Raw genomic sequence first — 144,179 nt, forward strand, 5'->3', positions numbered from 1 at the left:
CAGCTCTTCATTTGTTTTCAGCTAAAGCTCATTGAGATGATCATGTTCCTTGATCTTCTCTTGAACAACCTCTATTTCGGCTCTGAGTGTATCGAGAGAAGCGGATGAAGCGAGTTGATTCTCTAAATTTGTGACTCTGGAGTTTGTAGCTTCTTTCTCAACATCCCATCTTCGAGTGGCATCCTCAATCTTCTTGTTTAGACTAGTCCTGAGAGCACTTGCAGATGGCAGGTTTCTTTCAAGAGTGGCCAATCTGTCAGCAAGTCTGGAATGTTCTGCTCTCAGGTTTGCGTTTCCGAGGCTTCTCGGTTCATCAGCGCTTGAAAATTCTGGATTCGGGTATGGAAGGTGTTGGTCAATAATCTTTGATTTTCAGCAAGAGCATTCCTTGCTTCCTTCTGTTCTTCCAATACCCTTATCCGCTCCCTCAGAGCATCCTTCTCTTTCTTATCTTCAATCGCTTTCTGTTTCATTTCTTTGATGAACCTGAGGAGCAATATTTCTTGCTCCGCCCTTTTAGGGTTGGATTCCTCCAGTGCGACGATCCTATTGAGGATAGGATCGGCATAAACTGGAGGTGTCGAAGACTTTTCTCGGGCAATCGATTTGGGTGAGATAATGATGGATGGTGGTGTGATGGATATTATGGGTGGTGAGGTTGTTTGCAAAGGCAGGGTGATGGGTTGAGTAAGGATTGGTGAAGTTGTAGTGGTGGATGGTGTTGATTGTGAGACAGGTGGTGTTATGGTTTGGGTTGGGGAAGTTATAACGGTTTGGCTCCATAAGCTTGTTGTTTGGATTAGTGAGCTGAAGACGGGTGATGTGAATATAGAGGAAGTTGTTGGTTCGGTGATTGGTTGAGTGAGTGGTGTTATGATTTGGGAAGGTTCGGGTTCGGTTTGGGTTGGTTGTGTGACTGGAGTTGTGGGTTGGTCTTGAGGTGGTGAGGGTGGTATTTGGGGTAGGAAGGTAGATATTGGTTGGTGTGTTGGAGTGGTTTCGGGTGAGGATTCAGGTGAGTCGTGGAGTAAGGTTTTGGTTTTCTTGGATTTGGATTTCTTTCTGGTCTTTGGCTTCTTGTAGGTAGGGATTTGGATTTTTGTTACATCTAATGCTTTGAGGGCTTGGGCTAGGGCTTCTTTGGTGATTTTGGGTTGGTCAGATGGTTTGTCTTGTGAGGGAATCTTGATAAGAAACTTGGTTGACTTCTGGGAGTCCCCAAGTTTCCTCAGACGCTTCAAGGGCGGCTGGTCTTCCTCCTCCTCCTCCGCTAGCTCAATAATCTTCCTCTTCTCCAATTCCTTCCTCTTTAAATCATGTTTAGCCTTTGTGTGGTCCTCAGGGGGCTCTTCAGACGAATCTGGTTCAGCCTCAACCTCTGGCTCATCATCTTCTTCACTCCCAACAGACGCCTCATCTCCAGCAGGCTCTGTTTTCTCAAACAAACCAAACTTAGGACCTGGCCTTGGTCCCATATACTGGTGTCCCTTGCCCTTGGTGCTCAACAACACACCAAAAATAGAAGTCTTGATCTCATTCACGTGATAGGGCTTGGGAAGAGATTTCTTGTCTTTAGCCTTCTTTGACCCCGGCCTTGAAACATCTAGGATCAAATCATCCAGGAGCATCTGTACAAATCTTGGGTACATAAGCCATGTCACTTCCCTCCTGATATTCCCCAACATGCACAGGAATATTCTTTGAGAGTAATTGAACTTCTCTCTAGTCGTTAATGCAAACATGATGCGGACCCAGTCAACCCTCATGCTGTCAAATCCTCCACGAATGTCCGCAAAGCAATGAGTGATTATGTGGAATAGAAATCTCCAGTATGGTGGGAGATGTTTCTTCTCGAGGCTCTTCCACTCTGTGTCATATCCCATCTGAGTAACAAAGTCAACGAGCTTCTTCTTATCTCCCTTCTTATATGTGTAATCTGGCTCGACAGCAATCTTCAATACCCGTCTAATGTCTGCTTCAGTAATTGTTAACTCCTTTCTTGCAACCTTTGTTGTGAATGATAGGGAATCATCAGCAACTTTGGCAAATGCCCAGAAATCCAAGACCCACTTGTAGTAAATAGCTGGATCAGCAGATATAGCATGCGCAAGAGGTGTTTGCTTAAGTCCCTTGACCATAGATGTGAATGCTTTGTCCTTTCTAGACTTTGGACGCTCAAGAGCACAAAATTGATTATGTCCCTAAAATTAATACCACAAGATCATGAGAATCATCATTAGATAAAAGTAAAACAAGATAAGTTTTATACATATACCTTAAGTATTTACATATTACTTAACTTAGTTAATTTTACAGTAAATTAATTATGTACATTTTAGATTTAATAAGTTAATAAGTCCAATATGTACAAGTGATCAGGTTCAAAACAGATTGGGATTTAAAACAGTCCAATTGTCCATAACAGTCCAGTAACTAACAATGTTGAAATTCTAAAAAATTTTCAAGTGTGACTTTTTCGCATGGTGAATTTCGCATGTGGTCCAGTTTCGCTTTGCATGGTCATGCGAAGCGAATCAGAAACTCATTTCGCTTCGCATGGTCATGCAAAGCGAGACAGAAACCCTTTTCGCTTCGCATGACCATGCGAAGCGAAACAGAAATCCTTATCGCTTCGCATGGTCAGCGAAACAGAAAGCCATTCCGCTTCGCATGGTCATGCGAAGCAAAATGCAACCTCAAGCGAAAAAATTCCACTTGTTCCATTTTGATTCCTTTTTCGATCAAGGGTGTCGCCTAGCCATGAATTGGGTTTCTGGAAAGATTGAACCAGAAACCTTTGGTTTGCTTGGTCAATTGAACCCTTGAATGCATGAAAAAACCCTGCAACTACATCTTGTACACAAATAAACCTAAAACTAACAAAAAATGATGATAAACATGAATCTAAGGTCCTAATTACAGGTTATGATCATGAGAACACCAAAAATTAAGAGATCTGTCTTAGATCTAGCCAACGGTTCATGAGAACCGCCGTCTCGATCCATGAGAACCCAGAAACAAAGATGAAGGGATGAACTGAGATGTTCATGATGTTATACCGAAGGAGCATGATCTGGATTCAAAGGCATAATTGAGAATGAGGGTCGGATCGTTGAAGAATTTTGAAAAGTTAAGGGTTTGAAGGTTTGAAGATAAGAGAGAAGAGAGAGAGTGAAAAGTAAAAGTGTTTGGTGAATAGTGAAAGATATTTTAGATTTCCCTCTTATATAGGGTCAGCCTATCTCGCGATAAGGTCAAAACATCGGGAGTATTCACCGAAAATACACTCTCAGTCCTCGGTCTTAAAAAGATTTTGCATTTTCAAACCCGAAAAACATTTACTCACCGAATCCAAACACTTGGGTTAACATTTCTATAACTTGTATCTGTCTTATAATGATGAACATTTGAAAATTTTGAAGCAAAATAATTTGAATGTCTAGGTTTCTGTTGAGAATAATAATAGTCACTATCAATCTGATCATAATATTGAGCACTGTTGTTTAAATTTGTATATTGGGAAAATAAGGTTTTCTTCGGTGGCACGTATTTACAGGAAGTGCTTGGTTCTTCATTTTCAAATCTGGATTTTTCTTTTACTAAGTTCTCAACATTATGATCAGTAGATGAGCAACTCTGACTAGTCTGTTCATTAACCTTGAGTTCAATGGTTTCATCAAAAACAGTTTCACATTCTGAATCAGAAGAAAAACATTCACTTTCATTACAAATATTTGTACAACAATCATCACTAGATGTTTCACAAAACACAGGTTTTGATCCTGACATCAAGCTTCCTAACATTGATTCACACACTTTAGTATAGACAGGATTGTTAATCGTTTTTGTTAGACCCACACAAGATTCAAAACGGGGTTCTAATTCTCCTTTTGGTTTACAACCCTGGTTAACCTTCCCACAATCACCACTTACATCACCTGCTACACAAGACACGTTGACGTTAGAATTATCAGATGATGGAATTTGAGCTTTTGATGGAGAGACAGCAGGAACAAATTTCACTGGTTTTGGTAGTTTACCAATACCATAAGCCATCTCTTTATCAGGAGAAGTATTATAGCTAAAAAGGGGTAAGCAAGTGTAATTATCATTCATTGGTGGAGGCACCGCTGAATAATCATAACCTAGCCCCGATTTAACTTTAGTACTTCTCTGAGCTCCAATAAGATCATCTAATTGCTCAGATGATGCTTCAAATCTTTCAACTTGTTTTTCTTTTTCCTTCTTATTGGAGGCATCAAGTTTTAACTTTTCAATTTCATCTTTCAATTCATTAATTATATTTTTATAATAGATGACATCTTGCTCCTTAACAAAATTTTTAAGTTTAAGATTTGCTACATCATCATGGTGAGTTTTTATCTTTTCAACATAAATCTTGTCGGCTTTAACATACTCAACATTTAATTGACGAAGTTTTGCATTCTCTTTCAAAACTTCGTCCTGAAGATATCTATAATACGTAACCTTGTTTATGCATGCTTGAGTGCAAAGATTGTGATTTACGTCACCAGCAGGTGATGCATCAGAACTTGCAATAGTGGATGAGGATGCTTCATCATTTGTCGTGAAAGCCATGCCTGCCATGTTTAGAGGATTTTGCAGCCCTTGAAGTTGATCATCCCAATCCACACCAACTTGGACCTCCGATTGGGAGACAAGGGCCTTTGAGTTTGTACTTGAATTGCCCTTGTGTGGATGATTCCCAACTCTTTGAGCTGAGCTGCTTGGCTTCTGCACCTCATGCATCTTTCCAGCAACTTTGCTGTTTTCTTCCTCTGTCACCTCGGTCACACGAATATCATTTGCCGGCTTTGAGGGATTCGTGCATTCTCGTGAAAAGTGACCCATCTCACCACAGTTGTAGCATCATAGCTTCGACTTGTCAAACCCAATCCTTTTCCTGTCAAAGTCATTGAAGCTATCTTTCCCATACGTCTTCATGAAGTTTGTGGCTCTTTGCACAGCCATTGCCATTTGGTACTTGATATCCAACTTTTCAAGATCCTTTTGATTGATATCTCTCAAATCCCCAGCCTCAAACTGTGGTGGCAATAGATTTCCCTGTAATAATTCTTCATGACATGACAGAAAGGCATGAACTATTGATACACTTAAATCATTCAACAACTAGAGAGCTTCACAATAGCATGAAGGTTTGCTAGGTTGAGGTTTTGAAGATGATGAAATTCCGTGGTCCTTCAAAGCTTGCTCCACAGCACTATTGACTGCCTTCTGAAATGAGCTAGACTTAGATGATCCAGATTGATTTCCCGTTGAGATAAAGGCAGTGGTTTGTGGAGGAACATTTGAGGAATACTTTGGAGTGTTCACAGGATACACATTCGGCTGGGTTTTGCTTATGAAAGCGGTAGGAATTGTTGATGCATTGCTCATCCCAGCTTGATTCAGAGAACTCAGATGATTGTTCATTCTAATCTGTTCGTCCATTTCAAATGACTTGATGGTTGAGATCAAATCGGAGTTTGTCATGGCATTCAAATTAGTGGTTCTCTTGATTGTAATTGTGTTGGTACTCCAGCTGTATGGCAGAGAATTTATCAACTTGTGATTGACTTCAGAGTTGGTGATGTTGACACTTGTAGCTCTGACTCTAACCATTAACTTCTCAAACCTCTTCACCAAATCTAACACATCTTCCCTTGACGATGATTGAATATGTTGAACTCTTCTTTCAATAGGGCTTTCTTGTTTTCTCTAATTTCTGCATTTCCCTCCACCTTCTCAACAAGAGCATCCCACAAACCCTTGGCAGTTGTATGTTCTTGTAGGGTCTCGGTAATCTCATTTGAAAGACAAAATGTTAAAGTAAGATACGCCTTCTTATCTTGCTCCACCAAGGTCCTATCATTTTCATCATAATTTTCAGGAGTTTTTAGTTGTTTCCTAGCTTAAGTGACAATCACGGGAACATGAGGACCTTGTACAAAGCATCTCATTGAGTCAGAATCAGTCAATGAGATAAAATTCATAAACCTCCATTTGAAGTGGGCAAAATTATCTTCTAAGGTCATGAATTTTGGAGGTTTTTGAGGTGTTCCCACTTGGTTTTCCAACAGCAAATAACCCTTCAACAACTCAGAATCAGTGCTTGTCATGGTCTTGGCAGTCTCAAACACTTAACAACCTTCCAACAGCTTAAAAATCAACACATGCAACTTTTTCGCGCGAAACAGACTCTATGCAAAGCGAAAAAGTTGTGCAGATGAACAGTGATGCGAAGCGAAAAAGTAAGCGAAGCGAAAAAGTCATGGAGATGAACAGTGATGCGAAGCGAAAAAGTAAGCGAAGCGAAAAAGTTGTGGAGATGAACAGTGATACGAAGCGAAAAAGTAAGCGAAGCGAAATTCTGAGCGAAGCGAAACACCAAGCGAAGCGAAAAAGTTGGCGATGCGAAACCCCAAGCGATGCGAAAACCTATGCGAAGCGAAAAAGTTCAGTTTTCTAGAAGAAATCTTTCTTGGGATCCGTTCCACCTAACTTGTCAGTAATATGTCAAAGGTTGGTACACTGATTTTCATGCTATGAGAAGCGAAATTTTTGACTTGTTAAATTCAACACATTTCACACCCGTAAACACCAACTTTAACACTTTTAAACCCAAAACCTTTAGATCTAAGTCAAGTACACTTGTTGTTCTTCACCAAGAACACAATCTAAGACATTTTATGAGGATTTTGGCCGATTGTTTTTGTGGTTTTTGAGAATTTTTCTTTACGAGAACACTTGTTTTCTTCTTCTCAAGATCAAAACCCAAGGTTATGATCCAAAACCCTCAACTAGTGAGCCGAAGCTCTGATACCAATTGTAGGTCCTCTAGATGGATCTCAAGACTTGAATCGGATCAATCCGTGTTGTTGGTTAGCGGAAATCACCAACGACACTCAGATCTCGGATCTTAGTTTGTTTGGTTTATTTGCTAGAAAGGAGGAAGAAGATGGAGAGAGAAAGTTTATTTCCCAAAAGTGTTTCTTGAATGAGAAAAGGTTTTTGTTCTCATGGAGAAATGGGTTAAGTGGCCTTTATATAGGGTCCTCATTTCTCCAAAGTTTACATAATAAACTTAGAAAATAAACGTACCGAGCACGTACTACACCGACTAAAAGCAAAGTAAAACGACATATACAATCCTAAAAACAATATATAACATTGGCCCTACATGGTTTCAATGTTATAATATGATGTGCCTAAAAGTGTTATATAAAAATAATGCAATTAATCAACCTAGCACAACGAGAAATAAAAACCTAGAATGCCCTAAACCAAACCACTGGCAACAGGCAGGTGAACCTATCGGATGTAGAATAGATATGGGAAGTCCGGGAATATCGAACCCTAGAGACACTAATTAAATTAACGAACTAGATTCTAAAAGCTAAATAAATTAATAATTAAGAAAAAGATTTATTTTTAGATTTTATTTATTTTAATTTTAAAACTAATTATTATTTAGACTAAATGATTAAGCTAAAGTGAACTAATAAATTAAACTTAAAACTCAAAAACTTAGACGAAGACAATAATTAGAAACGCGTTACCTAGGCTTGAAATCCTATTTGTGAATCTTGGATGCTTATCGGCTATGGAAACTGTGATGGAACCGGGATCTAAAGATACGACGCCCTAGACATCCTAGTGGATCCTTGATCATTCTCTAGGTGTCACCTAAAAGGAATACACCTAAGGGGCGTATGACGCAAACCGGTTGGTTGGATTACCTCTCAGTCTCTCCAACAATATTAAAGTACTCTAATGACTAGATCACCTCTCAGTCTCACTAATCACAATACATCCGGGAGTGTAATGGACGTAAGGAATAACCTAAAGATGCTCAAAAAGACTTAGGATAGCAAAAATCAAAAGACAATAAGGGGGAAATGCACTCTCGTGTAATCTATACCCAAACCGCTTAATGACTAAGACAACCCCAACTATCTATTACCTCTCAGTCTCAAGATAGGTAAAACACTTAAAATCTCTAAACCCTCAAACAATAGTTCCTATGGTTATGTCGACTATAAACCATAAACTAGTTACGAACACACAGTAGGTAACCTAATATGCGTCAAAAAGTCTATTACAAGTCTATTACAATATGGAACAATTGAATAAAAGTAAATTAATATTAAGCATGCATATTCATCTTAAAAGCATCAAAAAATCAATTACAATAATATTAATCTGTAAGGCCCCGTTACCGGTAACCCTACTTTCGTGTTGGATTTACTCATAAACATAGTTCTAAATATCAGAGTTAATTAAAACATTTACGCGGAATATAAAACTTTCATAAACATTACAATTTTTCATAACTTGTCTCATAACATCCTTCGTCTTTCACATTAAAACATTAAAATTAAAACATCGTAAGTCTTCAGATGCCAGATTCTTGTTCAGTGCCATGTGTCTCCTCAAGCGAGCTGCCTCATCCTACTCACCTGCGTGCATACTAAAAGTCAGCTACGCTGAGTGAGTTCTAGTTAATCACATAATCATACAATACATTCTTACGCTTCATACTTAATCTCTTAACTTTCTTTCATATACACCTAAGTGCTTTTACTTTCATTTTTACTTTCATACTTTCTTTACATTCATAATCATACGTTCATTTTTACCTTCATGCTTTCCTTACATACAAATCATACTTTTTAAAGAGCCTTTCGCCCTATAACCTCACAGATATTATAAGGGTCTGGTCCCTAGTTTTCGAATATTAGAAGGGTTCGATTCCCTAACATCACAAATATTATAAGGGTCTGGTCCCTATCATCACAGATATTATAAGGGTCTGGTCCCTAGTTTTCGAATATTAGAAGGGTTCGATTCCCTAACATCACAGATATTATAAGGGTCTGGTCCCTATCATCACAGATATTATAAGGGTCTGGTCCCTAGTTTTCGAATATTAGAAGGGTTCGATTCCCTAACATCACAGATATTATAAGGGTCTGGTCCCTCTCATCACAGATATTATAAGGGTCTGGTCCCTAGTTTTCGAATATTAGAAGGGTTCGATTCCCTCTTCGTTACCATACCACCATACATCATACCTCGAGTATTAGTAGGGCTCGGTACCCTTTTCGTAACCATACAACCATACATCATACCTCGAGTATTATTAGGGCTCGGTACCCTTTTCGTAACCATACATTATCATTTCTTTCTTCTATTATCTCTATCATGTTCATACACATAAACATACATAACATACTTACCTTATACATAGCGTTACAACCTGACAGTACGTGCAATATCCGAAGATCGTTCACGTACTACCAAGCAATCATTCATACATTTCACATTATCCACATAAGGCATACACTTATCTCTTAGGATAAGTGTATTAACAAACATATTGAGTATGCACACAGCCCCGAAAACGTAACACATAAATGGGGCTAGAAACTCACCTGAACACGGTTACGTTCTCCGTTGATCGTAATCCCTTTCTTCAGTTGTGCACGGCTGACTGTATAACAAGTATACATATCAATTTAACTATCACTACTTATAATGTATTTCTATCTTTATATGACCCACAACGAACGGGGGTCCGGGGGCAGCGCCCCTGGCAGCGGGGTCTAGGGGCGGCAGCCCCTAGCAGGGTCCAAGGGGCAGAGCCCCTGGCTGGGGTCGAGCTGCCAGGTCAGCTTGGAAAAATTTTATTTCCATTAACTGTCATAACACATTTTTCATTAGATTTTTAATTTATTTTCTAATCGAACTTGACTTTAGGCGAAGTTAACCTTAGGCGAACTTAGCTTTAGGCGAAGTTACCAGCTAGGCGAACTTAGCTTTACAGCGAAGTTGCCATCAGGCGAACTTGGCTTCAGGTGAAGTTGTCATCAGGCGAACTTGGCCTCAGGCGAAGTTGTCATCAGGCGAACTTGGCCTCAGGCGAAGTTATCATCAGGCGAACTTGGCCTCATCTTCAAATGATTGAGTAGCATAACCTACCGCTTGATCGGGACGGCACTCGCTAATGCGGATAACCTTATCCATGGCGGTTATCCACTGAAGAGTAGCGATTGCGTCTCCTAGACCAGTCAGCTTAGGCGGGTCACAACCTTTGAAGGACCTATAGTTGCAACCGCCTCGGCCCCTCTTCCTATCATCATCTTTCACAGACCTTACCTCACTTGAGTCACCTCTTTCCCTCTCGTCATCCTTTCTGCCATTACCACCTGCCCCTTCAACAGTTCTTTCACTTCTTCCAGCAGACCTTCCCGGGGTAATATTCTTCACAGTAGTGGCCACAGCTTGAACAATAGCTGCTTGAATGGCGAGATCCAGTAGAACTCCTTCATTGTTTTCCGGGTTTCTTCCCGCTGCGCTTCCTTCAGCTTCGGTGTTGGAAGCTGTCTCAACCGAAGGTTGCTGGACACGACGAGGCCTGCCGCGTCGTCCAGTGCGACCTCCAGCTCCAACAATGTCTCCAGCTCCAGCCATCGTATTCTAAAAGGGAAAACACAACATCATCACTCAAGGAACTATCTAGTACAAGGATAGCAAGGCTAACAGGTAATAACAGTGGCCAGCTGATCACATTGCTTTCCGTGTCCTATACACTTCCCTTTATGAGTCTATTTGTGCTGATTCTACTTAAGCAATTAGTCAAATCAACAATCAATTATTCCTATCCCTTTTGTTCGCATATATTTTCTTTCTCATTAACATATATCATTTAATCATACAATTTACCTTTACTGATCTTGTTTGAGCGACACATGGCATTCTTGGACTGGCATCTTCTTTCATTTCTTACTTATATCCCATACTCTGTTCGAGTCTGAGCATGTAGGATGCTTAAATCTCTCGAACTTTGCTCTGATACCAACTTGTAAGGCCCCGTTACCGGTAACCCTACTTTCGTGTTGGATTTACTCATAAACATAGTTCTAAATATCAGAGTTAATTAAAACATTTACGCGGAATATAAAACTTTCATAAAACATTACAATTTTTCATAACTTGTCTCATAACATCCTTCGTCTTTCATATTAAAACATTAAAATTAAAACATCGTAAGTCTTCAGATGCCAGATTCTTGTTCAGTGCCATGTGTCTCCTCAAGCGAGCTGCCTCATCCTACTCACCTGCGTGCATACTAAAAGTCAGCTACGCTGAGTGAGTTCTAGTTAATCACATAATCATACAATACATTCTTACGCTTCCTACTTAATCTTTTAACTTTCTTTCATATACACCTAAGTGCTTTTACTTTCATTTTTACTTTCATACTTTCTTTACATTCATAATCTTACGTTCATTTTTACCTTCATGCTTTCCTTACATACAAATCATACTTTTTAAAGAGCCTTTCGCCCTATAACATCACAGATATTATAAGGGTCTGGTCCCTAGTTTTCGATTATTAGAAGGGTTCGATTCCCTAACATCACAGATATTATAAGGGTCTGGTCCCTATCATCACAGATATTATAAGGGTCTGGTCCCTAGTTTTCGAATATTAGAAGGGTTCGATTCCCTAACATCACAGATATTATAAGGGTCTTGTCCCTATCATCACAGATATTATAAGGGTCTGGTCCCTAGTTTTCGAATATTAGAAGGGTTCGATTCCCTAACATCACAGATATTATAAGCGTCTGGTCCCTATCATCACAGATATTATAAGGGTCTGGTCCCTAGTTTTTGAATATTAGAAGGGTTCGATTCCCTAACATCACAGATATTATAAGGGTCTGGTCCCTATCATCACAGATATTATAAGGGTCTGGTCCCTAGTTTTCGAATATTAGAAGGGTTCGATTCCCTCTTCGTTACCATACCACCATACATCATACCTCGAGTATTAGTAGGGCTCGGTACCCTTTTCGTAACCATACAACCATACATCATACCTCGAGTATTATTAGGGCTCGGTACCCTTTTCGTAACCATACATTATCATTTCTTTCTTCTATTATCTCTATCATGTTCATACACATAAACATACATAACATACTTACCTTATACATAGCGTTACAACCTGACAGTACGTGCAATATCCGAAGATCGTTCACGTACTACCAAGCAATCATTCCTACATTTCACATTATCCACATAAGGCATACACTTATCTCTTAGGATAAGTGTATTAATAAACATATTGAGTATGCACACAGCCCCGAAAACGTAACACATAAATGGGGCTAGAAACTCACTTGAACACGGTTACGTTCTCCGTTGATCGTAATCCCTTTCTTCAGTTGTGCACGGCTGACTGTATAACAAGTATACATATCAATTTAACTATCACTACTTATAATGTATTTCTATCTTTATATGACCCACAACGAACGGGGGTCCGGGGGCAGCCCCCTTGGCAGCGGGGTCTAGGGGCGGCAGCCCCTAGCAGGGTCCAAGGGGCAGAGCCCCTGACTGGGGTCGAGCTGCCAGGTTAGCTTGGAAAAATTTTATTTCCATTAACTGTCTTAACACATTTTTCATTAGATTTTTAATTTATTTTCTAATCGAACTTGACTTTAGGCGAAGTTAACCTTAGGCGAACTTAGCTTTAGGCGAAGTTACCAGCTAGGCGAACTTAGCTTTACAGCGAAGTTGCCATCAGGCGAACTTGGCTTCAGGCGAAGTTGTCATCAGGCGAACTTGGCCTCAGGCGAAGTTGTTATCAGGCGAACTTGGCCTCAGGCGAAGTTATCATCAGGCGAACTTGGCCTCAAGCGAAGTTATCATCAGGCGAACTTGGCCTCAGGCGAAGTTACCAGTTAGGCGAGCTTAACTTTACAGTGAAGTTGCCATCAGGCGAACTTAGCTTGCAGGCGAAGTTCATCAGACGAACTTAGCTTGCAGGCGAAGTTTGTTGCTTTGAAGGCGAAGTTGCCCAGATGAAGGCGAAGTTGCCCAGATGAAGGCGAAGTTGCCCAGACAGCCGCTGTTTTAGCTTCTGATCGGCTTTTCGAGCGATTTTAACACCCTTGCTATGGTTCAATATCACCCACTACGCTACCCGGCCATTTTCGGTCGTTTATACACAAAAAAACTTGGATCTTTAAACTTCAAAGATCAAGAACCATACCTTTTTGGGCTTGTTTGGATCTCGTTTACTTGCTTAATCACAACCAACCGCTCTCTCTTTCTCGGACCTCGCTCTCCCTCTCCTCGGCTGCCGCCGGCGGTTGTAGGTGGTGTGTATGCTATGGAGTGTTTTTAGGAAAATGAAGGAAATGAAGGTATTTTGGGGTTTTGGGGGTATTTATATCCCTGAAATCCCATTCTCATTTAACCCCTCTCAATTAATCCAAGTCCAAGACCCGCTCCCTACCCGATATTAATTAATTACGCGAAATCACTAAACATAACTTCCTTTATTCATCATTAAAATTTTTAGGATGTTACAAGTCTTCCCCCCCTTAAAGAGGTTTCGTCCCCGAAACCTAACTATTACATAAATAAACTAGGGTAAAACTTGCGCATCTCATCCTCGGCTTCCCAAGTAGCATCCGATCCTTTGCGGTGTTTCCATATCACTTTTACCAAAGGTATAGTCTTGTGACGAAGCTGCTTCTCCTTACGATCAACGATCTCTATCGGTTGCTCGATGTAGTTCAATTGTTCATCAACCTCGATGTCCATTAATGGCACGTGAGACGTGTCATCAGCTAGACACTTCCTCAGATGAGAAACATGGAAGGTTGAATGAATTCCTTCTAACTCATCGGGTAAATGCAGTTTATAAGCTACTTCACCCACCCGATTTACAATTCTGAACGGTTCAATGTACCTCGGACTCAACTTTCCTCTTTTCCTAAAACGGATAATCCCCTTCCAAGGCGAGACCTTGAGCATCACATTGTCACCAACGTTAAACTCAATTGGTCGTCGCCGCTTATCTGCATAAGACTTTTGTCTGTCTTGCGCGGCTTTCATTCTTACTTTGATCTGATCGAACTTTGAAGACGTTTCTTGAACCACTTCTAGACTTCCCATTTCTTTCTGACCAATCTCACCCCAACACACCGGGGTTCTACATCGTCTACCATAAAGCATCTCAAACGGTGGCATACCAATACTTGAATGGTAACTGTTGTTATAGGAGAACTCTGCCAGATGCAGATGATCTTCCCAACTTCCACCAAAATCTAAGACACAAGCACGTAGCATATCCTCAAGGGTTTGGATCGTCCTTTCAGACTGTCTATCGGTTTGAGGATGATACGCCGTACCGATGTTCAACCTCGTCCCCATAGCTTCATGGAATTTCTTCCAGAACCTCGAAGTAAACCGTGTATCCCTATCAGACACGATTGATAACGGTACTCCATGCTTGGTTACAACTTCCTTGATGAACAAGCTTGCTAACGTTTCTGACGAGATGGCCTCTCGTATGGGCAGAAAGTGAGCACTCTTGGTCAAACGGTCCACAATCACCCAGATGGTATCATGTTGCTTAGCTGTACGAGGTAGCTTAGTTATGAAATCCATGGTGATGTGTTCCCATTTCCACTCAGGTATCTCTAGCGGTTGCATCTTCCCATAAGGCTTTTGGTGTTCGGCTTTGACTTGTAAGCAAGTTAAGCACTTACCAACATAATCCACTACATCGTTCTTCATTCCTGGCCACCAGTAATCTCTTTTCAAGTCTTGGTACATCTTTGTAGCTCCTGGATGGATTGAGTACCTTGACTTATGAGCTTCATCTAAGATTCGACTTCTAAGATCACCATGGCGTGGGATCCACATACGGTCGAACCTAGTCTTAACTCCATGAGTGTTTTCCATCAACTCATCTTGCTGACCATAAATCCTTTCTTTCTTTACTAACCCTTCATCTACTAACACTTCTGACTGCACATTGATGATTTCTTCAAAAAGACTCGGGTTCATGATCAACTTGTATGACTTCACTGTTGCAAAGACTTCCTCATTCTTACGACTTAACGCATCAGCGACCACGTTAGCTTTACCGGGGTAATACTTAATCTCACAGTCGTAATCCTTTATCAATTCTAACCATCTTCTCTGCTTCATGTTCAACTCTTTCTGCTCGAAGAAGTACTTTAAACTCTTATGATCGGTATAGATAGTACACTTAGTGCCGTACAGATAATGCCTCCATATCTTAAGAGCATGCACTACAGCTGCTAACTCCAAATCATGCGTCGGATAAGTACTCTCATGGACCTTCAACTGTCTAGACGCGTAGGCTATCACCTTCCCTCGTTGCATCAACACGCAACCTAACCCTTGATGCGAGGCATCAGCACAAACAACGAAATCCTCGTCGCCATCGGGTAAAGTAAGGATTGGAGCTTGCGTGAGTCTCTTCTTCAATTCTTCAAAGGCTTCCTCCTGAAACTTCCCCCAACTGAATACTATCGACTTTCGGGTCATACCGGTCAGATGTGCGGCTATCTTGGAGAAACCTTCGATGAATCTCCTATAGTAGCCAGCTAACCCTAGGAAGCTTCGTATATCAGTCGGATTCTGCGGAGTCTTCCAATTCGTTATCGCTTCAATCTTAGCTGGGTCCACGGTAATTCCTTCCGGATTAATCACGTGACCTAAAAATTGCACTTCTCTTAACCAGAACGCGCACTTCGAAAACTTGGCATACAACTTCTCTTTCTTCAGAGTCTCCAACACCTCTCTCAGATGCTCAGCATGTTCAGACTCGTTCTTTGAATAAATCAATATATCGTCAATGAAGACGATAACCGACTTATCCAACATCAGTCGACACACCCTATTCATCATGTCCATAAATGCTGCAGGAGCATTGGTTAGACCGAATGACATTACGAGGAACTCGTAGTGTCCATACCGCGTTCGGAACGCTGTCTTAGGGATGTCTGCCTCCTTCACCTTCAGCTGATGGTAGCCTGATCTGAGATCTATTCGTGAGAACCAACTTGAACCTTGCAGTTGGTCAAACAGATCATCAATCCTTGGCAACGGATATCTATTCTTTACCGTAAGCTTATTCAACTCACGATAGTCTATGCACATTCTCATACTTCCATCCTTCTTTTTAACGAACAACACTGGTGCGCCCCACGGGGAAACACTCGGTCTTATGAAACCTTTGTCGAGGAGTTCTTGCAGTTGTGACATCAATTCTTTCATCTCGGACGGTGCTAGACGGTAAGGCGCTTTCGCGACAGGTTGGGCTCCTGGTATTAAATCTATCTGAAATTCTATCTCTCGCTCCGGTGGCAACCCCGGAAGATCCTCAGGGAATACTTCTGGGTAGTCGCGCACAATAGGAACATCTTTCATCTCTTTCGTCTTGGCCGTAGCGTTGACGACATACGCCAGGTAGGCACAACACCCTCGCCTTAGCAACCCCTCGGCTTTCATCATCGAAATGACATTAAGCCCAGAACTTTCCTTATCACCATAAACCGTCACCGCACTACCATCCAATGACTTTAACCTTATTATCCTACTTTTACATACTATATGAGCCTCAAACTCAGACAACCAATCCATACCCAAAACCACATCGAACCCTCCCAAGGTCATAACGTACAAGGTAACCAGGAACTCATGTCCCTCCAGTTCTATCCTACAGTCCTTAACCATTTTCATTATTTTAACCGAAGTGTCACTAGCGGTTTCTACTATAAGAGTCTTAGACACTCGGCAACATTTCATTTTAGCTAGTTTACTAAATGTTGTAGCTACAAAACTTCTATTCGCACCAGAATCAAATAATACAGCAGCAGAAATGCCGTTTACTAAGAACGTACCGGTCACAACATCAGGAATCTGTCTAGCTTGCTCTTGGGTCAACATGTAGGCCCTAGTCCTCGGCCTTGCTTGTTCAGCACCTTTCATCCCAATACCTCCAGCCTCACCTTCAGTGCACTCCCTTGCCATATGGCCTGGCTTGCCACATTTGTAACATGCTGGCTTTGCTCCGCACTCATTAGCATAGTGCCCTACCTTTCCGCACTTATAACAGACATTCAACCCCATTCTGCATTCGCCACCATGAGCCTTTCCACATTTGAGACAAACACCGGAACTTTTACCCCACTTGCACTCACCCCCATGCATCTTTCCGCAGGTCTTACACGATCTCTTCTCCCACACTCTCTGCTTCTTATCCTTGGGGTTCCACGACTGAGTACCGGGTCGTTTAGCAGAAGCGACCCATTTCTTCTCTTTCTTCTCATCTCCCACCACTACATCATCCGCAGCCAGGTCTGCATAGACCATTTCTGCGAGTTCAACAGCAGAATCGAAAGTAGCAGGTTTACTTGTCCTGACTAACATGCGGATTCTCTGTGGTAATCCCCTCACATAACACTTGATTCTCTTAGCCTCAGTGTTGACCATATCGGGTACCAACCTAGACATTCGGTTGAATTCTGTAGTGTACTCACGATGTGTCATCGTCCCAGCTTTCAAGTTTAGGAACTTCATCTCCGCCCTTTCAACCTCGGCGTCAGCACAGAACTTCTTCATTACTAACTCCTTCAGATCGTCCCACTTCATCTCTTTGATCTCTTCTCTGGTCTTCCTCTGCTCCACACTCTCCCACCAATACATAGCCTCATCTTCAAATGATTGAGTAGCATAACCTACCGCTTGATCGGGACGGCACTCGCTAATGCGGATAACCTTATCCATGGCGGTTATCCACTGAAGAGTAGCGATTGCGTCTCCTAGACCAGTCAGCTTAGGCGGGTCACAACCTTTGAAGGACCTATAGTTGCAACCGCCTCGGCCCTTCTTCCTATCATCATCTTTCACAGACCTTACCTCACTTGAGTCACCTCTTTCCCTCTCGTCATCCTTTCTGCCATTACCACATGCCCCTTCAACAGTTCTTTCACGGCTTCCAGCAGACCTTCCCGGGGTAATATTCTTCACAGCAGTGGCCACAGCTTGAACAATAGCTGCTTGAATGGCGGGATCCAGTTGAACTCCTTCATTGTTTTCCGGGTTTCTTCCCGCTGCGCTTCCTTCAGCTTCGGTGTTGGAAGCTGTCTCAACCGAAGGTTGCTGGACACGACGAGGCCTGCCGCGTCGTCCAGTGCGACCTCCAGCTCCAACAATGTCTCCAGCTCCAGCCATCGTATTCTAAAAGGGAAAACACAACATCATCACTCAAGGAACTATCTAGTACAAGGATAGCAAGGCTAACAGGTAATAACAGTGGCCAGCTGTGACTAGCTGATCACATTGCTTTCCGTGTCCTATACACTTCCCTTTATGAGTCTATTTGTGCTGATTCTACTTAAGCAATTAGTCAAATCAACAATCAATTATTCCTATCCCTTTTGTTCGCATATATTTTCTTTCTCATTAACATATATCATTTAATCATACAATTTACCTTTACTGATCTTGTTTGAGCGACACATGGCATTCTTGGACTGGCATCTTCTTTCATTTCTTACTTATATCCCATACTCTGCTCGAGTCTAAGCATGTAGGATGCTTAAATCTCTCGAACTTTGCTCTGATACCAACTTGTAAGGCCCCGTTACCGGTAACCCTACTTTCGTGTTGGATTTACTCATAAACATAGTTCCAAATATCAAAGTTAATTAAAACATTTACGCGGAATATAAAACTTTCATAAACATTACAATTTTTCATAACTTGTCTCATAACATCCTTCGTCTTTCACATTAAAACATTAAAATTAAAACATCGTAAGTCTTCAGATGCCAGATTCTTGTTCAGTGCCATGTGTCTCCTCAAGCGAGCTGCCTCATCCTACTCACCTGCGTGCATACTAAAAGTCAGCTACGCTGAGTGAGTTCTAGTTAATCACATAATCATACAATACATTCTTACGCTTCATACTTAATCTCTTAACTTTCTTTCATATACACCTAAGTGCTTTTACTTTCATTTTTACTTTCATACTTTCTTTACATTCATAATCATACGTTCATTTTTACCTTCATGCTTCCCTTACATACAAATCATACTTTTTAAAGAGCCTTTCGCCCTATAACCTCACAGATATTATAAGGGTCTGGTCCCTAGTTTTCGAATATTAGAAGGGTTCGATTCCCTAACATCACATATATTATAAGGGTCTGGTCCCTATCATCACAGATATTATAAGGGTCTGGTCCCTAGTTTTCGAATATTAGAAGGGTTCGATTCCCTAACATCACAGATATTATAAGGGTCTGGTCCCTATCATCACAGATATTATAAGGGTCTGGTCCCTAGTTTTCGAATATTAGAAGGGTTCGATTCCCTAACATCACAGATATTATAAGGGTCTGGTCCCTCTCATCACAGATATTATAAGGGTCTGGTCCCTAGTTTTCGAATATTAGAAGGGTTCGATTCCCTCTTCGTTACCATACCACCATACATCATACCTCGAGTATTAGTAGGGCTCGGTACCCTTTTCGTAACCATACAACCATACATCATACCTCGAGTATTATTAGGGCTCGGTACCCTTTTCGTAACCATACATTATCATTTCTTTCTTCTATTATCTCTATCATGTTCATACACATAAACATACATAACATACTTACCTTATACATAGCGTTACAACCTGACAGTACGTGCAATATCCGAAGATCGTTCACGTACTACCAAGCAATCATTCATACATTTCACATTATCCACATAAGGCATACACTTATCTCTTAGGATAAGTGTATTAACAAACATATTGAGTATGCACACAGCCCCGAAAACGTAACACATAAATGGGGCTAGAAACTCACCTGAACACGGTTACGTTCTCCGTTGATCGTAATCCCTTTCTTCAGTTGTGCACGGCTGACTGTATAACAAGTATACATATCAATTTAACTATCACTACTTATAATGTATTTCTATCTTTATATGACCCACAACGAACGGGGGTCCGGGGGCAGCGCCCCTGGCAGCGGGGTCTAGGGGCGGCAGCCCCTAGCAGGGTCCAAGGGGCAGAGCCCCTGGCTGGGGTCGAGCTGCCAGGTCAGCTTGGAAAAATTTTATTTCCATTAACTGTAATAACACATTTTTCATTAGATTTTTAATTTATTTTCTAATCGAACTTGACTTTAGGCGAAGTTAACCTTAGGCGAACTTAGCTTTAGGCGAAGTTACCAGCTAGGCGAACTTAGCTTTACAGCGAAGTTGCCATCAGGCGAACTTGGCTTCAGGTGAAGTTGTCATCAGGCGAACTTGGCCTCAGGCGAAGTTGTCATCAGGCGAACTTGGCCTCAGGCGAGTTACCAGTTAGGCGAACTTAACTTTACAGCGAAGTTGCCATCAGGCGAACTTAGCTTGCAGGTGAAGTTCATCAGGCGAACTTAGCTTGCAGGCGAAGTTCGTTGCTTTGAAGGCGAAGTTGCCCAGATGAAGGCGAAGTTGCCCAGACAGCCGCTGTTTTAGCTTCTGATCGGCATTTCGAGCGATTTTAACACCCTTGCTATGGTTCAATATCACCCACTACGCTACCCGGCCATTTTCGGTCGTTTATACACAAAAAAACTTGGATCTTTAAACTTCAAAGATCAAGAACCATATCTTTTTGGGCTTGTTTGGATCTCGTTTACTTGCTTAATCACAACCGCTCTCTCTTTCTCGGACCTCGCTCTCCCTCTCCTCGGCTGCCGCCGGCGGTTGTAGGTGGTGTGTATGCTATGGAGTGTTTTTAGGAAAATGAAGGAAATGAAGGATTTTGGGGGTATTTATATCCCTGAAATCTCATTCTCATTTAACCCCTCTCAATTAATCCAAGTCCAAGACCCGCTCCCTACCCGATATTAATTAATTACGCGAAATCACTAAACATAACTTTCTTTATTCATCATTAAAATTTTTAGGATGTTACAAAATCCAACACCAATAACCAATACTGACGACCAAACCAAAACTCAACAAATGTTCATTCAAAGCATAGGCAACTAAAAAGGTTTTAGCCAATAGTCATGCTCAAAAAACTAAAATAAATAAGTTCAACAACCAAGTTCATAATAAAAATAATAAAGTTGAAAACAAGAGAACCGTGTTCAAATGAGTCGATGTGAACCCGAACACCTCCGTAAACTTAATAACCTGCGGCTGCCTTCTGTCCCTTCCAATCCAACCGACAGCAAGGAAGAAAAATAATAATATTCGATGGAGGCTATTTTATGTTTGACTTCTTATATCTCCTCCGACACCTCAACCAATAATTCCAAGAAAAGTGTGTTAGATCTTCTGTTGGCTGCTTCCAAAACCCAACCTTTAGAATAATAAAATTAACGATGGTGGCTTGTTTCTTCTATAACCCTGTAGGGCCGGCTCCCCTGGAGAATAATAATATTGATGTCAGCATGCCTTTTCTCTTTTGCGTTTTATATATTCACACTATCAACCGACATATGCAATGTGCAGCCCAATTGATTTATTTATTATGAAAGCCCAACTACAATTGCATCAACTTCTTTTCAAAGCAATGGCCACAACACCACAACTTTTCCAATCATGCTGTTGACTTTCGTTATATTTTTTTTTTCCGTAACTTTTTTTGTTTTAATTTTATTTTAGATACTTACTATATAATATAATAGTTAATAATAATATATCATATGCTCGACTCTTCATTCGTCGGTTTCAAGTTTATTAAAAGTATTTCATTTTAGTCCGTTGTCTCTTGAAACCATTAAACGCACACATGAACCAAATAATAATAATATTCAATAAAAACTTGGCTCAAAAGCACTTAAAAAGTATAGAGAATATTTATATATTAATATGTATAAATGAGACCACATTATTATAAATACAACTTAGTAAACTTAAACTTTACTAGAATGAGGCAATAATAATTATAAACCTTGGTAGTTAGAACTGCAGGTTTCTACCATAAGACCTTTAAACTAATTGAGAAGAAATCTAAAAGCTTATGTTGTATCATAATAATTATGCTATCTTACATATAATATAATATAGCATATTATCTATTCAAACATTTTATTAAGTTGATAATTTGCCCTTGCTACGTAATTTTCTTTCTTAGGAATAATATATTTTCAAGGAGTGTTTTTCATTAAACTACAACATGCGATTGAGCTCTAAGATAGAAGATTGATGAATCTGCAGCTAACCGACATTAAAAGGCATTAGTTAATCTGGTTAATTGGTACTATAATGTTCAAATGGTTTGGTACTGTCATGTTCAATTGCTGCTGTATTTGCACTATTTTATGATGGATAAAAAATCTATAATTTATAAAAGTTTTATTAACCAGTGGAGCCGATCCAACCAACCAGGTTTAATGGTTTGGTTCTCATTTAGAACCTACAACTTGCTATGACCTTTTACCTTTTATTTAATTTTTATTTTATTTTTTGGAATATACAATAATGATATTATCGGGTGTTGCGTGCTTTTGAATTTGGTGATGCCTGTAGCTTATGTTTATCATCAGTTTGCAAAGGTCTTAAACTAGAGGTGATGCCAAGCTAGCACTCGCTTTAATTACTTGCTAGTTTTAATAACTTAAAAAGAAGTTTATAGAACATTGAGAAGTGTACAAAATGTATTTTTGGTACAACTTGACCCAACCTATATCCATATTTATGCTATAACAGATGCATGTTGTTAAGGTTCATGATCTTTGACTTCTGTAGAAATCTTTGACTGTTCTTAAATACTTGGTAGCAAGCGGGTCAAAATGCGCGATCGAAGATATTAGGAAACGCACCAACGAAAATCACTATGTGAAATTACTATAATACCCCTGCTTAAAAGTTGTTGATGATATATATAATTATAGATTATAATTTTTTTTTCAATTCTTAACTATATTTTGTTGTTAATATAACTAACATAAGCTTAATTAATTGGTGTAATTTCTTTGACTTTTTAACGGTCAAAACAAAAGTAATTTGACCTGCTGTGCTATAACCACATGAAGCATGGTTCATTTAAAGCCAAATTGATTTAAAAAAATAAATAAACAAAAATCAAATAATGTGGGTGGGCTTGGCGAGCTACTAGGTCTGAACGAGTCTCTTAACAATGTTTACACCTGACTGGAATAACCTGTTATGACAACGTGAACAATCCTTTTTGGTTTATGTACATATACTCTTTTGTTTGGTTGTTTTAATGTTTTTTTTCTTCATTTTCACTGTATTTAGTTGTTTTGTTTTGTAGAAAGATTCAAAAGGAGGGTGGCAGGGTGCGATTCTAAGAAAGAAGACAAACCAATCAAAATAAATTCGTTTATTGAAAGATGTAATTACTAAAGTTAATCTTTTAATTTGGTGAATCAGTGTTGGATTATTCGCTTTTGAGGTAATTGAGATGGTGTAAGACTTATAATTGATGAAAAATGGTGGTCGATGTAGTTGACACATAGATTTTTATTTTTAATTCACTATGATATCTGTAAGGCTCAGGTATGAATATATCAATACCAATAATACGGAAAATAATTAATAAAAGAAAATGAGTATCGTGTTGTATATGTCGTTGTCGCCGCATCACACGGGTTTTTACTAGTGTTGCAAATAAAGGTAAAGTCATATTTGCGACCATGCAATATACTGAATACTAGTTTGAGACCCGTGTGTTACACGGGGAATTAATGAAAATTACAATATTTAAACGTTAAACAAAATACAATCAATAACGCAATTATCATATATTGTTAATACAATTACAACTTTCATTAAAATTACAGGAATTAGAAAGAAAAACATTACGCAATGAGTTTAAAAATAAGAAAAAATTTCCTTGTACACTACATTTGTGATTGTATTAGTCAGATTACCTTGTTTATCAAGAATCATAATCTTGAGCCCAAACCTGCTTGTAACTCTTGACAAGGCGACGTATAGCTGTCCATGTGAGAACACGGTTCTTTCAAGTACAAACCAACCCTAGATAATGATTGACCTTGGCTTTTGTTGATGGTCATCGCAAAACATACTACAAGCGAAAACTGTCGTATTTGAAATTTATATGTTATTTTGTTGTCTGTTGGAGTCAGTGGTGATCTATGGATCAAAACTGTATGTCCAATGCTAGTTCCAGAAATAATTTTTGCTTCAACTACACGACTATCCAAAGATATAATTTGTAATCGAGTACCGTTACATAAGCCTTTTTTCTGGTTAAGATTTCTAAGGACCATAACAGGAACACCAACTTTTAGCACAAGCTTGTGGTTTGGTAGTCCCACCATTAAGTAGTTCAGGCGAGTATAAAGCTGCATCAACCGTGTCAATGATATATTCTGAACTACATATGGCATCTGAACTTAAGTACTCGACTTCATCACCTGGAAAAAAACTTGAGCAAACTGTCATTAATCTCATCAACAATTTCATTTGTTGGTGCAAGTATGGCTCTATCCTGAAAGTAATGTTGGTTCTCGGAATTCTGTAGAATATCATGATATACAAAGTCAAAAAGTTTAGATAGATGATCAACAGTAGAATCTTTTATAAGTCGATCATTAGGTATATCTATCGTTGCAACACCATCATTAGGACCTCCAACATACCTTCACCAATATCTAAAACCATTTTGCAAATAATTTGGTTTCTTCAACATCAGATGATGGCCTACCCCATAGTTAACCTTAGGTTTTTTGTTAATCTCAAGACACTGCATTCACTCCAAATGTAAGAATAACATAGAGAGGCGTTTACTATGTCTTGTCTAGTGCCTTTTTGAACTACAGGTAGAATTTGTCGAAAGTCTCCACCAAATACAACTTTTCCGCCAAATAGCAAATTAGAAGGTAAGACATCTTTTAAACAATGATTTCAGACATGGCCCGGACGTCGACCCGGACGTCTTACCGGGTCAAAGGTTGGACCGACCCGGAAGGGTGGACCAGTGTTTGACCCGGATGATGTTTTAAATAATATATATATATATATATATATATATATATATATAATTAATAATAATAAATTAAAACATATAAACAAACTAATGCAGTTAAAAGGATTTAAAAAAACGAATACAATTAATATTAATAATAATAAATAAATAATTAATTAAAAATAGTCAAATAGGACTTCTGTTTTGGAACGTGGCCCATGATATTTATTTAAATTACAAATTAAAAAATAAAAGATTGAAATACTAAAAGGCTTAAACCTAACAATGTAATCTTATTTTACCCTAAATCTAAAAACTGCCGTTACCATTTTCTTCTTCATGAGTCCCACCATAACTTCATCCATCTAATCTCACATATCAGGTAGGCTCTATGACTGAATCGTCTCACCATCTTCATCTCCATCTTCTTCACACCCTATGCCTTTTTCTCACAATCCCGTTTGTTTTTAGAGTCGCCGGATGAAAACGGCCGGAATTGCAGTCGGAATATGTTAGATTTTGCAATGTTAGGTTAAAATCTTGGATCTAATTACATTTTATCGATTCACCTGACGGTTCACCGGGTCCGGGCCGACCGCAAACCGCAAGAACCGGCCGGGTTGTTGGAAAACGGGCTAAATACCATGAACCGGCCCGGTTTTTGTAGCGGGTCCCGGTCGGACCGGACAGACTGGCCGGTCCGATCCGGGTTTCAAAACACTGCTTTTAAAGACCTGTCAAGAGCCTCGAAGCTATGTTTGTGAGCCATTGGAGCTTCGTCCCAGATTATTAATCTGGTTTTTTTAATAATTGTGTCTCGTCTGTGCTGGATCCATGTAGCAAATTCAGAAGTTGGTCATAATCTAAATACGTTTAAGTTGGGATTTACTTAGTTAACCTTAACCATATATTTACGTAAATAATGAAAATAACTAGATAATAACTGTTAACCATACTCGGTTATTTCAAACATTTTTTTAAAGTTGTGTGTGTTTATATATTAAAGTGTGAAATTCGTAAAAAAACCTAAAAAGAAAATGAAAAAAAGAAAAATTATATTAGAGTTGCTTACAACCATAACCTCCAACCCTAGCAGCATTTCACTCTTACCCAGCGGCCAGCCGTTTCATGATCATCCATCACGTCATCGATCAAGTGGTCAACGGTTAGTCTTCCTTCTTTGATGCTTTAATAATATTTTCTTTGATGGTTCACTAAAAAATAAAAATGCTTCTTTTAATTAAAATGGGCTTGCGATTATTACAATCATTGGTTAAACAGATTTGTTTAGTTTAATGAATTTGATTTCTGTTAGGTTTTACTGCTCCTAATTTGGTTTTCTTTAACATCTCATTTCAATTTTAGTTTTGAGTATGCAAAGTTGAACGCTCCTAAAAGAAAACAGAAATGTTTTACGCAAAGTTTTGGTTGATTAAGCTTGTTTCAATGAAATAATGTACAGGGTTTGAACAATATAAAATTTATAAATACTAATTGAAATTGGTTTTATATTTTAATTATAAGATTTGTTATTGTCAATAATTTTAGAATGGAGATATCTTGGATTATGTGGCCTACAATATTACAAGGTGTATGCTACTACTTTACATGGTGTGGAACTACAAAGGCTACTATAGATGCTGCAAGTGGACTAGACTACTTTCATAAAAACCAGCACACACCGATTGTGGAGCCCGGACCCGTAGCTCCCAAAATTCCACTTCCACCCCACCCTCACCACACATGGGAGAAAAGAAGGTAGAGCAGGGTATTTCCCTAGAGGGGACGAGTTCTTTGGGACCTGCGATTCGTTAACCGTGGACCAAATTAACGAACCAAGCAGAAAATGGCATTGCCCTGCTTGTTGGGCCGGTCGTGGTATGAATAGACATTACTGCAATCTACAAGCTCTACTTACACACGTGAAAACAAAAGGTGGCGACACAGGAAAGCTCCACATAGTACTAGCTAAAATGTTGGAGGAATATATTAGATTAAGAGGAGCAACAATTAATCCAGCTAGCAAGTCATATGGACAATGGAAGGGGCTGAATGAAGTTGTAGCACACACGAGGATGACCACACACGAGGTTACTTTGGAAGACCTCCAATAGCGCCTCACCAATATAGAAACCCGAGAGGTAGCTAATGAGCTTACATTTTAGGTGATGGTTCAAAGGATAATTGATTTGAAGTATCGTGTTGCTTGGTTGGAAAACCAAATGAAGGCAACAGGAAACCGAGTGGACATGTTGGAGTACCATTTGGGCCAGCTGGGACACTTGGAGTTTAGGATGGACACTTTGGATGAGATTGTGCACTACATCATGATCTATATTGGCATGATTTCTTAGATGTTTTTATTGTATGTTTCTTGTTTGGCACTTTTGGCCTTTTTGTAATATTTTGGGTAGGAAAATTCGAACACTTTTTGTAATTGATTTGCAGCATAGTGTTGCTTGGTTGGAAAACCAATTGAAGGCAATGGAGGTCCAGGTGGACTTGTTGGAGTCAACGGTTTACCCTGCTCTTTGACATGTTGGAAAATCTTAAAAAGAAGAAAGAATACTTATGTCGGGGTGATTTTTGAACTTAATCTTATGATAAATTTGTTTATTAAATTTCAGTATTGAAACTAACATTAAAATAATCTGACAGGGGATATATAAGACACCGAGAACACGTCTGTGATTGGTGTGAAAGTTAACGGGGTTAAAGTGGGCAAAAATGATGAAAAAAACAGAAATTTTGTAAGTTCAATTAACCTGTTTGTTTTGTTACTATTACTATTACTTTTTAGTGTTTTACTATTAACTATAAACTGTTACTGTTATTATTATTATTATTATTTTATTATTATTTGACCTAGATGTTAGAACTAGAACCAGAATTGCAAATTGAATAAATTCCTTATGTTATTATGTGTGATATTTCATTGAATAAATTCCTTTATGTTTTGATTAGATGGTTTTTATGTTAATTTGCAGTTACCTTGATTTGTTTTTATGTGTTTTACTTGATTTTAGGTTAGTATGACTGTTATTTGATGATAAAATGATTGAAATCAGCTTGGGTTCTGTTTTGTTGTAATTGGTCAATGTGTAGAAACCTAATGTGCCAAACTTGTATAACAGGGGCAGGGGAGGCTTGCAAGGGCAAGGGCAAGTGTGGGTCATTCACATGACACCAATATAACAACTCTTGCGAATGGAGTCAGGATTGCGTCGGAAAGTTCATCTGTAAGGAACCTGAACATACACACACAGAAAGATAGAAGATAGATTAGTGACTTGCGTTGATATTAATTATGTGGTTTTTCTGACAGAACTCTGCAGCAGCTTCCGTTGGATTGTATGTGAGTTCTGGGTCAATACATGAAACACCTCTTTCATTTAGGGCCACTGACCTTCTAGAATGGATGGCCTTTAGAAGCAGCACCTGTAACACAAGCTACATGTGTGTCGTGAGAGATGTGGAGACTATTGGGGGCAATGTGACCGCTTCTGCTTCCAGGGAGCAAACGAGCTACATATGTGATGCCCGCAAGACTTATGTTCCTCAAATGATTGAGTTACGTATTGACTATGTAAGGAACCGAGTTTTCTTGGACTGGGAGGTCAAAGAGGAGGTAAGTAAAAGCTGGCGGCTACCACCACTGGTTTATCCTCATCGATCACGTCATCGGTCAAGCAGTCAATGGTTAGTCTTCCTTCTTTGATGCTTTAAATAAAATTTTCTTTCATGGTTCACTAAAAAATAAAAATACTTCTTTTAATTAAATGGGCTTGCTGTTTTTATAATCATTAGGTTTTAATCTACCAAATTAACCAAGCAGCTATTATGCCTCAGGCTGTTTGGTTGAACAGATTTGTTTAGTTTAATGAATTTGATTTCTGTTAGGTTTTACTGCTCCTAATTTGGTTTTCTTTAGCATCCCATTTCACTTTTAGTTTTGAGTATGCAAAATTGTACGCTCCTAAAAGAAAACAGAAATTTTTAAGCCAAGTTTTGGTTGAATTAATCTTGTTTCAATGATTTAATGTCCAAGGCTTGAACAATTGAAAATTTATAATACTAATTGACATTGGTGTTATATTGTTAATATAAGATAAGATTTGTTATTGTCAATTTCTGAATGGAGACATCTTGGATTATGTGCTCTACAATAATACAAGGCACATGCTACTACTTTACATGGTGTACAACTACAAAGGATGCTACAAGTAGACTAGATTACTTTCATAAAAATCTTACACACAAAGTTAGTTTTTACAACTTGATTAATTATTGTGATAGTTATTGCGTTGATCCTTAATGAACCATAATGCACCTTAAAGTTGTGCTTCACTACAAGAAATGTCGGCATTAGCTTTGTAACCTTTGTGATTTTATCGCATTAGTATGACTTCAGATTACTTCGAATACAAAGTCTAAACAAACATGGTGCATAACTAAATGACTAGGCTTTAATAACTTTTGTACGTAAGACAAAAGTTGACTTTGGTCCAATAAGGACAAAGTGGTATTACAATAAACAAAGCGAGACTTTGTTTAAATATTGTTTCAAATATTAAGGACTTCCCAACCATTTTGTTGAGATGTATTTTAAACGTGTGTTTCAAGTAAAGGAAAAGCAGGTGGTTCGTGAAGAGAAGTGGGAACAATAGGGGATTTCAAAACCCGACAATTGGACATAGCATTTTAAATAATGTGTACTATGATATAAGACTTCTGTTTTTAAATAACAAATGTCCAACTTAAATATTAATTGTGGTTGTGTTTAAATACCTCTCAAAATGACTTAATAAACACGTCAAATTCTAAGTTAAAAATTTTCGTAGTGTGACACGTACCGGAATAGTTGCTTTAAAAAGTTTCCATTACCTGTGTATACTTGTTTTATATGCATTTGAGCATTTCACATGTGATAATGAATTTCTAATGACAGTGTAAATTGACCAATATACCTCTCATGTAGAAATCGACCCTATGCGTTGCCAGAAGAAACCGCAGTATGTATGCAAAATCTGAGTTTGTTAACCTTCACGATTTGCCAATACCGTTTGTAAGTGTAATTGATGTTAAGAGGTTCAATGAATAGAATTTCGAATATTTGAATTCGAAATAGATTCGGCAAATTCAATTTGATTCGATTTCAAAACCGCAAAGTTGAAATTCGATTTGAGTCGAATTTGAATAATTCGATTCAGAGTTCGAAAAAAAATAATAATTACAATTCCAACCGCTTCAATCTTCGAGTTTTTAACAAAAAAATATATGACTATAAAACAAATTAATCATCTTACTACACTATTAAAGCAATACAATATTTCCACATTGCATTCAACTAGTATGTCCGCATAGGCTTTCAACTAATCAATTTTCTATTTATATAATTTTCACATGTTAATTTGAATATTAAATTTAGGCATTCACTTCTAAGTTGAAGAATGTTTCAAAATAAATTGTTATAATTATCATTTATTGAGTAATAAATACAATTAATTGTTTTCATTGTTATTTTTTCAAATTTTGAGACTTTATTATTTTTTTTATTTTTTTTTTATTTTGGGAAATTATTTATGACCATTTGGACTAGATGTATAGATGTTTGGATTGAAATGGTGGTTTAAGTCACGAGGTTTGGATTATATTGTTGCTTTATTAAACGCGATGTTTAATAAAAATTATAATTATATCTCATTGTTATATTCATATTTTTAGCATTCTTTATGTTGTTTACTTAAATGTTTTATAATTTCAATAAAAATAGTTTCTATAACACACAGCTTATGTTACAACATTTACATGTTTACGCTTCATAGTTTACAACATATGGCTTCAATAGATGATAAAGTTTTAATTAATGTCTTTATTGTTTCATGGTATAAGTTAGAAATATGTAGCATAACTTAGAATTATGTTTTAAATTGTTATTTTTCTCTATTTGTCTTTGTATGTTGGATTCTTTTAATTAAAACAACAATGCGATACCTTATAATAATAATAATAATAATAATAATAATAATAATAGATTAACTGACGTTTACAACTCATTAAAATGTACATATTACAAGCGCGCGCGCACACACACACACACACACACATATATATATGGGAGATTACAAATAAGAACACCTTTGAGTTTTAAGAACTCGAAAGAACTAAATGTAACAATTTTTTTATATTTTTTTTACACATGCGTAAAATATGTAGGTTACATACACATAAAAAAATTACAGAATTTTTTACGCACCGAGTCGACTTTTTACATATACTTAACGGACGTAAAAGTTAGTGCAACCACTTGCATCTTTATTATCTCTTCTACTTTGACTTTTTTATCAAATTTAATCTCAACCAAATATTACAATCCATTTAATTAAATAATAACATTAACTTTTTGTACTACATGTTCACGGCAACTAACAAAAGTACTATAAATTAATAACGAAAATGATGAACTTCCAAATTTTAGTATTTAGAATTTATATATTTGTATATATGTGTATATATATGTGTAATAAAAAATTTATATATAAAATATGATAAAACTACTTTTAAATAATGTTAATATATAAAAAAATTAAAAAAAAGTCTGGTTGTTAAGAGTTCCTTTTAAGTTCTTAACTCTTTTTAAAGTTTTTAAATGATACTAACCCTATATATATATATGCTTAAGTTTATGTGAGATTTCATTTTATTATAAAAAGTGTGAGAAGTCATTCCAACCAATCAAATTTTTTCTTTTGCTTTTTCCATTTAATTAAATACAAGGATATAATTAGTAAAAAATGTAATTTTTATGTTAGGCAAGTTTTAAAGTTATTGGAAGTTTCATTTTCATTATTTTATTAATTTTTGTATTTTTAATTAAATATAAAAACATTAACATCATTTTAGATTCATTTGTACATAGCTATCTGATTCGATTATGTTTTTTTTTTTGCAATTTTTTTATTTATGTTTAGTACAATCAACTCCATATGCTCCATTATTCCCACACACATAGGAAGAAGTGTAACGTAGTTATACACAAACACTTAATACAAGCTTTGTTGATATACACAAACACAAAACTCCCTACACTCACTTTCACATATTTGCATTTTGTCATACACAATTTTTTTGTTGATATACACAAACGATTAATGTAATAGTTTTTCAAATTACCCTACACTACCATACACAAAGCTATTGTCTGTCATACATCTTTCTCAAACTACCCTTTCTCAAACATGTGTTTGACATACATCTTTCTCAAACTTCCCTACACTGTCTCATCAAACCCAAATAGCTTTTAAGCCGAGTTATAGCATCTCATTTATTTGTGAAACATTCCATCATCAAATATTATTAACTTCATTACAATAAATAAAATTAAAATTCAAAAAAGTACATGAATATTGGAAACGAATAATGTAAAGCAACCCCGTAATACGTAAAATAAAAACTAGTTATTTATATAACGAATCTTTTTTATGTTTTGTGTAAAGCGTATAACAAGATATTGTTTAACAAACCCAAATCTTTTTAAAACTAAAACCGTTAGTTTAACAAAAATAAATTTGATCTCACTGTCTATGTAAATTTTAGTATATAGACTTTTTATAAATTCTTTAACTAAATGTCTAAATTAAGAAATTACAAAAAAATAGAAAATAAAAATAGATGAAAAAAAGTCATGCTTATAAAATCTAAGTAGCCTTGTTTGGATTGTTTGTTAGTTATATTTTACTTGCTTTGTATGCTAGTTTAGTTACTTGAAAAATTACTTGGATTGTTTGTTTGGTTAAATTAATTACAAAGATTTAGTATCAAAAGTTAACCGTGTCTGTGGATTGACTCTCGGTTCATACCGATACTTTGCTACAAACGATAGGTACACTTGCCTTTCGTGTGTGGTTTGGTTGTTGGTGAAAACCATTTTTGAAACCCGATTTGTGTGAAACTTTTATTTAAATTTTTATATATATATTCGCACACGTCATTAATCTGTTTCTGCACATTAATGAATGACGCCTTAAAAGTCACTATTTTGGTGTTTTCCTTAGTGTGTATGTGCCTGATTGCAGCATGGCAAGATTCGATTTCTCTGTCTCTGTTTGTTGGCGATGATGGTGGTCAGCTACTTGACGTGGCAACCTCTATCGCAGCAGTGGTGGCACTGAGCTGTACTTTGTTGGCAATGGTAATGACGAATTGTGTCTTAGTCGGCTATGATGATTATCAGCTACTTAGGATAGCTACTTAGCATGTCTGAGTCGATTGCTAGTGTACATTGTTTTCATTAATTATTTAACAGATCATTGTGTTACATAACGTTAAAAGATCATTGTTTATTTAACAGATCATTATTTAACAGATCATTGCTACTTAGCTACTTTTCATTAATTATTTAACAGATCATTGTTTTCATTAATTATTTAACAGATCATTGCCCTCGGGTGGGCAAAATTGAAATTGCACTAATTTTGACGTTATTTTACTAATCTCGTGAAAATAACGTTAAAAGTGACGGACGGTTAATCAGGCATCATGTAGTGGCGTTGATAGCTGAAAGATAAGGGTACATGCACCGATCAGCCGGTGTCCCGATGATTGAGTGCTATGTGCCTTATGTCTAAGGCTTGATGCAAAACTACTATCGAGCCGGGGGTCTCACCGGAAGCAGCCTCTCTATCCCTATGGGGTAGAAGTAAGGCTGCCTACATCTTACTCTCCTCAGACCCTACCATAGCTTTGCTATTGGTGGGATATACTGAGTACGATGATGATGATGATGATGATGATTGTGTTACATAACACTAATTTTCGTTTCTTATATTTATGTCGGTTTTTCCGGTTACTCTGATATGTAGAACCGTATCTGATGAGGCCCGTATCCGATGAGGCTTATGTTCTTCAGAGGATTGTTGTATTCGACAAATCAGGTTGTTTTATAAGACGTGCTAATTTGGTTCGTGTCTAAACAAGTTTCACTTAAACCAGTTCTGATAAACGACTATTGGAAATTTGGAAATATCATGTTTCAAAATTGTTTGCCAAGTGTTTGTTATCAAGATTCTCTTCTCTTTGACTTTCACTTCACTGTCGAATGATTCTTCAGGTTTAAATCACATGAATAGTTAAAACAACCCCTCCATACCTCACATGAATAGTTAAAACAACCCCTTCATACCTTGAAGTGAAGGACACGTCAAATGTTGCAAACAGTGTATGAAGTGGGTGAATTGGTTAAGTTAAATGTGCAAAATGGTACTGAAAAATTGAATAAAGCAAAATCTAGAATGGACTGTTTTTTGTTCTGCTGCGTGCAAGGCCCTGCGGAGCATTTAAGTTCGTCAAAATCGACTCAATTTTTTTTGTATATGTATTGATGAAATGCCGTTTTTTGTATATGTATTCGGCTATGGTTTCACAACGCGGGGGGTCGAAATACTAGTTTAAACAAATTGGCAAAACACAAAGCACGTCAACCTATGACTCGCCAGTTAACACGAGCATTATCTAGTTTAATGTGTTCGTGGGTTGAGCAAAAACTGATCCAAACTCCTTTAGAATAACCGAAACATGCTTAGACTGTGTGTTGCTATGACTTCAACAAGGGCACGAGTAGGGATTTGGGTCGCGTTGGTCGTGAATAGCGCAACGGTGTTAGCGATCAGGGGCGCAAACGGCCTCCCGCAACCCCACTAGCGTCAGCGAAGGGAGGTTGGAGGAGAGGGTTTGGTTATTTTGGCTCGTGAACAGGGGCTTTATCCACAATAGGGTCAAGTGAGCGAGGAAGGACTTTATTCAAAGGCTAGTAAGCGTCCAATCAACACAATGTAATGTTAGAAGATGTATTCGGACCAACAAAACCTTATAACACATTGTTTTAGTCGCTTAGATAACTTGAAAAAAAAAGTAAACAAATAGATAAAACACCATAATCCGTGAACTATGTTAACCGTCCGTTTAACATGTTTTAGATACATGCTCATTTATCATGTGAATTTTATATTCATAAAAAAATTAAAAACCAAAAACAAAAATGCTTACATTAGGGTTGCCTACAAATAGCCATAAAAACCCACCGTCTCATAAACCCTACCAACATTTCTTTTTCATCCAGCCGCTTCATGATTCGTACCAACTGGCGGCTACTATCATCCACCAGTCAAGCAGTCAATGGTCAGTCTTTCCTCTTCGAAGCTTGAAATAAATTTTGTTTTCATGGTTCCACTAAAAGTATTTTTTCTATAATGTCTCAGGCTGTTCGGTTAAGCAAGTTTGTTTACTTTACTGAATTTGATTTTGTTAGAAAACATAAATGTTTAAGCCAAGTTTTTATTGAATTAAGCCTGTATATGATGATTTGTTGAAATAGGTGTTTTTTTGTATACATAAGATGATTTGTTGTCAATAATTTCAGAATGGAGGAGATATCTAGGATTATGTTCTCTACGGTACAAGGTGGATGCTACTACTTTACATTACATGATGTACAACAAGTGGATTAGACTATTTTCATAAAATATTATACACATGGTTAGTTTTTACTACTCAATTTGTTATTGTGATAAGTCTTTAACTTGTCATTGTGTCCTTAATAGAACCATCCATAACTAATTACTACATAAATGAAATATTAGAGTCATCAGTTATGGCTAACTAACAGTCTGTCTATAATTTTTTCGGACTCCATAGTTATTACTTTTGAAAAACAGGGTGGTGGTGATTGTGTTTTGATTAGGGGTGTTCATGGTTCGGTTTTAAACCGTGAAACCGCCCAAACCGTTTATTGGTTTGGTTTCACGGTTGGTTTTAAACCGTAGCGAACGGTTTGGTTTACGGTTTATACCAAAAACCAGTTGTATGAAACCGGACCGGACGGTGAGAATTAATTACCATTTAAATTTTTAAATATATCGTATATATATGTAACTAATATATATATATATATAACTATTTAAATTAGCTTAGTTAAAATTTTAAGCGAACACTAGGCTAATTTATGAAATTTTGAGTGAAACAGTTTATTTTGCAAACTATTTAAAGTGAATTGGCCCTTAATTATTATGTTATTCCAGTTCAAACCTACAAGACTTCTTTTTTATTTAAGTCGAAATGAATTTTTATACATAAGAACTACTAATATTTGATTGGTTAAAAAAATCACATCATGTAATAAATTTTCAGTATTTAATTATTTACTGGAAACCAGTAAGTCGGCTTTCACCTTTAAAAAAAATTATAATTTTAAAACCGTGAAACCAAACCGGAACCAAACCGTTTATTACGGTTCGGTTTGGTTCGGTTTTAAATTTCAACGGTTTGGTTTTGGGTTTCGATAAACCGTTGACAACGGTTTGACCCAAAAAACCGTTAAAAACGGAACGTGAACACCCCTAGTTTAGATTAATATAGTGGTGGAGTGTGGTGGCGCGTGGCAAATACTACGCGAAACTGACACTGACAGCGACCCGGGCAAGGTAAGAAAGTCCAAATATATTCCTAAACAATGGGAATGACCTAAAATGATATAAATTCAGTAAAAATATTAATATTAGGTCATAAACATATTTTTAGAATGTTCGGTTCGCGAAAATTAGAAAATAAGCTAGTAGAAGCCAGTATCGGACATAGTAAGGACCTGAAACCATCCAACTCCAAAAATCTATATCTTTATATGATTTTGAAGCTAATTTTATGAGGAATTCAAATATGTAATTGGTTTTACATAAAACAAATCCTAACTAGTTGTATTTTACAAAATATGTAAGGCGATTAGATCGTCTTTATTATGTGTAAGACTTTATGTTCTCAAAAGGCTTTTAAGCCATTGTGTAATGAAATATGAATTTCCTTAACATGCATGCTCAATTTTTAGAATGTGGGTTAATTATATAATAAAAGTTGTTACTTATTGAATTGTTGTGTACTCAGATGTCGAAGAACGAAGAAAGTCATAAGTACTCAGCCGATGCGTCCGGGTACGTAACAGCAAGACTAATTAGGAAGACGTCAGACGACGAAACTGAACTTGAATACGAGCCATCTAAGCCTTGATCCATTGTGAGAGCTATGATCGTGATTAGTGATGACGAACCTGAAGAAGAAAGCTCGGCTAAAAGTTCAAGATAAACTAAGAAGTCAGAAGGGTACCCAATACCCTCGTGGTTCCTACAACCTAGAGACAAACCGTTGACCATCGGAAAGGGAAAAAGTATTGTTCGTAAACCATCTCCACCCTCGGTTAGGTAAGAGAGGAGCTCCTTTCGTGTCGAACCCGAGCTCAGTAAGGAGGAACATAAGGAACTCGTACAGCTGAGGAAGATACGCGAAGGACTAGTTAAACCACTATCAGACACCTATTTGGAAAGATTCATACCTACCCCTAAGAGGTCTGCTAGAATGTCTAGTAAAAGTGCCACCTTCGACAATCGTCCTAGTCCCCAAGCCTCTCAAGGAAAAGTAATGTTTCCCAACTTCAAACGTGAAAGAGGAGGACCGTTAGGAACACAACCTCAGAGCCCCTTAGAGGGAACCGATGATCAGTCAAGGGAGAGCAGTCGTCAAGAGAGGAACTGTAACGTCCGACTTTTAGAAATAATAGATAAAGAAATATTTAAATAAAGTTTGTTATTTAATCGTCGTATAATAATAAGTCATAAATTAAAATGAGAGATGGTAGGCTTAAATGGATATGGACTTAAAAATAAAACATGGACTTAGTGAATTAATGAGCCTAAGGTCCATAAGATAAGGATATAAGTACCTCTTAAACCTTCCCTAAAACCCTAGATCTCATAATCCCATACCTTTCCATTTTTACCAACACACACTCTCCATACTTTGAAGGCCCAATTACAAATTTTGTCCTTTAAAAAAAGCCAAATTACGGTTCGTGTCCTTTACTTGCAGGCGGTGTCCTTTAAACTTTTTTTTCCTACAAGTTTTGTCCTTTACGCTAACTGGGTTAGAAAAAGTCAGTTAAATGCCCTCACGTGAGACGCATGTGAGGGCATTTTTGTCCTTTCTTATATCTCCGCAACTAAGCCTCTGTATCACTCTTCCCCCTCCCTGTCGATCGAATCAATTCCCGGCGATCAGAAACCTTAAACCCTCGTGTGTCCGACGCGACTAATCAATTAGGGCTTCAATCAATTGCACATCATTCTCAGAACTTAAACACGTAAGATGGATGATCCTCCTCATCCTCCATTCTACATTCGTGAAGCTGATGAACAATCAAATGCTGATGCGTTTTATGGTAAGTTAAAACTTTAGGGTTTATAATTGGGTTTATTTAACTAACAGCTGTTTAATCTTGTTTGTATAGTAAATAATCCACATTTGTTCACGATCAAGATGCACCATGGTGGCAGTTTCACTAAATTTCCAGGACGGGTTTATAAGAGAGCCGTTGTCCATTATGTTGACATGCTAGATATTGACAAGTTTTCAGTTCACGAGCTTGATCGAATCTTGCTTGAATTATCCTATCCTACAGATAAGGTTAGATTCTACCATTATGTAGTACCGGGTTCAGATTTGGATTGGGGGCTTAGAGCTTTGGGAAGTGATGATGATGTTAGGGGATTTGCTAAGTATATTGGAGCTTTTAATCAGTTAATGAATGTGTATGTTGAGCATGAGTTCACCTCTGTACACACATACTTCTGCTCAACCTCAAAGTTTACCATTGAAGAGATAACAAATGAGGAGTTTCTTGCAAGCGAGGTCGTACTAGATAAAGCAAACTCAGTTAAGAAAATGTTGTTGTTGGAATGGCAAGATAGCACAAATGAGGTAGTTGTGGAACAAGACAAACAGGATGCAAATGTGAATGTTCAAGAAGAGAATAATGTTGGTGTTGTTGAACAACAAGACCAGATTGATATATGTCATGAGGATCCAGAATTTGACCCTATGTTTGGAGAGGATGCTTTTGGTGTGCAACCTACAAATGAGGTGGAGATTGATTACAATGGTGATGTAGATGGAGGTGGGGATGGAGGTGGATATGGTGTGCAGCCTACAAATGAGGTGGATATGGATTACAATGGAGGTGGGGATGGAGGTGGGGATGGAGGTGGATATGGTGTGCAGCCTACAAATGAGGTGGATATGGATTACAATGGAGGTGGGGATGGAGGTGGGGATGGAGGTGGGGATGAAGATAGTGAAGATTCTTCAATTTCAGATGAAGAAAGTGGAGATGAGTCTTCAAGTTCAGATGAAAGTGGAACTGATGATAGTAGGGATTCTAACTATGAAATGAGAGATGAGAGTTCTGATGATGATGAACATCTAGAGGGTTGTCCAGTTAAGAAACCAAAGAATGTGAAGAAATCTAAGAACAAAAAGAAATCTAAAAATGTTAAGAAAACTAGGGATGGTGATGAAGATTCAGAAAGTGATTCAGATAGTGACTTCAACTATGAAGATGGTGAAATACATGATGTAGATGTAGATATGAGGGATTTCAGACTGCATACTGATTTTGAAGTTGAACAGCAGGATGCAAATTGTGTTTTGGACATAGAAACGGATGATGTGATGTTGGATAATGATAGGATGTATAATGAGAAACAAAGAAATGAGGGGGACATGGATTATCTTTTCCATGTGGGACAAGTTTTTGGTACAAAAGCAGAGGTGAAGGATATGATCAAGGCACATGCAGTTGAAACAAGAAGACAAATTAGGATAAGAAAAGATGATTTGGTAAGGGTCAGGGCTGTGTGTGAAGGAGATATGGAAGTGCAGGGGGGTGGATCTAGCAGTGCTAATAAAGATGAGGGACCAGTCCAGAAAAGTATTGGGGGTAGGGGAAAAAGGAAAGACCCACTTGCTATTAGATGCCCTTGGTTACTGTTGTTGTCATACCAAAAGAGAACAGCTTCATGGAAAATTACAAGGTTGATAAATGAACATAAATGCCTTCAATCTAGGGAAATTTATGCTTGCACAGCCGGGTTCCTCTCAAACCATTTGGTTACTGATCTTCAAGATGACCCAAAGCTGAAAGTTAAATCCATCAAAGAAAGGTTTCAAAGGAGGTTTGAAGTTGGTGTGTCTGAGATGAAAGCTTATAGGGCAAAGATGTTGGCCAGGGAACATATAATTGGAAATTTCAAAGGCCAATATGGGTTATTGAGGGATTATATTGAAGAGTTGAAGAGGACTAATCCAGATACAACAGTGAAGCTTGAATTAGAAGAATGCTCAGATCCAACATCTGAGACAAGACAATTCAAGAGGATATACATCTGTTTGGGGTCTTTGAAAAAGGGGTTCAAAGCAATAGGTAGGGATCTGTTGGGACTGGATGGGGCTTTCCTTAAAAGTGCTTGGCCTGGTCAACTTTTAACAGCAGTTGCTCTAGATCCAAACAATGGATACTACCCTGTTGCATATGCTGTAGTTGAAGCTGAAACATTGAACTCTTGGGAATGGTTCTTGGAATGCCTTGGTGATGACTTGGATATAAACAACAGATCCAAGTTTACCTTTATGAGTGACAGGCAAAAGGGTCTTATACAGGCTGTAGATAAGTTGTTTCCTTCTGCAGAGCATAGGTTTTGTGTGAGGCACATTGAAGATAACCTAAGAACACTCTTCAAAGGAAAGCTTTTAAGGGATGCTCTTTGGAAGCTGGCTAGATGTACATCACCTACACAATATGAGAGAGAGATGAACAACCTAAAAAACTTGAACAAAAGGTGTCATCTTTGGGTATCTAAGATCCCACCAGAAACATGGTCAAGGTCACACTTCTCTGGTAAGTTTTTAATTTTGTATCCTTTATTCTCTCATAACTTTCAAGTTTTGTCCTTTATCTTTTGTGTTTTGTTATAATAGGTAGAGCAATGTCTGATGTGTTGACCAACAACATGTGTGAATGTTTCAATTCAAAGCTGGTAGATGGAAGGGACAAGCCTATTATCACATTGCTGGAATACATCAGAGAATATGTGATGAGGAAGATTGTTACTGTGTTGAAGGTAATTGATAGGTCATCAGGGTTACTAACACCATATGCTACACAAATTATGGAGTCAGTGAAGAAGGAAGCAAGCAGGTGAGTTGTATGTGAATATTTACTTGTCTTGTAAATGATGTGAATGGTTTACATATTTGGATGATAGGTACTCTGTGCATTGGAACGGTGAGGATCATTATCAGGTAACAGGTCCATATGGTGATCAGTGTGTAGTGAACATGAGCACAAGTACATGTGCATGTAGGAGATGGGAGATAACTGGGATACCTTGTAGACATGTGGTGGCATGTATTTGGTTGAAGGGTGCACATGACAGATCTGTTGGCAGGCCAGAAACATTTGTCAAACCAATTTACACAATGGATAGGTGGAAGGCAGTGTATAGCTACAAGGTGTATCCCATCAATGGTATGAGTATGTGGCCCACATCACAAGTCCCAATCCAGATCACAGCTCCTAAATTAAAAAAGCAAACTGGAAGGCCAAAGAAATCAAGGAAAAAGTCAGCAGTGGAAAGGGAAGATGGTGGTTCAAGGAAAAAGTCAAAGGTTGATGCAAAGGGCAAGGGAAAGGCTGTGGAGGGTGAAGGCCAGAAAGTGAAGGCAGTGAGAAAGACAAAGCCAAAAGGATCAAACACTTGTGGGACATGTGGTCAAAAGGGTCACAACAAGAGATCATGCATGAAAAATTTTGCAGATTAATGTGCCTACTGTTTGACTGTTTTTGTAGTTTTTATGACTTTATGGTATGGATATTTTTATGACTGTTTTTGCAGATTAAGTTGTTAGACTTTTTTTGAAGTTTTTCATGGTATGGATGTATTAAGTTGTTGTCTGGACTTATTTTAAGTTTTTCAAACACTTGTATGGATGTATTAAGTTGTTATGGATGTATTAAGTTTTTCTTGTAATGGTTTGGCAGTTTTTACTTATTTGCAGATTGTGCATGATGTGCAGATAGATGGATGTGTAGATAGATAGTGCACAATGTGCAGATAGATGGATGTGTAGATAGATAGTGCACAATGTGCTAGATAGATAGTGCACAATGTGCAGATAGATGGATGTGTAGATAGATAGTGCACAATGTGCAGATTGTGCATGATGTGCAGATAGATGGATGTGCAGATTGCAGATTGTGCATGATGTGCAGATAGATGGATGTGCAGATTGTGTATGATGTGCAGATTGTGCATAATGTGCAGATTCTGCATAATGTGTAGATTGTGCATAATGTGTAGATAGTGCACAATGTGCAGATTGTGCATCATGTGTAGATAGTGCACAATGTGCAGATTGTGTATTCAATCCATCCAAAAGTCCAAAATAAACTAACCAAAGATTCAAAATAAACTGATGATACATTGCTTAAAAGGGATCCAAAATTACATCCAAAATAAAGTCAAAATACATAATACTTAAACTGCATAAAGTCCTAAATTAACTAATAAAGTCAAAATACAAATAGTCAACAACTTCAAATTCAGTCAACTAGTTACATTTTCATTGCAATTACAATTGCAATGAAAATGATCCAACTAATGACCAATCTGTTCTTCATCTTCCTTGCTTGTTCTTTATAACTCTCTAAACTTTGTTCAACCTTGTTTTTCGACTTCAATAAGCCCGGGATAATCTCCAATGCCCGTTCACACATTGGTGGGTCACGCCATCCAAGAAAGGGGCAATCCGATGTCTGGAAAAGAGGAGAAACATGAAGTATAAACAATTGACTGGAACTTAAATCGAATTACACACTTACCATGTCCGGACAAGAGAAAAACCGACGACCTGGATTTCTATCAGTCCATGAAGTTCGAACAACTGCTACCTTGCCACAAACACAGTAAGCCATCATCAATTGAGCCCTGGTATTTGAATTTCGCATCGAGCCCTAATTGATTGAAGCCCTAATTGAGTCGCGTCGGACACGAGCCCTAATTGAAGCCCTGATTGAAGCCCTAATTGAGTCGCGTCGCCGGAGAATTGAATCGATTGAAGGACACACTGATGGAAAAGAGGGGGAAGAGTGATACAGAGGCTTAGTTGCAGAGATATAAGAAAGGACAAAAGTACCCTCACATGCGACTCACGTGATGGGATTTAACTGACTTTTTCTAACCCAGTTAGCGTAAAGGACAAAACTTGTAGGAAAAAAAAGTTTAAAGTACACCGCCTGCAAGGAAACTTAGAAAAGGACACGAACCGAAATTTGGCTTATTTTAAAGGACAAAATTTGTAATTCTGTCTACTTTGAAATTTAAAACGAGATCCAAGTCGTTTTAGTGATTTTCGCATCCAAACAAGAAGAATCAAGATCTAGCTCGTGTCAAGACTAAAACTCTAAACCGGATTTCGCTTAGAGGTACGTTTGTAGTATAAATGTGGTGCTTTCGATGTCGGTTCTACATGAAAATTGACAGAACCATAGATCGGGGCCTAAGGGTTGATAAAAATATAAACTTGACGTAAAAATGTGGACTTTGAGGGTCGGATTCGTTTGGCTCATTAGTTAAGTTTGTGGCGTTCATAGATCTAACGAAATTTGGATAAAAGATTGGAACTTGAAACAAACCAACTTGAGATTTTTGATTAATAATGGTAAAGGAAGTAATAATAATAATAATAATAATAATAATAATAATAATAATAGATATAATAATAATAATAATAATATCGACAGCAACATGTTGTGCATGTTCGGTGATAACAAAATAAATATAATAATAATATAATTAGTAATAATAATGATAATAATAATTCTCGTGCATAAGGAAGAAAAGAAGAAACAAGAACAAAGAAAAAAAAAAGAAAGGAATAGAGAAATAAAAGAAAAAGGGGAAATAGAAAGGAAAAGGAGCTCATAATGACCATTTAATTTGTGTATAAAAGTTTAAAAAGATAAACATTAAACACAAGATCGTGTTGGTGGAGTGGTTGAGACACAATATGGCTAGCGAGAGGTCACGGGATCGAATCCCGGCTTTTGCGCGAATTCTTTTTATGCGATGAAATCCAAGCAAAGCGAACTGGGGGGTCATGCGAAGTGAACTGAGGCCATGCGAAGCGAACCAGAGAGTTCATGCGATGCGAACTGAGCCATGCAATGTGAACTGGGCCATTCCTAGTGAATCCAAGATAATCCAACAAAATAAACCAAACCAACCAACATCGTCACCTTCGTATGACCCGATATATTTTGAGATAAATAATCCAATAACGAAAAGAAATATTTTTATATATGTATAATGTTAAATTAAAAGAAAGGTGTATATATATATATACACACATATACGCATAATAATATATTAAAGCAAAGGAATAGGAGATGAAGATGAGCCAAACACACGAACCCGAATCTACTTAAGGACGTTAACTCATAAACGCTTTAAGGGCATGAGTTAATAATAATAAAGTGAATATGATATAAGTATATAATAATAAAGTGAATATGATATAAGTATATAATAACAATAAATGAGGATTAAAGTATATCAAGCTAATATGAACGGTTAAAAACGAATACATGTCGGCTCGGATTAATTTAACGGTTAACCCCGTTAACTCAAGAAAAATAAATAATAAACAAATATAGAGAATTAATACGTGTACATTGTTAAACCGTGAGCCGCGCACAGATCAGGAAGGGAATTACTATTAACAGTGAACGTAACAGGATCCAGGTGACTTCTAGCCCCCTTTATGTGTTATGTTTTCGGGGCTGTGTGCATACTACGATGTGTTTAGATTTATAAACTTAACTTAAATGGTAAGTGTATATTAGATATATGTTTTCGTATGAATGTGAATGATATGGATTGTTTAACTAGTATGCATGTATTGTTATATTGGTCATGATTGAAGGAATTAGAAAGGAAATGTAACGAAGTTAGAATGGCATGGTATGTTAGAGGGCACCGGGCCCTAATAATAACCGAGGTATGTAGGGCACTAGACCCTTATAATATCCAAGGTAAGTATGGACTGGACTCTGAGGAGATCCAAGGTATGTAGGACACCGGATCCTTATTAATTCCGAGGTATGTAGGGTCTGGACCCTTATAATATCCTAGGTAAGTGAGGACCGGATCTTTATAATATCCGAGGTATGTTGTCAGTGAGAAGTATGAATGTATGAATGTATGTATGTATGTATGATTGAATGATAGACGAACGAGTAAGTATCAATACGTATCTTCGGACGCGTATGGGTAAGTAAGTGAATATAATGTATGTTAATTAACTAGAACTCACTCAGCGTAGCTGACTTTTAGTATACATGTGGGTTACCTATTGAATTGTTGTGTATTCAGATGTCGAAGAACGAAGAAAGTCATGAGTACTCGACCAATGCGTCCGGGTACGTAACAGCAAGACCAATTAGGAAGACGTCAGACGTTAGACGATGAGACTGAACCTGAAGAAGAGCCATCTGAGCCTAGATCCATTGTGAGAGCTACGATCGTGATTAGTGATGACGAACACAAAGACGAAAGTTCGGCTAAAAGTGCAAGACAAACCAAGAAGTCAGAAGGGTACCAGCTACCCTCGTGGTTCATATAACCTAGAGACAAACCGTTGACCATCGGAAAGGGAAAAAGTATTGTTCATAAACCGTCTCCAGTCTCGGTTAGCAAAGAGAGGAGCTCGTTGCGTGTCCAACCCGAGCTCCGCAAGGAGGAATATAAGTAACTCGTACGGCTGAGGAAGATACGCGAAGGACTAGTTAAACCACTATCAGACACCTATTTGGAAAGAGTCATACCTACCCCTAAGAGATCTGCCAGAATGTCTAGTGAAAGAGCCACCTTCGACAATCGTCCTAGTCCCCAAGCCTCTCAAGGAAGAGTAATGTTTCCCAACTTCAAACGTGAAAGAGGAGGACCGTCAGGAGCACAACCTTAGAGCCCCTTAGAGAGAACCGATGATGAGTCAAGGGAGAGCAGTCGTCAAAAGAGGAACTACCTAACCATGCAGATCCGTCAACTCTGCAGAGAAGTCTACCTCTACGGAAAAGGTAGGGCGAGGGCCTCGCAAGTCAGTTGAAGAAAGTGAAGATCCGGGCCGAAATGCACGGGGGACATGAGTATCCTATGAAGAGATGTGATGGAGACAGTAGCAGTCGAACATGTTTGTGTGGTGCTGCTAGCCCTATTCGGTATGGCATGGGTGTACTACCGTTACTTCTGAGAGGATTGAGCATTGAGAGTAGATTTATGTGTTTAGGAAATCATGTGTGTGAGGAAGAAGGCATTTTAAGCCATTTGTGTGTGTTTGTTCTAAACAATCAGTTGTGATGTTATGATGTACTCTCAAGACCTGTGTTTGTAACAATGGATTATGTTGTTTGCATGTTATGATGTGTTGAAGAATGAGAGATGTTATGAAATGATATGATAATGTGAATTGCCAAAATTAAGATTTCGATCTACACGAATAATAATGTTATACATACATACATATATATATATATATATATTATATATATAGGGTTAAGTTTATGTGAGAAATGATTTTAGTACGAGAAGTGTGAAAAATTATTCTAATCAATCAGATTTTTTTTCTTTTTCTTATTTAATTAAATGTAGAGGTATAATAGTAAGAACCTTAACTCATCTTAATTTGGTAACTATTAATGTTTTTTTTTGAAAGTTTCAATTTTTACCAGTAATTTCTTTTTATGTCTTTATTAATTTAAAAATGAAAAATATATTAATATTGCTTGAATTTGGTTATAGTTTATCTGATTAGATTTTTTTTTTGGTTTCTTTTATAATTGATAAATTATTAAAACTCATATACATTCAAACATAACACACTTCATATACCAACAGTTACACATTTCATTACACTTACCTACACAAATTACATATTAACCATACAAAAGATATCTAGCTTTTTGGATGACATAAACATGGGATTACACGTTTCTCCAACTACCATACACTAGCCTATATTGTCGTATCAAAACAACTTGTGTTCAATAAACCTTTCTCAAATTATCCTACCCATACATTTTTTGCCTATATAAATACTAATTAACCTTACTATCACTAATTTATATGGGAGATATTGGCTTGCCAGGGTTCGAGTCCTGATCTCATCTGGTTTTACCGGCTCCTCGCTGTCGTGCCGTTTGGCGGGCGTGGGAGTCGGGTTTTATCCGGAGAATCCCTCAATAGGTGGACCGCTAGGGGCTCCGTCCGTCCGGACTCGTGGCCGGCTCGGGCTACCTTTAGCCAGTGGGGGCCGCGTACGGAGTACCCGGCGTTACTTAGTTGGTCGTTCCAAAAAAAAAAAAATACTAACAGCCCTACATAAAAATATTAAATGTGTAGGCTTTGTTCAAAGTGTGTAGGTAATAATCCTACGTATAAATATTAAATGTGTAGGCTATGTTCAAAGTGTGTAGGTAATAACTCTACATATAAATATTAAATGTGTGGGCCTTTGTTCAAAGTGTGTAGATATAAATATCCATTCCAGTTCTTTATAATTCAAAACCTACACAAAAATATCGTATACTTATACTAAATTATATGATAAAAGTTGTTCATATAAAATCTCAAAATATGTCGTAAATTTAATAAAACAATAATTAATGGCAAACAAAATATAAAGAAATGTGGTCTTACGCAATAATTTGTTACAGATACAAAAATTGATTCAATTAACCCTATAAATTAAGTCCCAAATAAAATAAGCCACAAAAATGGAATGTGATAATGTAGGTCATATCTTTGGAATGTGATTAATACATGTACGCTTTAGTTTAAACTTCTAAAATATAAAATCTCAATATTTGCTTTTAGCATTACATACATTATAAAATAGAATAGCAATATTATAAGATTGTCATTTTGAATTTAAGCCATAGATAAAACATAATCAATGACTAAGATCAATTTCTCACATTTCTCGTACTAATATGAAATCTACACTGAACCATCACCTACACACACACACACACACACACACACACACAGAGGGAGAGGATAAAGAGAAAACTCATCTTTAGAGAGAAAACTTAAAAACTCCTAAACAATTATTTTTAGTTAAAAATAAAAAAATATTTTCAAATTTCTGTTTTCGCCATTATTCTTATATTTTCTTACCCTTTGCTCAAAAATAAATAAAAAAAACCAGCTGGAATGCACATACGTATTACTGTGCGATACCGTTGTATTACACATGTGTATTACTATGTATTTTTGAGTTTAATAGTGTTTAATTGCATATATTCAATATCTGTATATTGTATATGTGTAGTAGTGTTGTATTATATGGTAAAAAATAATAATAATAAAATAAAAGTCGATGTGGTGCACATGTGCGTTAATGTTGTATTACACATATGTACTAATGTATATTCGATGTGTGTATTAGTCTTATATTGCATATATACAATAGTGTGTAACAAATATATGCAATAGTGTTGTATTCTATGCAATACAAACACTTTTACATATATGCAATGCACACTACACCGACGAGGTTACCGACAAGGTTTTTTTTTTTAACCAATAACAACATATAAGAATAATGGAAAAAAAAACTTCGGAAAAAAATTAAAAAAAAGTTAAAAATAGTTTTTTAGGAGTTTTTAAGTTTTCTATTTAAGAAGAGTTTTCACTATATCTCACCCATATACATATATATATACACATATACACATATATATATATGTGTGTGTGTGTGTTTGTATGTGTGTGCGTGTGTGCCTGTGTGTATAATAGATAATGCCGTCTGGAAGACCAAGGAGAAACAATACGGGAAACAACGATCCCAACATTTCCTAAATGATTGCGAAATAGTTGGCTGCATCTATGCCAGCATCCATTACTCAAGTGAGTGCTAATATCCGAAACAACAGGAACGGAGACAATGGAAGTTCGGGAAATGGCACCAACAATGGAGTTAGAAATAACCAATGGTTTGGGAACAACAACGGAGAAAATGGCAGGACGGGGAAAGATATCTCCTACAAGACGTTCACATCTTGTAACTCGACCAACTTTTATGGCGATGAATGAGTGATAGGAGTACTCCAATGGATGGAGAAGATGGAGCACGTCATTGAAATCAGTAATTGTCTTGAGAGTCAAGAAGTAAAGTATGTTGTATGTTTGTTCCAAAAGATAGCATTGACATGGTGGACTACTCATGTCAAGGCCGTTGGCAAGGAAGCCATCAAAGCAATGAAGTGGAGCGACTTGAAAACGCTTATGCTCAGAGAGTTTTGCCCAAGAAATAGATTGCAAAAGCTGGATGAAGAATTTTGGAATCTATCCATGCAAGGTTCTGATTGTCAAGGCTACACTAATCATTTCCAAGACTTGGCAACTATGGTGCCATGTTTGGTCACCCATAAGGAGAAAAGGATTGAGCGCTACATTTTGGCTTTAGCCACCCCGATCCAAGGAACGGTCAGGGCAAGTGAACCTACTACGATTAAGAAATAAATTGCCTTGGCTCTTACAATAACCGATGAGGCAATAAGAGCAGGAATGTAACACCCCGGCTAAAGCGGAAACGCCCGAGTGTGACGTAAAGATTGCTCAAACACACGTGACACTATTAGGTGACCATAATAACATTATTTCATTTAAATCATCATGTAGCACAAGTTTATCAAATAATACAGGTTGTAACATATAAATAAACAAAATGATAAGTTTTCTTTGAATATCCTATAAGCATGCTATGTGTCTTCTAACTTTCATCCTCCTATCTTCACACCTGTAACATATGTATAAAATAAAGTCAGCTACGAACATAGCTGGTGAGATTCCCACAGTTTGATATAATACGTAAAAATCATACAATTCATGGACAAGTGATAAACGAGCAACTAAAGTCCTTTCCAGTTGGTATCAACCAACGTACTCGGGAAATCGCGCAAGTAAGGTCCTTTACAGTTGGTAACAACCAACGTACTCGGATAATGAGGCCCTTTTCCACTCGATACAAATGGACCTGAGTGCAAAGGGGGGGGGGCGTATGATCATACTTATTGAGGCTACCACGTGCAAGTAAATTCGAGCAAGTAATCAAGTAACACACAAGTCCATATAGTGAATTGTAGTTTGTAAGCGAAATCGTAATACTTTGAATTTGTAATAAGATACATATGCTACCCTAAAATATGAAAACGTTTAAAAAGGGGTTGTGAGAAACTCACCTCGAAATTGAAGATAAACATTGCAATGAAACCAAAAGCACGATAACGAAACCGAAGCAACCGAAAGCGCGTTAAAGAATCCGAAACGATTGAACTTCTCGAACTATAATTAAAACACAACAAAATCTAACTGTCGGGATTGAAAAGGTTATATGTTTGGTTAATCGGGATTTTACATTATTTTAGCATATTTTATTAGCATTTAATGGCATTTTTATATTGGTTTAAGTTTTAACGATTTAATATCATTTTAATATTATTTAATCAATAAACTAATATTAATATGGGAATTACGAAGTACGAAACATTTATGTTGCAGATCATAAGTTTAGCCTATTAAAAGATTGACAAGGAGAGGATTTATAAAGTTAACGATAAAGGGTTAAAATATTAGTGTTTATATTGTTTAAATATTATTTCAACAAGTATTATATTATTAATATAAGATTTATGATGTTTGCACGACACGGGTTGACGTTAACGAGTTAAAACTAATTTTGACGGCTTACGACTCAAAAGTTAAATAATTAAAGTTTATGAATTAACATTAACGACGAATTATTTTTAACGAGTTAACGATTTTGGAAGTCGGTTTTGTATGGGAAATGGTGAAATATAATTTATACTTATTTTATAAAAATTTTATTTGGTTTAAAATAATTTTATTTGGTTTATTATGATTTTTAATAAATTTATTTAATTATTATATTTAATAAAAACGGTTTAAAATAATGCAAGGACTGACCCGGGTTTCGAAACCGGGTCCTCCTGTTTGCAGCCATGGGTACCACCATACCAGCCAGTGAACTAGATTAACAATTAAGATTATATATGAAAACAAATAAATATAAATAATGGTCAAGTTCATCTTCTACACTACTAAACCCTAAAAATCTAATCCGTTAGTTTATTCCATGTTAGATAAAATTAGGTTGGGGGTTTTGTTAAACAGAGGAAAAAGATCACTAAACATGTAAAGATTACCTGTTAAGACTCTTGTTTGACGATGAACGGGAACATGCCGGAAAACGAACTTTGAAGATTGATTTCGCGATTTAGAGAGTGTTTTGTGTTATTTTGATGTTTGTACGAGTTTAGCTTGATGATTGCAATTCTATTTATACTATCAATTGGAGCGTAGGCTCGTTAATGGTTGTTAATGAGTTTTACATAAAATCCGGCGGTTTGTCCGGGTATAATTCGCACAATATTCACTGGTATAATGTGTTGTTATTGATTATTATTGTTCGCCGTTATTGACTATGGTTGTTACGAGTTTTAATTGAAGTTATACGCGTGTTTAACGGGGTTTACGGGGTCGCCGGAGCTGCGACTTGCCGGAATCGAATTTCCGGTCGACGGAAATACGTGAATCAGGGGGAAAGTTTGAGATTTTTAATATTAATATATTTTAAATCTAATTTACAATAATAGTCCTCCAAGTTTCAAGTTCTTTTTAAAACTAATTTAAAGTATATTTACGATTTGGACCTTGAGCTTTAGAATGTTTTATAAATGAACTAATATTTATAACTTGGATGGGTTTCGAATTATATCCGATTAGACCGCAAATTGTTAAGCGTTAAAACACGGAGTTTTAATAATTGATCGAAAGTAATAATAAACGAACGAACATTGAATTTCAAACGTTGAGAATACTTTATTAATAAATATATACACTTGAGCATATAATATATATATATATATTCGTTATAAACAAAAAAAACCCTAAAATTTGAAACGGGTCAAGTTTTTGGGTTTGAAAAGTGACGAATGTTACAAGGAACATTGGAGAAGGGTAACTCAAAAGAGAGTCGGAAAAGGTACAACAATCCTGGACGAAAGTTTGACAAGAATGGAGAGAAGAAACTAAAAAATGCAAGAGGTTGCACCAGGAATACTCAAAAAGGAATAACTCAGGGGTCATCTATGCAAAAAGTGTAGTCTCTTCCATGAGGACCCTTGTCCCCCATGCTTCAAATGCAACAAGACTGGGCATTGTGCTTGATTTTGTCAAAACACATCCGCAAAAGGATGCTATGAATGTGGAAGTAAGGATCACATGAGGAATGTGTGCCCGAAATTGTAAAGGGGAAACAGCGATAGGCACCAAGGCAATCCACCAAACCAAGGAAACCAATGTCCTCAAGGCAACATGGGAAATTAAGCCAACAGAAACAACCAAGCTGCTCAAGGAAATGGAGATAATCAGGCTCATGGACGTGCTTTTGTGATTGAAAACAATGAGGCGAGGCAAGACCCGAACGTTGTGACGGGTATGTTCCTTCTTAATGGCTGTTAAGTATGTGTGTTATTTGATACGGGAGCTGATAAGTGTTTCGTTACCCCTGAGTTTGAATCATTAGTTGGATTAGAGTCTTGTAGACAACAAGATGGTTATATAGTAGAATTAGCTAATGGTGAACATAGAGACTTAAGAATGTGATTAAGGATTGTAGAATCACCCTTTGCGATCACCCGTTTAGCATATACCTCATTCCTATGGAGCTTGGTAGCTTCGACATCATAGTCGGAATGGATTGGTTGTCCAAGAACCAAGCAGAAATTGTCTGTCATGAGAAAACCATCAAGATTACACTACCCGATGGTGAAACGCTAATAGTTGAGGGATAGAAGTTTGGAACGAAGCTGACGATTATATCTTGCTTGAAAGCACGAAGGTGCTTGAGGAAACAATGTGTTGCATTTCTAGCTCACATAGTCGAGAAGAAACCAAAGGAGAAACATGTCAAGGATATCCCGGTAGTCTGTGACTATTCAGACGTTTTTTCCAGGGTACTTGCTAGGACTACCTCTGGCACGACAAGTAGAATTTCAAATCGACTTACTACCAGGAGCAGCAACTGTGGCAAAGTCGCCTTACCATTTAGTACTGTTAGAAATGCAAGAGCTATCTAGTCAATTACAAGAATTGTTAGATAAAGGCTTTATCAGGCCAATTTTTTAACCATGGGGAGCACCAGTACTGTTCGTAAATAAAAGAAAGATGAATCTTTTTGAATGTGCATGTATTACCGAGAACTGAACAAGTTAACCGCCGAAAACCGGTACCCACTACCGAGAATTCATGACTTGTTTGCTCAACTCCAAGGGTCAAACTACTTTTCCTAGATAGACCTTTGGTCTGGATATCGTCAATTGTGGGTAAAGGAAGATGACATCCAAAAAACAACATTTAGAATTCGGTATGGCCATTACGAATTCCTTGTAATGTCGTTTGGATTGACAATTGCACCGGCAGTATTTACGAACCTAATGAACAGAGTGTGTAAACCATATCTAGACAAGTTCGTGATCGTATTCATAGATGATATTTTGATATACTCACGAAGCAAGAAGGACCACAAGCAACACCTAAGACTGATATTGGAGCTGTTAGGCAAGAAGAAGTTGTATGCTAAATTTTCCAAGTGTGAATTTTGGTTAAGAAAAGTGCATTTTCTTGGTCACGTAGAAAATGAAAAAGGAATTCATGTGGATCCTGGAAAGATTGAAGCAATGAAAAAGTGGGAAGCGCCTACAGCACCTTAGAGATTCGACAATTCCTAGGTCTAGCAGGATATTATCGAAGATTTATCGAAAACTTTTTAAATATAGCGTTACCCGTGACCATTATGACTCAAAAGGAGAGAAAGTTTAAGTGGGGCCAAACCAAGAGGAGGCGTTTCAAACCTTAAAGAAAAAGTTATGTCAAGCACCAATTTTAGCATTCCCAAAAGGAACCGACAAGTTTGTGGTATACTGTGACGCATCACATTAAGGTTATGGATGCGTTCTGATGCAAGGAGACAAGGTGATAGTGTACGCGTCACGACAGCTAAAGGTGCACGAAAAGAATTACACCACCCATGATCTAGAGTTGGGAGCTATGGTGTTTGTGCTTAAGATTTGGAGACACTACTTACATGAAACAAGGCATGTCATTTTTACGGATCACAAGAGTATGCAGCACGTTTTCGATCAGAAGGAATTAAATATGAGGCAAAGAAGATGGGTGGAACTTCTTGACGATTATGGCTGTGAAATCCATTATCATCTCGGAAAAGCAAACGTAGTCGCTGATGTGCTTAGTCGGAAGGAAAGAGTAAAGTCACTACGAGTGCGAGCTTTAGACATGATCATCCAATCAAATATGAAAGAGAAGCTTATAAAAGCACAAGAAGAAGCAATACAACGCAACTATTTGAAGAATGAATTGCTGTGTGAAGCGTAAAGGAAATTGGAACCAAAGGAATATGGATCCATATACTTTATGGAAAGATTATGGGTTCCCGATGTGGAAGAGTTAAGGAAGTTAGTATTAGATGAGGCTCATAAGTCAAGGTACTCAATACATCCCGGAGCTGATAAGATGTATAAGGATACGAGAGAATTTTATTGGTGGCCAGGAATGAAGAAATATATAGCGACCTATGTTGGAAAATGCCTAACCTATGCCAAAGTTAATGCTGGGCACTAGAAACCATCACGATTACTGCAACAACCAATGATCCCACAATGGAAATGGTATGAGATAGTTATGGATTTCATCACCAAATTACCAAGGACGTCAAGTGGACATGATTCGATATGGGTGATTATAGATCGATTGATGAAGTCAGCACATTTCTTACCAATTCGAGAAGATTTCAACATTGAGAGATTAGCCAGATTGTATATTAAAGAAATAGTGACAAGGCATGGAGTGCCTCTGTCTATAATCTTGGATAGAGATGGTCGATTCACCTCTGTGATTTGGAATTCATTACAAAAGGCACTTGGGACTCGTTTGGACATGAGAACTGCCTACCATCCACAGACAGATGGCTAAAGTGATCGAAAAAATCAGACACTGGAAGATATGTTGAGATCATGTGTGATTAATTTTGAAGGAAATTGGGATACTCATTTGCCGTTTATTGAGTATTCCTATAATAATAACAGCTACCACACTAGTATACAATGTGCTCCGTTTGAAGAGTTATATGGTCGAAAGTGTAAATCACCGTATACTGGACTAAGGTCGAAGAGCACCAGATAACTAGGCCAAAAGTAATTCAAGAAACGACTGATAAGATTGCTCTCATAAGAGACAAGATAAAGACAGCACGAGACATGCATAAGAGTTATGTTGAAAACAAGAGAAGACCATTGGAGTTTCAAGTTGGTGATAAAGTGTTGATCAAGGTATCGCCTTGGAAAGGCGTGGTACGTTTTGGCAAGAAAGGAAAGTTGGCACCATGCTACGTTGGACCGTTTGAGGTTATCAAAAGGATAGGCACCATGACTTATAAAGTCAAGCTACCTCAAGAGGTTAGTGGAGTGCACGAAGTGTTTCACGTGTCTAACTTGAAGAAGTTTAGCATGTGAAGCCATGCATGTGCCATTGGAAGATATCCACATCGATCGTAAACCACAATTCGTTGAAGAGCCCGTAGATATTGTGGATCAAGGTGTCAAGAAGCTCAAGAGGAGAAGAATTCCTATTGTTAAGGTCCCCTGGAACTCGAGATGAGGACCTGAGTTCACGTGGGAGCATGAGGATAAGATGTGGGATAAGTACCCCTATCTCCTTTCGAAGAAGCCTGTTAAGAAACCGCATGTTAGCAGGATTTCGGGATGAAATCCTCTTAACTAGGGGAGACTGTGATAACCATTACCCAAGGTTTTTAATTAAAACTTTTAACTTTGTTGATGATTAACTCTTATATGACTATTTTATATGATGGAATGAAATGCCTTGAAATTAAGAGTTAATTTCCTGTTTAATGTGCATGAATGTTATGATGATTGATTTTGAAATAATGCACATTGGATGAATGATCAAGATATTAAGGAATAAACGATGATCTTGAAAGATCAAGAAGTTGATATGCGATTTCATGCCGGAAAGCACCTGGTTATCATTATGCAGAGGTTTGAATAAATGCCATAGAAAATAATAATGTCGATATGACGAAATATTGATCATAATGAGAATGATAAATTGAGCTACTAGATAACGTGACCCTAGTACCGCATGATATGAGAATTTTATTATTAGTAAAAGTCTTATTATAATTGTGGACAATACAACAAATTTATGCCGAGAGAATAAAACAAGATACGACCAGCAACTTCTTGTGTTAGTGTGTTCTAGTTATTCAGCAAATGCCGGATAGAATAACTAAGGCTCATATTGTGACAATGGATTAGTGATTTCCAGCCACAAGACCAAGATTTGAAAGAGTTGTCATTGGAATAACCGGTTAAGTGTTTGAGAGTCATGATTTTCGATTATTAGAATACCTACAGATAAGAACTTAATGCCTCAATTGTAAAATATGTAGGTGAATAACCTGGTACAACCACAAATTAGGCCTCCTAAACTGATTATGATTGCAGAAGATGTTAGGCCCCATTTTATATGTTTAGAAGTCTTTTGTATTGGTAGTGTATGTTTGGGCTTGTATTTTGTATTTGTATGTTATTGGGCCCCAAAGCCATATAAAGAAGCCCATTGGACATGATATGTAATGAAAGAATTCTTATGCATGCTTCCTATAAATAGGTTATAGGAAGCATGGCATGAGAACAACAAGCTTTTTGTTTAAGTCTTATCCTCTTATTCTTTCTCTCACTCTCACTCTAAGAAACCGAACATAATATACAAGATCCGAGACCAAAGGTGACCCGGTGTGATATTCCGCTAGCACCGAGTTTGGTTGATCCAAGATTAGTTGTTAGATCCGACCCCTAGTGGACCTACAATTGGTATCAGAGCTTCGGCTTAACTAGTTGAGGTTTTGGATCACAACCTTGGGTTTTGATCTTGTGAAAGTATCTAAAAAGCAAGTGTTGTTTGAACTTGTTTGTTCTTACGGGTTCTTGCAAAGAAAACTACAAAAATACAAAAAGATTCGAGAATAAAACAAGATACGACCAGCAACTTCTTGTGTTAGTGTGTTCTAGTTATTCAGCAAATGCCGGATAGAATAACTAAGGCTCATATTGTGACAATGGATTAGTGATTTCCAGCCACAAGACCAAGATTTGAAAGAGTTGTCATTGGAATAACCGGTTAAGTGTTTGAGAGTCATGATTTTCGATTATTAGAATACCTACAGATAAGAACTTAATGCCTCAATTGTAAAATATGTAGGTGAATAACCTGGTACAACCACAAATTAGGCCTCCTAAACTGATTATGATTGCAGAAGATGTTAGGCCCCATTTTATATGTTTAGAAGTCTTTTGTATTGGTAGTGTATGTTTGGGCTTGTATTTTGTATTTGTATGTTATTGGGCCCCAAAGCCATATAAAGAAGCCCATTGGACATGATATGTAATGAAAGAATTCTCATGCATGCTTCCTATAAATAGGTTATAGGAAGCATGGCATGAGAACAACAAGCTTTTTGTTTAAGTCTTATCCTCTTATTCTTTCTCTCACTCTCACTCTAAGAAACCGAACATAATATACAAGATCCGAGACCAAAGGTGACCCGGTGTGATATTCCGCTAGCACCGAGTTTGGTTGATCCAAGATTAGTTGTTAGATCCGACCCCTAGTGGACCTACAATTGGTATCAGAGCTTCGGCTCAACTAGTTGAGGTTTTGGATCACAACCTTGGGTTTTGATCTTGTGAAAGTATCTAAAAAGCAAGTGTTGTTTGAACTTGTTTGTTCTTACGGGTTCTTGCAAAGAAAACTACAAAAATACAAAAAGATTCGAGTATAAAAGTTTCACAATATGACTTGAAAGATGTTCTTGGCTAAAAACATAAGTTTCAAAAGTGTTAAATCTCAAGAAATTGGTGTTTAAAAGTTGTTAAAATTGATATTCTGAAATTCGCATTCGCATGTACCAGACTGGGTTGGTGTACTAACCTTAGACAAGTCTGACAAAGTTGGTGAAGTACAAAACAAATTCCCAAAAAGATTGTTTCTAGAAGATCCTGGAATTTACATTCGCATTCGCATAAAGAGAAAATTCGCATCGCGTGGCTAATTCGCTTCGCTTGGTAATTCGCATCGCTTGAGGTTTTTGCATCGCATAAGTGCTTCGCATTCGCATCGCTTAAAGTCTCGCATTCGAACCAGTTTTGCTTCGCATCAGTTTTTCGCATTCGCACCAACTGTATTCGCTTCGCTCAAAGATTCGCACAGAATATTTTCGCATTCGCATACCAAGCGAATCTCACCATTCGCTTCGCATTCAAAGAATTGGCATTTGATGCTAATTGTTTGAGATTATATTCTGTTCGCATTTTTGTTCTGATTTTAACTGTTTGGAGCCTTCTTAGTGTTTAAACCTTGTGTGTAATCATGTCTTCCGACTCAGAACTGTTGAAGAGTTACATGTTGCTTGAGAATCAAGCGGGAACCAACACCAAACCTCCTAAACTTATGACATCAGAATATAACTTTGTTGATTTTAAATGGAGGTTCATGAACTTTATTTCACTGACTGATTCTCCCCTGAGGAGATGCTTTGAGGAAGGACCACATGTTCTAATGACTGATACTCCAAATGGTCCACGACCAACACCAGTTGCTGATTATAGTGAAGCTGATAAAACCTTGATAGAACAAGACAAGAGAGCCTTTCTCACACTCACTGTGTGCTTGTCCCATGAAATTACAGAGACTCTCTGAGTGCACACTATTGCTAAGGTTCTGTGGGAAGGATTGCTTGAAAAGATTGAAGGAAATGCTGAGATAAGGGATAGCAAAAGGGCAATCTTGAATGAAGAATTCAATATGTTCAATCATAGACAAGGTGAAAGTATGGGGGACTTAATCAAGAGGTTTGAAAAATTGTTGGCTAGGGTAAGGGCTGCTGATGTTAACATCATGAACTCAGAAGTGAATCGCAAGTTAATGAACTCATTGCCTTACTCATGGAGTACCAACACTGTCACAATCAAAAGAACCACCAATCTGAATTCTATCTCAACCATAGATCTTATCTCAACAATAAAGTCTTTTGAACTGGATGAACAAATGAGAATTAGCAATCACATGAGTTCCTTGAATCAAGCAGGAATCAATACTGGTGCTGCAACATCTATTGCTTTCATAAGCAAATCTCAACAGAATATGTATCCAGTTACAACTCCCAAGTATGCCTCATCAGTGCCCTCACAATCAGCTGCATTCATCTCCTCTGGAAGTTCTTCAACACCTTCCAACTCAAGTTCAATTCAAGATACTGTGAACAAAGCTGTGGAGCATGCTTTGAAGACTTATGGAGTGAGTTCTTGTCAAAGGTTCAGTCAAAATTAAGTGCAAGTCAGGCTGATGTTATTTCAAGACTCAATGATTCAAATATTGCACTAGTTCATGCATTCTTGTCAAGTCATGAAGAACTGCTCCAAGGAAAGTTGTTGCCTCCATCATTCGAACAAGGTGATTTGAATGATATCAACAAGAAAGACCTGAAGAAGATGGACATCAAGTATCAGATGGCCATGACCGTTCACAGGGCAACTAACTTCATGAAGAAGTATGGAAAATATAGCTTCAAAGATGCTGACAACAAGAGAATTGGGTTTGACAAGGAGAAACTTTGTTGCTACAACTGCAATGAAATGGGTCATTTTGCTAGGGAATGCACCAATCCTCCTAAACCAGCAAATGACATATGAGTAACTGAAGTTTCTGATGATGAGAAGAGCAAGGTAGCCGGCAATAGGCATGCAAATCAAAAGCCAAGTTCATCTTTTCCAAGAATCGGTGGCAACCCACACAAGGGCAACTCAAGTTCAAACACAAGAGCCCTTGTCTCTCAAGCAGAGGTCCAGACTGGTGTGGATTGGGGTGACCAGTTTCAGGAACTTCAAAATCCGTTGAACATGGCGGGAATGGCTTTTGCAAATGACAATGAAGCCTCATCATTCTCAACTACAGCTCTAACACATCACCCTATGATGAGGTAAACCACAATTTATGCACTCAAGCTTGCATATTCAAGGTTGCGTATTACAGAAATAGCTATGATAAAAGCTTAAAAGAAATATCTGAACTTAAAAGTCTTAATGATGAATATGTAAAAGCTGATAAGATATATGTTGATAAAATCAAAACTCATTATTATGACCTTGCAAGTCTTTAGAAGGAAAATTTTTGCAAATCAACATGAAATTCAATATTACAAAGACATTGTTTCGAAATTACAAGATGAAAATAAAAATTTAAGAAAAGAAATGTCTGTGAATAAGTCTAATATTGAGAAACATGAAAAAGCCGTAGAAAGACTTGAATCAGCATCATGTCAATTAGATGAAATTATTGGAGCTTAGAGAAGTACTAAACTAAAGTCTGGGCTGGGGTATGATTATACTGCTGTACCACCTCCTTTGAACAATAACTATACCAGCCTACCCCACTTTAGTTATAATACTTCTCCCGAGGAAGAAATGTCATACAGGGTTGGTAGAATACCAAAACCTGTGAAATTTGTTTCTCTAGTTTCTCAAACTCCTGCTCCAGTTATTACGTCTGATGAAACTAATGTCAATGTATCTTGTGAAGCATGTGATGTAACCACGTTTTGAGTCTATCGTGGAACTAAACAAATGTATTAACAACCCAGTTTGTAATAATGTTTGTAAATCTATGTTGGAAAGTCTGGTGTCTGGCCCAAATCTTGTATTTTGTCAAAGTCAGATGAATGAATGTTGTGATGTTGATCTTAATGAAAATGAATGTTCATCTTCCAATTCAAAGTGTGAAACATTTTTTGATGAAACAATTAAAAACAAAGTTGATGACCATAGTATGCCTAGTTGTTCATCAACTAATCATATAAATGAGGATAACAAGAATCAGAAATCATGTTTTGAAAGTGAAAATGAAAAACCAAGTACTTCCAGTAAATATGTGCCACCAATGAAAGCATCATTTTTACAAAACACAAATTGTCATAAAAATCCTCAAGCATATAGTCAGTTTGACAGTGACTACTATTACTCTCGTAGTCAACCTAGATATTCTAATCATGTTCATACAAGTTGTGATTCTAGGCCAAACAGAAATTACAAGCATGTTAACCCACCTGCATCAACCTCTAGGTCATATCACTCATATTCCAGTTCAGAAAACTTCTGTAGTACCAACCAAAGAAAATGTTGTTTCATATGTGGGAATCCATCTCATCTTGCAAGACACTACAAGAACTGGCACAGACAGCAGAAAGATCTAAACAGTAAGTTTGGTCAGTCATTTCCTAAGGATGCTCCTAAACCTAAGAAAATGACTAACTAAACTCACTCCTCTACTAATGAGATGGATTTAAAGGAAAAAGGGAACAAAAAGCTAAGAAACCTTTTTGGCTAACTCAGAGGGAAAGAAAATGGATGGCTAAGGGTTCAGATGCTGAAAAGCCTAAGAACCCAACAAAGGTTTTCACAAAGGGAAATTCAGAGGACTTCATAGTTAAACCCAAACCAAAGCGAAGGCAATCCAGAAAACCTTTTCAAAACCGAGGAAATCATAACTCATTTTCCTGGTGGGATTGCTCTTCAGATTATGATTCACCAAAAGACTATATTTTTAAAAATATATAAAATCAAACTTGGTGATTTTCTGTTTAACTTTCCCGAGACAAATACGTCTCGGTGCCCCACTGCTAACTAGTTGTTCATGTGTGTAGGGTCAGTCAGGAAGGCCTGTCAACAGTATTTGGTACTAAGACAGTGGCTGCACCTGACACATGACTGGAGATGAGCCATTGTTGTTCGATGTTAAACCATTCGACGGTGGGCACGTCTCCTTTGCTGGTGATGGGGGAGGAGAAATAACAAAATAGGGGAAGGTCTCAAATGGTACCCTGACATTTGATGAAGTCAATCTTGTGGAACAGCTCAACCACAACCTCCTCAGTGTGTCTCAGATCTGCGATAAGCATTACTCTACCCTTTTCACTGAAAATGATTGTTTTATCTTGAAACCTGGTTTTAAGGTCCCTGAAGAATGGATCTTGATGCGTACTCCGAGGCATAATGATATATTCTGGACACGAGAAGCAATTATTCAATGCGTTCTGCTTCATGTTTATTTTCCAAGGCCTCGGAGAATGACTCATCGTTATGGCATCGACGTTTGGGTCACGTTAACTTTAATAACTTGAATAAGTTAGCTAAAAGTGACCATGTGAGGGGTTTGCCGGTAAAATCTTTTCATTGTGCTAAAAAATGTCTTTCGTGTTCAAAATGCTAACAGCACAAACTCCCTCACAGAGCCAAAACCATTAATACCATAGATTCCATTCTCCAACTGTTACATATGGATCTCTTTGGTCCAATTCAACCATTGGCAATAGGACGAAAATCCTATTGTATGGTTATTACTAATGATTACTCTCATTTCAGTTGGACTTTTCTTCTAGGTCATTAGAATGAAACTGCTCAATTTCTCATCAGATTCATTGTTTTGGTGGAAAATCAAACTGACAAGCGAGTCAAGTGTATTAGAAGCGACAATGGCACAAAGTTCTGCAACAAAGCGGTGAATGATTTCTGTCACAACGAGGGGATTCTTCGTCAATTCAGTGCCCCTTACACTCCTGAACAAAATGGAGTTGCTGAAAGACCAAACCGAACACTCGTTGAAGCTGCAAGAACTATGTTATTTTATTCCAAGCTTCCTTTGTTTTTCTGGGGTGAAGCTTTAAATGCTGCTTGTTTTACCCAAAACCGTGTGTTGCTGAACAAGAAAAGAAACAAGACTCCATATGAAGTCTTTTATGGGACAAATCCAAGGGTAAACTTCGTCAGAACGTTTGGATGTCCGTGCACCTTGCACCACAACAAATCCTCCTCAACGTCAAAGTTTGCTGAAAAAACGGATGAGTGTTAATTTGTTGGTTATGCTACAGACAAGAATGCCTACTGGGTGTACAACAAAAGAGCAAGGGTGATTATCGAATCCTACAACATTGATTGGCAAGAGTTGAATCCCACAGATGCACACACGGGCCCCAATTGGATGTTTGATTATGAAGGATTGTTCAAGCAGTTTCGAGAAATGTATGTAACACCAGTTGTTTCCCCTGCCCCACCCGTTTTCTCTGCACCTGTCCATACTGATGATGATCAGTCATTCTTAATGCATGCTGTATTAAGAGGTCTAGAGGGTACTGAAGTAGCTGCTCCTGCACCAGTGCAAAATGTTTCTCTTGTGGTTAATCAACCAGTCGCGGTTAACAACGTCCCACCACCTGCAGACACTACCGAGATTCCCACAGTCGAGGACACATCCGATTTAGATACCAATTCATACGTGTTAGCCGACAACGTGGAGAATGACCAAACTGATCATGCAGTGAATCCTCCAGCTGAACCTAGTGTGGTTGAGTCTATTCCCACACCACCCTCAGAAGAAAATAATCAAGGTCCAGCTGAGGAGACAAATGCAGCAAATGTGCATAATGAACCCACTCAGAATGAAGCTTCTGACCACACTAACTCCACTCCTTTTCCAGCCATCGTTGTACCATTTTATGAGAACCTATGGGATGGTCCCATTGCTCAAGAACATTTGGTTGATCAACCAAAAGCTGCCAGTGATCCTCAACCAAATGCTCATGTCAATGTGTCAACTGTTTTTCATCCCATAGAGAGCTTATCTGTTGAGCTAGAGGCAACACCAGTCAAGCATGTCGAGAAAATTCCTCAATTTCTGATCCACCGAAGACATCCGACTGAGAATATTATCGAAGATCCATCAGCCGACATTCAAACACGTAGCACCTCTGGTAACATTAACAGATGTCTTTTTGCATGTTTTATTTCACAGGTTGAACCCAAAGACTACGGAGTTGCTTTGAGAGAAAATTCTTGGGTTGAAGCCATGCAAGAGTAACTGTTGCAGTTCAAGAAGCTAAGTGTTTGGAGGTTGGGCAATAAACCAGAAAATAAGAAGCCGATCAGAACGAAGTGGGTGTTCCAGAATAAGAAGGCTGACAAGGGGGTTATCATTAGAAACAAAGCGCGGCTTGTTGTGCAAGGCTTTTGGCGACACGAGGGTCTTGATTATGATGAAGTTTATGCACACGTAGCCAGATTGGAGGCTATACGTATCTTTTTTGGCCTATGCCTCGTACATGAACTTCAAAGCATATCAAATGGACGTAAAGACGTCTTTCTTGTACGAAAAGGTGAAAGAAGAAATTTACGTTAGCCAACCTCCATGTTTTGAAGATCCGGATCATCCTGACCATGCCTATCGTCTTGACAAAGCACTTTATGGTCTTCACCAAGCACCCCATGCATGGTATGCCACTCTGGCTGATCATTTAGTGAAAAACGGGTATAAAAGATGTATTGTTGATCAAACGCTCTTTGGCAAGAAGGTTAAGGGTGATCTGATTCTAGTCCAAGTGTATGTTGACAAAATCATCTTCGGGTCTACGAATGGGAATTTATGCAAGGAGTTTTCTGAGGTCATGGAAAAGCGATTCGAGATGAGTTCTTTGGGAGAAATGACTTTCTTCCTGGGTTTACAAGTTGAACAGAAGACGGATGGGACTTTGATTCATCAGGAGAAGTACGTCCATGACATTGTTCAAAAGTTCGGGTTCAAGGATTCATCTGCGTTTATGACACCAATCGCTACGCGATCGATTCTCGCTCCTGATCCATCGGGAAAGCCAGTTGATCAGCATCTGTATAGGTCAATGATTGGCTCACTGATGTATCTCACGGAAAGCAGACCGGACATCATGTTCCCTGTTTGTCAGTGTGCCAGATATCAATCTGATCCAAGAGAATCTCACATGACCGCCGTCAAACGTATTTTCTGATACCTCAAGGGAAGACCTTGATTGGGACTCTGGTATCCAAAAGAGTCCCCCTTGGAACTTCATGCATTCACGGATAGTGATTATGGGCAATGTTGTAAAACTCCTGAGTAGGCGGCTGAGTACTCCCCGATTACTCCCCGCCTAGATCGAATACTCCCCGCCTCGGCCGAGTACTCCTTAGGTATTTTTCGCGTAATCCCTGACTACTCCCGAGTACTCGCAACTCCCCAGTCGACCGCCTAGGACCGCCTAACGACTTTTACAACATTGATTTTGGGGGATGCAATTTAGACCGAAAGTCAACATCAGGTGGATGCCAATTTCTGGGTGACAGGTCGATTTCATGGCAATGCAAGATGCAAGTCACTGTGTCCACCTCAACTGCTGAAACTGAGTACATCACTGCATCGTTGCTGTTCTCAAGTCATTTGGATCCAGCATCAGCTGCTGGATTACGGTTTGAATTTCTATAATACCACGATCAAATGTGATAATGAGGCTGCCGTTGCGATTGTTAAAAACCGGTCCAGCACTCTAAGACAAAACACATCGACATCCGAATACACTTTATTCGTGATTGTTTTGATCGTAAGCTTGTCAACATAAAAAGAGTCCATTCTGATTTTAACCTTGCTAATCTCTTTACAAAAGCTTTTAGTCGTGCCCGATTTTTAATTCTCGTTGAATCTTTGGGCATGATTTCGTTTGAGTAAATCTTTTGTTTTAAAATTGTAAATATTTTTCAAATATGTCACAATTTTAGAGGGAGAAAATGAGTCAACTTTAACTCACCAAAAAGATTTTCAGTTCGCTTTAATGAAAAACTAAATCGAGTCACTGGACTTAACAAAAGTATTTTATTTTTATATATAATATTAATTTCATTTTTACTCCTATTTAAAAAATATTTAAGAAAATTCAAAAAGAAATGTCCCGCTTAGAGGGAGCTCCTGCTTAGAGGGAGTCGGATAATTTAAATTTTTGATTAAGAATTTGATCCGACATAAAATGATAGTACATTGGCATGTAATGATCCTAGCGCATGAAAAGAGTAGATCAAAGGCTACAAGGTCACTCATAGATGTGTACATAGGCTTGACAAACAAGTAAGTGTTGGGTGATATTAACCTAAATTCTTGTCGGGTACTAGTGGTTACACGTTTATGAAGCGGTTGCATGATTCCGTTGAAGTCATATCAAAGAAGGATGAAATGTGATTACACATATCATACCTAAGCCTCTCTTTACCTGATCACAGCTGTCTTATGAAAATCAGAGTCATTTTTAATTTTTATTGAGTCAAGAAAAGCGTCAAGAAAAGCAAGAAAAAGAAAAAGAAAAATCAAGAAAAAGAGTCAGTCCTAGAAATTTTAACTTCTGCTTTATTTCTTTATTTATTTTGATTCAAGCCTTGGACTTTCTACGTTTGTAATCATACAAGATCTGATTGTTAAGGCCTTGAATCTTCTGTTTTGTTTTATTTTCTTTCTTTTTTTCAAGCCTTGGACTATCTCTTCGTGATAATATGGTATTATCCGACCTGATTGTTAAGGCTCTGAACTTCTGCTTTATTTTAATCTTTCTAGATCGAGTCAAATGTACAAAAATAAAGTGTCAAGTGTGTTAATAAGAGTATTGTGATCAAATAAGTAAGGTTTAAGTCAAGTTGAGGTGATATGTCAACACAAACTACGCCCGAGGTATGATGGAATCAGTAACATGTCTGATTAAATGGGGACAACACAAGCTCCGTGCCTAATTGAACCTCAAATGTATCATGTTGACATCAAAACACTTGTCAAGTTAAACAGTGGACAATATCTACAATCGATGATGAACTTGTGTCACAATAATATCAAAATGGAAACGCGATCTCGGACTTTGCAAATCAATATGATTCCACGTTGCGATCGTTCTTTATAAATTAGGCTAATCGAATCAATTAAAAGAACTATGTAAATTAATTTAATATTAATTTTCTTTTTATCTTTCTTTAAAGATAGCTTTAACTTTATTTTTTTTACTTTGTGTTTTATTTTATTTTGTTTTGTAAAATATTATCAATATTAATATTTTATCTTTAATTTTCATTTTAAATTTAATTTAATTTTATTTTATTTTTATTTTTATCTTTATTTTTAATTTTTAAAATTTTTATTTGTATTTTTATTTTTATGTAATTTTATTTTACTTTGTCAAAGAGATCGCTTTTGGAAAAGTTAACAGTCATGGATCGACAAAAGAAAAATTCGTAAAACAAACAAGTGCTTGGATTCGGTGGGTAAATGTTTTTCAGGTTTGAATTTGCATACGTTTTAAAGACCGAGGACTGAGAGAGTATTTTCTGTGAATACTCGTGATGTTTTGACCTTATCGCGAGATAGGCTGACCCTATATATAAGCGCCACTCAAAATATCATTCACTATTCACAAACACTTTACCAAATCACTCACTCACTCTCTCTCTCTCTCTCTCTCTCTCTCTCTCTCTCTCACCGTCTTCAACCAAACCCTAAATCCTCTTCTAAAATCCACAATCAATCTAGCCTTATAATCACAGTTTGATCACAAAATGGAACCCACACCTCTGGTATACCATCATAATCACTTCATCTTTATCTATTTCTTTCTGGCTTTCTTCAAATCTAGGCGACGGTTCATATGAACTATCGGCTAGATCCAGGTGGTGGATCTTCAAGTGTGTTGAAATTATCATGTCACACAACTGTTTTTAGGCTTTTAGATCATGAAAATCATCACCAGATCTTAGTTTTAGGTTTTGATTTGTAGAATTTGTAGATCTAGGGTTTTTTGGACATTTCAAGGTCCGATTGAAGGAGTACATGAAAGCTATATGGTCTACAAACTTCCTTGATCTTCAATTAGGGTCTAAGCGTTGTGGGTTGAAGAGAAAAAAGAACAAAAAGGGGCTAAATGGCTTTTATTCGCAAAAGAGAAGAATTCGCAAGGAATGGAATTCGATTCGCATGCTTCATGTGAAGTGAATAGGAATCTTATTCGCTTCGCAAACCCATGTGAAGCGAATGAGAATTCATGTTCGCTTCGCACCTCCATGCGATGCGAATTCAGTCTCTTATTCGCTTCGCAACCTCATGCGAAGCGAATGGAAGTGCATGTTCGCTTCGCACCTACATGCGATGCGAATCCGATCAGTTATTCGCTTCGCAACCCCATGTGAAGCGAATGGAAAATCTTGTTCGCTTCGCTCGGTCATGCGAAGCAAATGGAGCTTCATGCGAATTCTCTCCATGCGAATTTCTCACACTTAGCTGAATTTTCAGAAAGTTGAACTAGGATTGCTACTGGACTGTTTTGAAATATAAGGACTGTTTGACTTTAAGACATATATAGACATTTAAAACAATATCCTATGAACTTATTAACTAATATAAGATATAATTTGACTTATTAAAACAAATTGTGAATAATTAATCAAGAATATGTGCATATACTTAATTAAAACACTTTGTTCATAACTGAATTTTGTAGATAACTTATCTTTAGTCTTATTAAATGATCCTCATGATCTTGATGTTTAATTTCAGTTGCACAACTTATTTTGTCCTCTTGAGGAGCCAGTAAAGAAGAAAGAAAAGGTGTTCACCTCAATGATCAAATGATTAAAGAAGTGTCCATTGGCATATGCTATCTCTGCCAACCCAGCTATCTACACGAAGTGGGTCACGGAATTTTGGGTGAATGCCAAACCATCCGAGGACTCATTATCTATCATCACCAAGGTTGCTGGACAGAAGTTGACTATCGGGGAAGGTGACATTAGACGAGCTTTGAAGATAAAGGATGAACAGTGATATCTATTTGAGAAGGGAGATAAGGCGAAGCTCATGGGGTTTGTAGCTGATATGGGAAGAGTTTGGAGAAGAAACACCTCCCGCCTTACTGGAGGTTTTTGTTTCATGTAGTCATTCACAGTTTATCAGATCTACGTGGTGGTTTTGATAGTCTAAGGGCAGATTGGGATCGGATTATGTATGGTCTAACATACCGGGAAGAGTTCAATTATTCCCGAATGTTGTTTCTTTGCATGCTGGAAAACGCGACTACAGAAGCTATATGGCTAATGTATCCACGGTTTGTGCAACTCTTATTGGATGATATGAATACCAAGGTACTCAGGCCACCACCAAAGGAATAAGGGTAAGAAGACACTGGCAGAACCTTACCATGTTAACATGATCAGGTCGGCGGTGTTTGGTCTCATGTTGAGCATGAAAGGAAAGGGTCACATTTATCAAGGAGAGAGGCCGGGACCCAAGTTCGGTTTATTTGAGGAGACTGAGACTGCAGGGGATGAGTCCAGTGAAGAAAGTGGGGAGATAGTGGCTTCTGAGCCAGAGGCTGAAGCAGAGGCTAAACAAAATGACTCGTCTGATGAAGCGCCTGAAGATAGAACAAAGGCGAAACATGATTTGAAGCGGAAGGCTGCCGACAAGCCTTCTGTTGGTGGTCCTTCTAGTCATGCTGAGGAAGAAGAGGAGGAAGAAGACCAGCATCCCTTAAAGCGTTTGAAGAAGCTTGGAGATACCAAGAAGTCTTCCAAGCTCATCGTCAAACTTCCCGGCAAAGGTATCCTCTATACCTGACCCACACATAGCTTCACCCAAAACCTTAGCTAAGACCTTAAAGGACCTAAACGTAAGCGAATCCAGATTACCATTTACAAGAAACCAAAAACCAAAAACCAGAAACAAATCCAATGCCAAACCAACCAAAACCATGTTACATGACTCACCCGACGAATCACCTGAACCCTCATCTACACAACAAGACCAACCCATTTCCACATTCCTAGGAAACCTACCACCCTCACCACCCCCACAACAAGAACAACCTCAAACCTCTACACCACCTGAGCAACCAAAAACCACCGAACCAGTACCTACCTCAATCTTTAGCTCATCCATCTTTAGTTCACCTTTAAAATCCACCAGCCTTTGGACCAAAACCTTCACTGCCTCATCACTCACACAACCAACATCATCAACTACCCAACCCGAAGCCACCACACCACAGTTCTCAACACCACCAACCATCACAACCTCACCATTGCCTACCCAATCCATCATACTACCATTCCAAACAACTTCACCACGCATCCTATATGATACTCCACCAACCACAATCCTCTCACCCAAACCCATGACCAAAGGAAAGTCCTTGACACCTCCAGTATATGCTGATCCTATCCTTGATAGGATCATCGCACTAGAGGAATCAAATGCCAAAAGGGCTGACCGGGAACTTGTGTTGCTTGAGTATATCAAGACTCAGAAAAAGAAAAAGAAGGAGGTCGAGGATGCCAAAGAAAAGGCAAAGATGATAAACCGTGTTGAGATTCTGGATGAACAACGGGATTTGCAGGGAGCGTTGATTGCAACTCAAAGAGACTGGATTAAGCTTCTTTAGACCTCCGTGAATCATCAACGGGAACTTCATAACAGAGAAGTGTTGGAGAATGCCTCTCAGAGAGCTGAATGCTCAAAGGTAGCTGATCGGGTAGAGACACTGGAGAGGAACCTACCGGCAGCTCATATTTTGAAGAAAGGTTGTTTAAGAAGATCGATGATGCCACAACGAAGTGGGATGTTGAGAAAGAGGCTACAAATTCAAGGGTGTCCATGCTTGAGGGACAACTAGCATCGTCCGCCTCTCTCGGTACACTTATTGCTGAGAACACTCAATTCAGAACCGAGATCGATGCCATCAAAGCCAAGATTGCTACCCAAGATCGCCTGAATAAGTTGCAGCTCAAGACAAGTGAATTTTTTGTGAGCAAATTCAGGGCAACTTCGGATCTTATGGGGATTAGAGATGATGATTTTTACAATCTTGAAGACCGTTTTGACTCCGTGTTAAGCAGTTGGAAGCCAGCATCAAAGACGCACACTGTGGAACAGCCACACACTGCTGGTCCAAGTGTTGCTGCTCAAAAAGAACCTGTAATGGGTTTGGGAGGTGAGGCGACAGTGGGTGGGGTCGTACCACTGATCGGCCAAGCAGGTAGTGTAGTTGGAACCAGCTTGGGAGTTCTTCACACTGAACAACCTCAAGCCCAAGCTGGTGGTGCTGGTAATGATGAAGAGGAGGATGATGATGAATGTATTGATGACGATGATGAGGACGATGAAGATGTGGATGAAAGTGTCCACGACAGTTTCGATGACGACGGTGGAGATGATGAAGGAGGAGATGGTGGTGGAGGTCACACTCAACCACCTTCAATTACTCAAGAACAACATCAAGACCCTGTCGCATACGATTCCATAAAGAAAGTGAGAGAAGCTGATACAGGGATCGAGAATTTGTATAATGAGTTGTTTCCTGCAGGTAATCTTGCAGGTGTGATTGATGAATTTATAGAAGTTGGAAAGACTCTTGAACCAGTCCTATCTCATCAAACGGAAGAGGTTGAAGACAACTACATCAACTACTCGCCAAATCCATACACGCCACTTTCTCAAGCTCAAACTTCTGAAGCACCTGCAGTTGATCCCGTTGTTGATCCAGTTGCCGACTTGTCACAGGCACCAAAGAAGAAGAAAAGGAAGACGCACTACGTGACGAGTCGTGCCAGTTCCCGCTCCCTTAACTATCCTTACCATGATGACTCTCTGATCGTATACGTCATATACGACAGAGCAAATAGCTGTTGGGCTATTCGTCGGGTGAGCGGAGACCTCATTTACCTCACCCACAAGGAATTGAGTTCTCTACCAGAGTTGGACATCAATTACTTCAGAAAGGCAGTGGGTGATGGATGCTATGATGAGAATCTGGATGGATGGATCAAGCGTCATTTGAAGCATCAGGCAAAGGTGGGATACAAAGACTTTGAAGTCAATAAGGGAAGAAGGTTCAAGAACCCAAGAGAAATCGACCCAGCTACTGGAAAACCAAGACTGATGTGGAGATATGGTGCTCCCAAAGATAGTATCTTCGTCTATCATGGTGAACCATATACTCCGAATCTTTTTCGAGAGTTTATTGGTTAGGAGCTCGACAACACAATAGGTGAGGCCGTCATACACTGCAAAGATATGCACGAACTTTGTGTATTTGATAAGCAAGAGCTGATGGGGCTAAGCAAGGAGGATATTCTGAAGCTCTACAACTCACCGCTGTCCAAGGTTGAAGACATTGGCCGTCAAAACACTGGCTGGATAGTTGATGCTTTCAACAAGTTCGTCAAGACACTTGTTGAGATTCTACTATCTGAGGAGGGAATTCTTGAATATGACACGGAAGGCTTCCAATACTAAAGACTAGAGGGAGATTGTTAGGCCCCATTTTGTATGTTTAGAAGTCTTTTGTATTGGTAGTATATGTTTGGGTTTGTATTTTGTATTTGTATGTTATTGGGCCCAAGGCCATGTAAAGAAGCCTATTGGGCATGATATGTAATGAAAGAATTCTCATGCATGCTTCCTATAAATAGGTTATAGGAAGCATGGCATGAGAACAACAAGCTTTTTGTTCAAGTCTTATCCTTTTGTTCTCTCTCTCACTCTCACTCTAAGAAACCGAACATAATATACAAGATCCGAGACCAAAGGTGACCCGGTGTGATATTCCGCTAGCACCGAGTTTGGTTGATCCAAGATTAGTTGTTAGATCCGACCCCTAGTGGACCTACAGAAGATATGAAATTAGACAAAGACAAGAATGCTTTTGCTAGTATACTATACAAATAGGTACCATATGCATGAAAATTAGGTTTAGCATGAATGGTAAGAGTTTGCCACCAAGAACCCTTATGACATGGTTTAGAACTAACAACAAAATGAAACTAAGTATCTTCCCCATGCCAAAAGAGGGCTGCACATTTCTTGCTGGATGATTCCCTCAACCGTCATTATCATGAGCTTAAAAGGAAGGTCTAGAGACCGATTTCTTGATGTAAAAAGGGTAAGTAACATAGATGTAGGTATAAGAGATTATTTAGGTTTGTTTTGGCATTCTAAAACAACATCCAAGAGCTGCTATCTTTCCTCTCTTAGACACACCTCAAACCGATGTGAGAGAGAGTATGGTTATGCAACAAACTTAGCCCCAAGTATGGTCTACGAACTCCATTTAGATATCCCATAGACCTGCACTTTACTACTCCTGGCCATGCTAAGTTACAAACACATTAGGAGGTGGAGTCAAACACAAAACCACACACGCACTCACGTTTTTGTGAGGGCAGAAAAGCACAAGTGTGTAGCTGAAATAAGGGCCATTGGATCCGATTTAAGATCCACCAATAGAGTGTGATTACATGGATCAAGACCCTCCGTAAATACCAGCCCTTGGTCATTCCCAAACCACACCACTACAACACCATTTTGACACTTAAAAACCAAAGAAAAAGAGGGGCTGCACTTACAACAACAAAATCTCTAAGGAACAAGCAGTAGAGGAGGGCTAGGGAGTGTAGATTAGCTGAAGAGATTCAAGCCTTATTAGTTCCTTGTTTAGAGGTAAGTTTAATCTCACACTTAGAGTAAGAAACTAGCTTAGAAAGTGTTATATGGCCAACATGTTGTAACTTAATCAAGGGATGGTTCTGGTTCGGTTATGAGTTAAGGATGATAAAGAAAAACTTAACACTGCATTCTTGAGTTTTTTTATATAAGGGTTTAGAAAAGAAATTATAAGAAAATTTTTCTTTTTTTATTCTTGAGTTTTTTCATTAAAAGAAAAGAAAGAAATGGAAAGAAAAGTTAGTGTTTTTTTCCTCCAAAACTTTCCAGCCAAATATGGTCTGATTCTGAAGGAAAGTTTATAATCATGTACAATATTATTAATTTACCCTATCTTTTCCTTCACATCTAACTCAATAATGAGGACATGATTGTAAAGTTATAATTTTTTCCTATCTTTTCCTTCCTATCCAACTTAAAAATTCAATTAACACTTTCTTTTTTGTTCTTTTATTTTAACTCGAGAATGTCTTTTAAATATATAAATTCTTTTCCTTTTTTCCCCTATCCAATCTTATCATTTCTTTCCCTTGTATTTTAAACCCGAAAATGCAGTGTAAATGTTATATACTAATGATTTTATGATTTGAGTATGATAATTAGTTGATTTATGGCTATGTAACCCTAGAAAGATAACCAAAACCCTAATTCTAGAGAGAGAAAGATGGAAGTCTTGTGTATACTATGACTTTACTCTTGCACACATAAACCCAATGATGCTAATAAGATCTGGTCATGATAATGTTTAAGGCTTTAAGCTATGATGCGGGAAAAACCTAAGTTATGTATAAATGAACTTAACCTATGAGTAAATAAACCTCATATTGAATCATTAGAAACTATAATGCATGATGAATTTTTATATGGTTAAAGGACCTATAGTTGGTGGAATATTTTTTGTAAAAAAAGATCAAGTTTTGTTCAAGTAAAAAAATAACAACTACGATTAAACCACATCTTAAAAAGATATACATTTTAAGTAGAGAACTGAATTGTTTCATCGATGATGTAAATGTTTTTAAGGATGTTATCATGTTCAAGAAGTAAACCCCAATCCTTCTTACTATGGAAATCGTAAGTGTTGTGGTTGTCAGTTTGTCATACATCGATGATGTTAAGTCGTTCTCCTTGATGCGAGCATTTTGAAAGTTTTAACTGCTCTTTTTTGATATATATATTGATATATATCAAAAAAGAGCAGTTATATATATTGATATATATATAACTGCTCTTTTTTGTTGCAATCGAGCCAAAAAAAAGAGTTGAAAGTGACAGAAGTTCATCACTTATTGAATATTTTATATAAAATGACCACGTTACTTGAAAGAAGTGACAAAACGAAAAAGCAATTGCAATAGTCAACTTCTAACATCAATTATAATTGAAGTTTGTGAAGTATTATAAAGAAATTAAATAAAAATAAGAAACTTATTATATCGAAACAAAACAGAAGGCAAGCAGACAAAAAGCAATGTCAGTATCTCTTTTTGAATTACATGTATGTGTATATTAATAAGGCGTACATTGACAAATTATCTACCACTTTAAAATGTTTTTTAACTCCACCTTGTCGACTTGACACATACTATCAAGGTTGTTTATAAGGGAAGTAAACTCAAGTTAAAGATTTAGGCTTACACTAGGATAAAATTATTCAATTTAGGCTAACGTTAGGGAAAAAAACATACTAAATGATAAAAATTAGACTTAAAGATACACTAAATAATGAAAATGAATATTAAAATTTGAAAAAGGCCTCAAGTGTGTTGAAATTATGAAAAGACAGAAATATTCATAGTTAGTTGTTTTGCTTTGTAACAATATTAAAATTTGAAAAAGGCCTCAAATTTGTATTTCATTTTAGGCCTCCAAGCAGCATACTATCACCGCTGAGATTGATAACAACAATGTAAAAAATTTAAAAAAAAAATACAAAGACTTAAAACATTTCTATTTAAAAAATATTTTTCTTAAAAAGGTTGCATTACATTTAATAAAGGAATTATTAAGGGAAAATTACCAAACTAGTCATTTTTTACTAGGCTTTTCAATTATAACCCAACACCAAAACTAATTCAGAAAATAGCCAGACTATTCTGTCAGATCCGGCATAAACCATTCCTGATCTGACTGAATTTTAGCATATCCCAATGCGCCACGTAACATGCTTTTCTGTTGGAACCAACGTTTTACGGTTGTGGCCGACTGATTAGGCAGTCGAACCGTCAGAGGAAAAGACAGTCGGCTATGACGAAAACAATGTCTGAACAGTCGGATCCAACTGTCTTTTACTCCGTCGACTGTTCAGACATTGTATGTGGGTAGTATGGGGTGGTGAAACAAAGTCATGTGACGGTGGAAGATGAAGTAGAAGAAAAAGGAAGAAGCAGAAGAAATAAAGAAGAGATCTGACGGGAGAGTGGCGGAGTTTGCTGAGTTTTAGAAACCATTTACGTTTCAAGCGTTGCTCCGGCGGGTCCATGAGATTGAAGTGTTTCAGATCTGCTGAATATGAGGGCAAGGGCAGCGATGTGGGGTTTAGTTTAACGTTTAGAGGAAATCCTGGTTAAGGACTGCCTTTTTCTCCTTCGGATCTGACTATTCAGACATTGCGTCTGTCGGAGCCGACTGTCTTTTCCTCAGATGGTTCGTCCGGCTAATCAGTCGCCCAAAACCTGAAAACATCGGTTCCGACGGAAAAGCATGATATGTTGCACGTCAGGATAGGCTAAAAATTCCGTCGGATCAGAAATGGTTTCCATCAGATCCGACAGAATAATCTGACTATTTTGGGAATTAGTTTTGGTCCTGGGGCTATAATTAGAAAACCTTAAATGGCTAGTTTGAAAATGTTCTCAATTATTAAGCATTTAAGTTTTCTTATAAGAAAATATGTAACTTTAAACAACCAAACTTTTTTCAAATAACTCTTTAGATAGCCGTAAAGCTAAGGAACAATGTAAGTATTATTTATATAAGGGAGGATGGGCACTCATGGGTTCTACCATATATATTCTGCACTGTCGTCTTATTTCTATCAAGTATCCACAAACCACAAAATCACTAATAATACCTACCTACAAGTACCCTATAATTTTTTGTTTGTTTTTTCGCTTTCTAAATACAATAAATGTAATAATTACTCTTTTTCGTTTATGTGTAAAGCGTATAGCACCATATTTTGAGGTTTTTTTTTTTCACCAAAATTGGGTGTAGGAAAAAATTATTTATCAAAATAAGGAGTTTGAAAAATATTTATCAAAATAGGTTTTTTTTTTATTTAAAACCTATATTTCTCACTCCTAATTTTATTGGGTCAAGATAATTTATGTTATTTTTTATTTAATTCAAGTATAAGATAATAAATGACGAATTAAAAGAAAATATCATAGTTGACATATTTGTGGTATTAAAAAATACGGTATACTGGTCTGCTAAAAGAGACGCCTTAAAGATTTAATTTAATTTAATTTAATTTAGGTCACCGGCTTGATCACAGACTACGTTACAATCCATCTCTGTCAGGTTAGCATTCAATTGCAATGAATTACTATGATGCAACCAAACCATAATCAATAAAGCAATGACGATTCCTTTTAATTCTGACGCAAACCATCCTTTTGGTGCAATCAATTGATCAATTTCAAAATTGAACGATTAGGTTACTGATTTTTTATTGAATACAATCAAGTTCAGTTACAATCGGTTTCAACTCAATCTCTTAAATATATTCCAATCGTTGTTTACTTATCCCACTGGAACGAAATTCAATTGCAACATATCTCGATAATCGATTTCAGGTTAGTTTTTGTTATCGATTCCAGGTTACTTATCCCACTGGAATGAAATTCGAGATGTTGTAATTAGTTCAGGTGTAAATTATGTTTTTGTTATCTTCCGCCTTGTTTAGTTTCTTTTACGTCTTAGATTGTGTAGAGGGTACAGGAAAAAGGTAATAATAGTTAGGTTAGCTAAACCAAAAGTTGTTTTTAATGTTATAGTTATTTCCGGCTTAATTGATTGATGATATGTGTTTTGAAAGTCTTCTATAGCTCACTTGTTCTGGACACCATCTTTTTGATAAATGCAGGCTCAATAACATGGCTTGGCAGAAGGCTTTCATGTGTTTTAATTCATCTAATGGTAGAGGTATGTGTCTTGACTTACTATTTCTAGATAGATAGCAATTATGCTTTAATGTCAAATTTGTATTTTAGTTCATTTACCCATCCACGTGAAACAAGAATATAATTAAGTGAACACATGGATATTGTAAATTGAATGACACTTAACCTAACTTTACTCATGATGGCGTCAGGTGTTCAACATGATGGGTTCCCAGCCGGTGACAAGAAAATTATTAAGGTGAAGACCCTCAACAAATCATTTGTTATTTTGACATAATGCTCGGACTTTTTATACTCCAAAATTAGATGGTTTTTGTTAAATACAACAACGCTTTTACTTTCACACTCACCACAACTTTCATGTTGATGTTGTATCTTGACAATAGTTATTATTCAAGATCATCAGATACAACTTAATTACACAGATATGCATAACCATCTTGGAATAATTATTAATATGTGAATGGCCAAATTTATTATGAAATTTTACGGATAAATTCTCATGGTGAAGGCGACAGGTGGAGGGGCAACAAATCTATTTAAATAGAAACTTGGTATTAGTCTCGACAACGTATATGAGATGGGCAGCCTTGTATCAGGAGCAAATTTCCTTTTAAATGTGTGATGTGTCACTTCTGGTAAGTTGGAGCAAATTTCCTTTTAGATATCGGCTCAAGATCAAGGAAATAAGGTACAGACTTGCATTTTATACATGAATGTATAGCAAATTAAATCAAATTATTAATGATTAATGGAATGGCAGATCTAGAAACAGTTTGACCTACTGGTATATTTGTGCAGTTTGACCACATAAAGTCAAACTGCAGGTCACAGTCAATTACAACTGTTTTGCGCTTTAAGTTTTATCTGTGTGAAAGGCGGTAATGATGCTAGACTGTCGCTATCTAGTCAAAAACAAGTAAATCAGTGTCCTAATCACCTTAAGCTAGTCAGGGTAAGTAGGGTGTCGAACCACGAGGAGTATGTGGTCAGTGTGCAGTGAAATCGATTCCTAGCATTATGAAGTGAATTCTATCAAAGTGCTGATCACACTAGCAAACAATTTAGTTGTATAAGAAACGAACAAGTACTCAAGATTCAGTCAATCAAATAAAGCAAATCACACCCGGGAATCAAAGTAAGCAATCAAACAGCAATCTCATGCAACTTAACAGATTAACTATCTTGTGTCAACTACAGACTGACTAACCGGTTAAACCTTAGGCATCCACGCTCGTTAACACACGGCACTGGTTATCAAACGGTCCCTGCCAGTGTGACTCAACTAAGGGCAAACGTATGCTTTATTGCAATTAACAGGTCAAACAATCCTATGCGCAATTATTATAGCAATCGACAAACTAATCGTTCTGATCGAAATAAACCTAAACCGACTGATTGTACGAACATACTAAACATCAATACTCATAGATTAACATCAAAACAATTACAATTAGTTGTTCTAGTATATGAGAAATAAACTGAAAGATTACAAACTATACATCCCGAGTATGACTCGAAGGGTCTAGCCGCGTCTCGGCATCTCTCGGTCTTCGATTCGGATGATTTGGATCATATCTATGGCCTTGAGATGAATAGGAATGAAGGTTTTCTCCTCTTGCTGCTCTAGAAACTGCATGAAACTGAATTGGGGCGTCTAAGGTCGTCAAAACAAGATATAACATCAAACCCTAACTTTCCCGTCGGTGAGGCCCGTCGCGTAGCGCGATGGTCACCCTCAGTAGCGCGATGGTCCAAGACAACTTCATATTTAGATTCCTCTCGTCGAGAAACCCAAAATTCATATATTATGGGTTCCGTAACTCATTTTCTAGCCTAGGATATGCTCGTTTTACTTCCTGGTCGCCTTTTGTGAACCCATCTTGTTCAGTTTTAGCATCGGCTTTAGGTTTCTCATCCAAACTCTTCCTGAATCCTTCTAACACTTCCCAAGACTTCAACTTATGCTCTGGTCTTCCCGAGATATCATTCCATGCTCGTACAAGTCTCCAATTTAACATCTTTAACGATCAATGACCTGAAATACAAAAGCACGTATGAAGTACCAAAATTCTAAAAATATACTAAATAAAACTACATAATTAACACACTAATATATATACAAAGTATCCGAACATCAGGTAACATGTTATTTTGACTCTGGGGCGGGTAAAACTTAATTAATTGTTCCCTTTATATTGTCATTAGTATAAAATATTGGCTTGAAGAAAACCCTAACGAACAGGGCATGTCCATGTTCGCGTGCTTTACTTAAACCATCAAACTGGCACATGTTCCTTCTTACAGATTTTTGGATTTTTCTATGACCCTTTAAAAGTATAATTTCCAGGCCAGATTGAAGAAGTCCGCTAAAGTGGACGCTTGTAAGTTTTGCTTCTTTCATATACCGTTACAGTAGTGCTAAACATCATTGTCTTATTACACGAATAAGTAGACAATATTATGAACCTTCTTATCAGCCACATACAGTTTAACGGTATTTTTTTCTACATATTTTGTATTTTGGGTCACAAATAGTTTTACCTTAAACGGGCCTGGTCAGTTATATTGCTTTCAGTACGTATAAACACCCAAACGAACCATCATAAATTGCTTCATTTATTACAGAGATAATGATGGATATTATTGCCTCAATAGAAAAAATATGATGTGCATTTATTTTGATGATGTACATAATATGAGGCTAGATAACATTTGAGTTACTGCTATTGAAGTTGATGATGTACATATGAGGCTAGATAACATCTGATATATGCATTTATTTTGTAGGCGTCCTTGTTGCTTATATAGTCTTCAGGGATAAAGATATCAAAAGTGGAAAAAATATTAGAAACTGCGTGGTTACAAACTGCAGAAAAAACCACACTCGAGTCATTGCAGCTGTTGAAGCCTGAAAGGAATCAACTGCTGCCTCAAGATAGCAGATGTACTGGTCAAATGCAGTCAACACAGCAGCAATGGGAAGATGAGTTGACCCGTGAATTGAATCTTTCGAAGATCAATGGCGGGAACCCCGTTTGAAAGGAACCAATTGCTATGTCACCAAGCGTTACCAAGTAAACCCAAGAAACCATTTACTTTAAATCTGTTTATAGTTTCAAGAGCATACTTCAAAGTTAGAGGCGACCGGGTTGATGTGTCAAACTTGGGTCTGATTTGGTCGACACAAAACACTTTCCTTCGATACTTTTAAAACATTTTATGCATATTAGGTGTGCCAAATATGATTGCAAAATTAATACCGTTTCACAACTAATCTAATAAATTTGAATAATGTAGGCTTTCAATGACTTTCAACCAATTTGACTTGTTTGTTTTAAGATAGAAATTGACTTTCTTTTTAGTTTTATTTATGCAGCGGGGGTACGAGTCTGGATCACCACATGGTGGTTGTCTCTGTTGGAACAAACACCGACATAACTGCAGGGGGAAGGTAAACTCTTAAAGCTCTCTTGGCAAATTAGAGATGGAACATGGGTGGAATAGCATGCGATCTTTTAATACAATATGCACAGTTTCATGAATTCTTAATTATATCCATACATAGAAATACAAACTGGGCCAAATATTGTCTGACAATACTATATGGAAAAAAACATATGGTCTAATAGTTAATTAGTGTGTTTAATGTGATATATTGTTGCATGTCTAACCACAATGAGCACAACATTAGTGTTGATGTTCCTGCTATAACCAGGATCATCTACATAGGTATCTTTCCAAAAGGTTTTGGTTAAATTGCTCTTTGCAGTTTGACCACATAAAAGTCATTAAGTCAAATTTACCAAATCAGTTTTAATGGGTCAAACATAGGTACTTGTTAGATGATTGCAGCATATTTAGGTTTCATTTTACAAGATTGAAGAAATGGGAATGACTAACCGAGCAAAGATTCGAGCCATGAGTCAAAATGGAAAAGTTTTTATACGGATCATAGTTGGGTTGGCCCGAGACATGAACACCTTTGTATTTTGATTCATCATCTATGCGTTTCCGTGTCAACTACCTCAGTTACGTTCATTGATTTAAAAAAAAATCTTAAATACATAATTGTGTATAATTTATTTTTTGCTAATGATATGTAATCGTGTGTATCTATACATTTTCGCGTCAACTACCTCGGGACAAAATTGTATACTAAATCGAGTATAAATTTAACTATGGCAAATGCGGATACCATAACGAACCGAACTAACGACCGAATTCCCTTACGTCCCCGCCGCAACGCGCGGGCCCTCCTACTAGTATGTGTATATATATATATATATATATATATATATTTCAAAAACAACTTCGTTTCAATAAAATCTATGATGGAATGTCTAGAAAAGAAATTAAGTAAACATAACTGCAAAAATTATAAAAACGAGTGCGGGTACTGATTTCGATAAAATCGATAGAGTACTAGTGTTGTTCGGTAGGAACTGTTTTGGTTTTCAACAACAATTATACCAAAACATCACGAAAAAAAAAGTTACAACTGTGTTTTGCTATTCGTTCGCACTAACCATTATTACTATAGTATAATTTATAAGTTTGGCGCCACAGTTTCATTTAGCAAGCTAACTTTGTTCATCTTCAGCCTTCAGTTCTGATAATCATTTTCAGTCTTGTCCACAATATTCATCAAAATCATTCAGAAATCGACGGCTTCTATGTGACTTATTGAGCTTAAAACAAGGGGCACCTCCAAGGAGTAATTGAAGGGTTTTATCGCTGCATACACGTTATGGACCAAGGTTAGTTGGTTATGCTGTTACAAAAATTATATTCGACGTTGATTTTGGTCTGCGATTCATGTTGCTAAGATATATGCCTATAATATGCTATTTGCTTTAGTTAAGTTTTGAGTAATACTAACATTAACATTAGAAGGAACTAGCTATGTAATCCTGTAGATAAGTCTTGATTTATGTTATTTTTAGAGGCCATATAATGGGCAGCATGGTATGCTATGGTTGCTGTATTATTATGGTTTATGGGTCTTTCATATGGACTTGAAAAGTTTCAACCTTTTTAAATAGTTTGAATGAATATATACTGATGTTGACATTTAACATATTAAAAGAAGTTGTTACGAAAACAAATGTATCCGTTGAGAAATTATCTCTCTTTCAAGCTAGTTTACACTAATATCAATTTGTGTCATTCTTAGCAGTGCCACACATGATATAAAAGGCTCCTCAAAAAGTTACCCAAAACACAAAATCAGATATGTTTCACAACACAACGTATGCATCCATTTGAACTTAATTATGTTTGAATAGACCCATATTTTACCCAAATAACACTTTAATTTGGTGTTATGCCATGTAGAGCATTGGAAGATGTGCACGATTGACACCTGATTGAAGGTTTCTTGCATCGGGTAGTGGAGACACTTTCAAATAAAAATTTTAATTACTTCGGATAGTGCGGGTAATGAGTTTCTTTTAATAGTTCATACTGATATAGAGGTGACAAAACGGGCTGCTTGGGAAGGGGTCAAAATTAAGATAAAAAAATCACAAAAATAAAAATCATTGATTAACCACATGTGGGCGGGTATTGCAGTCACCACATGTGTTAGAAAACCATAAAGATTAATGATTTGCTAAATGTGTTTGTTGTTAGATGCATTGATTCACAAAAAGATCCAACTTTTGTTTGGCCTTGTAATGATTTAACTAGCCTGACATTAAGAATATGAATAAATTTACAGATCTGTTAATTAATGGACTTGCAGTTGGGATTTATTTTTAGAGATTTGTCAATCAATGCACACACAGTTAGGATTTTTTTGACTATTCAGTATCCAAATCATAGTTGTTTTTTTCACCTAATTTTAAGTTACATTTTCGACAGGGAGGCGCAACCGAAGTAGCAGACGGCTTCAGCGAGTAAGCTCTACGTGGAGTCAATATATGTAATTAGGTAAACATAGATGTACGAAAAGTATGAAGTCAAATTTATCTTGTGATACATATTAAGTTGTTATAGACGAAACCTTGCGCAATGCGTGAGCATGGCAAGTAGACATTGTGCAGATCAAAATATGTTTCTGGCAAATAAATGTTGACTTTTATGGTCAAAACTGACCAAAAGAGTTGTTACGCGGATCAAAGTTGATTTTTGCCAAAGGTTTACTTTTATGGTCAATGCTGACCAAGAAATTAAAATCTGCGACATGGAGTTTCCTTGGCTCTCTTTTTTCCTTCCTAGGCAATTTTGAAAATTATTTTTTAGCAAAGGTTGGCTTTTATGGTCAAAGCTGACAAAAAAATTCAAAACTTACAGTATGGGCCTGTTTTGGTTATTTTTTTACTTCTTGGCAATTTTGACATTGCGTGGATCAAAATTATTTTTTTGGCAAAAGTTGACTTTTGGTAAAACTGACCAAAAAATTAAAATTTGGTCAATATAAATTTGAATATGATTTTGTAACATGTGATTTGAATTATAATTTCGAACTCCATGAAAGTATGACCATAACATTTACATTATTGCATATGATTTTGTACAGATTCTTTGACTACTTTTTGCAAGAACCTATTTGCTTCTGGGCTGTTTGTGTCACCACTGTAAGTATCAACAACAAATTACTTTTTGAAGGTGATTATGTGATCATGAATAATGTGTTTTTATCAAAGTATAGATTTGGATGTGTGATTTTGAAACCCTTTATTGCTTAGACAAATCAAAGCCCAACCGTTTGGTCGGTTTGATTAGTAATTGCAGTCGTTAATGTTTGGAAATTGTTTCTGTTTTTTCGTATACATTCTAAACCTGTTAAACAAACAGAACCAATTTAACAATTGTGTTATGGTATACATTAATCATAAACCATTACTAATGATTATGACTCACGGTTTGACAAATGTTTGTGCACACTATGTGGATACTCGAGCAGCTCGGCGCAACGCGCCGGGTCAAAAACTAGTTTTAAATAATAAATATTATACCAAATGTTACGAAGAAAAAAAATTATAATTTGATTATTTTAATGTTTAAGCACAATTCAAATGTTAATTTTTTTAGCTATACGTGGTGATTTTCTGGAAAATGATTAAATTATTTTAAGGAAGACGATAAAAGAATATAGAAAAGAAAGTAAGTTTTATTATTTTTTTGATTTACTTTTTTTATCTATCTTTCTTGAATTAAAAACTAGGTTAGATCCCGTGTTACACACGGACGGAAAATATATAAAACTTCATATGTGTTTGTGTGCGCGCGCTATATACATTTTAACGAATTGTAAACATCAGGTAATAGCATTATTATTATAAAGTATCGTATTGTTATTTTAATTAAAAGAACCCAACATACAAAGATAAATAGAGAAAAATAACAATTTAAACATAATTCTAGGTTATGCCACATATTTCTAACTTATACCATGAAACAAAAAAGACATATTAGTTAAAACTTCATCATCTACTGAATTCATATGATGTAAACTATGAAACGTAAACATGTAGATGTTGTAACATAAGTTGTGTGTTATAAAAACTATTTTATTGAAATTATAAAACATTGAAGTACACAACATAAAAAATGTTAAAAATATGAATATAACAATGAGATATAATTATAGTTTTTATTAAACCGCGCGTTTAGTAAAGCAACAATATAATACAAACCTCATGACTTAAACCACCATTTCAATCCAAACATCCAGTCCAAACGTTCGTAAATAATTTCCCAAAATCCAAAAAAAATAAAATAACGAAATCTCAAAATTTTTTAAAAATAACAATGAAAACAATTAATTGTCTTTATTACTCAATAAAATGATTATTATAACAATTTATTTTGAATCTTTCTTTAACTTAGGAGTTAATGCTTAAAATTAATGTTCAAATTAACATATGAAAATTACATAAATGGAAAATTGATGAGTTGGAAGCCTATGTGAACATGCTAGTTGAATGTCATGTGGAAACCTTGTATTGCTTTAATAGTATAGTAAGATTAGATGTTGTTATTCACAAAAATCGATTAAACACTAAAATATAAATCATACTTGATAATTGCAAACGATGAACATATTTGATGTTGTTTGGATTATGAAACCGACAAATCATGAAATACTGGTTATAGATGAGACGAAGAATCTGGTTACAAACAATGGGAAGCGTTATGATCTTTGAACGAAGCGAGTGCCTTTTAAAGAAGAAACGATGAACAATTTAAACCTAGTAAATTTAATAAGTTTTTTTAATTCTAACAATAATTAGAATAATTAATATCATAATTACATTAATAAGTTACAAAAATATAAAAGTCAATATCATTGATTAAAATTTTATTGTGAATTTGTGAAAATTAGATTTATGAAATGTTAATGACATGGAAACTTATTTGGACAACCTATGTGAAGGACATGTGAACAAAATTGTGTTGCTTTAATATATTAGTTATATTTTAATAGAAACTATCTTCACTAAACAAGATTAGGAGTGAGAAATGTAGGTTTAAACTTTAAACAAAAAACCTTATTTTCATAAATACTTTTCAAACTCCTTATTTTGGTAAATATTTTATTCCTAACACCATTGTGGTAAAAAAAACTTCCATATTTTTTTCGTTTTCCAAGTACAAATATGGTTTAATAAAAAGAAATATCGATCTCCCTGCCTATGAAAATTTTAGTAAATATATTATTTTTTTCTAAAAAGCTTTAACTAAATCTCTAAATTATTAAAAACTAAAAATGATAATAAATTGAAACTAGTTTTTAAAAGATTGGGTTTTGCGATTCAAAAAGGGGTAGCGGCGCAGCTTGTTGCCCGCTTGCCTTCTGTTTCGATGTAATCCAATAAACAATCATATATTATAGAAGCAATAAATCTAACTATAATAATTAGGCTGAAAGTGAATAAATAATGTTATTATTTTATGAAAAAAAAAAAATTGAAACTCAATGATCATTGTCGCTATTATAAAATCAAAGCAAAGGTGTAACTAGTTAATAATTCAAACCCAGCGGGCAGCGGCCAATGACCCAATTTTAATGTCTAGCCCAAGTAAATAAATGAGCATTTGACTAAAACCTAATTAGTTATACTTCGGTATTCTTGAAGTTGTTACTCTAGTCGATTGCTCAACATCGGCCTCAAACAAATCAATTCCGAAACTCCAAACCCCAATTTGAAATTTGATCGAATTCGACAGTTGTTGAAACCGATATGAGTTAAGGTCAGTTTTCTTCCTGCTTTTTTGTTCTTCAAGCTTAGTTACGTGAAATGATGAATATATGATTTTTTTTATATGTTTATGTGAAAGTTGTTAAGTTGTTATGAATATTTTATGAGTCGGTAAAAACCATATTTGTGTATAAAACATAACGGTGATGATTCATGAATAAAAAATGAAATAAAAGTATAAAATGAGCCATTTGCGTAATACATTATTTATAGTTGGTTGATGTCGATAGAATGAAGTAGGGAACATGATTAATAGGCCTATCATTTGACCATTAATTTAAAAATATTAGCCTTCAGCAATTTTGGAAAATCTTGCTTCCTTATCCTGTGGCGTTTGTTTCAACCGTCACCACCATATTATCAAAAGAAAAAGAAAATATACCCATATTTTCTAAACTGAAAACAAGTCAACCTACGAACTCATCGGTTGACACGAGCACTATCTAGTTTAATTTGTTTATGTGTCGAGCCAAAGCCGACTTAAACTTGTTTAGAATAAACCCAAGCAAGAAGTAAACAAATAAATAAAGCATCTCAATACAAATAAGGTGAGGGTCTATTGACTATTCGTAAAGACAAATTTCTTTAACACCTGAGTTTGAAAGGTAGAGCCGGCGGGGCATAGGACAATATGGGCGATCGGCCGGGGCACTTAATTTTTGGGGCACACAATTTTAAATATATATATATATATATTATATGAAAAAAAATATATGCATTTAATGTTTTACTCTAATTATAAAATAACTAGATTAGTCGGTTGACAAATAAATATTACTCTTAATCAAAAGATTCTCTCCTATAAAATGTGAATTTCATATTCATAAAAAACTCAAAAAACAAAAATAAAAATTCTTACATTAGAGTTGCCATAACTCACCCACCGTTTCACAAGCCTTACCAACATTTCATTTTCATCCAGCCGCTTAATGATCCGTACCAACCGGCGGCTACTATCATCCACCGGTCAAGCAGTCAATGGTCAGTCTTTCCTCTTCGATGCCTGAAATAAATTTTGTTTTCATGGTTCCACTAAAAATACTTTTTCTTTAATGTCTCAGGCTGTTTGGTTTAACAGATTTGTTTAGTTTAATGAAAATATGATTTTTGTTAGGTTTCCCTGCTTCTAATATGGTTTTGTTTACATATTCCATTTCAATTTTAGTTTTGGGTATGCACAATTGAACACCCCAAAAAGAAAACAGAAATGTTTAAGCCGAGTTTTGGTTGAATTAAGCATGCAAATAGTGGCTTGAGCAATTGAAAACTTATAAACCCAAATTGAAATATCTGTTTTTTGTAAACATAAGATTTGTTGTCAATAATTTCAGAATAGAGGAGATATCTAGGATTGTGTTCTCTACAATACAAGGTGGATGCTACTACTTTACATGGTGTACAACTACAAAGGCTACCATAGATGCTACAAGTGGACTAGACTACTTTCATAAAATATTATACACATGGTTAGTCTTTACTACTCGATTGGTTATTGTGAGAAGTCTTTAACTTGTTATTTTCCCTTAATAGAACCATCTACAACTAAATTACTACATAAATGAAATGTTGAGTCATCGGTTTTTGCTAACTAGCGGTCTACACGAACCTGGCCTATAACTATTTTCGGACTCCATAGTTATTACTTTTGAAAACAGGGTGGTGCTGGTGATTGTGTTTGGAATAATATGGTGGTGGAGTGTGATGGAGAGGGAAGAAATTTGTGGAGGGGTTTGGGGGATAGAGGAGATGATTTAAATTGTATTGTATGGGGGCTGTTATATAAACGGTTTCTGGAGAGGCGTATACGCCACGGAGATCCCTATACGTGGAGGTTAGAACGATCTCCTTCTGACACAAGGGTCGTCATATCTATAACCGTCACGGTAAGGTCTTTACGTGGCAGTTATAGATATGATGACCGCCATGGATAATGCTATCCGTGGCATTTAAGCCTCGCCAGAAACCGTTTCTATAGCAACCTCAATACAACACATTTTAAATCGTCTTCTCTATCCCCCAAACCCTCCATCATTGTTTCTCCACCACACTCCACCATCATATTATTCCAAATAATACTAGAATACTGTAATAATAATATAACAGTATGAAATAATAAATAATTTTAAAAAAAAGGTCTATACGCCGTGTTGAGGCCTCAACGTCGCGTATATAGATTTTTAAAACGTAAACGTCACGTAGAGCCCACCCGTGACGGTGAGAACTATATATTAGTGCAGTTTCGTTCTTTACGAGATTCATTTTCCGTCGCGCTGGTTCGTTCTTTACGAGATTCATTTTCAAAAACCACAAACCACACGACGAGAGATCGATTCCCGTCATCAACGGGTGCGACTAAAAACAACGACTGCACCCCAGCACACTCACTAGGTACGTATTCATTGGGGTTAGTTATGTGGCACACGACCTTTTTAAGACTAATACTATGCTAATGTAATTTGGGTTTATCGTATATGACATTAATCCAAAAAGTCCAAAAATATTTGTGTTATATTTAATTGTGTTCAAAAAGTTAAGTTTTGGTGCGCAACAAAGATGCGCAAAACTGATACTGGCAACGACTCGGGTAAGGTAAAAAGTCCAAATAAATTCCTAAGCGACGGGAATGGCCTTAAATAATATAAATTTAGTGAAAATATTAATATTAGGTCATAAACATAATTTTAGAATGTTCGGTTTGCAAAAACTAGAAAATAAGCGAGTAGAAGCAGGTACCGAACACCGTGAGGACCCGAAACCAACCAACTCCAAAAATTTACATTTTTATATGGTTTCGAAGCTAATTTTTTGAGAAATCCGTATATTTAATTGGTTTTACATAAAACTAGTCTTAACTAGTCCTATTTTATAAAATAGGACAAAAGGGGTATAAGATATATTTAAATTAAAATAATTCAACAAATAAAATAACCACCCACTTCCTTCGCCCATAGCCGTCCACCACCACTACCTAAACCCTAGCTTTGCTTACAAAATGTGTTGGATGCATGGGGGATTTTCCAAGTAATATGCATGCATGCATTTATGACAAGTGTGAAATTACTTCTCCATCTTAATCATCACAACACTTTTCCATACCACCTCTCCACCTTTTTCTCTTCCTCCCTCACCCATTTCGTCTGTCACCGCCATCACATCCCTTATCTCTTTCTCATTTTCATCAAAATACTTACTATTTTATCCAAAATCCTAAGATTAAATCAAAGAAGATGAAGTAAGGACCAAGATAGGATAGGTGGAAGCTTAAACACACCTTTAAAGACGACCAAACTCATCCTCTCTCACCTCTCTATAAAACCCTAAAGTAAAATCCGAACTCTAGTTATATTCTTCAAGTTTTTGATGCAACACACTTGTTCTTGCACCTTAAAAGGGTTCACACAAGCTATTAAACAACTAAAATCATATGGAAATGGAACTTTAGAGAACAAGTTTGTGTGTGCATGTGAGCCGTGGGTTTGTGTGTATGCATGTGGAATCCGAATCCACATGCACATGCAAGCACACATGCATATCACTTCCATTTTCATATTTGTTAAGTTTGGTTTGGGTGATTTTAAGATCTAAAAGATTAGAAAATGAGTTTAAAGTGTGAACATGGAAGAGAGAGAGAGAGAGAGAGAGAGAGAGAGAGAGAGAGTATGTATGAGTGTTTATGTGTGTGTGTTTTCAATTGTTTAATATTACATGCATGTGGGTATCTTGATGATTTATGTTTGGATATTGATATGCATGTTTAAGGTTTGATGATACATACATGATTTTTGCAAAAAATAGAATTAGTATGTAAATACATAAGTCTTCATGCGTGTCACATACTTAAGTTGTTTTCTTAAACATGAAATTATTGTTGTAAATATTATTAATATTAATTTGAAATGGTTACAAATGCTAGTAAATAATATTAATAAATTGAAAACAAGTTAGTAAAAAATACAAAAAGTTGTCATAAAAAGGCTAGGATAAAATTTTGGAAAAGTAATATTTTAACTTATAATAAAAACAATAGTTATGATACATAAATAAAGGAATAAAATCTGACTTTCTTAGGTGTTTTAAATGCTATGTATATTGGAAAATGATTTCATAAGTATAGTTATTAATGTGTGACATGATGAACTTATAATAAGAAACAAATGCATGTTTTTAATTAATAAAAATATGATTTTATGATGTAATAATAAATTTGAAAATTTATATATGTGTACGTGTTAGAAAAATTAGATTTTGTGTGATATATGCTTTACATGCTATACTTGGTTCAAAATGAGTGTCGGTTACTTAACTAGTCGAAAAATCGACTTTTTAACGCAAACCGACATGGTTTTCAGGAGCTGATTTGAAACAACAGCTAAAACCTAAAAACATATACATTACACTATATAATATGTTTAATGAGATTAATATGATAAGATTTGACAATAAAAGAGCCGCGTTGCGAAAGACGACGCAAAAACATGAAAAATAATCATTTCTATTAAGATTTAAACTAAATCGACAACAAATATATTTTTACAAACTAACTTATAATATATATATATATATATATATATATATATATATATATATAAACTATATGATTAGATTTTTATAAAAACATTAACTGGTTCACCGTGGAAGGCGAAACTGACAAAACCGGTAAAATATCACTAAATAATATAAAGATTTGCAAAATTTTAAAAGACTTAAATAACTCAGAAAATAAAAAAAAGGTGTTTTACTATATTTATATTTAAATATTTAATTAATAATTAATAGACAATTTTAAGAAAATTGTTTTAAGTGTTTTACGTATAAGTGATGATTCAAATAATAAAGTTATAAATAAAGCAAATAAGTGCATAATGTATATGAAAAAATACACTAGTTTTAGAGCCCGTGTAATACACGAGATGATCCAAATAATAAAGTTATAAATAAAGCAAATAACTGCATACTGTATATGAAAATATGATTACATCTAAGCTTATATCTATACTATGTGTACATAAATTGATTTTATCTATATCAGAAAATGATTTTTTTCAAAAACAAAATGAACTTAATAAAAAATAATTATAATAACGCAAGTGCAAAAACATATCTGAGAACGGTCCATCTATTGAAAATTTGATTCTCAATATCATATATATATATATATATATATATATATATATAATTGAAAGAATTTTAGTTATGAATCAATTTCAAAAAAGACTTTTCATACGATAATAATTCTGAGCTACACCATGCAAATGATTTTTATAATGTTGAGGAGGCTTCTCAATTTTGCCTAATGACAACACATAAAAATAACATGTTAACCTGTTTAATTTTGTGAATTTTTTGCTTTACTTGAGCATAATTTTGTATGATATGTTTCACACACTACATTTTAATCACCATTAAAGAAAAAGTTAATGTTGATACAATTGTTTCAAATTTGATAAAAGTTAGAAACATTGATGGGCCTGAAGGTAGCATGTCGAAAGTGGTAGCCGTCTTTTCTTAAATTTTAATAGCTGTGGAAAAAAATAGTCAATTAGCTAAATCCCAAATCTTTTCTTTATTTCCAAAATGTCACTTGAAAATAAGTTCGAAACCTAAATCACGTTTAAAATTATAACTTTCATTTTTTTGACATTTTCAAGTCAAAAAGTTTGAACACGTAACAAATTTGATGATAAATTTATTTGTATTCTCAAACTTTTAAAAGTACTTATATTACCCCTTTTTGACCCGTAGCAAATTTTGAGCAAAATGTAGTTAACTTGTATCACACAATCTATTTACCAAATTTGACCCGTAACAATCAAATTTGAGTCCCACAAAAAACCTGAAACAATCATTGAATAAAAAGCAAGAAAACTGACTAGGATAAATTTTATTATATATGAAAGTGAATGGTATATATTATTATATTTTAACATATATATAGTTTAGTAAATTAACTGAAAAAAATAAATGGATTGATTTAAAGCATATATTTATAATTTATAAGAATTTTTATTTTTATAAACATGTATAGTATATATAATAAAATAGAGTTTAACGGAAAGTGAATAATTTAATCATGTTTATAGATAACATAAATAAAGTGTAAAAGGAAAGTGAATAATTATTGATCTATGACATAGTTATTAGTTTGGAGGGAAAAAAGTTATGAGGTTTAACCACAAACTGACACGTGTTCACAATTATTTTACTTTATTCGAATAGGTAGAGGTAGACCACTTGAGGTTTAACCACTTGAGTTTTCACAACTCAAGTGGGTTTTCATTTTAACCTTACCATATATATATATATATATATATATATATATATTTATTGTGACAACCGGCATTTTCAGGTCGATATCACCTGAAATTCTTAACGTTAGTTATTTATGTAGCATGGTCATTCATAAACATTTTAGACTGCATGCATGTACGTTTAAGGTCTAATAAATTCCATGCATGCACATTCAATACTTTAGACAATCATGGGAATTGTCATGCTGCATACACAGTGGACAAAAAAAAAGAAAAAAACCGTCGGTGATACATGAGTATTTTTAATAATATGACTAGCATTGCCCATAACAAACAGATTATACCGAACGAAACAGTTATTCATAAAATATGATGAAAAAATAAGGCATTATTAGTAACTCCAAAGACAAATATCAATACACTCCATGACACGGATTTAACTGTGGCATTCCATTTTATATAATAATTAGTGTAGTAATCATATGGGAAATGAATTACGATTAATAACCTCCCTATTTAACAGCAAGCTATGAAAGTTGTTATATAACTAAAGAAAAAGGAAAAGAGAAAAATAATACATAATAAATAATCTAAACCTCACCTGGATTCTCCCTATAGTTGTTATGGAGTAGGGTATAACCAAAAAAATGCACGTTGACTCTCTTTTAAAAATCACATGCGTAAACAATTATTTAGGGATAAAGCAAAAGATGATATGTTTATCAAACAAATACACACACCTGCCTAGCTACATGCACTGTTAGCCAACAAAAGTTGATTTGATCTATCCAAGTTGAGTGAAGTCAAGTTAATAACTAATGAATATTGCAATTGACCTACTTAATATTGCTTTCCTTGTCTTCTCAACTGAAACAAATCCACAACCAACACTCACGATGGTTTGGAGTTGGAACAAAACAAAGGAAATATAGTAATTTAGTTGAAACGTAACATCGGTTATGTGGTGGTAATGTAAGTGCCATTTTGCAAAAGGGACCTAGTTTGTGTAAAGTAAGTTAGGAAATGTTATATATATAATAAAAATAAAATAAAATTCTCTAATTCCTTTGTATTTGATTGGACCGAACACAACCACACCACACACACATAATCGGTTGAAGAGAAGCAAACACAAAACCTATGGATGTATTCCCAACCACTAGTTCAACACTTAGATTTACTTTTAAACTACCAAAGCCATCCATTTCAAATACATAGTCACCGGATCCCACCACCTAATATAAAAAAATATTTGAATTCACTCAACTCACTTCACCAAATAGATTCCCATTTGAAAGCTACAATTATCGGCTAAAAACAAGGGCGCAACACATCAAAATTTGGAGTTTGGCTGCTTGGAGGTGCTGTCCAAAATTCTGCCTCATCACCCCTTCCTTAATCATTCTTAGTTGTAAGTTAAACAAGCTTTAATATGCAAGCATAGCATCATCTCACACTCCGAATAAGTTGCTTAAATACTCTAATAAACATATAAATAACATAATGTGATAAGTATTTGGTATATTAGAGGATGATGCTATGGTACTCTAGTTAGTCTAAACCGAATAAAACAAAAAGAAATTATAAGGGTTCATGAGTTGTCACCCAACCAAAAATATAATCAAACCCTTAAAAGCTATCTTGAATATTTTGTCAAAACTAGTAACCATGAAAACCTATATGTCACAAATTATACATATAAACTCTCACATAACTACTGTCATGGAGAAGCTAGGTTTTAAACTTCAAGAAAAACGAGTCTAAATGGCTGATCTCCTCTTGAAGCATAAACTAATGAATTTCTTAGTTATATTATAAGAAATCTGTTTTAATAAAATAGCTAGTAGAATAATATTTTATAAAGTATAGTTTTATACCAAAATAATACATGTAGAATATACAAAGAGTTTACCCAATAAAAAGATTTTGGCTAGTGTAACTAGATAATATAATAGTTTGTTATATGTAACTTGTTAGATAATTATGCTCATGTACATGTCTATTTTATATAGTTACAGAAACTTTTATAAATTTCTTTTTATGAAAGTGTGTGTGTGCATATATATATATATATATATATATATACTAGCTTTTATCCCCCGTATTACGGGGGTGATTTTACATTATTCGTTTTTAATATTTACATATGTATATTTGGATTTTAATTTTATTTATTGTAAGAAAGTTCTGATGGCTTGAGATAATGAATGTTTTACATTTTTCGTTTTTTTTAATATTTATTTTTTAGATTTAAAATTTCTTTATTGTAAGAAAGCTAATAATATACTTAGGGTTTGATGATAAAAGGGTTTTATAAATAAATGATATGTTATAACCTGTTTAAAGCCTATTTGGATTTGGTGACCCATGGTCCGCTTATGTTTTTTTACTATAAAATTGTTTATTAATTATAAATAATATTCTTTTCTTTTTAAATTGAATATTAAATTTTAGTATATCCCTATTTTATAGGATTTTCATATCAAATAATTGGTAGGATTAATTTTTAATTTAATGAGATGTTATAACTCGTTTAAGAGCTATCTGGTTTTGGTAAGACTCATACCCATGAATTTGGGTTAAATCAATGAGAGAACTCTATTTAAAAATCAAACAATCTGGTGGCTTCCATAAAAAGGGGAAGCGACCATATCGCGACACGTAGGATTTTAGGATCTTTGTTTATATTTATTATAGATGCAATTTATAAGTTTGGTGACACATTTAAATTGGGACACTTTGCGGCACCTTATTAGTCTTTTCTGGTTTGTTTTCGTTCCGGACCGTAACAAGCGTAACGAGAATCGACCGAATATCAATTTTATTTTGTTTTAGTATTGGTACTGTAATGAACGTGACGAACCTGACCGAATTCGAGTAGACTCAACGCGTTTTGTTTTGATTCCAGCACTGTAACAAATTTAACGAAAACCAACTGAATGCCAATTTTGTCTTTGTTTTTGTTTTTTTTTAATCCGGTACCGTAATGAACATGATAGAAACCAACCAACTTTGCGTAGACTCGCCGCCTCAATGCCCGGAATCGACAACGATCGGGTTTTACCAACACCCGAGAATTTTAACTATCGACACCACCTCATTAGCCAACCTCAAATTTTATTAATTTTTTTTATTTTGGTTTTAGTTACAGTACAATAACACACGCAACCGAAACCAACTGAATTTACGTCGACTGACCACGTCAACACTAGTGACCACGCTTGTGTTATACCATTGCACGGGTTTTACCGATCTGCAACGCGCCGAGTAAATCACTAGTTGATAAAACAAAAACTATTAACATCAATAAAATAACTATCCAAGATGATAAAACATAAATGATTCAACTAAAAAGTAATAGAACATCATGTAAGAAATGTTCATATTCATTTAATGAGTTGTTGCACGTCCATAGTTGGTCTCAATCCTCGTTGAAAGAATCATTGCATGTAAAAAAGATAATTTGCATTAGGTAGTGTTTAGTATAAAGGAATGGATGTCGGAATGAAATGGATCATTTTAAAGGAATGGAATTAAACATGTTTGGTTGTCATGTATCAATAAAATGGATTATTCCAAAGGAATGCAATTCTTTTCATTTATAGTTTTCTTTATTTCTTAAGAGAAGGTGTTATTTTTTCATTTCTTTAAGGAATAGAATGAAAAAAAAGTTATCAACAATAATAATAACAATAATGATAACTAATAATACTAAAATTATTATTATTATGTTATTATCAATATTATTTTTTCTATTACAATATAACTATTATCATTATTATAATTATTATATTATTGTGTTATCGATGTTTATTTCTATTATAATATAAGTATATAACTATTATAATTATTATATTATAATTTTATTTGTATTATTATATCATTGTTATGCTATTTTGTCCTTTATTAATTGATGAAAAATATTATATGTATATATAGTTCACTATTTAAAAAAAATAATATAAAGTGATAATTAATTTCATTTCTATATGATAATCAAACAAGACAATAGAATGGTAATGATCAATTTCATTCCTTTGTCTATTTCATTATCTCGTTCATCTCATTCTCTTATTCATTTCATTACCTCATACCAAACAGACAGTGTTACGAATTAGAATAAAAAATCATATGATACATAAATGAAAGCATTATTACTATCTCCAATTTCTTCAAATTATCAATAAAGTCTTCTAGTAATATTAGTTACTAACAATATGCATAAACCAAACATACCATGGGTTGATTTGGTTTTAAAGGTTACGATTTGGCTTGGGTTATAGTTTTTGCGATTCTTCACAAAACACAAAACTAAACCAAAATTAATACTTCAGTTATTAGAAAAATCAAAACCATATCATTAGTTTTTAATTCGATTCAGTTTATCGATATCATGTCGGGTTTTCGATTCGTGCTTCCCTAGAATCAAATCTTATGGATGGAAAGGGAGGTGGCCATTCAAGAGGTTAAAAGAGGCCGTCGGTTTTTGTTTTGGCTTTTTAACAATATGAACACAAAATCAAATAAGGGCAACTACGTAAAATAAAAAAACTATAAACAATTGTTTGAAATAATGAAAGTTGGTAGGAAAAATAGTTATTTAACGCTTTCCCTTTCTAAATACTTCGGTCAATACCCGCTAAAGATAAAGTCGCCGCCAAGGTTGACCACTTATTCTTATTGCCTTCAGAGTATCAATCAATCTATATTGACATTTTAACTACCGTTCTCACACTTTGCTGAACGTTAACGACTCCTTAAGTCGGCAAATTGGAAGCAGGTTGGTAAGCTTCATCTTCATGAATGATCAATTAGGATAGTTGTAATTGGTGGTGATTATGAAATATTATTATCAATTTATGAACAATAAGTTCGATTCATGCAAATAACATGACCTAATTCTGTGCACATGATATTCAGACAGTTGAATTAATCGAATTAAAGCTAGTAACGATAAAGGAGTAGAAGAGTACCTTCGGCAGGATCGGTAGTTTGTCTGTTTGATTGGTGAAGCATGATGCTGATGATGTAGATAACGGAGAAGATGAAATTCGAATGCGAAATTGACGACAGCGGTGCCGAAAACTTGAAGCGGAAAGCCATCGCATCCGATAACTGAGAGGAAAACAGGAAGCTTTTTATTCAAGTGGTTGAGGGTGCGGGCGTTGGTCCCACGTGCAGTGTACATGTGTACACGTGATGGTGAGTTGGATAGATGACCGGTTGACCACAACAAACGTCACAATCGACTTAACCATAGTCAAAACATATAGCCGAGATTTTATCTCCCGTTTACATTATTCGTTTTTAATATTTATATACGTATATTTGGATTTTAATTTTATTTATTGTAAAAAAGTTAATAATTAATATACTTGAGGTTTGATGATAAAATAGTTTCACAAATAAATGATATGTTATAATCCGGTTTAAAAACTATCTGGATTTGGTGATACCTATTACCCGTTTATTTTCTTTATTATAAAATTGTTTCTTAATTATAAATAATATCTTTTTTTAAATAAAATGGGATATTAAATTTTAGTATATTCCTATTTTATAGGATTTTCATATCAAATAATTGGTAAGATTAATTTTTAATTTAATAAGATGTTATAACCCGTTTAAGAGCTATCTGGTTTTGGTAAGACTCATACCCATGAATTTGGGTTAAATCAATGAGAGGTCTCCATTTAAAAATCAAGAAATCTAGTGGCTTCCATAAAAGGGGGGAACGACCACATCACGACACATAGGATTTTAGGGTTTTCTTTTATATATATTATAGATTATAGATATGTATAAATATACATATACATGTGTATGCATATGTATATGCATATGTATATCTATAAAATAAATATATAATAGAATTATATATTTTACAACTACTTGAAATGTAAATATATCACCAACAAACCTAATCACATAAAAGAATTAGTGTTAGGTAAACACATCACCACAAAAAAAAAAAAAAAAAAAAACATATATTGAACCGACCCTAAATTGGTTCGTACTTGTATTAGGAAGCTCGAGAGTCAGATCTACTCAAGACTGTTTCGTTGCCATTTACTCATTGGAGCCTAGGTGAGTTTCACGGCCCCTTTACTTTCATATGAGTTACCATGAAATGTTTTTACATCTATTTGGTCATAATGTGTATTATCGCAAGCATCTTACCTTCATTATTATCCACGAATATTTTTCTCGCAGCATGTCGTCCAGCAGTCACCCCAATGAGATCACAGATTTCGAGGATGAGCCAACTGAGTATCACTCCACAACTGATCCCTCTAAGCATCACGCGTCCTCCGAGCCGTCCGAGCCCCACCCCTTGACTGAGGACGAGGAGGATCCTTCAGAGGAGGAGCCCTCCAAGGATGGTGAGCCAGTCAATGCCCTTGATGCCTTGGATGGCCCAATTGACAGTCCCTACGTTGGTTGCTCGCACCAACGTACATGAGGACCATTTGTACCGGGCATTAGACCACATTGGAGACTTGAGGCACTCGACACACCAGATGCAGCATGACTATGGTCACGGTTTGAATATTATGGGGGATCGTGTGAGGAACTTGAAGAGGGATATGAGGACGTTGTAGAGTCAAGGGGATTTCAACGAGCGTTTGTTCATGTACTTCATCATAGGATCGCGACTACTGAGGAGCGTACTATGAGGATCGAGATAATAGCCAGGATTAGTGCAGCGGTTGCAGGACTTGCTGTTCTTTTCTGCATGTATTCCCGTTTTTATTATCAGTAAGCCTAGTACTGATAATTATGTTCATGTACTAGTAACCATGAAAACCTATATGTCACAAATTATACATATAAACTCTCACATAAATACTGTCATGGAGAAGCTAGGTTTTAAACTTCAAGAAAAAACGAGTCTAAATGGCTTATCTCCTCTTGAAGCATAAACTAATGAATTTCTTAGTTATATTATAAGAAATCTGTTTTAATAAAATAGCTAGTAGAATAATATTTTATAAAGTATAGTTTTATACCAAAATAATACATGTAGAATATACAAAGAGTTTACCCATAAAAAGATTTTGGCTAGTGTAACTAGATTAAATAATAGTTTGTTATATGTAACTAGTTAGATAATTATGTTCATGTACATATCTATTTTATATAGTTACTGAAACTTTTATAAATTTCTATTTATGAAAGTGTGTACGTGTGTGTATATATATATATGTATATATATATATATATATGCATACCTAATCACTAAAACAAATAAAAAATGGAATTATATATTTTACAACTGCTTGAAATGTAAATATATCACCAACAAACCAAATCGCATAAAAGAATTAGTGTTGGGTGAACACATCACAAAAAAAAAATTCTTATATCGAGCCGACCCTAAATTGGTACTTGTATTAGGACGCTCGCGAGTCATATCTAATCAAGACTATTTCGTTGCCATTTACTCATCGAAGCCTAGGTGAGTTTCACGGCCCCTTTACTTTCAAATGATTTACCATGAAATGTTTTTACATCTACTTGTGCATACTTAATTATGTGTATAATTGCATGCATCTTACCTTCATTATTTTGTACGAATATTGTTCTTGCAGCATGTTGTCCAGTAGTCAACCTATTGAGATCACGGATTCTGAGGAGGAGCCGACTAAGTATCACTCCACCACTGATCCCTCTAAGCATCACTCGTCCTCCGAGTCGTCCGAGCCCCACCCCTTGACTGAGTATGAGGAGGATCCTTCAGAGGAGGAGCCCTCCGAGAATGATGAGTCAATGCCCCTGATGCCCTGGATGAACCGATTGTCCCTAATATCCCTATTGACTAGTCAATGCCCCTGATGCCCTGGATGAACCGATTGTCCCTAATATCCCTATTGACACTATTGTTCAATCTATCCCTGATTCCCCTATTGCCCCCGATGCCCCTATCGTCTTCGACGACTATGCCTAGGAGCTGACTCACCGACCCTGATGACGAGTGCGCTTCCGCAGTCTTACCCATCCTCCATTAGATCCAGGGGAGGCATCATACTATTACCGCAAAAAAAGCGGTGGTCCTTTGAGGATGATGGCGCCAAGGAAAACCACTCGACCTCCGGCTAAGAAGAAGTTAGCCTGTCGTTCATCAGCTGAGGAGCCGCCTGGTAGGAGACGCTGTTAGGCACTCATCTCAGGACTATTCCATGGATGCCTCACACACTTGCTCGCTGGAGAGACTTGGATGGTACACCATCGACTTATGAGCGTGGAGAGTCTTCTCATTCAGCACCACCGTTACCCATCACTGGGGAGCCGATGGAGTTGACAGTCCCTACGTTGGTTGCTCGCACCAACGTACATGAGGACCATTTGGACCGGGCATTTGACCACATTGGAGACTTGAGGCACTCGATACACCAGATGCAGCGGGACTATGGTCGCAGTTGAATAACATGGGGGATCGTGTGAGGAACTTGAAGAGGGATATGAGGAGGTTGGAGAGTCAAGGGGATTTCAATGAGCATTTGTTCATGTGCTTCATCATAGGATCACGACTACTAAGGAGCGCACTATGAGGATCGAGCTAATAGCCAGGATCAGTGCAATGGTTGCAGGACTTGTTGTTCTTTTCTGCATGTATTCCCGTTTTTATTATCAATAAGCCTAGTACGAGCGGGTTGTGCCCGTAAGACTTTATATAGCTTAAAACTTAGTACTTATGTGGTCATATGAACTAGGGATAAGCAAATTCGATACTAGTACCAAACCGATTGTTACCAATTTGGTACCGTCGGTACCGAATCACCACCAATTTTTGAGTTTTGGGATCGGTACGGTACCGGTATTTCCCGAATTTTAATCCTCATTACTGGTACCGAACCGAATATTTCGGTACCGATACCGGTACCGGTACCAAAATTTTGTGATTTTCGGGATCGGAATTTTCGGTACTGGTACCGGTCGGTTCCGGTACCGTACCGAGCTCATCCCTAATACGAACCCACCTATTATGTATCCTATTTTGGAAACAATGTTCTTTGTTGGATTGTCTATGTATGTTATGGTTTATGATTATGTGATAGTTGTGTTGTTTTTATTATTTTGCTCGTGTGTTGACATTACCATTAATGTCTTATTCTTTTTATCATGTGTGATTAGAAAGAAAACATGCCACCTAGAAAGTAACACGACAAACCACTAAGGAAACTAACCCTATGAGCCCTGAGGATATTGAATAGCTTGTTGCATAGTGTGTGGCCATAGCTATTGCGCAACTCGAGGTGAATTGTGCGTCAAATAGAGGTTCAGGAAGCCGCACTACCGGTGATGGACCCGAAGGTAATGTAAAACCAAAATCTCACGAGTTAAGAGGGGAATTAATCTTTCATGATTGCAACTTGTCTAAACTATTATCCTTGGTAACGCTGATACTGGAAGCAATCACAAGGAGTGCTCCTATAAGACATTTATGTCTTGTCACCCCTTGAAACCTTTGGGGCACTGAGGGTGCAATCGGATTGCTACGATGGATTGAGAAAACTGAGTCAGTTCTAAAGATTAGCAATCGACATGGTCAAATACACCACCTGCCCCCTTGAAGACAAAAGCGCTCGCACGGTGGAACTCTCAAGTTAAAGCTCTCGGATTGGATGTGGCATACCAACTTTCAGGGAACAGCTAAAAAATATGATGCTTGAGGAGTATTTCCCCCAAAATGAGCTCCAAAAGGTGGAAGCCTGATGACCGTTGTTTGAGTCATGCAAAAACCTAATTAACCTAAGTAGCTAAGGTAAGTCAGGTATCGTATCCACCAGGAGTATATGGTCAATGTAACGTGCAATCAATTCCTAAAATTATGAAGTAGCTAACAAGAGTGCTTATCACACTAGCAAAGATTTGGTTTCTATAATAAGCAAACAAATTAAGCAAAGTTCAATCAATAAACAAGACAAATCACACCCGGGTTTCAAGTATGTAACAAAACAGTAATCACATGTTCATTTAACAGATTAATTGTTAAAGATCAAATCAGATTGATTAACAAGTAAAACCTTAGGCATCAACAATCGCTTACACACAGCACTGGTTATCAAACAGTCCCTGCCAGTGTGACTCAACTAAGGGCAATTGTATGCTTCATCATATTTAAACTAATCAAGCAACCCTATAAGCAATTATCATAACTGGCAAACTAATCGTTCTGATTGATATAAACCTAAACTGACTGAATGCACAATAATATTAGACATCAATACTCATAGATTAATAAAAGACAATTACAAATCATTCATTCTAAAACACATGAGAAAAATGAAAAATACAATACGCTACATCCCGGTATGATTCGAGTAGATTAGCCGCTCATGGTCATCATATGATCTTCAATTCTTGGTTCGGGATGATGAAACATGGATTTTGTAGTGATTGGATGTGTTTTAGAGCTCCCAACATAGCCAAAGTTCATCACAAAAATGGTTGGAATGAAGTTACTTATGATCTAGGGTTTTATGGCTTATATAGCTGCTAGGCCCATGCTTTAAAACTAAATTTCGCGACCTTGCGTAAACTACTCTGACCCCTGGCGTAGCTTACTCTGGGTGAAAATCCCTTACTCTGAAATCTGACCTAATTTGGCATCAGAGTAGGTTACTGTGATCCCAGAGTAGCTTACTCTGGGAGTTGAATTTCAACCAATTTGTTTCTCTTTGTTTCCAACACTTGTATAACGGCTCTGATCTTCCCTAGACTTCAAGTCATGCTTGTAAACCTGTTACCGGCACGTGTGCATAAACCTGTTACTGGCACAACTAATATACCCCGCGTAAAATAGGAAAATAAAATAAACTAAAAATAAAAATATCAACTAACTTAAACTAAACTAAGCAAAGAAATCAAATAACACAAAATACTAAGCGCATTAACTCTCCGGCAACGGCGCCATTTTGATGACCATCGTTTGAGTAATGTAAAAACCTAATTAACCTAAGTAGCTAGGGTAAGTCAGGTATCGTATCCACCAGGAGTTTGTGGTCAATGTAACGTGCAATCAATTCCTAAAATTATGAAGTAGCAAACAAGAGTGATGATCACACTAGCAAAGATTTGGTTTTAATAATAAGCAAACAAATTAAGCAAATTTCATTCAGTAAACAAGACAAATCACACCCGGGTTTCAAGTATGTAACAAAACAGTAATCACATGTTCATTTAACAGATTAATTGTTAAAGATCAAATCAGATTGATTAACAAGTAAAACCTTAGGCATCAACAATCGCTTACACACGGCACTGGTTATCAAACAATCCCTGCCAGTATGACTCAACTAAGGGAAATTGTATGCTTCATCATATTTACACTAATCAAGCAACCCTATAAGTAATTATCATAACAACTAGCAAACTAATCGTTCTGATCGAAATAATCCTAAACCGACTGAATGCACAATAATATTAGACATCAATACTCATAGATTAATAAAAGACAATTACAAATCATTCATTCTAAAACACATGAGAAAACTGAAAAATACAATACTCTACATCCCGGTATAATTCGAGTAGATTAGCCGCTCATGGTCATCATATGATCTTCAATTCTTGGTTCGGGATGATGAAACATGGATTTTGTAGTGATTAGATGTGTTTCAGAGCTCCCAAAATAGCCAAAGTTCGTCACAAAATCGGTTGGAATGAAGTGATTTACGATCTAGGGTTTTATGGCTTATATAGCAGGTGGGCCCATGCTTTAAAACTGAATTTCGCGACCCAGCATAAGCTACTCTGACCCCTGGCGTAGCTTACCCTGGGTGAAAATCCCTTATTCTGAAATCTAAATGCCTTACTCTGACCTAATTTGGCATCGGAGTAGGCTACCCTGATCCCAGAGTAGCTAACTCTAGGAGCTGAATTTCAACAAATTTATTTCTTTTTGTTTCCAACACTTATATAACAACTTCAATCTTCCCGAGACTTCAAGTCATGCTCGTAAACCTGTTACCGGCACGTGTGCATAAACCTGTATGCTTCAGCATATTTAATCTAATCAAGCAATCCTATAAGCAATTATCATTACAACTAGAAAACTAATCGTTCTGATCGAAATAAACCTAAATCGACTGAATGTACAATAATATTAGACATCAATACTCATAGATTAATAATAGACATTTACAAATCATTCATTCTAAAACACATGAGAAAACTGAAAAATACAATACTCTACATCCTGGTATGATTCGAGTAAATTAGCCGCTCATGGTCATCATATGATCTTCAATTCTTGGTTCAGGATGATGAAACATGGATTTTGTAGTGATTAGAGGTGTTTTAGAGCTCCCAAAATAGCCTAAGTTCATCACAAAATCGGTTGGAATGAAGTGATTTACGATCGTGGGTTTTATGGCTTATATAGCAGTTGGGCCCATTTTTTAAAACTGAATTTCACGACCCAGCGTAAGCTACTCTGGCCCCTGTAGTAGCTTACTCTTGGTGAAAATCCCTTACTCTGAAATTTGACTGCCTTACTTAGAAATCTGATTGACTTACTCTGACCTAATTTGGCATCGGAGTAGGCTACTCTGATCTTAGAGTAGCTTAATCTGGGAGCTGAATTTCAACCAATTTGTTTCTCTTTGTTTCCAACACACTTGTATAACTGCTCCGATCTTCCCGAGACTTCAAGTCATGCGCATAAACCTGTTATCGGCACGTGTGCATAAACCTATTACCGGCACAACTAACATACTCCGCGTAAAATGGGAAAATAAAATAAACTAAAAATAAAATAACAACTAACTGATGTGCCTAAAAGTGGTATATAAAAATAATGCAATTAATCGACCTAGCACAGCGAGTAATAAAAACCTAGAATACCCTAAACCAAACCACTAGCAATAGGCAAGTGAACCTATCGGGTGTAGAATAGCTATGGGAAGTCCGGGAATATTGAACCCTAGAGACACTTATTTAAATTAACGAAACTAGATTCTAAAAGCTAAATAAACTAATAATTAAGAAAAAGATTCTTTTTGGATTTTTATTTATTTTATTATAAAACTAATTATTACTTAGACTAATTAAAACTAATAAATTAAACTTAAAATTCTAAGACTTAGACAAAAACACTAATGAGAAAAGCGTTACCTAGGCAAGGATTTCGAATTGTGATGACTCGGGCTTTTATCGGTTACGGAAAAATGCTATTGGAACCGGGAATCTAAAAATATGAACCCTAGGAAACCTAATGGATCCCTAATAACTCTTAAGGTGTCACCTAAGAGGAAATCCTAAAGATCATGTAAAAGCACCGGCTTATTAGCTCACTTATCGGTTCACCAATTATGATTAATTACCCTAAAAAAATAGCTAACCTGTCGGTTTCACCATCTCAATGCACCTAAGTACACGGGGTGGTCTAGAAGAGATCTAAAGGACACGGGTAAGCAGTGAAACTAAGGAAAACTAGGCAAACTTCCTGTCAGATAGTTTAATCTAAAACCCTAATAACAAAGACAAACCCGACAACTTATCACCCGTCGGATATCTAAGCAAGTAAGAATATAAACTTCTAATAATATGCTAAAAATCAGTTTCTATGGTGAATGAGCTCAATAAACCATAAACAAGTTGCAAACACACAGTAAAAAACCCTAACATGCACCTATAATCGAAAGACATTCAATCAAGCGACATGTGAAACATTCATTCAAGCACAAATCAAAAGTAAATACGCACAAATAACATCCAATAAGTCTGATCAAAACTTTTAATTAATCAAAACCCAATAAACAATTCCCGGAAACCGTTTAAACCCTTAATCAATCACAGAACATCAATCCAAGCCTAGATAACTAAAAAAGTTTAGCCAATAATCATGTTCAAAACAATAATAAAATAAATTGGTTCAATACCCAAGTTTATAATAAAAATAATAAAATTAAAGACAAAAGAACCATGTTTGAATGAGGAGGCGTGAACCCGAACACCTTTCGTCTTTCTTTTATGTGGACAAAAAACACCAAACAAATAATATTAATTTCTTCTTGTGGCTGCCTCTTATCTTTGTGACCCCACCACCAGAAATCAAAGAATATATATTGATGAATATAAAGTGGTGATGTTATGATGATGTCTGCTCCACGAAAATTCTTTGGCGGCTGTCTCCAATAGGGTTCCTCCTCTCCTGCTGTCTCGTTAACGGACCCGGCCCCCCTGGGGTTCTCAAAGAATAAAAACTTTATATAATTGTTGTTGTCGGTTAAGGAATCTCAACTTGGGCCTTTAATTTTTTTTTTACAGCCTCATTTGTTTTTACTGGGCCATTTAACGACTTGATTACAATTTATAACTTGAGGCTACCCTTTAATCATCTTCACTCATGTAGGCATTCACTTTATTTGTCATTTAAATCTCGTGACCTACAACACAAACATTCAAACTCAATTATTTGCATTCAAAATATTGAATGTAATCTTTTTATAATTATTAATATTAAAAGACGATTTTTTTTTTCTTTTTTATGAAGATAGGAATACTTAAAAATTTATAATATTACTTAATGATCTCAAGTTTAGCAAAAAATACTCTAGTTTAGCCCGTTATCTCTTAGAAACCTTTAAACTTACACGTGAACCAAATAATAATAATATTCATTAAAAACTTGGCTCAAAATTATCCAAAACGTAGGGAATATTTATATATTTATATATATATTTAGACCACATCACTAACTTAAACTAAACTAAGCAAAGAAATCAAATAACACAAAACAGTAAGCGCGCTAACTCACCGACAACGGCGCCATTTTGATGACCATCGTTTGAGTCATGCAAAAACCTAATTAACCTAAGTAGCTAGGGTAAGTCAGGTATCGTATCCACCAGGAGTGTGTGGTCAATGTAACGTGCAATCAATTTCTAAAATTATGAAGTAGCTAACAAGAGTGCCGATCACACTAGCAAAGATTTGGTTTTGATAATAAGCAAACAAATTAAGCAAAGTTCAATCAATAAACAAGACAAATCACACCCGGGTTTCAAGTATGTAACAAAACAGTAATCACATGTTCATTTAACAAATTAATTGTTAAAGATCAAATCAGATTGATTAACGAGTCAAACCTTAGGCATCAACAATCGCTAACACACGGCACTGGTTATCAAACAATCCCTGCCAGTGTGACACAACTAAGGGCAATTATATGCTTCATCATATTTACACTAATCAAGCAACCCTATAAGCAATTATCATAACAACTAGCAAACTAATCGTTCTGATCGAAATAATCCTAAACCGACTGAATGCACAATAATATTAGACATCAATACTCATAGATTAATAAAAGACAATTACAAATCATTCATTCTAAAACACATGAGAAAACTGAAAAATACAATACTCTACATCCCGGTATGATTCGAGTAGATTAGCCGCTCATGGTCATCATATGATCTTCAATTCTTGGTTCGGGATGATGAAACATGGATTTTGTAGTGATTAGAGGTGTTTCAGAGCTCCCAAAATAGCCAAAGTTCGTCACAAAATCGGTTGGAATGAAGTGATTTACGATCTAGGGTTTTATGGCTTATATAGCAGGTGGGCCCATGCTTTAAAACTGAATTTCGCGACCCAGCATAAGCTACTCTGACCCCTGGCGTAGCTTACCCTGGGTGAAAATCCCTTATTCTGAAATCTAACTGCCTTACTCTGACCTAATTTGGCATCGGAGTAGGCTACCCTGATCCCAGAGTAGCTAACTCTAGGAGCTGAATTTCAACCAATTTATTTCTTTTTGTTTCCAACACTTGTATAACAACTTCAATCTTCCCGAGACTTCAAGTCATGCTCGTAAACCTGTTACCGACACGTGTGCATAAACTAAAATAAAATGTGAAAATAAAATAAACTAAAATTAAAAATAACAACTAACTTAAACTAAACTAAGCAAAGAAATCAAATAACACAGAACACTAAGCGCACTAACTTCCGGGCAACAACGCCATTTTGATGACCATCGTTTGAGTCATGTAAAATCCTAATTAACCTAAGCAGATAGGGTAAGTCAGGTATCGTATCCACCAGGAGTATGTGGTCAATGTAACGTGCAATCAATTCCTAAAATTATGAAGTAGCTACAAGAGTGCTGATCACACTAGCAAAGATTTGGTTTTTATAATAAGCAAACAAATTAAGCAAAGTTCAATCAATAAACAAGACAAATCACACCCGGGTTTCAAGTATGTAACAAAACAGTAATCACATGTTCATTTAACAGATTAATTGTTAAAGATCAAATCAGATTGATTAACAAGTAAAACCTTAGGCATCAACAATCGCTTACACACGGCACTGGTTATCAAACAATCCCTGCCAGTGTGACTCAACTAAGGGAAATTGTATGCTTCATCATATTTACACTATTCAAGCAACCCTATAAGTAATTATCATAACAACTAGCAAACTAATCGTTCTGATTGAAATAATCCTAAACCGACTGAATGCACAATAATATTAGACATCAATACTCATAGATTAATAAAAGACAATTACAAATCATTCATTCTAAAACACATGAGAAAACTGAAAAATACAATACTCTACATCCCGGTATGATTCGAGTAGATTAGCCACTCATGGTCATCATATGATTTTCAATTCTTGGTTCGGGATGATGAAACATGGATTTTGTAGTGATTAGAGGTGTTTTAGAGCTCCCAAAATAGCCAAAGTTCGTCACAAAATCGGTTGGAATGAAGTGATTTACGATCTAGGGTTTTATGGCTTATATAGTAGGTGGGCCCATGCTTTAAAACTGAATTTCGCGACCCAGCATAAGCTACTTAGACCCCTGTCGTAGCTTACCCTGGGTGAAAATCCCTTACATTGAAATCTGACTGCCTTACTCTGACCTAATTTGGCATCGGGTAGGTTACTCTGATCCTAGAGTAGCTTAATCTAGGAGCTGAATTTCAACCAATTTGTTTCTCTTTGTTTCCAACACTTGTATAACGGCTACGATCTTCCCAAGACTTCAAGTCATGCTCGTAAATTCCTCCAAATAGTATCTTTAACCCTCACCAACCTATAAATCAAAAGCATACTTGAAGTATCGAAATTCTAAATGAAAAACAAGTAAAACTACTATAATAAAACCTAAATATACATGACTTATAACCGACTGTCAAAGTCGAGCTCTAGAGTTTGACAATGGTTGGTGACGATATAGTTGGGTATAATGATTGTTTCAATGAACTTGCAACTCTTTTTCCCCACATGGTCACGCCTGAAATCAAGAAGATTGATCGCTATCTATGGGGTCTTGCACCTAAAATTCGTGGTATGGTGACTTCTTCAAATCCTACAACCACGAAAAGTGCCATCACCAGCTAACAAGCTAAGCTAACAAGCTAAGAGATGACGCCGTCCATGATGGACTTTCTAGTAAAAAGGAGCATGATAACAAATCTGGGGAAAAGAGGAAGCATTTTGGTAAAATGAGCAACAAGTCTAAGAAATTGAATCATAAGAAACAAGAAACTGTCAAGGCTTTTGCTGCTAATGTTGTGGAACCAAGGGGTTATGGCGGTACTCTACCAAAGTGTAACCGATGCCCTTATCATCGTGTGGGGAAATGCATTCAATGTGACAAGTGCAAGAAGTTTGGTCACCAAACCCATGTTTACTGGAATAACACCATGGCTGATAAAACAACAGAGAAGGTGAAGCTAGGATGTTATGAATATGGAGACCCCAAGCATTTCAAGAAAGACTGCCCAAAGCTAAAGAATAACAACCAGGCTCGTGGAAGGGCATTTGTGATGGGAGCTGGCGATGCTCGCCAAGATCCTATACTGTCACGGGTATGTTCCTAGTAAACAATCACTATGCCTGTATATTATTCGACACTAGTGCCGATACGAGTTTTATGTCAAATGACTTTAAATCTTTTCTCAATATTATGGCAAGTTAAGACAACGATATACAATTGAATTAGCCAATTGGAAATTAATTGAAACCGATGAGGTTGTCCAAGGGTGTACTTTGTCTTTAGAAGGTCATTCATTCGGCATAGATTTATTACCCGTAGAACTCAGAAGTTTTGACATCGTCGTTCGTATGGATAGGTTATCAAAGAAACACGCGAAAATTGTGTGATTTGAGAAGATAGTTCGTATCCCACTCCCAAATGGAGAAACCCTCTTGATTCATGGCGAGAAGAGTGGCACCAAATTAAGGATGATAAATTGCATGAAGGCCCGAAAGTATTTACGTAAAGGGTATTATGCATTTTTGGCGCATGTTGTCAAAAAAGAACTCGAGGAGCGGCGCATTGAAGACATACCTATCGTCAGGGATTACCCTGAAGTGTTCCCCGAAGACTTTCCAGGACTGCCGCCACCAACACAAGTCGAGTTCAGAATTGATTTGGTGCCGTGAGCCGCACCAATCGCTCGATCTCCATATCGGCTATCACCATCAGAGTTGCAAGAACTATCAAATTAGTTGCAAGAGTTATTGGTTAAGGGTTTTATAAGACCAAGTTTCTCACCGTGGGGAGCTCCAGTCTTGCTCGTGAAGAAAAAGGATGAAACTTTTAGGATGTGTATCGATTATCGGGAATTAAATAAACTCACGATTAAGAACCAATACCCACTTCCTAGAATTGATGACTTATTTAATCAACTACAAGGTTCTAGCTTCTACTCAAAGATCGATCTACGATCCGGATACCATCAATTGAGGATTCAAGAGGAAGACATTCCCAAGACTGCATTCCGAACTCCTTACGGCCATTATGAATTCTTAGTCATGCTCTTTGGTTTAACAAATGCACCTGTTGTTTTCATGGATCTCATGAATAGGGTTTGTAAACCTTATTTAGACAAGTTTGTGATTGTGTTCATCGATGCAATCCTCATATATTCACAAACCAAGGAGGAACATGAACAACATTTGAAGTTGTTCCTAGAATTGCTCAAAAACGAAAAATTGTATGCCAAGTTCTTGAAGTGTGAATTATGGATCCGAGAAGTCAAATATCTCAGACACATAATCAATGAGAATGGCATACACGTGGATCCTGCCAAGATCGAGGCAATTAAAAATTGGGAAGCACCAAAGACTCCAACCGAGGTGCGCCAATTTTTAGGATTGGCTGGTTACTACCATCGATTCATCAAAAAATTTTCTAATATGGCCCAAGTACTAACTGTTCTGACACAAAAGGATAAGAAATTCGATTGGGGCAAGGAGCAAGAGTCAGTTTTTCAACTGTTAAAACAGAAATTGTGTAGCGCACCGATTTTATCTCTCCCGAAGGTGTTGATAATTTTCTCGTCTATTGTGGTGCGTCTCATCAAGGCTTGGGATGCGTATTGATGCAAAAAGACAAAGTGATCGCCTATGCCTCCCGGCAATTAAAGGTGCACGAGAAAAACTACACGACTCATGATTTGGAATTAGGAGCCATCGTATTTGCACTTATGATTTGGCGACACTATCTCTATGGTACAAAGTGTATCGTGTTTATCGATCACAAAAGCCTGCAGCACATATTTGATCAAAAAGAATTAAACATGCGACAATGTAGATGGGTCGAATTGCTTAACGATTACGATTGTGAGATTCGTTATCATCCGGGTAAAGCAAACGTCGTGGCCGTGCCTTGAGTCGCAAGGAAAGAGTTAAGACACTTCGAGTTCGTGCATTGGGAATGACCATACATATGAGCCTCACCACTCAGATTCGTAATGCACAACAATGCCAACAAGTAATTACCACATATAAAGCCCAATTGCAACCTCGTAAACCCATTACAACATTAATGAATTTCATAGGCCCAATAGGTCTAACCCGATCACCTACACGTGATGAGCCTAATAAGATGAAATTACCAACATCCTGGACACACACGGGTAGGGGTGTTCAAAGTCGGATATCTAGAGTTTCGGATATCCGAACATTTCGGATAGTCGATTTCACTACCCGAATCTGTATCCAAAATTTTGGATACCCGTTCAGATAGTGAAACGGATATCCGAATTCAGAAAAACTAAAAGAAAAAAAACATGTGACACCCCGACTTAGGGACTAGGAGTGTGACATCCGGTTGGTATTTGTTTTGCAAATATATCAGAGTTGCGGTTTATTTAGCGGAAGACTTTATTTATAATAAAATATTTATTTATTTGAAAACTTCTTGGATTGTTAAATACCCGAGTGTTTGCTTGACAACTCTTGTTTAATCTGTTTATAATATTAAAATCCGAGCCATCATTATATTGCGAATCATCTAACTCCATGATTGACTCTAATTCCTTGTTACCTGTGCTAAATTTGTTTCCCTGAAATGTGGGGGGAAAATACGTCAGCGATGAGCTGGTGAAACGTTGAGTGACTCTTTAAAAGATTTATAACAGTTGTTAAATGATATAGTTTTCCACTTCACAATCTCAGCAGGAATGCTGGTTATTCCAGGGGTTTATACCACTGTCCTACACACACAATTCAAGAGTTTCCCGAGTTACTAGCCCCTGTTTGAAGACATAGTTCCCCGAGCTATATATCCCGGATTGGAGAACCGGCTATGTCTGATTTGGATTTGTATGCCAGTTTAGTCAGTTATGTTTGGATCCAGACACATGTGTAATCGGTATGAGTTTCTTTATATTTCCTATTTTGTATTATAACGATTTTATAGAGCATATCATCTCATGCAAATATTTATCACACTTTGCAATAAACAACCTGTTTATTACAAGAGTAAAAATCGTTCTGTCTGTAAAAGGTTTAGCGTATTCACCTGTGCTTGTCAGTTCGGTGATGTTTGAAAACCTTTCCTGTCTGTATGCTATTAACCTATATTTGAAATAGGTTTGCATAAATATCCGGATTGTTTATTGATCCGGCTGCAGACCTTTACTCTGGTTTTGATATCTTTAAAACTTAACTGACCATTTGTTTGAATGAAATATTTAGACCTGTAGTCTTACTATTTATTTACCTCTGTGCTAAGTTTCTTCTTTAGAAAGAAACATCTGTAATAGGTTTCTTCTTCAAGAAGAAATGTCAACTTGACTATAGTCTTCGTATGTGAAATTTCATGTTTATGAGTCATGAAGAAACATTAATTTGACTATGTCCCTTGTATATATAACTGTATGTTCCTTAATTGTGAAGACACTATATTTTGAACATATTCTCATGTTTATAAGATTCGGTGTTTCTTAATTATAAAGAAATAATATTTCAGTTATAACTTTTGTATGTGAATATTATATTTTTTAATCATAAAAAAATATTAGTTTGACTATACCCTTTGTATGTGAAAGTTTAAGTTTCTTAATCATGAAGAAACAATATTTTGACTATAACCTTTACTTATGAAAGGTTATATTATGCTTAATTGTGATCAAGGTTCAGGCCATAACACCGACTATGGTCTAAGTCATTATAATAATAAAATAATAACTTAGTCGGAACTCCTACCTCACACGGGTAATTGGAGTTAAATACCTAAGACTGATCGAGTAGCGCGCCTACTCTATCGTGTATTTGAGCTTAATTTGTCAGAACTTCGGAGCTTGGCACGTACTACGAGAACCGGCACGTAAAACGATGTGAGTGGAAGTGTTGTGGTGTGAAAGGGAATGTGCCATGAACCCCCCCCCCCCCCCCTATTTATAATAGTTTTGTGCTCCTTCGCGTAGCACGAAGGAACAGAGATGAAGTCATTCACGTCGTGCAAACCGACTTAAAGTTTGCGGAGTCATTGTATGACTTGCCACAATCAAGTCTACTTTAAATTAAACATGCATTTCAAATCCAAACATAAAATCCACCCAGTATAATATTGTTATTGAATAATGTTCTCATAGATTACCTTAAAGATCTAAACAAGAATTTAAGGATCTTGAATAAAATCCCTCATTTATAAGTCTTGTATTGTTTTACAGTCACTAGAATCTTTGGTATTTTGAAAGCAATATCCTTTCCTTGACCATATTAATTAATCCCATAAGAAAAAGTGAATCAATACTATCTCTTAGGACGTGTTCGTTTCACATACTTTTTTTAAAGGAATTGGAATTAGAATTGGATTTGGAATGGAATGGAATGTTTGAGAATCCCTATCATGTGTTTGGTTGGTTAATATGTATTGGAATTGGTTTCGAGCTGACAAGAATTTTCGCATTGGACGGGTTGGGTTTCGGTTTCTTTTGTTTGTTTTTGGTCGGTTACGGATTCATTTTTCGGTTTCCATCAATTCGGTTCAGTTTTGGTTTGTGTTTCGTTTTCGTCGACTTTCAGTTTTGGCTCATTTTTCGGGTTTTTTTAAGAACGAGGGCAAAGGCGAAAACGTTTTAGGTTTTTTTACATTTTTTGATTTTTATTTATATTTTGAGTTATGATTTTTTTATTAATTTTTTTGAATTTTTTTTTTGAGGGGTTTTTATTGTTAATAAGAAAATCTTTAACAATCCTTTCAAATAGGTGGGATTTTAAAATCCCATAAAATGTGAGATTTGATGGGATTTAGTTTTCATTTCCATTCTTTCATTTAATGAAACGAACATATCAATTCATGGGATTTAAAATCCCATTTCTTATAATTCCTTCCAAATTCTTGAAACGAACAGGACCTTAATGAGGAATTCGCATGGCGGATATTTTAGATCTAGTGCTTCATATCTCTTATAGAGTAGTAACCAACTTTCAAAAGTTTTTCAATTAGGTCACTGATGCATATTTTTCTCAAATCGGGTCACTAAATCTTCAAATCAAGTCTCACCGATTTTTTTGTGCGTCAAGAAAGAAATTGAGTATAAGATGTGGGGGTCGGAATTTGCAATATATGTAGTTAAATTTAAAAAGTTTTAAAAAAACGTTAATTATATTAAAATTTATAAATAAAAAATAAAATTCACGTCGCCACTCAGCGTCAACTTCAAAAGAAAGATAAAAAGATTTTAATGTGAAACAAAAAAGAAAAAGGCTAAAAAATATGTTAAAACCTTTAATTTAATCAAACATGAAAGTTGAGTGACTTAATGAACACTTTTGAAAATTGGTTATTATTCTATAAAGTTGCCCCCTTATATCTCTTCTTAGTTCTATAAAGTTGCCCCCTTAAAATAAAATTTAAAAAAATACTATATTTATTATTTCGGATAGTTCGGATATCCGAACTATCCGAAAAATCCCAGAATTATTATCCGAATCCGAATTTTCGGATATCCAAAATTTCGGATAGTTTGGATACGGATTTTCGGATACGGATTCGGATTCGGATTTTTTGAACACCCCTACACACGGGTCATGGGGGTTGGGATCTGTCAATAACGAGCAAAACCTAACCAAAACAAATAATCATTTACCATGATTATTTATATCAATTACTAAAAAAATATAACCTAAAGAGTCGCGCTCAATTTTTCCTTTAAAATGTCAAGACATATGCTCTTGTAACAGTTGACATTTGGGTGAAAACTTTTTTTTTTCGAATGCCACCAACAAAATAAGAAAAGACTTGTCCATCATATGGTGCAAACGAGCCGAGCCGCTTCGCGAGCTACTCGAGCTCAGATCGATAGAAAGCTCGAAACGAGTCAGGCTCAATACAAGGCTCGTTAAGGCTTGACGAGACTAAACGAGCCTTCCATACAAATCTCGAGCTTGGGCTTGATACCTAAACGAGCTTTCTCAAACTCGAGCTAAGCCTCAAATAAAGTTTGTTTAGTTATTAAGCCCGAGATCAAGCCTTATGTATTTTTCACTTTACCTTTTTTAGACTTTTGTGTATTAATGTTACATGGCACAATTGAGTTCAAGCCGAGCTTAGGCCTGTCTAAGATTTTTCTCAAAATATATAAAACAAATTAAAAGCATACATAAATTAATTAATAAATAGCAAACGTGCCAGGCCTGAGCTTTGAAAAAAGAACTCACGAGCCTAGCCCGAGCTTTAGAAAAAGAGCTCGAAACAAGCCATCCTGCAACCGAAAATAACAAACAGTAGCCATATGCCTGTCTTCCATGGCAATCGCAACCGAAAATAATTATTGAAAGTAAAACAATATAATTAAGAATCCAATATGTAAACAACTCACAATGATCGCTCGGCAATGCACAAGCGCTAACCATGTTCCAGGTAACATCGCTAAAAATCCAATTTATAAAACAACTCGAAATGGTCGGTCGACCAAATGAACCAGCGCAAACATAAGCCCATGTTCCAGGCAACATCCCCAACCAATTGCAAACAATCATGGGTTTTTATAACATTTTATCACCTATATGTTGCACTCTTTATTTAACATATGTAAAAAAAATTAAAAAAATATTAATAACTAAAGACTGGCCTTTCTAACACGTATGGAACAACTTTTACCAAGGTAAGTCCATATAAATAATTTCCAAGAGAAAACACGAGTAATTTTAAAAAGACCCGTTAAAAACCGAACCAAATCGATGTCTTTTTATATTGACTCGTTTTGAGTTGAACCAAGTCAATATGCTTTTAAAATGACATGTTTTAATCAAAACCAAATTAATACTCTTTTATAATGACCCGCTTTGACCCTAACAAAAAGTTTGAACAGAGTAATTAACGAAATGAATAGAAAGAACATATGCCAATATAACACATAATTTTCAAGCATGGTCTTTACAAAGTTCATACCTTATCATTATGTCCTAACGAAAAAAATATAGCAAAGGTTTTCGAAAAACATAAAAGATAAAATAACTAAAAAAACACAGAATTAAGTGGTAACCACTCACACGCCTAGAACAAAATCATTAAATAAAAATCTATAATACTTAGTATAAAAGTTCCATTAATATGTTACTAGGTTAGTGACCCGTATAATACACGGGTAAGACAAAATAAATTTGAATAATAGTTAAGAAAATGAGATAAAATGATTAAAACATTACATAAATAATATAGATTTATATTTATAATTATAATTGGTGAGATTGCTGATATAATAAAAAGAATAGTTTTAAATTTCCTAACAATAAATTAATAGTTATTATACAAGATAAACATCACGAATAAAAAAAACATTAGCATAACTTCTATAATATTGTAAATAGAAATAAAAAAATAAATTGCTTTACGGCGGTGAGGATGAGTGACATGACGGATAATTGGTGGAAACTAGATAAGTATAGTTTGACTTCTTGGTTGGTGTGTTATTGTAAGGGCAAATATGTTTGAAAAAACCTTTGGATGCGTTTGAACAAATGGATGGATACGGTTGGGTTGACTCGTATGTTTTCACGATATTGATCGTCTCCATTGACTAAAGCGAATGAGATGAGTGAAGCAGTCGTGTGGATCGACAAAATGGGTGAGTTGAAAAGTTTAATTGAGAAAAGTTTTTATGTTTTGATTCATTGATACACATTTACTAATTAGTCACTTTGTTACCTGTGAAAGCTACAACACAATTGTCATTTACATATTTATTTAATGTGACCCCAACACTTATAAGCATTTTTTCCCATATTCATTTAGCAATTGAAAAGTGAGCTGTTACGATATGCAACTGAACTCCAATTTTATGCATACATTTGGCAATTAAACCTAGGCCTTTTAATATTATTCAGCAAGGGCATTCTGGTCATTTTAATGTTTAAAGCCCGAGTACTTGTATATGTAGAATTAAGGCCCGGGCCATTTTGATTCATAATAGCCCAAGCCAATTTCGTCATTCGAATCATCAAATGTAAGGAATACACTAATTTGACTTTTAGAGGTCAAACCTCATTATTATGATTAGTTTCTGAATACAAAAGGAGCTACTATTCACAATATAATTTTTTATGTAATGGAAATTAAATTTGAAAATCTCTAAATTTGACATACAAAGTGCATGAAAACTGATTTCAGCCATGTGCTTTCCAAAGTCAGTTTCATAATCGAATAAGACGGGACCAATTCATATCTCTCAGCTCAATTTTGACTGTAAGAAATTCAACATAGCCTTTATGGTAAAAAAAATGACCGTCTTCGTAACATACTTTCCATATTGTTTAGTCATAACATTTTGCAGATTCTTTTGTTAACTTCAATTTACACTTAAATTTCGACTTGTGTACCAAATGACTAAATTACCCTTGCATATATCAATATTACATCTATTGTAACAATCAACAATACAACTAATCCGCTAGATTCTTCAATTATTGTCAGAATAAATCCAAATCTTTTGAATGGAAACAATGTCATGTTTGACCAGCAAAATGTCAACATGATCTGAAAATCATGATTAACCAAAATGTTGGTGTTAAGATAAAATTCATCCACTTCTCAATCCAACTAAATACTCTTATCCTTAAAGTTTGTCTTCTCAAAACAAAATTTTATCATAGAGCCCAATGACCAAAATGGCCTTGCTATGAAAAATTACAAAAGCGGATATACCAACAGTTTGCTAAATTACCCTTGCATATATCAATATTACATCTATTGTAACAATCAACAAATGAGAATCAGCAATCACAGATGTTAATTCACCGAATTTAAACGTTGGAAGCTAGAAACAACAGCATAGGAATAGTGCATATGGGTTGAATTCGTGGTTAACAAACATAAAAAAAAAAAAAAAAAAAACTAAGTTGAAACTAAAATTAAAAGAGCAGCCTAGAAGGACAAAACATCAAATAAAACTGAAACTACTTAAGATTTTTTAAACCGTCATTAAGAAAATAGAAAAGAAAAATAAAAAAAATCATTTGCACCGTTACAGATAGTTAAATTGTTTCATGGGTGGCAAACCCTAAACATGTTTGCGGATGCAGATAGTTAAATGGTATGAAAAGAAGACTTAACAGCAAATTATAGTCAAAGCATGCTTATCACAAGTATAACAGACCAAGTGGCAAAAGAAAAAACATATTTAGAAGCATAAACTATAATCATACGAAATTTAAAATTCAATTCGACAAACATCCAAAAACCAAATTATAATTGTCTTAAAAATCATCAAACCAAACATCCAAAATCAATTGCAAACCATAGTCAATACAGGAATCAAATTACAACCGCAGTGTTCCATAAAATAAATTGCAAACCATAGTCAATACAGGAATCAAATTACATTAAGCAAAAGCAATTTTAACTTTATTCGTAACTCTCTAAATACCTCCTTGTATACCACATTTTTTGTTGTATTGGTAACATTACTGTCCTTGTCAAAGATTAATAGTTTAAGTCCATCTCTACTTTTCACTCGAGATAATGCTACGTATAGCTACCCATGTGAAAAAACCGGCTCCTTCAAAAACAAACCCACTCTGGATAGTGACTATCCTTGACTCTTATTTATAGTCATTGCAAAACATGCGGCCATTGGAAATTGTCTTCTTTGAAACTTAAAAGGCATTTTTTTGTCAGTAGGTGTGAGTGACGTCCTATGTATAAAAACTGGCTCCCCAATGTTAGTTCCAGATATAATTTGAGCTTTTATAATATGATTTCCGAGTGACGTTACTTGAAGTCTAGTTCCATTGCATAACCCACCTTTCTGATCAAGATTTCTTAAAAGCATAACCAGAACCCCAACCTTTAACACCAATTTATGATTCGGCAAACCAGATATTTTTAGGCTGTTTAGAATATCTGGTGAGTACAATGACTAATCAAAATTTTCATTAAGATACTCCTCCTGGCATATACTATTTGAACTTAAATATTCCTTTTCATTACCTGGAAACATTGAAAGCAACCGATCATTGATCTCTTGAACAACTTCATTAGTAGGTGTAAGTAGTGCTCTCTCTTCATAGAAATTTGGTTGCATATAGTTTGATAGAATAGAAGGGTAAACAAAGTTAATTAGTTCAGAAACAGGATCTAACGAATCATTAATGAGAAGATCATCAGGTATTTCAATAATTGCTTCACCATCATTGGTTCCACCAACTTTTCCTTCACCTAAATCCAGCAACCATTGAGCAAACATCTTGGTTTGTTCCATATTAGTGGAATCACCAACTACATTTAACCTCATATTTTTTGTTAGTCTTAAAACTTTGCATTCTGACCATAAGTAAGACGAACTTAAGGAAGAATTAACAATGTCTTGTCTACTTCCGTTTTGAACAACTGGTAAAATTTGCCTAAAATCACCTCCAAAAACAATTGCTTTTCCACCAAACGCCAATGTATTACAATTCAGTACGTCTTTCAAAGTCCTATCTAGTGCTTCAAATGCATGTTTATGAATCATTGGTGCCTCATCCCATATTATTAATCTGGCTTCACTTACAAGTTGGGCATCATCGGTGCCTGGCTTTATAGTACAAGTGGAGTCTTCATTCAGGTTTATTGGAATATGAAATCTGGAGTGTGCCCTCCTACATCCTGTCAATAACAAAGATGCAATTCCGCTAGAAGCAACATTTAACACAATCTGACCTTTGGATCTTATGCTTGCAGATAAGGTCTTCCATAGAAATGTTTTACCAGTTCCACCATAACCATAAACAAAAAAAACACCTCCTTTATTTATCTCAACTACTTTCGTGATTTCAAGGAAAATACATCTTTGTTCTTCAGTCAATGAAACAAAAAGATTATCATACTCATTTTGAAGATCTTGTGGTTCATAATTAAGCTCTTCGTTGGTCAAAAGATTGTTAGATGTAGATACGGAATGCTCATCAGGGAAAGGCATGGTTTCAAAATTTCGTAGCGTTGAAGCATTCCGTAGTAATAACTTTTCAATCTCATACAATGTCAAGTTCTTTATTTGTTCTTCGGTAAGTGATAAATCTGTAGAAGAAAACCACAAAATTCTATCTTTAGTATTAAATATATCTATAAATTCTATTATATAAAAATGCAAATAAATTATTTTGTTTAACCAACTAACTAACCTGTAGACTTTAAAGCACGTTGCTGATTGTAAAGAATACCATCAGACAAAATTTCCCAACTTTTTTCCCAAACAAAATCGGGTCTGGATAGACAGTGAGACGTTAACATCGTGGCAAATAAATTTCTTAGATAACCACCGGAACCGGAATTACTTGCTTCTTTAATTGCTTCAATATACTCCATGTCATCATCTAATAGGCCACACTCATAGCAAGCATCTCTAAACGCAGGGAATACCACGCCATTTACCGTGCGGATGTCCTCAAATGAGGTTGGACCTTTGACTTTGTTTAGTAGAATTCTTAGAAAATATGCTTCACCGAGTGCTAGAGACACTGAATGAATTCTGCCAATGGAAAACCCAAGTTTTCTTCGTTCCCAGCATTTGCCTTCTTTCTTCCATACAAATTTTGAAGGAAATTCAATATAATTAAGTTCTTTTACCTCATTATAAATTTGATTACACTCCATCCAAGATGTGAACATTGTGGAAGCCACGGTATCTTTTTTAAGGACATCTTCAACATCATCATCTGGACCATAAAAAACTTGTTGCTTATCAGGAAGATGGAAAGGGAGTCTCGTAACGGGAGGGTATCTGTAATGAATATCATATAAAAAAATCCTCCATGCCGCTTCACATGCTGAAAAATATCTACAATCATAGTACTCTTTTATTTCATCCACTCCTTCATCTTGATCATCTTCGGTACTATTTTTTACAACGGCAACTGTTGTTCGGTCCGGACCCTTATTAATATATTTAAACAAATACTTAATTGATCCACTCTGATTGCACCATTCCACATTAATATGTCCCTAATATTTTCTTAAAAGCTTTTGGTTGTAAGGAACAACACTTCGGTTATCCAACTTTACATCAGACTTGACAACAAAATTTCCAGAATCTCTTCTTCTGTATTGTGGAAAACCCTTTGTATCAACACAAGTTTTATTATGAAACTTCTTTGGAAACTTTTTTGAGCACCTTTTATTGACCATACAGGAACATTTCATATTATCAGCACCACATGGACCATGGATCATAAAATCGGTTACAAGTGTATACAATTCATGGTCATCATTTTTGTCTGGAATCTCATCGCAAATAAGTGGGTCAATATGTTTAACTGTCGGAAACTTATTATCTGGATGCCCACATAAATAAGCATATATGCGCATGAGACAACCCTCTTTTTTGAAACTCCACCGTATAAACAACTACATATAAATTAGGAGAAAATAAGTATGTTTATTGTTAAATAAATATAATATAACATTAACACACATACACACACACACCAAGACCGGTCCAACAATTTTGGAGGCCTAAAGCGATTCCTTATCTATTTTAAATCTGATGGATATAAAAGATTAAAATCTACACATTTATTTGGGTTTTGAGACGGGTAACAATAAACATTTTAAGGGTTATTAACTAGTAATACTATTGGGTTGCGCATATATATATATATATATATTACATTATAAAAAAGACAGGCAACCTTTCACATTCTATCTTTATCTCTGTGACATTTGTTAATTTCGGGTTATTTTATACTTGTATTCTTAATGTAAACCCGACCCGTTTTGTATCCCGAACCTTTCGATATTATCAAAATGATGAATTGTATGTTAAATATTTGTTTTATAGTTGTTGGATCAAAAAAAAAAAAACCTTTTCGGTTCTTAAAATTCCCCGGAAACACTCAAAACAAACTCCAGGGACTAAAACTACCAAAATGGACACTTGAATGACCCATTTGTAGTTTGTGCTTTCTTGGGTCTATAACCAACCCATTTTCATGAAACACCCTTTATGAAAGACCCATTCAACTTACCCTATATATACACACCCATCTTCTTCATTTGTGCTTGCTCATTTCTTCATTTCTCTCTCAAATTCTTTAATTCTAAGGTTGTTCTTCATAAGCTAATCTTTCATTTTAACTAACTTCTCAATACTTAAAGCTTGATGTTACAACATATATATAATATACACTCCTTGTTTACCTTCGGTCTTTCATTTCTCCGGTCTCGGCCGGTTGAAATCTCGGGCTAGTAAGGCAAGGTTACATGGAAGACTTTGTAGTCCTTGTTTATATATTTAACAAATCTAACCATATAACTTGTTATACTTGCTTAACTTCTACATATTTTAGTTTATTGTTCATATTTGTCAAGTTCCATGGTATTGGGTATGTGGTGACTAGCCTCGGTTTCATCCCGAGTTGAGAACCGAACCAAAAACTGAACCTTTTGTTTAAAAGCATTATTATTAACTTTTTGAATGTAAAACTTGAGTATTATTATTTATAAGTTATTTTACAAGTTCCATGGTAATTGGGTATGTGGTAACCATCCTCGGTCTTATTCCGAGTCAAGGAGCGAACCAAAAACCGAACTTTTGTTTAAAAGCTTTATTGTTAACTTTTTGAATGTAAAACTTGAGTGTTATTATTTATAAGTTATTTTAACAAGTTCCATGGTAATTGGGTATGTGGTAACCATCCTCGGTCTTATTCCGAGTCAAGGAGCGAACCAAAAACCGAACTTTTGTTTAAAAGCTTTATTGTTAACTTTTTGAATGTAAAACTTGAGTATTATTATTTATAAGTTATTTTACAAGTTCCATGGTAATTGGGTATGTGGTAACCATCCTCGGTCTTATTCCGAGTCAAGGACTGAACCAAAAACCGAACTAAATCGAGTTCACTCGCTTAAGACACACAAGTGTGTTTTTAGCCACCAAAACTCATATTTTTCTTCAAGATTATATTTTAAATCAATTTTAGTTAATTTCTAAACATACTTGGCATGTCGGTAACCAACTTGATCTGATAACAAGTTCGAACCGATAAGGTCGTATACTCGCTTAACGAACGTTAAGGTTCTTCACAATAGAACTACACACTTGGTTAAGTCTATTTTGATTTTATTGAGTTATCTCATAACATTTATTATTTTAGGAAGTTAACTGTGAGCTTGGTCAATTATCAAGTCTCGAACCGACAAACCCGAACACTCGTTTAAGCCTAGTTTTGGTATTCTTATAACCAAGGGTTTTGCAATATCGCATTTTAACCCACATTATTACTTAACATAGGTTGAGTAAAAGAAGAAAAAAAACTAATGAATAGAATACCGAGACCCGGTTTCGAGTAAACTTATTTTACAAAATCGTTTCTTTAATTTCTCAAATATTTACATTTTAAATCCTAAACTTTATTTATTTACTTTATTTGTCATGTATTTTATTTTAAACCCTTCCAAGACTACCTACTAACACAAGACCCGTTTAATATAGGTCTTGCTCGTTAAACCGATCTCTCCGATTATTCACGACACTATCTTTCAAGTTACTTGTTAACGTGAGTACTTTTTCATCCCCCTTTTTGGGGTGGCATTGCATAGTTATTCAAATTCAAATGATTTATACTTGAGTCTTAAACCACAACACGTATTGTATATGTTTACTTAAATAAATGCTCGATTTGGTGTTATATGCTTTACATGATTATGTGCAAATTCTTGAATGCTAAGGCGGGTAGCCTCATCAAAGTATGATCATACGTTAATTCCGAGTATATATGGTATCCCCATATAGAAAGGTGTCGTCAATGTATTCTTATTGACGATTTCATTATTGTCGTCAATGTATTCTTATTGACGGTTCGTCAATGTATTCTTATTGACGGTTTTATTATCTAAATTGTTGCTATTATTTATTATCTTCATATACTAGTTGTGGATTTCATACTATATACTTATTGTCCAAAACTATGAAAATTGCTCACCAACCTTCGTGTTGACAAACTCTATTTTATGCAATGTTACAGGTTTGATGTTAGCTTGATTGGATTACTTGAAGAAACTTATTATCTTGGCTTTAGGATATTAGAAAATAAAAGAACAAGCTATTTGTTTATCTATCTATTTGGCATTTTGTATGAACAATTGTTGTGTTATTTATGATGATATTGATTTAAATGAGTTGTTTAAATATTGTAACTTTATAGTGTCATTATGCAATGAGCAATCATGTCGCGCCTCGACGTTTCCGCCTTAATTTGTCGAGGTGTGACAATCTCTGATAAGACGTCGTAATGTTTATACTCCTCCACATGTCTGGTGACTTACACTTTCGCATCTGCCGTTATAGATGTTCCTTTGGCGAGGTTCCATTGCTCCTTCAATTGTCACCGTTACATCCTTTAATTCATTAATAGCTTTCAATTGATTGTTAGGGTTTTGAATCGTCACGCTATTCAATCAATGATAAGTTACAATTGAACTCTCAAATCATCGTTTCAATCATATCAGATTATCTTCCATTATCCCTTTAATTTTGCAGTGCACCGATTTTGTCATGGTCATCGTTATTCCTTCAGCTTGTCAATGATTACATATTTACATCGTTATCCAAAAGATATGGTAGATAGCTTTTGTTATGTGTTTGTAGTTCTTAATGTAGCTTCATAGTGTTTATTTAATGTTTATTGCATCCAGTTATGTAATGTTCTTGTTCATGCACGTTAAGTGTTTGATGGTATGTTTGAATGAAACTTAGGTTTTTGTTTAATGGTTCTTTTTTCTTATGTGTGCCTAATAGTGTTTCTGTTCATGAATTAAAACCTTGTCTTTTTGTATTTTTGTTTATGATTGCACTTGTCTTGGTTTAGACAAATTTTTGTTATGTTTACCTTGTTTGGGTTAGAAGGATCTTTGTTTCATGTACTTGCATCAAAACATAAAGATCCGGTGGTTAACATAGACGAATCTGACATCAACAATGAATCAGTTGAAATTGATTTTGTTGAAGACATTTATAAGTTCTACAAACTCTCCAAAACCAAAGACGGTTTGCTAGATTACATGAACTTACAGCCAGGTGCATCCTTAACAAGACCCCCAGTTTGGACCGAAACACTTAAGCACCACACGAGGTACATAAGCTATTTTTATAAATAATGTTGAGATTTTATGATTTTATGTGATTATTGCTATCATTTGATTATTCTGACCTCAAATAAGTAAGAATTAGGATTCTATTTTAGCTTAATATTGTGTATAGACTTACGTGTTTTTAACTTTAACATTGTTTTTGATGGATTTATTGGTTTTAGTTTTTCCTATATCATTTGTAGACCTTTAGCATTTGGTTTTATTTATATAACAGAGACATCAATGAGGAAATTCAAAGGTCAAATTGATTATGTGGGTCAACTCGCGAACCTGCTGGGTTGCCATTAGCATGATATGTTAAGCTAAACGTGTTCTCGGGTTCCATTTGAAACTGAGCCGAAACCGTTTAGAGTAAACCCAAACCATGATGATCACTGTCAAGTGTGGTTATTTTGACCCATTTACTAATGGTTAGTGATTGGTTATGCTCATGTTTCATAATTAAACGTTTATTCAGAAAAAAAAAAAGAAACAATTTGTTACATAGCTTTGGGTGTTTGTTTCATTCATCTAACCTTAAGATGTTTAAACAATTTACTTATCATTGAATGAAGCAGTGAAAATTGTAGCTCTAGCAAATACGTCTAGCTAGGTGTACATAAAACTCTATAATTGTTATTATATTATTATTATTATTATTATTATTATTTAGTCTTAACACCTTAAAGTTGACATTAATGAACTTGGATACATTACATGCACTTCGTGGTCTACTAAGTAGTTTCAATACATGGGTGCTGATCTCTTAGTTCTTGCTTTATCGCATGAGGTTACAGTTTTAACTAATCTTTTTCATATTTTAGGAAAAACGATACAAAGTATTGCTTTTTTGGCATCTTTATACGAAGCGAGCGTGTCCCCACATTTAGTAGGAACATCACTTTTTATATTGAGAAATTGGACACTTCATATGAATGTTGTAAGTTACAAATCTCTCAAATTAACTTAAAGATATTACAATTTTTTATATAAATATTTTAGTTGTTTTGGTCTAGGTATACACCAAATACAAATATTCTAGGTTTCTATCGCGTGTCTCCTTTAAAGGTTGCTGATTTTTCGTTCACCTGAGCCTTTTTTTTTTTTGCTTTAAAATGTTGAGTATTTTGACATGAACTCGTTTTCACTCGAGCCCGTTCTTGTCCAAAGCCTGTCGGTTTGTAACACTTTTTTGGAAGTTTAACTCATGTGAACACTTTTTTAAGTTTTTTAAAATGTTGATTATGAAGTTTTAACTCATGGGAATTTTTTTTTATTTGGATGCCCAGTTGATAATATGCTTTGAATAGGGCAGTTTGACTTTTTTTAGTTAACTGATGTAAGTGGTTTTTTTTATTTGGAGGTCCGGGGTTAATCAGTCTTATGTTTTAAATGGGTTAGCTTGACTTTTTTAGTCAACTGATCCAAGTGAACTGTTAGCTTCACTTATCATATATTTATATTTATACGTAGTAATTCATGTTGGGTTAATGCCGCGGAAACGTAATTAGCTTTACCTTGATAGTGAAAAACATAACACTTTTAAAATTATCTTTTACTGCAACAAACTTACTATATGTATTTCTTTTACACACATGTATTTGTTATGCTCCCGCAGATTCTCCATGCTTGTGTATCAATGTGGTAAGCCGGCCTTGACTTCATATCAACTTAAATTATCAAAGATAAATATTAAAACTCTGCTGAGTTCTTTCATATATAATTATTATCATTATATTACTTATAAACATTTATACTGATAAACATTTATATATTTTAGCTTTTGTTATTTTTAATTATTTATAAATCACAATCTTATATTCCTTTTGTGTTAAAACTGTTGCAATATGCATGTAGATTATTTGTTTCTTTTGTTAATGTTAAATATGAATCTTAATGCAGAAAGGCACTATCTTTGCATTTTGAAATGCCTGATACAGAAGTTATGGAGTTTTCATGAAAGTGTAGTGAAATGACTGTTCTACCTTTCAATAAAGAAAGAACAGCAAGAAAAGCTGGGTGGACATGGTAAGAAGACGAACAAGCTTATTCTTGAATCTACGGGTGTTAATTGCGTTGGGTTAGCGGGCTGAAATGTGCAACCTGAACACGACCCATATTATTTGTTATCTGAGTCAATGATTTTAACCCTAAGTCACACATATAAATTTGAGTCGAACCGAAAACGGGCCATTTAACTCATTTATCAAAAAAAAATTAAAAGATTTTTTTATTATATATGTATATAATTTAGATTTTGTTTTGAGTAAATGAGTAATTTGAATTTTTCTTTTTTTTTTTCCTGAAAAAATTTAAAAATCTTGTATTTGAATTGGAAATTGCAAGTGTACCTTTAGAAAAATAGAAAACATGAAAAACAAAAATACAAATATAACTTTAAAAGCTTTTTAAATACTTAAACGGATTCACAGGCCAACTTGTTTTTATGCGGGTCAACCCAAACTTGGCTTGCTTTCTAAACATGCCGTGTTAGTCAACCCAAAGCATGTTTTTTTTCATGTCGGGTTCCGGCCATGTCAACCGGATGAAATGATGATTGCAATATAATGAATGGAAATAATGGATCGTTTAGGATGAAGAATGGATCTTAATGTCAACAAGGGATTGTCAGCCACGTGTAATAGAAATCAAATGGTGAAGCGGTCTTTAACTTCTGACAGAAGTTAAAATGATGAGGATAAAATGTTTTATACTGTTTTTTTGCTTTGCCCGTATAGGTAGATGGACATTCGGCAAAAGTCACGCGCAAAGTGGGCAATTGAAGGGGACGAGAACTTGAAATTCTTCCATCAAATACTGAGCTCCAATACGAGCAACAGTAGGATCAGTGGCCTGATGCTGGATGGGCAGTGGATTACAAATCCCGTGACGATAAAAGGTCAGTTTTTTAATTATTTTGAAAATCTTTTCGCTGAACAAATGGAGAGTAGACCCAGTATTGAATGCCCATATTTGTCCCACATTTCGGAGGAGGAAGCCGAAGCTCTTGTAGCTCCTTTCTCCTTGTTGGAAATTAAAAATGCGGTATGGGAATGTGATGGGGATAAAGCACCCGGTCCGGATGGATTTAATTTCAAGTTTTTAAAACGGTTCTGGAATGGCCTTCAAGGAGATTTTATTAAACTGTTTGACGTATTCTACGAGGGGCAGCAAATAAACAATTCGTGTATGTCTTCTTTTATTGCTCTGATCCCAAAAGTAAAAGATCCTCTTCAACCAAAAGATTTTAGGCCTATAAGCCTAATTGGGTGTATTAATAAAGTCATCTCAAAAGTCTTGGTGAACCGGCTCAAAGGGGTGGTAAGGAATTTGATCTCTGAAGAACAATCAGCTTTCCTTTACGGGCGAAATATAATAGATGGGCCACTCATGCTTAATGAGATCATTGCGTGGATGAAGTCAAATCACAAAATGGGGATGATCTTCAAGGCGGATGTCAACAAAGCGTTTGACAGTCTCAATTGGGGTTTCCTAGACTCCATCTTGACTCAAATGCGATTCCCGGAAAAATGGAGGTCTTGGATAATGACAATAATAAAGTCTGGCCGTGCATCTGCTCTAATAAATGGGTCCCCGACAATGGAATTTGTGTGCAACAGGGGTCTTCGGCAAGGAGATCCTTTATCTCCTTTTTTATTTGTAATCGCAATGGAAGCACTGACAGGAATCATGAAGAAGGCTTCAAACAATGGCCTGTTCCATCCATTGAAATGCACGGCTAATGGTCCAACAATTTCACACTTGTTATATGCAGATGATATTATCTTCCTTGGAGATTGGTCGGAATATAATGCGAGGAATTTACAACGTATTCTACGCTGCTTTTTTCTTGCCTCCGGTCTCAAAGTGAACTTAACTAAATGTAGTGTTTATGGGTTAGGGGTGAATGAACTTGAGGTACAATCTATGGCGGAGATGCTACATTGCAAACCTGGGAAACTCCCCTTTCGATACTTAGGTCTTCAAGTGGGGGCCAACATGAATCTTGCAAGGAACTGGAACCTAATTATTGAAAAATTCAAAAAGAGGCTGTCCATATGGAAAGCAAGATCCCTCTCTTATGGTGGAAGAGTTACCTTGATTAAGTCCGTATTAAACTCACTACCAACTTACTACTTCTCATTATACAAAGCACCTTCCCAAGTTATTGAAGAACTAGAGAAACTAAGGAGAGTGTTCTTTTGGGGCGGGTCGGACAACAACTCAAAAATCAATTGGATTGCATGGAAAAAAGTGGTTGAACCCGTGGAGTATGGGGGTCTCGGTTTTGGAAGCCTTCGCGAGACAAACTTAGCAATGTTATCGAAATGGTGGTGGAGATTCAAACTTGAAAAAGGAAGTCTCTGGAGGAAAGTGGTGTGGGCAATTCACAATAACTCGCGAACTTGGAATTTCATCCCAGCAAAGATCTCTATCCCGGGTTCTTGGAAACAAATCTATAGCATATCGGGTCATCTATCAAGGTGGGGCGTGGATCTATCAACATCGATTAAAGCAGTAATGAGGGACGGGTCCAGTGTGATGTTTTGGCTGGACAGATGGTTTGATGACAGCCCAATCTATATCACGTTCCCTGACCTGTTCGCGCTGGAAAAAAACAAAAGATGCCTAGTGTCGGATAGGATAAAACATGACGGGAATAGGCTGCTATGGAGTTGGCAATGGATAAGACAGGAGCTGTCTGTAACGGAGATCCAGCAGCTACAAGCTCTAAAAACTTGCCTCAGTTCCACATCGTTTCAGGATGGGGAGGACACATGGAAATGGGAACCGGATGCAACTGGGGTATTTTCGATCAAAAGCATGAGGGAATACATACGGGAATCAAAAGGAATGCAACCGACAGGAGACTTCAAATGGAATAACTGGGTACCTTTGAAGGTAGGCATTGTAGCATGGAGGGCAATCCAAGAAAGACTACCGACTTTGGCGGCTTTAGCAGCAAAGAACATCCATTTAAACTCGGTTCGATGTCCATTATGCGGCGATTATGATGAATCTAGCGACCACCTTCTAGTATCATGTCAAGACGCTCAGATAATCTGGCAGGTCATTGCGCAATGGTGTAAGATCCCTAGTTTCTTTGCATTCAGTTTTAAGGATTTACTGAACCTACATCTGAGTACTCACGGATCCATGAAAAGAAAGAAGGCCATCAATGCGATCATTCTCATAACGTCTTGGAGGATATGGAAGATGCGAAACGAGGTGGTGTTCGAACATTCCCCCTTTTCACATTCAAAGATCATCGAGGATGTGAAGTCCTTGGGTTTCCTATGGATAAAGTGTCGGTCAAAGGAACCGGATATCACCTGGAACGCCTGGAGAAGGTTTGATGTCTTTAATTAAGGAATGTATGTAACGTATGGTTAGTAATTATACATCACTTGATGTTTCATGTATGTAATGTTTAGCCACTGGCTAATTGATGAATAAAATTTCTGTTGGCCGTTCAAAAAAAAAAAGAAAGCCTAGCATTGACTTTTGACGAGAATCAAAATGGTAGTGTAAATCTTTGACTATGTTTTTTTTGGTAAACTAACCCTTCTAGGTCAAAATATATTTTAATGTATGTACAAATTGGCCAAAAAGGTTGTGACATCGTCATGATTTAGTACAACTAGACAAGCAATTAAAGACAAAAGAACAGAACTATAAGATCGTGACATCTTCATAATTTAGTTATTTTCTTTAAAATGTTTACACAAAGACTCTCAATCAAAAAATAAGCCAACTTTTATAGGCATTCTTTTCACATAATTTAATATAGGGGCAAGCAAGAAAATGACAACATTAGTTTAATAAGTTTATATTATGCTTGATTAGAAAAATATCGTATTATAAGTTTGGTAATAAAAAAGATTCCAAAGATCTTTAGAAGTTATACCCAACGTTGACACCATAACGAACCAAAATGGTACCAACCGAATTCCATTTCCATAAGTTTAGTTTTTTAAAAAAGTATAGACCACATTAACCACAATCTAAACATTCTAAACCCATACTTTCTATATAGTTTTAATCGCAACCAAAGATTTTTTAACTTTTGCTTTTGTAACCAAATATCTTAAAAAGTTGCACACCCAATGTTGGCACCATAAAGAACCGAAATGCTATCAACCGAATTCTCATTGCCTCCCGCCGCAACGCGCGGGCACTCGTACTAGTATATATATATGTGTGTGTGTGTGTGTGTGACAATGAAAATATTGTAATAAAAAAATGCAACAGGCCTGCTTGAACTTTTCCGAGCAATTCCTTTTCTTTCAAGTCTTTAATCAGTGCATCTAACTTGATTTTAAACAATCTACATAATATATCAGGCCTGTCTTCGGACTTCAACGTCGTGTCTTTAAGAAACCTTTTCACTTCTGGCCAATTTGGATTACATGTAAAAGTTACGAAAAAATCAGGGTATCCAAACCACTTACAGAGAGACATCCCGTCTAAATAGTTCTGCATCATGTATCGACTACCACCGGTAAAAGATGATGGTAATATAACACGTTTTCCAACATTTGAAACATCTTTATTTCCTCTGTTTTTAATATTTCTTAGTTTCTCAATGTCTCACATCTCAGAACCTTCTGCTCTCTTCGAATGTAATAGAGCCACTCACTTTCGATCATCGTATAACCATCAACTAATTGTTGTTGAAACAACCTCCTTCCATTTAGAGGAGTAGAAAATTCATTATCCCTGTCTTGAATTCGGTAAGCAAAATATTGTCTCATCGTTGTTTTTTTCCGCTTTGCATCAGAATCTTCATCAACACCCCGGTGAAGAATGATGACTGTATAATTATCTTCGCCATATATATGTATCAATGGATATTGAAGCCCAAGGTATGAAGGATGAAGTTCGCTTATCGTTTGTAGATCACCTTCTTGAGTTTGTACAATTATGTCACGATTATCTATACAATCACCAATGTCTCCAACAATCAAATCAGCAACTTCTGAAGCACTTAGTAAGTTATAAGTCCTTGCATCGTTTTCCCTTTTACCAATAAGTCATAGCTTCAGGTAAACAACTGGATTTTCAGAAAAACAATCTCTTGCCATTCGATAGCATTTAACCAACTCATTATGCGTATCTAGCATGTGCTTTAATTGATTTATAATTTGAACATCAAGCACATTTGAAGTTGATGAGTTGTCATTAGCGGATTGACTGTAACAATTAAGAATAATAATGATTAAACATGATATGTAATATCAAGTTGTGAAAACTGATAATGTGTAATAAATTTTGATAAATAACTAAAAGTGTTGTTCAAATACATACTCAAAAATGCTTTGTCGATTAGAGACTTCATTATCCGTATCATATATGTATAGTTGAGCAAACTTTGGTTTGGAGCCGGTTGCTGGTAGAAGACTTCCAATGCTATGATAATTTTGACCGCTCAGTCTGGAAATAAACGAAGCATTACCTTTATTAATTGACTTGTCAATTTTACCACCCATAGATGTAAAGGAGAACATTGAATTGTAACGATGGATATTCTTCAAGAAGAATTTGCTCTTAACATCAGATCCACTAAAAAGACTGATATAATCTGCTGGCGGTTTCTTTAATTTTGGAAGTTGGACCTTCCCATAGGGAAAACAAATGAAATAAACATTGTTACCACTTGGTCTACGTCCCCTTCTGGCTTCGTCTATCCACAGTTTTGCATGACACATCTCACAAATAATATTTTGATCACCATGATCCAAGTAATCTGTTTAAATCATAAAAATGTTATATATAATATTTTTATACAATTAGTATTAAGTGATGACTTGAATATATATATATATATATATATATATATATAATGAAAAAGATTGGGTATTTGAATTCATATAAAACCTTTTGAGATTCCTTTGAAAATATCTTTAACAAATTCCTGATCAACAAACTCGTCTTCTGTCAAATCAAAGCTAGGTATGTCAGTTGTGCTTATTGTATTCCTTGTTAGCTTTCGTTTTCCGGTAGGTATTTTCGTAAAAGAGCAGTTTGTAGTGAATACGGATTTACTCGATGATGTCTCGACATTAGAAAACAATGAAGCTGTTGGTATTCTTGGTGTTGCGATTGGTGGTGTACTGTTGTTATTGTGAGTCACTACAAATAATATTAGCTGAATTAGGAATCTAATAAGAAAAGTGAAATACATCAATCAGTCTAAATTTGTTAATTATGTAAAATATTTCAGAAATTAATAGAATCTTACCATTGGTGATGTTACTTAGTGGACTTGAAATTTTTATAATGGGAGGGAATGAAGTGCAATTTTTTTGAAGATGTGTTAAAACATTCATGTGAGTTGGCATTTTCTTTATGAAACGGAACATACATCTTTGAATTTGATGATATTAAACTGCATTGATTTACTCGATCATCTGAAATATAAACACAAGTATACAGCATTATTGCTATTATATATTATAAGGCAATACTATGAAAGTCAATGAATATTGTAAGGCAATACTTTCAAAGTAAAAGAAATGGAATTCTAAACTCTCATTAATTATTAAAAACTTACAGGTAATTTGTTGTGTTGTATGCAAAGTTGAATGAGAAGCATTTTCTAGTGTAGTGACCCTGTTCCTTTTTTTATCGTTAAGAAATTTTCTTCTTTTCCGCATTTCTTTACAATAACTTCTGTCCATTCATATCTAAAAGGAAAACATATAAACAATGTTGTATTCAGAACATATATACAATGATTTAAATATGTATTTAGCAAGTAAATGTTATGCAACATAATTGAAAAGAAACATAATCAAACCTGATTGAGAAACCTCTTGCACGCAGAATAGCAATTAATACAATGAATATCAACACCTTAAAAGAGTCAATTGGAATATCCAGCAAACAGAATATGGTAATTCAACACAACGATCACTTATTTGGCTGCAAACACTTTGATATTAGTTTTGTTTCTAAAGCCATCAAAGAGAAAATTATTAGGATTTAAATTATGATCAGCGTGTTACTCAAAATTTGAAAAACAGAGCGTATATTGTGAAGGTATTATTTCTTTTTGTTTTATTTATATTTTTTCAAAAACATATAGGAAGCATAAATTGTTCCTTATGTTGCTGTAACAAACATTGATACGATTGTTTATTGTATTATGTAAATTCTGAATTTTTTAATGTTTATCATAATTGTAAATGATAAGATTTAACCTATCTTAATTATGTAACTTGTTCACACATATATTTGCCGGTTTGGTCAGCAAAAAGTTTGACCAGCAAAAAGTCAACATGATCTGAAAATCATGTTTAGCCAAAATGCTGGTATTAAGATTAAATTTTATCCACTTCTCAATCCAACTAAATACTCTTATCCTTAAAGTTTGTCTTCTCAAAACAAAATTTTATCATAGAGCCCAATGACCAAAATGGCCATGCTATGAAAAATTACAAAAGCGGATATACCAACAGTTTGCTAAACTACACTTTCATATATCAATATTACATCTATTGTAACAATCAACAAATGAGAATCAGCAATCACAGATGTTAATTCACCGAATTTAAACGTTGGAAGCTGGAAACAACAGTAACACCCACAAAATTTTGGTTCAAATTTGACAAGTTTATAAAGTTAAAGGACTAAAATATTCATGAAAGAAGTAATGGAAAAAGTATGGTAAAGAAAAGAAAGCCTTTTTATGCTAAGGAAATAAGTATGGAAACTCCATCCCACATGAAAAGTGGTAAAACAAATAAAACACTTTATAAGGAAGGAGTTTTGCATGGAAATGTTCTTGTATGGCTAACCACTCTCCCTAGTACTAGCAGAGGGTACGAAGCACCCGATGCGCACGGGCTCGGGTGAAGGGCGATGGGCGCAATGTGGCGCTTTGATGGCGCACTTTGCACCCCGCACGCTCACATCGCCGCGAGCCGCTTAAGAGCCGCCTTTGTATTTTTGGATGATGAGACGAAATCAATATACGGAAAATTACCAAAAGATCAGGGACTAAAAATGAACAGATTGGAAATTTTGCATCTTCGCGATACGCGAAGATGCAGGACACGTCACGGACACGTGGCGACACGTGGCAAGCCTACGCGATGACTCACCTAGGCTAGTGCACTTTTGCGATACGCGAAGCAGCTTCGCGATACACGAAGATGCACGGATTCAGGCTATAAATAAGCAGCCATGGGGATGAAGTCTCCGTTACATAACCCACACATTACCTTGGTTTTCGTGCCATAGCCTCGACAAATTCCGACGTGTTAGTTGTCTAGAAGTACGTGCAAGTAGGAGTGCTACCACTTGAAGTTTAAGAATCTCATAGATAAGCTATACAAGGTAGGGGTTCTGCCCGATTATTTTATTACATGTGGCTTAGACCCTAGTCGAGGGTATAGTCTATACCTTGATCAGATAATAAGTAAAATATAGCTTTCATAAGATAAGGTTATGAATAAAATATTATTCTTTATAATAAAGATATTTCTTATGAATAAAGGAATGGGATATACATACATTTCTTCATGATAAAGAAATGTAGTATATATATATATATATATATATGTTTTATAAAATGAAATGAATATCAAGGTAAATGTTATGCAAATAGACTTAAGATCTACAGTTAGATTGTAGATCTAGTTATTTATAGAATGTTATTCTCGTACTATAGGTCCGAGATAAAGATCAGACATCTGTTGGTGAGAAATCTTGAAATCAACAAAAGGTGAATACGTCCAAACCTTTTTATAGTATGAAATGTTTTATGACGTTAATACGTCTATGTACTTACTCTTAAAACTATGGACTGTTATCCATATGTAAAAGAGTTATGAAAATATTTACATGAGGGTTGGTTTAAATCCTCTAAAACGTTTTGATACAAGATAGTATTAAACACTCAGACTAAAATACACGTGTCTGGATCCTTACATATATGTACTGTAGTGGGCACACTACAGACATACTGACCATGAGACAAGTGAAGTCCGATTATGTGGTTTGTGCGTATGTTTAGTTCCGATGAGATGGGATTGAGACCCACTGAATCGTGGAAAGCTATTGGTGTTGTGTCTTAACGAATTGTGAAAACATTTTTTAGTCAGCGTGTTCACCAGCATATAGCTGACGTATTTTGAAACTGTTTTCAGGTAACTAGGAGTAAGGAATATTGATGGATATGCCAGTGGAGATAGAAGAACACTAGGCATAATATAAGGCTAGTGGCTCAGCTAATTTTGTAATGAGGCATATATAAACCTTGTTTATAAACAAGAAATTTTGTAAAACAAACAAGGGTATTTAATTCCCTGTATTATGAAAGTAAATATTTTAAAATAACATTTTCCGCTGCAAACTTTGATATAGTGACAGTAAGGGTACCAACTGTGAGTCACACGCCTAGGCCCGAAGGCGGGGTGTGACAAGGTTGGTATCAGAGCCATCGGTTTTAGCGAATTAAGTATTTGATACAAGTACTTAGGCTTTAACCAATTTAAGTACATGAAAATACGGATAAGATATATATACCTTCGGAAAATTCTTAGAGATGGTAACTAATAGTTACCTCCTATTTCTCGTCTATAGAATGTCGAAAAAAGGAAACTCAAACGTTGAAGTTAACAGCGGACCCTCAAGGAATACGAGAGGGAGACTAAAGAAAAATGTCGAAAAGCAAGTTGTCAATAATCAAGAAGAAAATGCTACCCCTCCCGTTGGTGATCAATTCGTGAGAAAAGAAGATATGCAAGAACTGATCGCAAGAGGAATTGCCGAAGCTTTTCCAGCTATGCTCGAGACTATGAGGAAAAAGGAAACATCGAACAATGAAAAATCTAACAAGTCCAAAAGAGAAGAAGAAGAAGAACAGATCAGTTCTAATAATGATAGCTATTATGAAGAAAAGAAAACCAAGAAACAGAAGATTAAGAAAGGCTGTAGTTATAAGACATATCAGACATTTAAGCTCAAGAATTTTGATGGAAGCGATGGTGTTATTGTTGCACTGGGATGGCTTGAACAAATGGAAGCCATTAATGTCATTAGTAAGTGCTCTGAGGAAGAAGCAATTCAGTATTCCTCCCAATCGTTCAAAGGCGAAGCTCTGCAATGGTGGAATACTCTTATACAAGCTAAGGGTAGACTAAACATGTACAAGTTGAGTTGGGAAGAATTCAAGGATCTTGTAATCAGGAAGTTTTGCCCGATAAACGAAAAAGATGAAATTCAAATCAAGTTCTTAAATCATAGAGTTGTTGGGACAAATCTCAAGGACTACAATACTAAGTTTTTGGAGTATTGTAGGATAGTACCACATTTGGTAACACCAGAAAATAACAAAGTCACTCGTTATATCCGGGGTTTGCCAAAGGAGATTAGAGATATGGTCAGATCGTCTCTGACTCAAACCATTGATTCAGCCGTGGAGTTGGCTGGGTATATGATGAATGGGTATATGATGAATGGGTTGATCAGAACCCGTGAAGAGGAAAAGAAAGGTGTATTCAAAAAGGAAGTTGTGTTCAAAAAGAATGATCGGGAAAACAAGAAACCATATCGTGGAGAGAAAAGGAACTCCCGGTCACCAATCCCGTTGTGTAAGATATGCAACCGGAGACATTTTAGAAGGTGCAGCTTTAATCAGTCAGTTACCTGTACCAATTGTAAACAAGTGGGTCATGCAACAACTGATTACTGGAAGAATAAGATTGCATGTTATGGTTGTGGAGAGATGGGACAATTTCAAAATGAATGTCTGAAGAGAAGACTAGAGGAGAAGGTGCAAGTGGTAGTGGCACCAAGAATGAAGGCAGAAATGGAAATGCACGTGTTTTTGTGCTCAACACTCAGAAGGCAACTGAGATGCCGGAAGTTATCACCGGTACGTTTCTCGTCAATAATGTCTATGCTAGAGTTTTGTTCGACTCGGGTGCAAACCAAAGTTTTATAGATAAGAAATTTTGTAGCCTATTAAATGAACCCCTAGTAAAGTTAGACAAATCCCTCATGGTTGAAACGGTCGACGGTAATCTAGTTAGAATATTTGAAGTTTTGAATAAGGGAAAAATACTATTAGCACGACATGTCATACCTGTCCAGTTGTTACCCATGACATTGGCAGGCTTTGATAGTCTTAGGTATGGACTGGTTATCCAATGCCCGTATCTTATGCAATAAGCCCGTATCTTATGCAATAAGAAAGCAATCGAAATTCGTGCAAACGGGAAAATTATTCAAATTGATGGAGTCAAAATTGGAGGTCATGTTAGATTAATCTCGATGATTAAAGCTAATAAATGTCTACGTAAAGGTTGTTTGGCATTCATGGTGTATGTGACAGAAGAACCTAAAGAGAAGAAATTAAAAGACGTACCAATTGTTTCAGAATTTCCTGACGTTTTCCCAGAAGAGTTACCAGGAATACCACCGGAGCACGATGTTGAATTCAGAATAAACTTAGTACCTAGAACCACTCCAATAGCTAAATCCCCGTATATGTTAGCTCCAACGGAAATGAAAGAATTAAAGAAACAGTTAGACGAACTGTTAGAAAAAGGATTTATAAGACCGAGTTCTTCACCTTGGGGAGCTCCGATCTTATTCGTGAAAAGGAAAGACGGATCGATGAGAATGTGCATCGATTATCGTGAGTTGAACAAAGTAACAATCAAGAACAAGTACCCGCTCCCAAGAATCGATGATTTGTTTGATCAACTACAAGGAGCAAGTTGTTTTTCGAAGATCGATTTACGTTCGGGTTATCATCAATTAAAAGTCCAAGAAGAAGATATTCCAAAGACCGCATTTAGAACCCGATATGGACATTTTGAATTCACGGTTATGCCGTTTGGACTTACAAATGCTCCCGCAGCATTCATGGATATGATGAACAGAATATGTAAGCCTTATTTAGATAAATTTGTAATCGTATTCATCGACGATATACTTATTTATTCTAAATCAGAAGAAGATTATAAGATTCATCTTAGAATCTTGCTTGAATTACTTCGAAACGAGAAATTGTATGCCAGGTTTTCTAAATGTGAATTTTGGCTGCACAAAGTACAATTTCTTGGTCATGTTATCAATGCAAATGGAATTTAAGTAGATCCCACCAAGATTGAAGCAATAGCTAAATGGGAGATTCCTAGATTGCCAACCGAAGTTCGAAGTTTCCTAGGGTTGGCTGGATATTATAGAAGATTCATTGAAAATTTCTCCCGAATAGCAGTTTCCTTAACTTCTTTAACTCGAAAGAATGTTAAGTATGAATGGGGAATCAAACAACAAGAAGCATTTGACTTACTCAAACAAAAGCTTACTAATGCACCTATACTAGCCTTGCCAGAAGGTACATACGACTTTCTTGTATTTAGTGACGCTTCTCATTCAGGTATGGATTGTGTACTAATGCAACGAAACAAAGTTATAGCTTATGCTTCTCGTCAATTGAAAGTACACGAAAAGAATTATACGACTCATGATCTAGAGTTAGGTGCCATAATTTTTGCCTTAAAGTTATGGAGACACTATTTATATGGAGTTAAGTTTATCGTGTACACTGATCATAAGAGTTTAAAGCATATCTTTGATCAGAAGGAACTTAACATGCGTAAAAAAAGATGGATGGAAACTTTAAATGATTATGATTGTGAAATCATCTATCATGAAGGAAAGACAAATATAGTAGCTGACGCATTGAGTCGCAAAGAACATGAAAAACCCAAGAGGGTTAGAGCTTTAAGACTAGAACTACAAATAGATTTGATTGCACAAATGAAGGAGGCTCAAAAGAAAGCAATAGAAGAAAACCAAATCTCCAAAGAAAAACGTAATGGTACAATCGACTCTTTAGTCAAAGGAGATGATGATATACTCAGACTTGGAAACAGAATCTGGGTACCGAAGATTGATGACTTACGTGAAAAGATTATGAGTGAATCTCATCGATCGAAATATATGATGCATCCCGGTAGTGATAAAATGTATCAGAATCTTAAACCTAATTATTGGTGGAACGGGATGAAAAAGGATATTGCTCTGTTCATAGCCAAATGTTTAACATGTTTACAAGTTAAGGCTGAGCATCAGAAACCTTTAGGTTTGCTTCAACAACCTGAACTACCTATTTGGAATTGGGAGATGATAACAATGGATTTTATTACAAAACTCCCTAAAACTACCCGTTAGCATAATGCTATTTGGGTTCATTATTGATAGGTTAACTAAGTCTGCTCATTTCATACCTATCAATGAATCTTGCTCTATGGATAGATTGGCACGAATATACGTGAACAACATTGTATCATTGCATGGTGTGCCATTATCTATCATATCTGACCGAGATAGTAGATTTACTTCTCATTTTTGAAAAAGTTTCCAACAAGCATTAGGAACTCAATTGAATCTTAGCACTGCATATCATCCTCAAACTGATGGGCAGAGCGAAAAAACAATTCAAACGCTTGAAGATATGCTCCGAGCTTGTGTGATTGATCTAGGGGGAAGTTGGGATGATCATCTTCCTTTGATGGAATTCTCATATAATAATAGTTATCACACGATTATCCAGGCCGCACCTTTTGAAGCATTATATGGACGGAAATGTAGAACACCGGTGTGTTGGTCTGAAACTGGAGACAATCAAATGTCTGGACCAGAGATAGTCCAAGAAACAACGAATAAGATATTGCAAATCCGTGAACGACTTAAAACGGCAAGAGATCGACAAAAGAATTATGCTAATATTCACCGTAAGCCATTAGAATTTCATGTAGGCGATAAAGTTTTGTTAAAGGTTTCACCATGGAAAGGTGTTGTACAATTCGGCAAGAAAGGAAAACTAAGTCCGCGTTTTGTGGGACCATTTGAAGTGTTAGAACGAATCGGCACTGTAGCTTATCGCTTACGATTACCAGAAGAAATGAAAGGCATACATGATGTATTTCATGTTTCTAATTTACGCAAGTGTTTGGCTGACGAAACTTTAGCTATGCCTTTAAAGGATGTTGAAATCAATGAGAATCTAAAATTTGTAGATTATATCGCCCTTTTTAACCCCGTTAGGATATGTGTTGCTGCATTTTGTATCGCCCTTTTTAACCCCTTTTGGACATGTGTTGCACGATAAGTAGTACCATTGTTGAGTTGGTGGTACATACTTAATGGTACCAAGAATGACAAGTGATATAACCTGTAATAATAAAAAATAATATTGTAGTTATGCAACATTACGTTTTTTTTTTTTTAAAAACTAAACAGTAAACTAATAGTAATAATAATAGACATAATAAAAATAATACTAAACCGTTTTAATGTGGACTTGTGCAATGTTATTGAATTCAGTCTTGATAAGAAAATCATCTTGAACAGAGCAATTGACAAATGAGGAAATCGACCTCTGACTTACACCCGTTTGTCCATTTGTTTTGTGATTCAGCCTAAACATATTTTAAATAACAATTAGACAGATTTAGTACTAAGCATAAACTTAAAATATAATATGTATTAAAAATATTAAATTTATACACTAACAAACCTTTGCTTAAATGAAATTATATCTTCAATGTCTTCATCGATGAAAAGTTTGGAATAAACATAGTTGTTTGAAGCCCATGTTTTATCTACAAACATTAAACTGTTTATGTTAGAAAAAAAATAACGAAATTAAATGAAATGAAATGAAATGATATTAATAAACAGCAGTTAAAACATACTTTGCGAGAATTTGAATCTACCAAATTGCAAGATAATGACAACGTTTGTTTTGTCTGGATTATTTAAAATATAATCTTTCATCTGATTAGCATAATCCCCAAAGAATGTGACATTGATTTCATTAGCGCTGCACATCATTTAGATTAGAAAATATAAATAAATAAGGTTATTTAAATAAATAAGAATTTTTTAAAAAAAAAATAAAATAAAACTAACTTCAAATCTTCAAAATGGACGGTAATTTTAGTTGTAGGATTCCCTCCTTTACCGGGAAAAGTCGTGGGCTTTTCCGAGCTAGTGATGAGACCAATGATATCTGTAGACAGTAGATATTAAAGTACATAACGGAACTAAAAAAAATGTGATTATAAATAATAAACAAATTTGACTAACCAACAGTATGAAATTGTGGAAACAAATTGTTGTTCATATCTTCAAAACTTGCAAAAGTAAAACCATATGGTTCTCCCACGAAATCGTTAACTTCAATGATGTTAGTGTCATGATTAAAAGACACTTTGTTAGGATTCCCCATAAACTTGTTGCTAGCACGATTTTTAGCAAGAAACGCATTAGTAATTAAAATAGTAGAGTTAAGTTCAACCAAACTTTTAAAGTTTTGCCAATGTTCGTTTATGATGCTTCCCAGCATCTTGTTTCCCTATATTTTAAACATAAAAAATTGATGTTAATATTAAATATAAACAGCAAGTATTCAAAATGTGTCTTTAAACAATACATATTAAATTACCTCTTTGTCCATTAAAACCATCTCAACAGAGTAAAC

At 35.9% G+C, this 144,179-nt stretch overlaps 1 protein-coding gene across 1 annotated transcript; it reads right to left on the minus strand.

The window, feature by feature from the left end:
- Positions 1-120,155: 120,155 nt before the first annotated feature.
- LOC143566277 (uncharacterized) lies at positions 120,156-122,215 on the minus strand. Its single transcript, XM_077053021.1, has 3 exons — positions 121,729-122,215; positions 120,557-121,624; positions 120,156-120,469 (listed from the first exon to the last, which is right to left on the minus strand). Exons 1-3 carry the CDS (start codon positions 122,213-122,215, stop codon positions 120,156-120,158), a joined length of 1,869 nt encoding a protein of 622 aa, XP_076909136.1.
- Between the last annotated feature and the right edge of the window lie 21,964 nt (positions 122,216-144,179).

This window comes from Bidens hawaiensis, unplaced genomic scaffold (genome assembly GCF_021521415.1).
Source record: "Bidens hawaiensis isolate Kalapana, Puna unplaced genomic scaffold, B.hawaiensis_p1.1 tig00022866_1, whole genome shotgun sequence".
NCBI classification, from domain to species: domain Eukaryota; kingdom Viridiplantae; phylum Streptophyta; class Magnoliopsida; order Asterales; family Asteraceae; genus Bidens; species Bidens hawaiensis.

Bases quoted from the DNA above. Each gene is read 5' to 3' on its own strand.
- LOC143566277 (XM_077053021.1), bottom strand. From the start codon at position 122,215: ATGTTCACATCTTGGATGGAGTGTAATCAAATTTATAATGAGGTAAAA. The intron at 121,625-121,728 runs GTTAGTTAGTTG...TTTCTTCTACAG, and splicing joins ACGTGCTTTAAAGTCTACAG to ATTTATCACTTACCGAAGAA. The intron at 120,470-120,556 runs GTAATGAAAAGG...TGTACTCACCAG, and splicing joins GTTGCTTTCAATGTTTCCAG to ATATTCTAAACAGCCTAAAA.